The sequence below is a fragment of the Coregonus clupeaformis genome, chromosome 30 (genome assembly GCF_020615455.1).
Source record: "Coregonus clupeaformis isolate EN_2021a chromosome 30, ASM2061545v1, whole genome shotgun sequence".
NCBI lineage: Eukaryota > Metazoa > Chordata > Actinopteri > Salmoniformes > Salmonidae > Coregonus > Coregonus clupeaformis.
This window is the reverse complement of record NC_059221.1, coordinates 683,717-804,127: the sequence shown is the minus strand read 5'-3', so window position 1 is coordinate 804,127 and position 120,411 is coordinate 683,717. Positions and strand designations below refer to the sequence as shown.

The 120,411-nt window shown below is 42.5% G+C and overlaps 1 protein-coding gene and 1 pseudogene across 2 annotated transcripts; both read right to left on the bottom strand.

The window, feature by feature from the left end:
- Positions 1-35,885: 35,885 nt before the first annotated feature.
- LOC121545967 (mitochondrial carrier homolog 1) lies at positions 35,886-97,241 on the bottom strand. Of its 2 annotated transcripts, XM_041856923.2 has the most exons (12): positions 96,969-97,241; positions 96,310-96,394; positions 96,108-96,214; positions 95,844-95,921; positions 90,428-90,485; positions 84,358-84,409; positions 81,870-81,929; positions 78,430-78,523; positions 50,513-50,560; positions 50,257-50,324; positions 37,061-37,136; positions 35,886-36,933 (listed from the first exon to the last, which is right to left on the bottom strand). In XM_041856923.2, exons 1-12 carry the CDS (start codon positions 97,143-97,145, stop codon positions 36,859-36,861), a joined length of 978 nt encoding a protein of 325 aa, XP_041712857.1. In that variant the 5' UTR covers positions 97,146-97,241; the 3' UTR covers positions 35,886-36,858. The 2 variants fall into 2 exon arrangements, 1 of the variants encoding a protein (XP_041712857.1); XR_006657649.1 differs by lacking the exon at positions 50,257-50,324 and having other exon boundaries at positions 36,842-36,933.
- Positions 60,433-65,089, bottom strand: LOC121546426 (annotated as a pseudogene).
- Positions 97,242-120,411: the final 23,170 nt, after the last annotated feature.

The window sequence follows — 120,411 nt, the reverse complement described above, 5'->3', positions numbered from 1 at the left end:
ATGGGTTGTGTTGTCCGATGAACACATATTCGGTGGCTGGGCCCCAGGCAGTTATGCATATAGACACCAACCACAAACTGATTAATGTGTATCTTTGTTTTAAGTTAACTAAATGTCTGTAGAATTAAGTGATATTGTGCTGGTGCATAAAACTAAGTCCTTCATTTAAAGATTCAGACGTTTTATAACATGTATTATTTTGAGAACCATTCAAACAAAAAATTGTGTTAATCTACATGGTAAGATTCAGAGTGTGCAACAGTCCCTCTCTAATTTAGCTTAATTTAGCTCTTGTCCATATAGGTATGTTTAAAAATAATTTGTGCTGCAGAAATAATGGCTAGTGATTAGTATTATTTTGCTTAAAAATAAAATTGGTACAATATCGTCATATTTGGAGGCATCGATGGATTATCACATCAAATTGGTCACATACACATACTTTGAGGTCGAGAAGTTGGAGGCATCAATGGATTTTCGAGGAAGGTATTGGTTTCCCTTATCAATTAGTACAGGAATAATGTTTGGTTAGGGTCAGGGGCGACCATGGCGTTGAAAATGTGTATTTAGCCAGGTTGATGTTTAAAGTGCGTGGGACTGACGGGGGGCTTCATAGCCGGATAAAGTATCCAGAATCAACGGCATGTCACAAGTGCTTGTACTAATTAATGTGTCAAATAGGGGCTAGGTTTTATTAAATAGCAAATGCATTTAGGAATATGATAAAGTGGGCTTAATATGCAGTGCACTGAATTCTCACATATGATGCTTTGTTTAACATTTTAAACTCAAGTAAACTTTATATGTACTTGCACCTAGCAGCCGAGACTTTCATAACTTGTCCAGTTTGTTGAATATTATTGCATCAAGATACTGGCCCTTTTCTGGATTCTCACAGGATGCTTTCTGTTTAACATTTGCCTTTGAATGGGAGGCAAGAAAAGCTGCGATGGCTGTAAAAATGTTAACCTTAAGGTGATTTTTACTATAAACTATTGCCATGTACAGTGCCGTGCAAAAGTATTCATCCCCCTTGGCGTTTTTTCCTATTTTGTTGCATTGCAAACTAATTTAAATGGATTTTATTTGGATTTAATGTAATGGACATACACAAAATAGTCCAAATTGGTGAAGTGAAAAAAATTACTTGTTTCAAAAAATTCTAAAAAATAAATAACGGAAAAGTGGTGCGTGCATATGTATTCACCCCCTTTGCTATGAAGCCCCTAAATAAGATCTGGTGCAACCAATTACCTTCAGAAGTCACATAATTAGTTCAATAAAGTCCACCTGTGTGCAATCTAAGTGTCACATGATCTGTCACATGTTCTCAGTATATACAGTGGGGAGAACAAGTATTTGATACACTGCCGATTTTGCAAGTTTTCCTACTTACAAAGCATGTAGAGGTCTGTAATTTTTATCAACAAAAATCCAGAAAATCACATTGTATGATTTTTAAGTAATTAATTTGCATTTTATTGCATGACATAAGTATTTGATACATCAGAAAAGCAGAACTTAATATTTGGTACAGAAACCTTTGTTTGCAATTACAGAGATCATACGTTTCCTGTAGATCTTGACCAGGTTTGCACACACTGCAGCAGGGATTTTGGCCCACTCCTCCATACAGACCTTCTCCAGATCCTTCAGGTTTCGGGGCTGTCGCTGGGCAATACAAACTTTCAGCTCCCTCCAAAAATGTTCTATTGGGTTCAGGTCTGGAGACTGGCTAGGCCACTCCAGGACCTTGAGATGCTTCTTACGGAGCCACTCCTTAGTTGCCCTGGCTGTGTGTTTCGGGTCATTGTCATGCTGGAAGACCCAGCCACGACCCATCTTCAATGCTCTTACTGAGGGAAGGAGGTTGTTGGCCAAGATCTCGCGATACATGGCCCCATCCATCCTCCCCTCAATACGGTGCAGTCGTCCTGTCCCCTTTGCAGAAAAGCATCCCCAAAGAATAATGTTTCCACCTCCATGCTTCATGGTTGGGATGGTGTTCTTGGGGTTGTACTCATCCTTCTTCATCCTCCAAACACGGCGAGTGGAGTTTAGACCAAAAAACTATATTTGTGTCTCATCAGACCACATGACCTTCTCCCATTCCTCCTCTGGATCATCCAGATGGTCATTGGCAAACTTCAGATGGGCCTGGACATGCGCTGGCTTGAGCAGGGGGACCTTGCGTGCGCTGCAGGATTTTAATCCATGACGGCGTAGTGTGTTACTAATGGTTTTCTTTGAGACTGTGGTCCCAGCTCTCTTCAGGTCATTGACCAGGTCCTGCCGTGTAGTTCTGGGCTGATCCCTCACCTTCCTCATGATCATTGATGCCCCACGAGGTGAGATCTTGCATGGAGCCCCAGACCGAGGGTGATTGACCGTCATCTTGAACTTCTTCCATTTTCTAATAATTGCGCCAACAGTTGTTGCCTTCTCACCAAGCTGCTTGCCTATTGTCCTGTAGCCCATCCCAGCCTTGTGCAGGTCTACAATTTTATCCCTGTTGTCCTTACACAGCTCTCTGGTCTTGGCCATTGTGGAGAGGTTGGAGTCTGTTTGATTGAGTGTGTGGACAGGTGTCTTTTATACAGGTAACAAGTTCAAACAGGTGCAGTTAATACAGGTAATGAGTGGAGAACAGGAGGGCTTCTTAAAGAAAAACTAACAGGTCTGTGAGAGCCGGAATTCTTACTGGTTGGTAGGTGATCAAATACTTATGTCATGCAATAAAATGCAAATTAATTACTTAAAAATCATACAATGTGATTTTCTGGATTTTTGTTTACGATTCCGTCTCTCACAGTTGAAGTGTACCTATGATAAAAATGACAGACCTCTACATGCTTTGTAAGTAGGAAAACCTGCAAAATCGGCAGTGTATCAAATACTTGTTCTCCCCACTGTATACACCTGTTCTGAAAGGCCCCAGAGTCTGCAACACCACTAAGCAAGGGGCACCACCAAGCAAGCGGCACCATGAAGACCAAGGAGCTCTCCAAACAGGTCAGGGACAAAGTTGTGGAGAAGAACAGATCAGGGTTGGGTTATAAAAACGTATCAGAAACTTTGAACATCCCACGGAGCACCATTAAATCCATTATTAAAACATGGAAAGAATATGGCACCACAACAAACCTGCCAAGAGAGGGCCGCCCACCAAAACTCACGGACCAGGCAAGGAGGGCATTAATCAGAGAGGCAACAAAGAGACCAAAGATAACCCTGAAAGAGCTGCAAAGCTCCACAGCAGAGATTGGAGTATCTGTCCATAGGACTACTTTAAGCCGTACACTCCACAGAGCTGGGCTTTACGGAAGAGTGGCCAGAAAAAAGCTATTTGCTTAAAGAAAAAAATAAGTAAACACGTTTGGTGTTTGCCAAAAGGCATGTGGGAGACTCCCGAAACATATGGAGGAAGGTACTCTGGTCAGATGAGACTAAAATTGGGCTTTTTGGCCATCAAGAAAAACGCTATGTCTGGCACAAACCCAACACCTCTCATCACCCCGAGAACATCATCCCCACAGTGAAGCATGGTGGTGGCAGCATCATGCTGTGGGGATGTTTTTCATTGGCAGGGACTGGGAAACTGGTCAGAATTGAAGGAATGATGGATGGCGCTAAATACAGAGACATTCTAGAGGGAAACCTGTTTCAGTCTTCTAGAGATTTGAGACTGGGACGGAGGTTCACCTTCCAGCAGGTCAATGACCCTAAGCATACTTCTAAAGCAACACTTGAGTGGTTTAAGGTGAAACATTTAAATGTCTTGGAATGGCCTAGTCAAAGCCCAGACCTCAATCCAATTGAGAATCTGTGGTATGACTTAAAGATTACTGTACACCAGCGGAACCCATCCATCTTGAAGGAGCTGGAGCAGTTTTGCCTTGAAGAATGGGCAAAAATCCCAGTGGCTAGATGTGCCAAGCTTATAGAGACATACCCCAAGAGACTTGCAGCTGTAATTGCTGCAAAAGGTGGCTCTACATTATTTCTTGTTTGTTTCACACACAAAAAAATATTGCATCTTGAAAGTGGTAGGCATGTTGTGTAAATCAAATGATACAAACCCCCCAAAAATCAATTATAATTCCAGGTTGTAAGGCAACAAAATAGGGAAAATGCCAAGGGGGGTGAATACTTTCGCAAGCCACTGTAGATAGTAACACACTTGCTCCCTCATTCTCCTGCATCTCATCTGTTGGCTTTGTTCCATAAGTTGGACCTAAGACATAATGATATCACTCACAACTCGGGTTCACTAAGTTTTTAACAAACAAATTGTTTAGTTTCCATAACTAATGGAAAACAGAAAGGAAAACGCTGCACACTGCTGCTCATGCTCCCAGGTGATTTTATTTCTTATGGAACCAGAAAAGTGTTAAACAAATCAAAATATATTTTATAATTTTAAATTCTTCAAAGTAGCCACCCTTTGCCTTGATGACAGCTTTGCACCCTCTTGGCATTCTCTCAACTAGCTTCATGAGGAATGCTTTTCCAACAGTCTTGAAGGAGTTCCCACATATTCTGAGCACTTGTAGGCTGTTTTTCCTTCTCTCTGCGGTCCAACTCATCCCAAACCATCTCAATTGGGTTGAGGTCGGGTGATTGTGGAGGCCAGGTCATCTGATGCAGCACTCCATCACTCTCCCTCTTGGTCAAATAGCCCTTACACAGCCTGGAGGTGTGTTTTGGGACATTGTCCTGTTGAAAAACAAATGATAGTCCCACTAAATGCAAACCAGATGGGATGGTGTATCACTGCAGAATGCTGTGGTAGCCATGCTGGTTAAGTGTGCCTTGAATTGTAAATAAATCACTGACAGTGTCACCAGCAAAGCACCCCACACCATCACACCTCCTCCTCCATGCTTCACGGTGGAAACCACACATGCAGAGATCATCCGTTCACCTACTCGGCGTCTCACAAAGACACAGTGGTTGGAACCAAAAATCTCAAATTTGGATTTATCAGACCAAAGGACAGATTTCCACCAGTCTAATGTCCATTGCTCGTGTTTTTTGGCCCAAACAACTCTCTTCTTATTATTGGCGTCCTTACGTGGGGGATATTTAAAGATGGGTTTCAATTGTGGGCAGTGGCGACCTGTCATTTAAGGCAGGTGGGGCAGAGATTAATTGGGTTGCCTGTTTTGCATGTTATTTTGGCATTAATCAATCAATTTTCAATCAATCAATTTTATTTTATATAGCCCTTCTTACATCAGCTAATATCTCGAAGTGCTGTACAGAAACCCAGCCTAAAACCCCAAACAGCTAGTAATGCAGGTGTAGAAGCACGGTGGCTAGGAAAAACTCCCTAGAAAGGCCAAAACCTAGGAAGAAACCTAGAGAGGAACCAGGCTATGAGGGGTGGCCAGTCCTCTTCTGGCTGTGCCGGGTGGAGATTATAACAGAACCATGCCAAGATGTTCAAAAATGTTCATAAGTGACAAGCATGGTCAAATAATAATCAGGAATAAATCTCAGTTGGCTTTTCATAGCCGATCATTAAGAGTTGAAAACAGCAGGTCTGGGACAGGTAGGGGTTCCATAACCGCAGGCAGAACAGTTGAAACTGGAATAGCAGCAAGGCCAGGCGGACTGGGGACAGCAAGGAGTCACCACGGGCGGTAGTCCCGACGTATGGTCCTAGGGCTCAGGTCTCTCAGTTGGCTTTTCATAGCCGATCATTAAGAGTTGAAAACAGCAGGTCTGGGACAGGTAGGGGTTCCATAACCGCAGGCAGAACAGTTGAAACTGGAATAGCAGCAAGGCCAGGCGGACTGGGGACAGCAAGGTGTCAGCATGCCCGGTAGTCCTGACGTATGGTCCTAGGGCTCAGGTTCTCAGAGAGAAAGAGAGAACGAGAGAATTAGAGAGAGCATACTTAAATTCACACAGGACACTGGATAAGACAGGAGAAGTACTCCAGGTATAACCAACTAACCCCAGCCCCCGACACATAAACTACTGCAGCATAAATACTGGAGGCTGAGACAGGAGCGGTCCGGAGACACTGTGGCCCCATCCGAAGAAACCCCGGACAGGGCCAAACAGGAAGGATATAACCCCACCCACTCTGCCAAAGCACAGCCCCCGCACCACCAGAGGGATATCCTCAACCACCAACTTACAATCCTGAGACAAGGCCGAGTATAGCCCACAGAGGTCTCCACCACAGCACAAACCAAGGGGGGCGCCAACCCAGACAGGAAGATCACGTCAGTAACTCAACCCACTCAAGTGACGCACCCCTCCTAGGGACGGCATGAAAGAGCACCAGCAAGCCAGTGACTCAGCCCCTGTAACAGGGTTAGAGGCAGAGAACCCCAGTGGAGAGAGGGGAACCGGCCTGGCAGAGACAGCAAGGGCTGTTCGTTGCTCCAGAGCCTTTCCGTTCACCTTCACACTCCTGGGCCAGACTACACTCAATCATATGACCTACTGAAGAGATAAGTCTTCAGTAAAGACTTAAAGGTTGAGACCGAGTCTGCGTCTCTCACATGGGTAGGCAAACTGTTCCATAAAAATGGAGATCTATAGGAGAAAGCCCTGCCTCCCGCTGTTTGCTTAGAAATTCTAGGGACAATTAGGAGGCCTGCGTCTTGTGACCGTAGCGTACGTATTCGTATGTACGGCAGGACCAACTCGGAAAGATAGGTAGGAGCAAGCCCATGTAACGCTTTATAGGTTAACAGTAAAACCTTGAAATCAGCCCTTGCCTTAACAGGAAGCCAGTGTAGGGAAGCTAGCACTGGAGTAATATGATCAAATTAACATGTGTCACATATCAGTTTGCAAACAATAAAATAAAAAAATGTTTAGTTAATAAAGCCGCATACAAACATGGTCTCTTTTTTGCTTTCTTGAGTAAGGCAGCTCCAAAATGCAGGTGTTTCAGCCAAGCTCAGTGCTTTCTGTGGTGGTGGGGCAGCCAGCGGAAAATACGGAGCGTAGGGTCTGGTAATGTTCTCTAGTTACGCCGTGATTGGCTCAGCGTTCTGTCACTCATGGGGACACTACGTCACCGCAAAATGTACGAAAATTCAAGCCCCTTAGGTGCTGCCATAGAGTTACATTTGAAGTGCCCATCCAAGAAGGCTCAAGGCCATTGGCCACAGATAAAATGAAGTCAAATCACATTATATCTACCGTAGCTTTGATTGGACTGATCATGTCAACATACTTTCAAAATCTTAGCTACAGTAGCAATCTAGACAAGCAGTCATCATGAATCATGTCTACAATCTACTGGCAAATCCTTGTCATATGAAGAGAAATTCTAGACAAAATGTATCTGTGCTTATCGGCCATTGGACATAAACATTACATAACAAGTTGGAAATCACAAATTCAACAATGAGTGGTTTGGAAGGAATCAATGGCTAACTACTAGCATTGCAAAGCAATCACTAGCCTGCTATTCAGTGGAGTGGGTGTCTGTGGTCTGGGTTTAAGGGTCTCTTTTCCAAGCTTAAAAGGATAAACATTCACATGCCATGGGCCAGAAAAGGTTGAATACATTGGCCATGCTGTCAATCCAGCATGACTTCTGCAGCATTCAAAACTTATGGAAACTCAGAACTGGGAAATCTCGGACTTCATTGAGTTCAAGACAACTGGGAACTCTGGGGGAAAAAACGAGCTCCGACTGGGAAAATACGTTTTGAACGGAATTCCAGGTTGGGAACTCTGGCCTCTTTCTAGAGCTCTGACCTGAAAACCACTGACGTCATGATTCGACCGAGTTACCAGTTTTCTTGAAAGCACCATAAATCCAGTGAATGCCAGACTTTGATGACAAAGTTTGAAGACAAAATTTGCCCACAAGGACCGACACGCCACCTTCCTCTTCAAGTGAGCACAGCACAACAAGGTGTGTCCAAAAATGTTTTGTATGCTGCTGCATAAATGATGATGAGGACAGCGGAGTCACTGACCACCTTCCGGAGACACTTGAAACCCTACCTCTTTAAGGAATACCTGGAATAGTATAAAGTAATCCTTCTATCAAACCATCACACCGCCACCACCATGCTTGACCTTTGGTATGATGTTCTTACTGTGGAATGCAGTGTTTGGTTTTCGCCAGGCATAATGGGACCCATCTCGTCCAAAAAGTTGACTCAAGTTTGCCAAAAAGCACCTGGATGATCATCAAGACTCTTGGAAGAATGTTCTATGGACAGATGATTCAAAAGTATAACTTTTTGGACGACATAGTTCCAGTAATACCAGGTGAAAACCAAACTCTGCATTCCACAGTAAGAACATCATACCAAAGGTCAAGCATGGTGGTGGTGGTGTGATGGTTTGGGGATGCTTTGCTGCCTCAGGACCTGGACGACTTGCCTTAATAGAAGGAACCATGAATTCTGCTCTGTATCAGAGAATTCTACAGGAGAATGTCAGACCATCCGTCTGTGAGCTGAAGCTGAAGCGCAGCTGGGTCATGCAGCAAGACAATGATCCAAAACACACAATCAAGTCTACATGAAAATTGCTAAAAAGCAACAAATTGGAAGTTTTGGAATGGCCTAGTCAAAGTCCAGACCTAATCCCAATTGAGATGTTGTGGCAGGACTTGAAACGAGCAGTTCATGCTTGAAAACCCACACATCACTGAGTTAAAGCAGTTCTGCATGGAAGAGTGGGCCAAAATTCCTCCACAGCGACGTGAGAGACTGATCAACAACTACAGGAAGCATTTGGTTGGAGTCATTGCAGCTAAAGGTGGCACAACCAGTTATTGAGTGTAAGGGGGCAACTACTTTTTCACACAGGGGAATTGGGTGTTGCATAACTTTGTTTATGAAATAAATGAAATAAATATGTAATTGTTGTGTTATTTGTTCACTTATGTTCCCTTTATCTAATATTAGGTTTTGGTTGAAGATCTGATAACATTCAGTATTACAAATATGCAAAAGTAGAGAAAATTAGAAAGGGGGCAAATACTTTTTCAGAGCATACTTCCAATATCACGGACTGAACATGTGCATACCATTTTAACCAGATGTGCATAATAACATGCTGCTTATCTCTCAAACACTACATGTGCTTAGGGTCGTTGTCATGTTGGAAGGTGAACCTTGGCCCCAGTCTGAGGTCCTGAGCGCGCCGGAGCAGGTTTTCATCAAGGATCTCTCTGTACTTTCCTCCGTTCATCTTTCCCTCAATCCTGACCAGTCTCCCAGTCCCTGCCGCTGAAAAATCCCCACAGCATGAAGCTGCCACCACCATGCTTCACCGTAGGAATGGTGCCAGGTTTCCTCCAGATGTAACGCTTGGCATTCAGGCCAAAGAGTTCCATCTTGGTTTCATCAGACCAGAGAATCTTGTTTCTCATGGTCTGAGAGTCCTTTAGGTGCCTTTTGGCAAACTCCAAGCAGGCTGTCATGTGCCTTTTACTGAGGAGTGGCTTCTGTCTGGCCACTCTACCATAAAGGTCTGATTGGTGGAGTGCTGCTGAGATGGTTGTCCTTCTGGAAGGTTCTCCCATCTTCACAGAGGAACTCTGGACCTCTGTCAGAGTGACCATCGGGTTCTTGGTCACCTCCCTGACCAAGGCCCTTCTCCCCCGATTGCTCAGTTTGGCCAGCTCTAGGAAGAGTCTTGGTGGTTCCAAACTTCTTCCATTTAAGAATGACTGAGGCCACTGTGTTCTTGGGGACCTTCAATGCTGCAGAAATGTTTGGTACCCTTCCCCAGATCTGTGCCTCGACACAATCCTGTCTCGGAGCTCTATGAACAATTAATTCCACCTCATGGCTTGGTTTTTGCTCTGACAAAAAAATATAAAAACCTGTTTTTGCTTTGTCATTATGGGGTATTGTGTGTAGATTGATGAGGGAAAAAAAGAATTTAATCCTTCTACTCCTTGTTTCCACAGATGACGCAATCTCAATTGCACTCCACACTGCCCTTTCCCACCTGGACAAAAGGAACACCTATGTGAGAATGCTCTTCATTGACTACAGCTCAGCGTTCAACACCATAGTGCCCACAAAGCTCATCACTAAGCTATGGACCCTGGGACTAAACCCCTCCCTCTGCAACTGGATCCTGGACTTCCTGACGGGCCGCCCCCAGGTGGTAAGGGTAGGCAACAACACATCTGCCTCGCTGATCCTCAACACGGAGGCCCCTCAGGGGTGTGTGCTTAGTCCCCTCCTGTACTCCTTGTTCAGCCACGACTGCGTGGCCAAGCACGACTCCAACACCATCATTAAGTTTGCTGATGACACAATGGTGGTAGGTCTGATCACAGACAACGATGAGACAGCCTATAGGGAGGAGGTCAGAGACCTGGCAGTGTGGTGCCAGGAAACAACCTCTCCCTCAACATGAGCAAGACAAAGGAGCTGATCGTGGAACTACAGGAAAAGGAGGGCCGAACACGCCCCCATTCACAAATCGATGGGGCTGCAGTGGAGCGGGTCGAGAGCTTCAAGTTCCTTGGTGTCCACATCACCAACAAACTATCATGGTCCAAACACCAAAACAGACGTGAAGAGGGCACGACAAAGCCTATTCCCCCTCAGGATACTGAAAAGATTTGACATTTCCCCAGATCCTCAAAAATTCTACAGCTGCACCATCGAGAGCATCCTGACTGGTTGCATCACCGCCTGGTATGGCAACTGCTCGGCATCCGACCGTAAGGCGCTACAGAGGGTAGTGCGTACGGCCCAGTACATCACTGGGGCCAAGCTTCCTGCCATCCAGGACCACTATACTAGGCAGTGTCAGAGGAAGGCCCAAAAAATTGTCAAAGACTCCAGTCACCCAAGTCATAGACTGTTCTCTCTGCTACTGCACGGCAAGCGGTACCGGAGTACCAAGTCTAGGTCCAAAAGGCTCCTTAACAGCTTCTACCCCCAAGCCATAAGACTGCTGAACAATTAATCAAATGGCCACCCTGACTATTTGCTTTGACCCCCCCTTTGTTTTACACTGCCGCTATTCACTGTTTATTATCTATGCATAGTCACTTTACCCCTAACGAAATGTACAAATTACCTCAATTACCTTGACTAACCTGTACCCCCGCACATTGACTCGATACCGGTACCCCCTGTATATAGCCTCGTTATTTTATTGTGTTACTTTTTTTACTTTTGTTTATTTAGTAAATATTTTAACTCTATTTTCTTAAAACTGCATTGTTGGTTAAGGGCTTGTAAGTAAGCATTTCACAGTAAGGTCTGTTGTATTCGGCGCATGTAACAATACCATTTGATTTGTAGTCCGCAGTATCACGCTCAAACTTTTTCCACTTGCTTGTCTTTGTCTCCTCTGCAAGTTTATCACAAATGTTTTCCACATTGGTCAGAATGTTCTCTCTTTTGTCCTTATCGGTGATCTTGCTTTCTAGTCATGCTCAATTGTTCTGTCACTTCTTGTATGGTCAGCTCCGTTAAATCAAACAAGCATTTATTAAGAATTTCGCACAATCGGTCACAAAAAGAGGGGTTGTTCAAACCAAGAGCAGGTGCCTTCTGTATCCGTAATCCATGTGGAATTATTTCATTTCTTAGATAATCATTTATGGTGATTGCATGATAATATTATTTTGTCTCACGGATCTGTAGACTCTTGAGAGATGTGATAACTGAGTCTGCATTGCAGTGTGTCGTTGGGCCAGTTTAATCAAAAACCGAGTCCTTCATTATGATCCGGGAATAATCATCCTCTGAGAATTCAAATGACTTGCTTTGGCACGCCATTTGAGAGTCTGCTATTTCAGCCATAATGTCAAAAGACAGGTAGACTTGTAAAAAGGGAGTCTAAAAAAAAGGAGCACTGTGTTGTAAAGAGTTCATGTACAAAAGCTGCAGAACATATGCACGGTACTTTCCGCAGGTGCTGGAGTTGTTTCCATAACTACATTCACAATAATTCTATGTCAGCAAGTTGTATGGCTTCATAGTTTGTCATTCTCTCACACACATCTGCTCAGGATTTTCTCCCAGATAAATGGCTCAGTATAAAGAAGATTGAATTGTGTTGTAGATCACAAACCTGTCGACTCAATCTCTTGCAAGAAGTCCTGCATGTGGTTTATGATTTGAGTTTGAAGATGCTGGCGACATGTTGTCTTTCCACTCAGAACCGGCGCAAAGCAGGTCAGGAGGAAGTCAGCATCTGGCTCCTAAAGGTTCAAAACAGTTATTCAGACCTACAGTACAGTAGGTTTTAAGTTTAAGGATACACACAAGCTATGGCATGTGACTTGCATTAACTGACAAGATTAACTATCAGGTCTGAAAAAAAGCACAATCATACGATTGGTCAAAACTCTAGGAATTAGATTTGATCAGGCTGAAGTACTCACTGCATGGCCTTGCCCAGGAACAAAGAGCTCTCTGCAGATGTTGACATGTGTTTGGATGATGGCTAGCAGCGCGAACAGCTGAAGCCCTTTCCTGGTCTGGTTAAGAATAGGGATCAGCCGCATTGAAGCATGAAGAACAACAGATCTGGAAAACAGTGAAAGGAATTAAAGACAGGAGTACTGATTAAATTGTTGTTTGATCATAACAAATGAACTAATAGACGTGGGGATATCGTCTTAGTAAAGTACCACTCCTGAAGCACTTTGTCAGTACTGCGCCGATGTGTTGATACTGACCTGACAATGCTGTCTCTGTTTCTCAGAGCAATTGTGCCAGTGTATCCACAAGCCAGTATGTCACTTGTATGCTCTGATAATGTGTTTTCAGTGGCCTCTGAAACCTGAACCAATTTCGAGTTAGTGTTATGCTACGAATAAAGAAGCAAAAACATTTTAGAACTGATATGGTAGACAATCTTACAAGGATACTTCAGACCTTACAGAAACAGCCAATCCTATTCTTAAAATCAGTGATATTAAGTAAAAGGAAAAAAACATTTCAAAAGTATTAGAACAGGGTCTTACCCTTTCAATTAGGATCATGTACTCTGCATTGGTGACATCAGCCTCTAAGTGCAACCTGTTCCATGTCTCCTGTCACAATACACTGGTAGCACCACTCACACAAGAAGCAGGGCGACGGTCCTCCCTGAGCCAGGCTTGCAGAGAATATTTCTCCAATGGCTCTACAATCAATCAAAATCATAGACCGTAATTTAATGGCATTGGATTGAAATGGGTACCCCAAAAACGTTTGTAGAATTCATATTTGTTATAATTATATATTTCTCATTGCTTGAATTTATGAATGTCAAAGTGGTGCATACATACTTGAAATTTCCACTGTCTAAATCACTGATTGAGTATATTGGTTTTTTCCCCATTCCTTCAGGGCCCTCAAAAAGCCACTCCTCGATCTCTGTGATAATATCTGGAGGTAGACAATCAAACCAAAAGTTATCTAACATTAGCCGTTAGCTAGAGTTAGCTAGCTTGCTAACGTTAGCTAGCTAGTTAAGAGTTAGCTAACATTAGACTTTACAGACTCACGAGTCCAAATGAAGCGCAAATCATCTACAGAGTAACAGACTGCCCAAAAATTATAGTTAAATTGGTAGTTAGCAATAATAGCCTACTCAACTCACCAGAGACCTCACATTCCCACTCCAAGTTGTTGCGCCTTCGTCCATGGCTTGCAGTTACAGGTGTGTAGCTAGTTCTCATGCACGCAGTCGCTCCACGCACAAAAATAAAATATAATTTTGATTCAAGGCTATAAGTGAATCAGAGGTCTCCTCCTAAGTGTCACTACGGAGCCCGTGGAATGATAAACATTACCATATCTCAGTGCTTAACCCATTTAATCCCATTTTTTACATGCCGCTATGCAAATCAAATGCCATAATGACCCTACGAAGTAAAATGTATTGCTTTTTTAAAACATTCAATGGGTAAGTCAGTGAAAGTGTGTTTATATTGTGTCCCTATAATACAAATACAACAGAATACATTTGAAATGCTTGTATAATGTAACTATTTGGCAACAAATCAGACTTCAGAAAAGGCTAAATAAGTAAGTAACACTTAAATAGTTAATCACAAATGTTTAAAAAAATATTCCAGTTCCTACCACAATGATTTTAATATTTACTTTTACATTCAGCTTATTTTTAAGTATTTTCGGTTATATCACACGTTTCTTTACATTCAGTCTTTTACTGTAAGTCCTTTAATGTATAATACTGTACAGTATATCATGATGTGGGAGACAGCTAGCCTCTTATGAACCCACATCATCCCATTATCTACATCAACGCCCTCATAAAACAAAACCTAATTGGCATGACCTTGGTGTTCTGCTGGATAAAAGCCCCAGTTACCAATAAGTATCGTTGTAAAGGATATTCTGCTTGTCCCTCTCTGTTTCCATGTAGATCACTGGCATTTAATTTTTTTACTTTACCTCTTGACCAAGTGGCATATATGCAGAAAGATCAGGATCACTGCAGTCTCCTCGCAAGTATTGGTGTTCTCTAGGCTTGACAACCTCAAAATCTTTATGAGCCATACACCTTGCTGGTGAAAAGAATGAGGTAGCAGTAAACAGTGTATCGAAGCTTCTCCTGGGAGAGGAGACACAAAGTTGCTTGTGCAGCAGTTCAGTTGAATACAAGTTGACATCTTCACCTCTACCCTGAAATGTCATCACCCTCTATGGTTCTCCATGGCACACCCTGGTTTTACATGTTACACTAGCTGCGCAACAAGACACTGTGGCAACTCCCCTCCAGATGAGGCCTGCTCACAGCGAGGAGAGATTAGGCATCTGAATTGAGATCACCTTGAAGTTTGTGTGGCCTTTGATGGGGCAGATCCCCTAAAGCAGTCTGTAATCAGACGGTCATCCACACCACATTGAACACTAGTGGAGCTCCCTCAACCAGATGGCTTTATGCATGTCGGTGAAAATAGTTTTGTACTGTATATGATAAAACAGTCAGGCTGAGGACCCAGTGAACTGCACTGTGTGCGACTGGGTTTCCACAATCCCTGTTAGAGAGAGGCAGGTCAGCCTCTGTCTGAAAGGTGTATGTAGCTGCCATATCTGTATGGCATGCCACTGTAGAATATCAGTAAGTGTCAGCACACTCCTTAGACAGCAGATCATTATAAGGAGCTGGATGACTATAACCTCCACGCATGATCTGTTACTGTATTATGCCTACAACAGTGAAGTTTGTGCGCTAGATGTATCTCTACAGCATGGGCATATCGCCGGGTGACGTGTACATCCCGATGCATGCACCTTATCAAAATATTACAAATTCAATATTTCGCCATCCCATTATCTGGGCTCTGTCTGCGATCATAACCAGTAGTATCTACCAGGAATAATGAAACCTAGAAAAATAGATGTTTGGTGAATCTATGAATGATGTATGACCACTGGAGTCAAAATATTTTTTTATAGAATATTGATATTTATTTCATCACTCAAAATCATGCTAAAGCATATTCTGTAGGAGTTTAATATGAATTTAAAATAATTTGACATGATTTATATGAATTGGGTCATGAACATATGAACAAGGGAGAGGTTAAACGTAGGCTAAATCTGGCATAATCTTATTCCCACACTTTACAATAACTGTTGCAGTGGTCTTAGGTAGTCTCCATATAGGCTATTCCCTCCATCGGGACACTGCTGCCCAGTTGAAGAGCTTGTGATCTCCATGCAGCACCACAGCACCTTCGGCAAAGCATCCCTCAGCCTCAGAAGATGCCCTTCTGGAGGCATGCAGCCATAGAGTCATTATACCCTAATGTAGGCCTATTTTCCTACTAGCCAAATAAAGTGCAGAGCATGCGTGATGCTTGCAACTCGTCATTTCAACATATTTGAACATTTAATTAATCCTTAATTCAGTTTAGTCAGGATGTCATCCATTCTGTCATTTGTCTGAGTTGCAATATGAACTAAATAAAAGAGAACAGAACAGTCTTATCCATTTGTTTATTGAAATCCATGTGTGTATTCAAAATGATCTCAATTCTCCAAAGTTCTTTAGCCTATCACTTTAATAATTCAATGTTTAATATCCAAATACAAAAATAGACCTTCAACTTGTAGGCATTGCAATTTAGGCTATCATGTTGGGTACTGGTGTCTTGCGGAATAAATGTAAAACTATATTTGTGTTTTATAACTTTTTCTTATAGGGCTCCCCTTAAAAACAGACCCTAGCTCACAGGCCTCTAAATATAACCTTGAAATAAAAACAATTACAAAATAGTTGAAGCACGTGCAGTGGCTGATAGGGAAAACAGATCTGTCAATAAGAATAGGCTATAGATAGTCTTGACCATTTGGGACCCCTTGGCTATTTCGCTCAGGACAGGTTATAGCAAAGACTTCATCAATATTTTGTTTTGTCTCATTTATTGATATGGATATAGAATCTGTGTGATGGGGTTGTGCAACACAAATGGCTATAACAAGCCTACATACACAGTAGAAGTCGCTAATACAACAGTCAAAATGCCTAATATAAGGCTACAGTCCCTGCTCCCAAATACAGGAAAAAGTGTGATTCATTAGGTTACATTATCACCACAGTAGCCCCACGCGGCTATACAAATTAATTATGCAATAATATGGCCATTAAATAACACACAAAGCATGGCATATTTAGATAGAAGAATAAGCCTAAATCATATTTACTTTCCATTGTGCAGCTCAGGCGGTTATTCTAGACAAGGCTGTGTCTATCATTGTCACAAGTAATTTGCTGAAGGCCCAAGCCTATACTACGCCATCTACTGGTATAACGTCATTATCTAATGCAGTTCTAAAACAAGCCCTAGACTTTTATTTTGGAAATGAAACCGGAAACATCTGGGCTAGAGTTGCTTGATTGACTAGCTAACTTCGACTAGCTACGTTCAGTCTATGTTCTTTGCAGATGCCACATTACTGACAAAGGTTTGTACGCATAAAAAATATCTAAAGGGAGACGTAAAGTAAGAATTGAAAGTGTAAATGTTCATTCATAGTCGTAACATAGGGTTTGTACGTTTACAGATCTAATTTAATGTTTACGTTTCATGCATGGCTTTTCTTACATTTTTTAATTTTAAAATTTTAGTCATTTAGCAGACGCTCTTATCCAGTTAGCATACATGTTTTTTTTTTTTTTTTCATACTGCCCCCCCGTGGGAAACAAACCCACATCCCTGCCGGCCAAACCCTCGACCACTGCGCCACTCGATCCTAACAATTTACGTATTAATTTTCTAAGATCCTAACGATACATACGTTCAACCTTTTGGCAGCTATCTCACTCCATACAGATTTCCATGCCAATATTCTAAAATCTGCATAAAACAATATGCACATTTTTCCACAAGAGATGTTTCCGTCAAACGGACTTTTTGCAGATATAAGGCTGTGTGTGATGTAGTGCTCAAAAAACTAAAATAATTCCTATTTACCGAATGAAAAATACAAGTTAAATGGGTTTCCATCGCATTTTCAACTCTACTGACGGTTTTGACACATGGACTCTACCCAACAGCTTGCAGATACAGTGCGGGTAGGCTACCCACATTGAGATTATTATGGGTAAGAGCGATGTTATTTGTATTTTTAAACGGCAGCCAAGCATCGTTCATCATGTTACCAGAATAAGATCCTAGTTATTTATTGGAAAGGAGCATCAAGCTCATCACCTTGCACATTCACCACCCTTTGAAGTTCATCATAACTTATTTCATCTGAAGCCTAACAAATTGCATGCTTCCTGAGTCGTAGTGGGAGGACCACACAACATATAATTGCGTGACTCCATGTTTACTTCAATATGATGCTTATTACACAGAACAAAAATATAAATGCAACATGTAACAATTTCAAAAATGTTACTGAGTTACAGTTCATATAAGGAAATCAGTCAATTTAAGTAAATAAATTAGGGCCTAATCTATGGATTTCACATGACTGGGCAGGGGCGCAGCCATGGCCCACCTTCTTAGGAGCAAGGCCCACCCACTGGGGAGCCAGGCCCAGCCAATCAATTAGTTTTCCCCCACAAAATTGTTTTATTACAGACAGGAATACTTTCATCAGCTGTCCGGGTGGCTGGTTTCAGACGATCCCACAGGTGAAGAAGCCAGATATGGAGGTCCTGGGCTGGCGTGGTTATACGTGGTCTGCTGTTGTGAGGACGGTTGGACGTACTGCCAAATTCATATAAGGAAATCAGTCAATTGAAATAAATTCACTAGGCCCTAATCTATGGATTTCACATGACTGGGAATACAGATATGCATCTTTTGGTCACAGATACTTTTTTTTTTTAAGGTAGGGGTGTGGATCAGAAAACCAGTCAGTATCTGGTGTGACCACCATTTGCCTCATATAGTGTGACATCTCCTTCGCATAGAGTTGATCAGGCTGTTGATTGTGGCCTGTGGAATGTTGTCTCACTCCTTGTCAATGGCTGTGTGAAGTGGCTGGATATTGGCGGGAACTGGAACGCTGTCGTACATGTCGATCCAGAGTATCCCAAATATGATCAATGGGTGACATGTCTGGTGAGTATGGAGGTCATGGAAGGACTGGGACAATTTCAGCTTCCAGAAAATGTGTACAGATCCTTGGGCCATGCATTATCATACTGAAACATGAGGTGATGGCGGCGGATGAATGGCACGACAATGGGCCTCAGGATCTCGTCACGGTCTCTCTGTGCATTCATATTACCATCAATAATATGCAATTGTGTTCATTGTCCGTAATGTATGCCTGCCTATACCATAACCCCACCATGGAGCACTCTGTCCACAACATTGACATCAGCAAACCACTCGCCCACATAACGCCATCTACCTGGTACAGTTGAAACCGGGATTAATCTGTGAAGAGCACACTTCTCCAGCATGCCAGTGGCCATCGAAGGTGAGTATTTGCCCACTGAAGTCGGTTACGACCCTGGTGAGGACAACGAGCACGCAGATGAGCTTCCCTGAGACGGTTTCTGACAGTTTGTGCAGAAATTTTTGAGAAACAGATGCCTCACAGGTCCTCAACTGGCATCTTCATTAAATAGTACCCGCAAAACACCAGTCTCAACGTCAACAGTGAAGAGGCGACTCCGGGATGCTGACCTTCTAGGCAGAGTTGCAAAGAAAAAGCCATATCTCAGACTGGCCAATAAAAAGAAAAGATTAAGATGGGCAGTCTGAGATATGGCTTTTTCTTTGCAACTTTGCCTAGAAGGTCAGCATCCCGGAGTCACCTCTTCACTGTTGACGTTGAGACTGGTGTTTTGCGGGTACTATTTAATGAAGCGCGGTAGAAAGGTCTGCCATGGGGCAGCGCACAATTGGCCCAGCGTTGTCCAGGGTAGGGGAGGGAATGGCCTGCAGGGATGTAGCTCAGTTGGTAGAGCATGGCGTTTGCAATGCCAGGGTTGTGGGTTCAATTCCCACGGGGGGCCAGTATGAAAAATAAAAAATAAAAATATATAATGTATGCACTCACTAACTGTAAGTCGCTCTGGATAAGAGCGTCTGCTAAAATGACTAAAATGTAAAAATGTAAATAAGATCTGGTGCAACCAATTACCTTCAGAAGTCACTTAATTAGTTAAATAAAGTCCACCTGTGTGCAATCTAAGTGTCACATGATCTTTCACATGATCTCAGTGTGTATATATACACCTGTTCTGAAAGGCCCCAGAGTCTGCAACACCACTAAGCAAAAGGCACCACCAAGCAAGCGGCACCATGAAGACCAAGGAGCTCTCCAAATAGGTCAGGGACAAAGTTGTGGAGAAGTACAGATCAGGGTTGGGTTATAAAAAAATATATCTGAAACTTTGAACATCCCACGGAGCACCATTAAATCCATTATTTAAAAATTGAAATAATATGGCACCACAACAAACCTGCCAAGAGAGGGCCGTCCACAAAAACTCACGGACCAGGCAAAGACCAAAGATGACCCTGAAGGAGCTGCAAAGCTCCACAGCGGAGATAGGAGTATCTGTCCATAGGACCACTTTAAGCCGTACACTCCTCAGAGCTGGGCTTTACGGAAGAGTGGCCAGAAAAAATGCCATTGCTTAAAGAAAAAAATAAGCATGCTGTGAGAGAGGACCTTGGTTCGAGCTGAGCAGCATAATTATGATGCTACAAGAAAATTACATCCTAATATTTTGAGAGAAAGAAGAACTTTCATTGACTTGTAGCCAAGTGTGTAAGGGTAGGGTATATTGCATCATTGAGCAGTATCCTTCCAGAAAGCATACCAATAGGTGCCATTTTCTTGTAATGTCCACATACTTTTTATGGATCAACCCCATCGCCACATCAGTGTAGAATTCACTAGGAACTAATGTAAACGGGCCGAAGCAGTGAGGGTCTATCTGAACTCCAATAAGAATGCTCGTTTTGGTTTTCAGTTCCAAAAAGTATTGCTACGCTTTATTACGTTGTGCACTAATGAATGTGACCCAGGGACTTCCATATTAGTGTCATTTCCTTCTCTGCTCTAATCTGAAGCTGCTGAGATAAGAGACAGGTGCCACTTTGTGTGTCATATTCACAGTTTATCAGTTTCCTCTTGAAGCCAGCACACAAACAACAAGGTCCTCCCATGGCCATGACGGTGAGACCGACTCAGACCGCTTTTAGACAATACCCAACCGTCATTTCTCTACCATCTGCTGCTTGTTTCATCATTAGGTGACCCGTGTTTGAACAGACAATCTTGTCGTTCTACTGATGGATGACATACAGTCCCAGTCACTCTCCTTCTTGGTAAAATAGCCCTTACACAGACTGGAGGAGTGTTTGGTCATTGTCTTGTTGAAAAACAAATAACACCTCCTCCTCCATTTTTTTTGTAGAATAATAGTGAAGACATCAAAACTATGAAATAACACATATGGAATCATGTAGTAACCAAAAAAGTGTTAAATTAAAATATGTTTCATATTTGAGATTCTTCAAATAGCCATCCTTTGCCTTGATGACAGCTTTGCACACTCTTGGCATTCTCTCAACCAGCTTCACCTGGAATGCTTTTCCAACAGTATTGTAGGAGTTCCCACATATACTGAGCACTTGTTGGCTGCTTTTCCTTCACTCTGCCGTCCGACTCATCCCAAACCATCTCAATTGGGTTGAGGTCGGGGGATTGTAGAGGCCAGGTCATCTGATGCAGCACTCCATCACTCTCCTTCTTGGTAAAATAGCCCTTACACAGCCTGGAGGTGTGTTTGGTCATTGTCCTGTTGAAAAACAAATGATAGTCCCACTAAGCCCAAACCAGATGGGATGGCGTATCACTGCAGAATGCTGTGGTAGCCATGCTGGTTAAGTGTGCCTTGAATTCTAAATAAATCACAGACAGTGTCACCAGCAATGCACCCCCACACCATAACACCTCCTCCTCCATGCTTTACGGTGGGAACTACACATGCAGAGATCATCCGTTCACCCACACCGCATCTCACAAAGACACGGCGGTTGGAACCAAAAATCTCCAATTTGAACTCCAGACCAAAGGACACATTTCCACCGGTCTAATGTCCATTGCTCGTGTTTCTTGGCCCAAGCAGGTCTCTTCTTCTTATTGGTGTCCTTTAGTAGTGGTTTCTTTGGAACAATTTGACCATGAAGGCCTGATTCACACAGATGTGTCTGTGACTTGAACTCTGTGAAGTATTTATTTGGGCTGCAATTTCTGAGGCAGATAACTCTAATGAACTTACAGTGGCTTGCGAAAGTATTCACCCCCCTTGGCATTTTTCCTATTTTGTTGCCTTACAATCTGGAATTAAAATTGATTTTGTGGGGGTTTGCATCATTTGATTTACACAACATGCCTACCACTTTGTGAAACAAACAAGAAATAAGACAAAAAAACAGAAAACTTGAGCGTGCATAACTATTCATCCCCCCAAAGTCAATACTTTGTAGAGCCACCTTTTGCAGCAATTATAGCTGCAAGTCTTTTGGGGTATGTCTCTATAAGCTTGGCACATCTAGCCACTGGGAGTTTTGCCCTTCAAGGCAAAACTGCTCCAGCTCCTTCAAGTTGGATGGGTTCCGCTGGTGTACAGCAATCTTTAAGTCATACCACAGATTCTCAATTGGATTGAGGTCTGGGTTTTGACAAGGCCATTCCAAGACATTTGGATGTTTCCCCTTAATGTTTCCCCTTAAACCAGTCTCCCAAGTGGCGCAGTGGTCTAAGGCACTGCATCGCAGTGCTAGCTGTGCCACTAAAGATCCTGGTTCGAATCCAGGCTCTGTCGTGGCCGGCCGCGACCGGGAGACCCATGGGGCGGCGCACAATTGGCCCAGCGTCGTCCAGGGTAGGGGAGGGAATGGCCGGCAGGGATGTAGCTCAGTTGGTAGAGCATGGTGTTTGCAACGCCAGGGTTGTGGGTTCGATTCCCACGGGGGGCCAGTATATAAAAATTAAATAATGTATGCACTCACTAACTGTAAGTCGCTCTGGATAAGAGCGTCTGCTAAATTACTTAAATGTAAACCACTCGAGTGTTGCTTTAGCAGTATGCTTAGGGTCATTGTCCTGCTGGAAGGTGAACCTCCGTCCCAGTCTCAAATCTCTGGAAGACTGAAACAGATTTCCCTGTATTTAGTGCCATCCATCATTCCTTCAATTCTAACCAGTTTCCCAGTCCCTGCCGATGAAAAACATCCCCACAGCATGATGCTGCCACCACCATGCTTCACTGTGGTGTTGGGTTTGCGCCAGACATAGTGTTTTCCTTGATGGCCAAAAAGCTCAATTTTAGTCTCATCTGACCAGAGTACCTTCTTCCATATGTTTGGGGAGTCTCCCACATGGCTTTTGGCGAACACCAAACGTGTTTGCTTATTTTTTTCTTTAAGCAATGGCTTTTTTCTGGCCACTCTTCCGTAAAGCCCAGCTCTGTGGAATGTACGGCTTAACGTGGTCCTATGGACAGATACTCCAATCTCCGCTGTGGAGCTTTGCAGCTCCTTCAGGGTTATCTTTAGTCTCTTTGTTGCCTCTCTGATTAATGCCCTCCTTGCCTGGTCCATAATTTTGGTGGGCGGCCCTCTCTTGGCAGGTTTGTTGTGGTGCCATATTCTTTACATGTTTTAATAATGGATTTAATGGTGCTCCGTGGGATGTTCAAAGTTTCAGATATTTTTTTATTACCAAACCCTGATCTGTACTTCTCCACAACTTTGTCTCTGACCTGTTTGGAGAGCTCCTTGGTCTTCATGGTGCCGCTTGCTTGGTGGTGCCCCTTGCTTAGTGGTGTTGCAAACTCTAGGGCCTGTGACAGATCATGTGACACTTAGATTGCACACAGGTGGACTTTATTTAACTAATTATGTGACTTCTGAAGGTAATTGGTTGCACCAGATCTTATTTAGGGGCTTTTCCGTTATTTATTTTTTAGAATTTTTTTAAACAAGTAATTGTTTTCATTTCACTTTACCAATTGTGACTATTTTGTGTATGTCCATTACATGAAATCCAAATAAAAATCCATTTAAATTACAGGTTGTAATGCAACAAAATAGGAAAAACACCAAGAGTGATGAATACTTTTGCAAGGCACTGTATCTAGGAAAACCAAAGTTCCAAAGGCTGGGCCTCAATATAGTGTATAAGAGGTCATACAATAAGTTTGTGTGTGTTGTTGATGTAAATAATATTTGTTGGTCCGTGGTGTGTAATAAGGAGCAACCAGATGCTGCACTTGACACATTTATGAAATTGCTTATCCCAGTTACTAATAAGCATGCACCCATTAAGAAAATGACTGTAAAAACGGTTAAATCCCCGTAGATTGATGAGGAATTGAAAAACTGTATGGTTGAGAGGGATGAGGCTAAAGTAATGGCAAATAGGTCTGGCTGTACATCCGATTGGCAAACGTACTGCAAATTGAGAAATCATGTGACTAAACTGAATAAAAAGAAGAAGAAACTACACTATGAAACAAAGATAAATGACATAAAGAATTATAGTAAAAAGCTTTGGAGCACCTTAAATGAAATTTTAGGCTAAAAGGCAAGGAATAAGTTAGTCCTAAATATTTTGAAAAACTAAAAGCATTGTATTTGGGACAAATCATTCACTAAACCCTAAACCTCAACTAAATCTTGTAATGAATAATGTGGTAATTGAGCAAATTGAGGAGACTAAACTGCTTGGAGTAACCCTGGATTGTAAACTGTCATGGTCCAAACATATTGATACAACAGTAGCTAGGATGGGGAGAAGTCTGTCCATAATAAAATGCTGTCCCGCTTTCTTAACTACACTATCAATAAGGCAGGTCCTACAGGCCCTAGTTTTGTCGCACCTGGACTACTGTTCAGTCGTGTGGTCAGGTGCCACAAAGAGGAACAGGGCAGCATGGCTGACCCTTGGATGTACACAGAGAGCTAACATGTCAATCTCTCCTGGCTCAAAGTGGAGGAGAGATTGACTTCATCACTACTTGTATTTGTGAGAGATATTGACATGTTGAATGCACCGAGCTGTCTGTTTGAATTACTCGGACACCCATGCATACCCCACAAGACATGCCACCAGAGAGCTCTTCACAATCCAAGTCCAGAACAGACTATGGGAGGCACACAGTTCTACATAGAGCCATGACTACATGGAACTCTATTCTGCATCAAGTAACTAATGCAAGCAGTAAAATTAGATTTAAAAAACAGATAAAAATACACCTTATGGAACAGCGGGGACTGTGAAGCAACACAAACATAGGCACAGACACATGCATGCAAACACACAATAACATATGCACTATACACACGTACACATGGATTTTGTGTTGTGGATATGTGGTAGTAGAGTAGGGGCTTGAGGGCACACACTTAATATGTTGTGAAATCTGTTGTGAATATATTGTAATGTTTAAAGAAATGTATAAGTGCCTTAATTTTGCTGGACCCCAGGAAGAGTAGCTGCTACCTTGGCAGCAGCTAATGGGGATCCATAATAAATACAAATACAACAATGGTATACTGTGCTCTCTCTCTTTGTATGTAAATGCATTGTGCAATATTTGTAAAACGGATTTCCAACATTTCCAGTTTGCCAGATTATCTGTGCCATTATATTTAGCTAGCAAGTGTGAAGTCTTCGTGTTAACAGTAAATCTATTTTAGTTTCATGAAAACACTCTAAATGATGCAAATGTTTATTTCTCATATCACTCAATTTATCTCTGCTCATCTCGATTCAAGCACTTAGACCTCACTACAGTGTAAAAAAAAAGCCTGGCTTTTCCAAAAAATATACCAAGAAAAAACATAAAATAATGTATCTTTCGTCTCTCTGTGTTTCATAAGTTTACTTCAATTCGCAAGAGGCTGAATGTATCTCAACGGCAAAAGCATCCGAGCGAACGAAACAGCACTCCTCGTGCCTCAGTATATGTAGGCCATCTATCTGATGGTATTGTTGCCGCTCATAGCATTGCATGCAAGGGAAGCCAGAGAGCATTTGTCTTCCCTTGATAAAAATTAATAAAAATAATAACCAATCAGCGTTGAGCTAGTTTGAGTGAGCTCAACTGTGAATGGTCCTGGCACACCAAAATAAAGTGTCAAGGGAAGCCAGTTTGGATTTGACTTCACCCCAACTACATCAAAAGCACACGTAATTTACAGAAAAAACGTGAATTGTTGCATTTCGTTGTGTTGTCCTCCGGTGGGTAGCTAGCTAGCTAAAATCTGCCCTTTCATAAATTACCCATGGATGGAGATCTATGGCGACCCGTCATTCAGGGCAGAGCCCCACCTGTTTTGAGCCCTACCTGTTTACCCCCCAAAAAATACAAATAAATATTGAGTTAATAAAGCCGCATACAAACATGGTCTCTTTTTTGCTTTCTTGACTAAGTCAGCTCCAAAATGCAGGTGTTTCAGCCTAGCTCAGTGATTTCTGTGGTGGTGGTGGGGCAGCCATTGGAAAATACGGAGCGTAGGGGTTGATTCAACTTTTTTTTCCCGGAGTTCTCAGTTGTCTTGAAAGCACCATAAAACCAGAGAATGCCAGACGTTGATAACAAAATTTGCCCACGAAGGACCGCCGCGCCACCTTCCTGTTCAAGTGAGCACAGCACAACAAGGTGAGACCAAAAATGTCTTGTATGCTGCTGCATAAATGATGTAATATGCCAGGGAGATATGTATACTTTAGCTAAGAAAGTAATACTAAGTGTATGTTGTGTAGTAAGCTGTTAGTAGCCCATGTGCCTCACCCTAATAATTTGGTTGCCTTTCCCCTCATAAGTTAGCCTACTGTTCTGACTTGGTTGTGCACATGTAACCTATAGCCTGTTTTAGAGAAAAGTTATCAAATCAAAATCAAATCAAATCAAATGTATTGGTCACATACACATGGTTAGCAGATGTTATTGCGAGTGTAGCGAAATGCTTGTGCTTCTAGTTCCGACAGTGCAGCAATATCTAGCAAGTAATATCTAACAGTTCCACAACAAAAACCTAATACACACAAATCTAATTAAATATAAATATATGGATGAGTAATGTCATTATCAGAGTGGCATAGAGTGGCATAGGCTAAGATGCAATATATAGTATAGAATATAGAATACAGTATATACATATGAGATGGGTAATGCAAGATATGTAAACATTATTAAGATAGTATAGAATACAATATATACAGTGCTATGAAAAAGTATTTGCCCCCTTACTAATTTTCTCTACTTTTGCATATTTGTGATACTGAATGTTATCAGATCTTCAACCAAAACCTAATATTAGATAAAGGGAACATAAGTGAACAAATAACACAACAATTACATATTTATTTCATTTATTTCATCAACAAAGTTATGCAACACCCAATTCCCCTGTGTGAAAAAGTAATTGCCCCCTTACACTCAATAACTGGTTGTGCCACCTTTAGCTGCAATGACTCCAACCAAATGCTTCCTGTAGTTGTTGATCAGTCTCTCACGTTGCTGTGGAGGAATTTTGGCCCACTCTTCCATGCAGAACTGCTTTAACTCAGTGACGTGTGGGTTTTCAAGCATGAACTGCTCGTTTCAAGTCCTGCCACAACATTTCAATTGGGATTAGGTCTGTACTTTGACTAGGCCATTCCAAAACTTCCAATTTGTTGCTTTTTAGCAATTTTCATGTAGACTTGATTGTGTGTTTTGGATCCTTGTCTTGCTGCATGACCCAGCTGCGCTTCAGCTTCAGCTCACAGACGGATGGTCTGACATTCTCCTGTAGAATTCTCTGATACAGAGCAGAATTCATGGTTCCTTCTATTAAGGCAAGTCGTCCAGGTCCTGAGGCAGCAAAGTATCCCCAAACCCTCACACCACCACCACCATGCTTAACCTTTGGTCTGATGTTCTTACTGTGGAATGCAGTGTTTGGTTTATGTCCGTAAACACACCAGCCAGCTGGTCTGCGCATGCTCTGAGGACGTGGCTAGGTATGCTGTCTGGGCCGGCAGCCTTGCAAGGGTTAACACGTTTAAATGTCTTACTCACATCGGCCACGGAGAATGAGAGACCACAGTCCTTGGTAGCTGGCCGCGTCGGTGGCACTGTGTTATCCTCAAAGCGGGCAAAGAACTTGTTTAGCTTGTCTGGCAGCAAGACGTCGGTGTCCGCGAAGTGGCTGGTTTTCCTATCGTGGTCTGTGATTGTCTGTAAACCCTGCCACATACGTCTCGTGTCTGAGCCGTTGAATTGTGACTCCACTTTGTCTCGATATTGACGTTTTGCCTGTTTGATTGCCTTGTGGAGGGAATGACCACTCTGTTTGTATTCTGTCATATTCCCCGTCACCTTGCCATGGTTAAATGCGGTGGTTCGTTCTTTCAGTTTTTCGCGAATGCTGCCATCTATCCACGGTTTCTGGTTAGGGTAGGTTTTAATAGTCACAGTGGGTACAACATCTCCTATACACTTCCTTATAAACCCCCACTGAATTAGCGTATACGTCTATATTATTCTCAGAGGCTACCCGGAACATATCCCAGTCCGCGTGATCAAAACTATCTTGAAGCGTGGATTCCGATTGGTCAGACCAGCGTTGAATAGTCCTAAGCACGGGTGCTTCCTGTTTGAGTTTCTGCCTATAGGAAGGGAGGAGCAAAATGGAGTCGTGGTCAGATTTGCCGAAAGGAGGGCAAGGGAGGGCCTTGTATGCATAGCGGAAATGAGTGTAACAATGGTCCAGTGTTTTTCCAGCGCGAGTGCTACAGTCAATATGCTGATAGAATTTAGTTAGCCTTTTTCTCAAATTTGCTTTGTTAAAATCCCCAGCTACAATAAATGCAGCCTCAGGATATATGGTTTCCAATTTGCATAAAGTCCAGTGAAGTTCCTTGAGGGTTGTCGTGGTATCGGCTTGAGGGGGGATATACGCGGCTGTAACAATAACCGAAGAGAATTGTCTTGGGAAATAATACGGTCGGCATTTGATTGTGAGGAATTCTAGGTCAGGTGAACAAAATGACTTGAGCTCCTGTATGTTGTTACAATTACACCATGAGTCGTTAGTCATGAAACCTACCCCCCCACCCTTCTTCTTCCCGGAGAGATGTTTATTCCTGTTGGCGCGATGTACTGAGAACCCTGATGGCTGTATGGACGGGGACAGTATATCCCGAGAGAGCCATGTTTCCGTGAAACAGAGTATGTTACAATCCCTGATGTCTCTCTGGAAAAAAAACCTTGCCCTGATCTCGTCCACTTTGTTGTCTAGGGACTGGACATTAGCGTGTAATATACTCGGAAGCGATGGGTGGTGTGCGCGCCTCCTAAGTCTGACTAGGAGACCGCTCCGGCTCCCTCTCCTCCGGCGGCGTTGTTTTGGGTCGGCCTCTGGAATCAGTTCAAGTGCCCTGTGTGGTGCGAACAAAGGATCCGCTTCGGGAAAGTCGTATTCCTGGTCGTAGAGCTGGTAAGTTGACACTGCTCTGATATCCAATAGTTCTTCCCGGCTGTATGTAATAACACTTAAGATTTTCTGGACTAACAATGTAATAAATAATACATCAAAAATATATAATACTGCAAAGTTTCCTAAGGACTAGAAGCAAATATTGTAAGAACTTTATATTGTCAGCTTATTTGCCCCCTTTATTTATCCTACGGTTCTGACTTGGTGTACAGGGAGAATACTGTAAGAATTCCAATGTTCTGAATTCTGTCGCTGTACATTTCAAAAGTGCTGAACAAATAGTTATATTGACTACGTCCATCCTAGCTCGCTCATTAATGTCTTAGAGTGGTTGGGTTAAATGCAGAAGACACATTTCAGTTGAATGCATTCAGTTGTACAACTGACTAGGTATCCCTTTTCCCTTTCCTTAATCGAAATTACAGATTGCCTCTCATCCGCTCGTTGTCCCCTTATGCCATAGTTTGTACATCTCAATTGCCAGTAGAAACCACATTTGTTTAAGCAAGTCAGCCATATCAGCTATGTTTTTTTAAAAGGCAGTAAATGAGGCTGAATGAACTGTTTCGCTGCCAGACAAGGCTCCACTGATAGCCAGGTGTAACAGTGGTAAGGTGTTGGGACTGCTGTTGGGACTCCTGTAGGACCTAACAGTTTGTGGGCACCGTTTGTCACTGTTCTAGTCCAATTAATGTATTGTTTAGTGTTGTGCAACATTTTTAGTTTTTTTTTGTTTGCCCCACCAAGATTGACATGCTAAAATCGCCACTGATGGAGATAGGGATTTGGGTTGGATACTTAATTCTCTGTACTGGCCAATGATTATAACAGCGATTCTGATCTAACCATAAATTCATACATTGTGCCCCTAACCTGAGAGGATGGAAGTTCAATATGTAGCTAGATGGAGTAGGCAAATTTTAGGCTAAACTAAAAGTGTGTACTGTATGACAGAGTCATGAAAGAGAGGAGGATGCCATTGGTGTTTTTCTACAAGTAGGATGAGGATGCTAATTTCACTCAACAACTTTTTTTAAAGGGTAGCAGACATTTACAGATCATAGTCTAGCCCAAAACTAATGAGACTGTTTCAGCATGTTCAAAGTATCACTACAAAAAATACATCATCTTAGCAAACATTTAAAAAGGCATCATAAAATAATCCAAGTGACTGAATAGAACATGGAACAATTTCAACAATTTTACTGTTCATAGAAGGAAATCAGTCAATTGAAATCAATTAATTGGGCCCTACTCTATGGATTTCACATGACTGGGCAGGGGCGCAGCCATGGGTGGGCCTGGGAGGGCATAGGCCCACCCACTTGGGAGCCAGGCCCACCCACTGGGGAGCCAGGCCCAGCCAATCAGAATGAGTTCTTCCCCACAAAAGGGCTTTATTACAGACAGAAATACCCCTCAGCACCCCCCTCATCAGACGATCCCGCAGCTGAAGAAGCCGGATGTGGAGGGCTGGCGTGGTTACACGTGGTCTGTGGTTGTGAGGCCGGTCAGATGTACTGCCAAATTCTCTAAAACAATGTTGGAGGCGGCTTATGGTAAAGAACTGAACATCCAATTCTCTGGCAACAGCTCTGTTGGACATTCCTTCAGTCAGCATGCCAATTGCACGTTCTAGTCAAAACTTGAGACATCTGTGGCATTGTGTTGTGTGACAAAGCTGCACATGTTAGAGTGGCATTTTATTGTCCCCAGCACAAGGTGCTGTCAGTGATTCTCTCGTTAACACAGGTGAGAGTGTTGATGAGGACAAGGCTGGAGATCACTGTCATGCTGATTGAGTTAGAATAACAGACTGGAAGCTTTAAAAGGAGGGTGGTGCTTGAAATCATTGTTCTTCCTCTGTTAACCATGGTTACCTGCAAGGAAACACGTGCCGTCATCATTGCTTTGCACAAAAAGGGCTTCACAGGCAAGGATATTGCTGCTAGTAAGATTGCACCTAAATCAACCATTTATCGGATCATCAAGAACTTCAAGGATAGAGGTTCAATTGCTGTGAAGAAGGCTTCAGGGCGCCCAAGAAAGTCCAGCAAGCACCAGGACTGTCTCCTAAAGTTGATTCAGCTGCGGGATCGGGGCACTGTTGCCACCAGTGTAGAGCTTGCTCAGGAATGGCAGCAGGCAGGTGTGAGTGCATCTGCACGCACAGTGAGGCAAATACTTTTGGAGGATGGCCTGGTGTCAAGAAGGGCAGCAAAGAAGCCACTTCTCTCCAGGAAAAACATCAGGGACAGACTGATATTCTGCAAAAGGTACAGGATTGGACTGCTGAGGACTGGGGTAAAGTCATTTTCTCTGATGAATCCTCTTTCCGATTGTTTGGGGCATCCGGAAAAAAGCTTGTCCGGAGAAGACAGGTGAGCGCTACCATCAGTCCTGTGTCATGCCAACAGTAAAGCATCCTGAGACCGTTCATGTGTGGGGTTGCTTCTCAGCCAAGGGAGTGGGCTCACACACAATTTTGCCTAAGAACACAGCCATTAATAAAAAATGGTACCAACACATCCTCCGAGAGCAACTTCTCCCAACCATCCAAGAACAGTTTGGTGACGAACAATGCCTTTTCCAGCATGATGGAGCACCTTGCCATAAGGCAAAAGTGATAACTAAGTGGCTCGGGGAACAAAGCATCAACATTTTGGGTCCATGGCCAGGAAACTCCCCAGACCTTAATCCCATTGAGAATTTATGGTCAATCCTCAAGAGGCGGTGGACAAACAAAACCCCACAAATTCTGACAAACTCCAAGCATTGATTATGCAAGAATGGGCTGCCATCCGTCAGGATGTGGCCCAGAAGTTAATTGACAGCATGCCAGGGTGGATTGCAGAGGTCTTGAAAAAGAAGGGTCAACACTGCAATTATTGACTCTTTGCATAAACTTAATGTAATTGTCAATAAAAGCCTTTGACACTTATGGAATGCTTGTAATTATACCTCAGTATACCATAGTAACATCTGACAAAAATATCTAAAAACACTGAAGCAGCAAACTTTGTGAAGACCAATATTTGTGTCATTCTCAAAACTTTTGACCACGACTGTACAGGGAACAAAAATTATAGTGTGTGTGCGTGTGTCCCAAGACTCCCAACTAATAAATATACAGATAATTACCACTCTTCGATCCTCTCATTCAAACCTCTGCCTGGCACCGAAAGTATAAATGTATACAGTGAGGGAAAAAAGTATTTGATCCCCTGCTGATTTTGTACGTTTGCCCACTGACAAAGAAATGATCAGTCTATAATTTTAAAGGTAGGTTTATTTGAACAGTGAGAGACAGAATAACTACAAAAAAATCCAGAAAAACGCATGTCAAAAATGTTATAAATTGATTTGCATTTTAATGAGGGAAATAAGTATTTGACACCCTCTCAATCAGAAAGATTTCAGGCTCCCAGGTGTCTTTTATACAGGTAACGAGCTGAGATTAGGAGCACACTCTTAAAGGGAGTGCTCCTAATCTCAGCGTGTTACCTGTATAAAAGACACCTGTCCACAGAAGCAATCAATCAATCAGATTCCAAACTCTCCACCATGGCCAAGACCAAAGAGCTCTCCAAGGATGTCAGGGACAAGATTGTAGACCTACACAAGGCTGGAATGGGCTACAAGACCATCGCCAAGCAGCTTGGTGAGAAGGTGACAACAGTTGGTGCGATTATTCGCAAATGGAAGAAACACAAAATAACTATCAATCTCCCTCGGCCTGGGGCTCCATGCAAGATCTCACCTCGTGGAGTTGCAATGATCATGAGAATGGTGAGGAATCAGCCCAGAACTACACGGGAGGATCTTGTCAATGATCTCAAGGCAGCTGGGACCATAGTCACCAAGAAAACAATTGGTAACACACTACGCCGTGAAGGACTGAAATCCTGCAGCGCCTGCAAGGTCCCCCTGCTCAAGAAAGCACATATACAGGCCCGTCTGAAGTTTGCCAATGAACATCTGAATGATTCAGAGGAGAACTGGGTGAAAGTGTTGTGGTCAGATGAGACCAAAATCGAGCTCTTTGGCATCAACTCAACTCGCCGTGTTTGGAGGAGGAGGAATGCTGCCTATGACCCCAAGAACACCATCCCCACCGTCAAACATGGCGGTGGAAACATTATGCTTTGGGGGTGTTTTTCTGCTAAGGGGACAGGACAACTTCACCGCATCAAAGGGACGATGGACGGGGCTATATACCGTCAAATCTTGGGTGAGAACCTCCTTCCCTCAGCCAGGGTATTGAAAATGGGTTGTGGATGGGTATTCCAGCATGACAATGACCCAAAACACACAGCCAAGGCAACAAAGGAGTGGCTCAAGAAGAAGCACATTAAGGTCCTGGAGTGGGCTAGCCAGTCTCCAGACCTTAATCCCATAGAACATCTGTGGAGGGAGCTGAAGGTTTGAGTTGCCAAACGTCAGCCTCGAAACCTTAATGACTTGGAGAAGATCTGCAAAGAGGAGTGGGACAAAATCCCTCCTGAGATGTGTGCAAACCTGGTGGCCAACTACAAGAAACGTCTGACCTCTGTGATTGCCAACAAGGGTTTTGCCACCAAGTACTAAGTCATGTTTTGCAGAGGGGTCAAATACTTATTTCCCTCATTAAAATGTAAATCAATTTCCCAAAAAAATTACATACGTTTTTCTGGATTTTTTTTTGTGTTATTCTGTCTCTCACTGTTCAAATAAACCTACCATTAAAATGATAGTCTGATCATGTCTTTGTCAGTGGGCAAACGTACAAAATCAGCAGGGGATCAAATACTTTTTTCCCTCACTGTAGCTGTGTGTCTGTCCAGTTGGTAAGTCCGCCAGAAATTACTACTTGTAGACCATCACATTCATGTCATTTCTTTTTTTAAATAAATAAAACCAGATCACAGGATAGGTTTAAACACAGATAGGATAGGCAAACATTCAATTTTTATGAAAATAAGAGACGTTGCAATGTTGCAAAGCAACTGCCTCGTCATTGCTTCTCCCTCTTTCAGAGATCACATTTTACATGGAATGTTTGACTGTGAACTCAGAACACACAAGAGTAAATACTCATGGCATTATGAGAAAAAAGACATACTGAAAGATTACAGCACCAGACACCATATTCTTAATTACATGATAAAAAGATTCATGGTTGTCTTTAAAGTGCTTAAAAAATTATAATAAATCCACTCTTCTGCATGCCATTTCCACACATTATTTCAAGTAGACACAATTTGCGGAATCCATCGCAAACAAACTGGAACTTGACAAAAAACAGGAATAAGGACACAAATGGCCCATACAAAACCCAGTCAGTATTATTTTGTGGTTAACACTGATCATGGGGGCAGATAATGATAATGTAAAAGATGTGGTAAGGTGATTCCTTATATTTATATGCTACTAGTGGTCAACTGTAAATTGTCAGGTTAACTGGGATGTTCAACTGCAGTCAAAGAGACTCATCCAACAGATGTGGTCGGTTCAGAGTTCAGGCACACACCCTTAGCCTGAATGCAAAATGTGTCATAATATGCACAACCACTTTCATCATACTTCAGAAAGTATTCATACCCCTCGATTTATTCCACATTTTGTTGTGTTACAGCCTGAATTCAAAATGGATTCAATATATTTTTTTCTCACCCATCAACACACAATACCCCATAATGACAAAGTGAAAACATGTTTTAAGACATTTTTGCAAATGTATTGAAAATGAAATACAGAAAGATCTCATTTACATAAGTATTCACACCCGAGTCAATAAATTTTAGAATCACCTTTGGCAGCGATTACAGCTGTGAGCCTTTCTGGGTAAGTCTCTAAGAGCTTTGCACACCTGGATTGTACAATATTCTTTTCAAAATTCTTCAAGCTCAAATTGGTTGTTGATCATTGCTAGACAATCATTTTCAAGTCTTGCCATAGATTTTTAAGCAGATATAAGTCAAAACTATAACTCGGCCACTTAGGAACATTCACTGTCTTCTTGGTAAGCAACTCCAGTGTTGATTTGGCCTTGTGTTTTAGGTTATTGACCTGCTGAAAGGTGAATTAATCTCCCAGGGTCTGGTGGAAAGCAGACTGAACCAGGTTTTACTCTAGGATTTTGCCTGTGCTTAGCTCCATTCCGTTTATTTTTTGTCCTGAGAAACTCCCCAGTCCTTAACGCTTACAAGCATAACCATAACATGATGCAGCCACCAGTATGCATGAAAATATGGAGCGTGGTACTCAGTAATGTCTTGTATTTGCCCCAAACATAACACTTTGTATTCAGGACAAAAAGTGAATTGCTTTACCACATTTGTGCATTATTATTTTAGTGCATTGTTGCAAACAGGATGCATGTTTTGGAATATTTTATGCTGTACATGCGTCCATTTCACTCTGTCATTTAGGTTAGTATTGTGGAGTAACTACAATGTTGTTGATCCATCCTCAGTTTTCTCCTATCACAGCCATTAAACTCTGGAACTGTTTTAAAAAGTCACCATTGGCCTCATGGTGAAATCCCTGAGCGGTTTCCTTCCTCTCCGGCAACTGAGTTAGGAAGGACGCCTGTATCTTTGTAGTGACTGGGTGTATTGATACACTATCCAAAGAGCAATTAGTAACTTCACCATGCTCAAAGGGATATTGAATGTCTACTTCTTTTTTTTAACCTATCTACATATAGGTGCCCTTCTTTACGAGACATTGGAAAACCTCCCTGGTCTTTGTGGTTGAATCTGTGTTTCAAATTCACTGCTCGACTGAGGTACCTTACAGATAATTGTATGTGTGTCCATGCAACTTAAGCATTTTTTTCTCCTGAACTTAATTAGGCTTGCCATAACAAAGGGGTTGAATAATTATTGACTCAAAACATTTCAGCTTTTCATTTTTTATTAATGAGTTAACATTTCAAAAAACATAATTCCGCTTTGATGTTATGGGGTATTGTGTGTAGGTCAGTGACAGAAAATCTCAATTTCATACATTTTAAATTGAGGCTGTAACACAAACAAAATGTGGAAAAAGTAAAAGTGTGTGAATACTTTCTAAGGCACTGTAATTTAGCATTTCTTTGTCACTGGTAACACAAACATACCCATCACTTCACACAAATTAGAACACATTTGTCAATATGGCCACAGAGAGAGAACCTTTTGTGGATGGCAGGCCATGTTTTTTGGACATCACTGAAAACCACTGGTTGCCCTCTGGTTCCTCCCTTGTTTCTTACTTCTCTCGTCGCAAGAGCTCACTGGAGCTGCAATTTGTATGAAATTGCAAGAACCTGTGGTCAAATTAGTCTTCAAGGAGAGCACTCCAGTTTTCGTGGGCTTATGATGTTTCTGAATATAATTATTGGTTAAAGCACTTCTGTTAGGAAGCAAATTAGCACTTTCGAATGCAACCACTTATCATACTACTAGGAAGACCCTTTGAAAAAGAAACATTTGGCATATTTTCAATAGATGAAAATCCACTATCCAAATCTAAAGCCTACATAGAACTTATTCAAACTGTATATACAAATAAATATATGGCAAAATTAAGTGATAGATTCAAACAAATATAAAAAAATAGTGCAACTTCGTGCTGGTGTACTAAAAGGAGATTATACCCTCAGCATTCAACCAAGTCAAAATCTATTCGATAGCGTTTTGATTTGCTCACATTAAGTCTCACTCCTCCGACCTCTTACTTTTGAGTGGCTACATTATTATTTAGATTAAAAACAAGATTAACAAAACAACTCTTAATTTGTAAGTAACTTTGATTCAGTAAAAGAAAGTTCAGTAAAACATCTAGCCCATTGATATCTTGCTGCACCTGCTGTATCCGCTGGGGGGTTTAAGGTGAGGGGGCGGTTTGACTTGGTGGGCTGTACATTGGTCTCACTGAGGTACCAGCTAGGAAGGAGAACAGTGGCACAGGTTGTGCGCTGGTTGATTATATCACTCCTCAGTCAAAGCCATCCCTGTCACAGGCACGCGGCGGAAAAAGAAGCTGGATCCTCGGAAGAGATGGCCCTAATGGGTGACAAACAAAAAGACAGTTTCAGACACTACCAGAGAAAACAATGACATGCACACACACACAAATGCAACCAGTCTGATGAGTGTTCCATTTGCTCCAGCTGAATGAGCGCGACTGTACCTCGTGGCTCAGATGAGCCCAACAGTGGACCCAGGACTTAAAGATGGGAGAGTTAGGGGGAAGACCAGCCACCAAGCTGTGAACACACAAGACAGAGATCCATTACAAGCTGAACCCACAAGCTAAATGATTGATATAAATAGACTTCACGTTATTTGTCTCTCAAACAAATAAATTGAAACTGTATCTTATTATTTGGTGATATATCAAGTCTATACATTGACTTCATATGAAAGTTGTGACAGATCCACCATTATGACTATTCTCAAATGACACCAGCTATAGGACAGTTAAGTACAGGAAACAGACAGCAACAAGGACATCTGGTACTTTCTACTGTTGTACTCTTGACTTAGATCAAATGCGCTTGCTTCAGTGAGAGATCACTGACCTGGGTATGCTTGGAACCATTATAAACTGAATTTAGTTATTCATATATGCAATGTAATTATAAATGATGTATGATGTAGAGTAATCTTGTTCTAAGACAATGTGTGACAGTGATAGACAGTTGGGAATTGAAAAACAGGGATAACTAATCCATTAAATATTCTTATTGCCTGAATTTTAAATATATCCACTCAACACCACACACACTAACTTAAATTGAAGGCGTGTGGCACCATTATTAAGCGGTACCAGTGTACAATTTAAAGAACTGGGCCATCATGACCTTTATTGACAGAATCAAACCTTAGAATGTTGCAAATCCGAGAAACTTTCAGTTGCTACTAAACAACGGAGTTGCATAGATGCTTAGCAATGGAAAAAAACGGGTTCGAAACGACAACGTCCCGTTAACTTTTGTTATTATGCATGCAGAACTGACAATGGCCTTGTGATTTCTTTACCCTTGAAATTTCCCTAGGTAACGGACTGCTTCAACCAGAGGAAAGAGCGTGCCACCTGAAGTCGCAATCATCAATTTAACGGCTGAAATAAGTAGCTAACGTTTGCTTATCAAGGTAATTATTACAGTGAGGGAAAAAAGTATTTGATCCCCTGTTGATTTTGTACGTTTGCCCACTGACAAAGACATGATCAGTCTATAATTTTAATGGTAGGCTTATTTGAACAGTGAGAGACAGAATAACAACAAAACAATCCAGAAAAACGCATGTCAAAAATGTTATAAATTGATTTGCTTTTTTATGAGGGAAATAAGTATTTGACCCTCTGCAAAACATGACTTAGTACTTGGCGGCAAAACCCTTGTTGGCAATCACAGAGGTCAGACGTTTCTTGTAGTTGGCCACCAGGTTTGCACACATCTCAGGAGGGATTTTGTCCCACTCCTCTTTGCAGATCTTCTCCAAGTCATTAAGGTTTCGAGACTGACGTTTGGCAACTCGAACCTTCAGCTCCCTCCACAGATTTTCTATGGAATTAAGGTCTGGAGACTGGTGAGGCTACTCCAGGACCTTAATGTGCTTCTTCTTGAGCCACTCCTTTGTTGCCTTGGCCATGTGTTTTGGGTTATTGTCATGCTGGAATACCCATCCACAACCTATTTTCAATGCCCTGGCTGAGGGAAGGATGTTCTCACCCAAGAAATGACAGTACATGGCCCCGTCCATCGTCCCTTTGATGCGGTGAAGTTGTCCTGTCCCCTTAGCAGAAAAACACCCCCAAAGCATAATGTTTCCACCCCCGTTTGACGGTGGGGATGGTGTTCTTGGGGTCATAGGCAGCATTCCTCCTCCTCTAAACACGGCGAGTTGAGTTGATGCCAAAGAGCTCGATTTTGGTCTCATCTGACCACAACACTTTCACCCAGTTCTCCTCTGAATCATTCAGATGTTCATTGGCAAACTTCAGACGGGCCTGTATACAGTGGGGACATTTTTTATTTAGTCAGCCACCAATTGTGCATGTTCTCCCACTTAAAAAGATGAGAGAGGCCTTTAATTTTCATCATAGGTACACATCAACTATGACAGACAAATTGAGAGAAAAAAATCCAGAAAATCACATTGTAGGATTTTTTATGAATTTATTTGCAAATTATGGTGGAAAATAAGTATTTGGTCACCTACAAACAAGCAAGATTTCTGGCTCTCACAGACCTGTAACTTCTTCTTTAAGAGGCTCCTCTGACCTCCACTCGTTACCTGTATTAATGGCACCTGTTTGAACTTGTTATCAGTATAAAAGACACCTGTCCACAACCTCAAACAGTCACACTCCAAACTCCACTATGGCCAAGACCAAAGAGCTGTCAAAGGACACCAGAAACAAAATTGTAGACCTGCACCAGGCTGGGAAGACTGAATCTGCAATAGGTAAGCATCTTGGTTTGAAGAAATCAACTGTGGGAGCAATTATTAGGAAATGGAAGACATACAAGACAACTGATAATCTCCCTCGATCTGGGGCTCCACGCAAGATCTCACCCTGTGGGGTCAAAATGATCACAAGAACGGTGAGCAAAAATGGGGCCATGTATCTTGAGATTTTGAGTGAAAACCTCCTTTCATCAGCAAGGGCATTGAAGATGAAACGTGGCTGGGTCTTTCAGCATGACAATGATCCCAAACACATCGCCCGGGCAACGAAGGAGTGGCTTCGTAAGAAGCATTTCAAGGTCCTGGAGTGGCCTAGCCAGTCTCCAGATCTCAACCCCATAGAAAATCTTTGGAGGGAGTTGAAAGTCCGTGTTGCCCAGCGACAGCCCCAAAACATCACTGCTCTAGAGGAGATCTGCATGGAGGAATGGGCCAAAATACCAGCAACAGTGTGTGAAAACCTTGTGAAGACTTACAGAAAACGTTTGACCTGTGTCATTGCCAACAAAGGGTATATAACAAAGTATTGAGAAACTTTTGTTATTGACCAAATACTTATTTTCCACCATAATTTGCAAATAAATTCATTAAAAATCCTACAATGTGATTTTCTGGATTTTTTTTTCTCAATTTGTCTGTCATAGTTGACGTGTACCTATGATGAAAATTACAGGCCTCTCTCATCTTTTTAAGTGGGGGAACTTGCACAATTGGTGGCTGACTAAATATTTTTTTCCCCACTGTATAAAACTAAACTCTTTTTAGGGGGACAATCATTATATTCTCAACCTCTTAACCTTTCATCTAAAAAAATAAAATATGAATGACTAATTGCAAAACTGATGAACGTTGCCAATACTGTGAACGATGCACACCTACTTTTGACTCACGTGTGTTGACATGCTCAGCAGCTATACTACTAAACTAAAAGAGTAGTGATATAAAAATTAATTGCTGAATTGTCATGCAAATTTCTCAGAGGATGCACAAAACGTGCGTCTCACAACTGGGTAAGGTAAGTGCATCATCTTCTTAACATGATATAATAAAAAATAAATGGATACGTATTTCATTGATATGATAGTCAATAACCACGTATTTGCTTTAAAACTATACTGAACAAAAATATAAACGCAACATGTAAAGTGTTTGTCCCATGTTTCATGAGCTGAAATAAAATATCCCAGAAATGTCCCATATGCACAAAAAGCTTATTTCTCTCAAATTCTGTGCACAAATGTGTTTACATCCCTGTTAGTGAGCATTTCTCCTTTACCAAGTTAATCCATCCACCTGACAGGTGTGGCATATCAAGAAGCGGATTAAACAGCATGATCATTACATAGGTGCACCTTGTGCTGGGGACAATAAAAGGCCACTCTAAAGGCCACTCTAAAATGTGCAGTTTTGTTACACAACACAATGCCACAGATGTCTCAAGTTTTGAAGGAGCGTGCAATTAAAATAAAATGAAATAAAATTGTATTTGTCACATGCGCCGAATACAACAGGTGTAGACCTTACAGTGAAATGCTTACTTACAAGCCCTAAACCAACAATGTAGTTTTAAGAAAGAATACCCCCCAAAATAAAAAGATAAATAATACGAAATAAAAGTAACAAATAATTAAAGAGCAGCAGTAAAAATAACAATAGCGAGGCTATATACAGGGGGTTGCATGGGGAGAGGGGTGGTTGAGGAACACAAGTGCACCCAAGTCAATGCAAATACTTCACTGTAGTAGGCCAATGTTGGTGATACAACTGACGTAACCCCCCTCCACTTAGTGAAGCAATGCATTCACCTGCTTTTGTGTTCAGAAGTATAGTATGCTTCTATGTATGTTTATGTTATTTGATATATTGAAGAAAATGAGTAGTGGAAGATAAAACAGGAAAAAAACATACTGTACAGAGTTCTACAAGACAGAGGTAGGCTATAGTACCTACATCAAGCAAGTGAAAGCACCTATTCAGTTGTCCTTTTATTTAGATAAATATAGAGCATTTGCTTTACACCTCAGAAGTTAGTTTTGACTTGGACAAAACCAATCAGATTCCAAGATGCACTGAACAGGTATCATTTTTTAATCTTTATTTTTTCTTAGTCGTTTCTAGTTCTTTTTTTTCTTTTTTTTCTGTGAGTGGGAGTAAATGAGGCTGAATGAATTTTTACAAATCCTTAATTTGTTTGACCATAAAATATACACTATATATATATATACACAACAGTATGTGGACACCCCTTCAAATTAGTGGATTCGGCTATTTCAGCCACACCCGTTGCTGACAGGTGTATAAAACCGAGCACACAGCCATGCAATCTCCATAGACAAACATTGGCAGTAGCATTGTCTTACTGAAGAGCTCAGTGAATTTCAATGTGGCACCGTCATAGGGTGCCATCTTTCCAACAAGTTAGTCAAATGTATGCCCTGTGTAGCTCAGTTGGTAAGAGCAAGCACTTGCAACGCCAGGGTTGTGGGTTCGATTCCCACGGGGTGCCAGTATAAAAAACAAACAAAAAAACATTGTATGCACTCAGTAACTGTAAGTCGCTCTGGATAAGAGCGTCTGCTAAATGACTGTAAAATGTACCGGTACCGAGTCAATGTGTGGGGGCACCGGTTAGTCCTTCGACCCCAGGCTGTGTCACAGCCGGCCGTGACCGGGAGACCCATGGGACGGCGCACAATTGGTCCAGCATCGTCCGGGTTAGGGGAAGGTTTGGCCGGCCGGGACATCCTTGTCTCATCGTGCTCTAGCGACTCCTTGTGGCGGGTCGGTCGGTTGACTTCGGTCGTCAGTCCGTTTCCTTCGACACATTGGTGCGGCTGGCTTCCAGGTTAAGCGAGCAGTGTGTCAAGAAGCAGTGCGGCTTGGATCACGACCTTCAACGAGTCCGTAGGGGAATTGCAGCGATGAGACAAGATCGTAACTACCAATTGGATATCACGAAAAAGGGGGTAACGCCATGGGCCAGAAAAGCTGTCAATCCAGCATGACTTCTACTGCATTCAAAACAACTAGAAACTCGGATCTGGGAAATCTCAGACTTCAGTGAGTTCATGACAACTGGGAACTCAGATAAAACTAGCTCTGACTGGGAAAATACGGAAAATTATTTCCAACTTTGAATTCCAAGTCGGGATTTCAGGCCTCTTTCTAGAGCTCATAAGAAGGACCGCCGTGCCTCCTTCCTGTTCAAGTGAGCACAGCACAACAAGGTGAGTCCAAAAATGTATTGTATGCTGCTGTATAAATGATGTAATATGCCAGGGAGATACAGTGGCTTGCGAAAGTATTCACCCCCCTTGGCATTTTTCCTATTTTGTTGCCTTACAACCTGGAATTAAAATGGATTTTTGGGGGGTTTGTATCATTTGATTTACACAACATGCCTACCACTTTGAAGATGCAAAATATATTTTTCTTGTAAAACAAACAAGAAATAAGACCAAAAAAAACAGAACTTGAGCGTGCATAACTATTCACCCACCCCAAAGTCAATACTTTGTAGAGCCACATTTTGCAGCAATTACAGCTGCAAGTCTCTTGGGGTATGTCTCTATAAGCTTGGCACATCTAGCCACTGGGATTTTTGCCCATTCTTCAAGGCAAAACTACTCCAGCTCCTTCAAGTTGGATGGGTTCTGCTAGTGTACAGCAATCTTTAAGTCATACCACAGATTCTCAATTGGATTGAGGTCTGGGCTTTGACTAGGCCATTCCAAGACATTTAAATGTTTCCCCTTAAACCACTCGAGTGTTGCTTTAGAAGTATGCTAAGGGTCATTGTCCTGCTGGAAGGTGAACCTCCGTCCCAGTCTCAAATTCTGGAAGACTGAAACAGGTTTCCCTCAAGAATTTCCCTGGATTTAGCGCCATCCATCATTCCTTCAATTCTAACCAGTTTCCCAGTCCCTGCCGATGAAAAACATCCCCACAGCATGATGCTGCCACCACCATGCATTACTGTGGGGATGGTGTTCTCGGGGTGATGAGAGGTGTTGGGTTTGCGCCAGACATAGCGTTTTCCTTGATGGCCAAAAAGCTCAATTTTAGTCTCATCTGACCAGAGTACCTTCTTCCATATGTTTGGGGAGTCTCCCACATGCCTTTTGGCGAACACCAAACATGTTTGCTTATTTTTTTCTTTAAGCAATGGCATTTTTTCTGGCCACTCTTCCGTAAAGCCCAGCTCTGAGGAGTGTACGGCTTAAAGTGGTCCTATGGACAGATACTCCTATCTCCGCTGTGGAGCTTTGCAGCTCCTTCAGGGTTATCTTTGGTCTTTGCCTGGTCCGTGAGTTTTTGTGGGCGGCCCTCTCTTGGCAGGTTTGTTGTGGTGCCATATTATTTCAATTTTTAAATAATGGATTTAATGGTGCTCCGTGGGATGTTCAAAGTTTCAGATATATTTTTTTATAACCCAACCCTGATCTGTACTTCTCCACAACTTTGTCCCTGACCTATTTGGAGAGCTCCTTGGTCTTCATGGTGCCGCTTGCTTGGTGGTGCCTTTTGCTTAGTGGTGTTGCAGACTCTGGGGCCTTTCAGAACAGGTGTATATATACACACTGAGATCATGTGACACTTAGATTGCACACAGGTGGACTTTATTTAACTAATTAAGTGACTTCTGAAGGTAATTGGTTGCACCAGATCTTATTTACATTTTTACATTTTAGTCATTTTAGCAGACGCTCTTATCCAGAGCGACTTACAGTTAGTAAGTTAGTAAGTTAGTGAGTGCATACATTATATATTTTTATTTTTTATTTTTCATACTGGCCCCCCGTGGGAATTGAACCCACAACCCTGGCGTTGCAAACGCCATGCTCTACCAACTGAGCTACATCCCTGCAGGCCATTCCCTCCCCTACCCTGGACAACGCTGGGCCAATTGTGCGCTGCCCCATGGGTCTCCTGGTCGCGTCCGGCTACGACAGAGCCTGGATTCGAACGCCAAGGGGGATGAATACTTTTGCAAGGCACTGTATGTATACTGTAGCTAAGAAAGTAATACTAAGTGTATGTTGTATGATAAGCTGTTAGTAGCCCATGTGCCTCACCCTAAAAATGTGCTCCCTTTTCAACTCATAACTTAGCCTACTGTTCTGACTTGGTGGTGCAAATTTAGCCTATAGCCTGTTTTAGAGAAATGTCATTATCGAATATTGTAAGAGCTTTCATTGTCTGCTTATACGCCCCCTTTATCTACTCTGCGGTTCTGACTTGGTGTACAGGGAGAATACTGTAAGAACGGCCCATGTTCTGAATTCTGTCGCTGTACATTTCAAAAGTGCTGAACAAATAGTTATATTGACTACGTCCATCCTAGCTCGCTCATTAATGTCTTAAATCGAAATTACAGATTGCCTCTTATCCACTCGTCGTCACCTTATGCTATAGTTTGTACATCTAAATTGGCAGTAGAAATCACATTTGTTTAAGCAAGTCAGCCATATCAGCTCTGTTTTTTTAAAAGGCAGTAAATGAGGCTGATTGAACTGTTTCGCTGCCCTGCAAGGCTCCGCTGACAGCCAGGTGTAGCAGTGGTAAGGTGTTGGGACTTTGCTGTTGGGACAGCTTTATGTAGGCAGTTTGTCGGCACCATCTGTATTGTTTAGTGTTGTGAAGTGGCTTTTCTGGCATGCATAAAAATAAATAAATGGGGAGTTTGCCCCACCAAGATGTACTATTATGCTATTGATGATTTGAGAAAGTAGTTAAAAAAAAGGCTTGCGCTCTGTTCCTTGCCTCAGGCTGCACAGGGGGGTGGCGACACACGTTTTCTGCACTCCAATAGTTTTTTCCCTCTGGTCCGTTTTTCAATGATGCCTGGTAGGCTACTTCGGTTTTATAGCGGTACATGTGCTTAATATGAGCATCTGAGAAATAAATATAAGAACACTTATTTCACGCCATGCATCAACCACTGTTTGAGGAGCATGCCCTTGCTGCGCAACAGTGATATTCTGCCCAAACTCTGTATGCCATGGGCTGTACAACCCTGTTCCTGCAGCTACGCAGTGCTTAATTTGGGAAACCAAGTGAACATCGATAGTAACATGTTCACAAATCATATTTCACTAAACTGTTGACAGCCCCTCTGCGCACAAGAGAAATGAATAAAAGAGAGAGAGGAGGTGATGGAACGCATGGTGTTGCGATATTCTGTATAGCTAAAGGTAATGTGTCACCCAATTAATTGTGAAAATATAAAAAATTACTAGGCTATTCAAAATCGCCCTGCACAATCAATGAACCAACTGGCTATACGTTCTCTCCCAGACTCGTGGATAGAAATGTTGAAGCATAGCATAAGGTAACCAGTCCATCCAGTATGCATAATAATACAGTCCACATTCAAAGGCGATTACTCAAATGTGTTTAATTTGTTAGTATAGGCTAGACCAATTATATACCAAAGACATTTAAATCAGTTTAATGTTTTTCTGCCATGTGTAATATGTGGTAGGCTATGTATTGTATAACGGCAGAATAGAAAAATGTTGGGCTTGGGCATACGCATAAGCTCTAATATGCATATGTAGTTTTGAAATAATCATCACCTTAGAAAGCTGTGCATTTCGTTGTGTTTTGATACATCCACAATGACCATGTTTTACACTCAGTTTCAACCTGCTGTTGAACTTCTTTCTTCAAATTGATCATCACAGTGAGGTGAGTTTTAAAAGCATGATACTGTTTTGATGAAAAGTGTTTGATGTGATTTTCAATTGCATTTGCATTGATGTCAGCGTAGTTAGAGAACGCCAGTTCATTAGGACCTGATGGTCTTTAGCGAGTTGGGTACTACCAAAGCATGTCCAGAGTGTATAACAGGAGATTACTGTGACTCAATGGTCACATGGGAATTTTCTTGCTGTTAATACGGTCACCACAACAGCTCTATGTGCGCCTACATTTTTCAACTTAAGCGCGCACATGCTCATGTAAAAAAAGGTCAGCGTAGAGCCCTGCCAGTAATAACCTGTCTAACCCGTAAATGAAGGTAAGTTAGCCAAAAGTGCTTTCCTTTCTATAACTGTATATTGCAAGGGCATGTTACCTAACAGCTTTCCTTTCTATCAGTGATTTCTGCAGGGGCTAAAGACATGGGGAAGACGCCAGGATGAGAAGCATTTTGATTTTAAAAAATGCCATCTTGTTATGATGATGTATTCTTGCGCATGCAATCCTAAAAAATAATTTTCCTTCTGTCCTTTCAACAAGATGTTAATGTGGCAATGACCACCATGTCATAACTACTATACCATCTTGATGGTTTTTTTACTTGGTTTGTAACATCATGGGCCAAATAGGTGGCTGTAAATTGCATTGTGTTGTATGATGCAAGAAACCACTTTACAAAATACAATTATAATTATTAATAGCATACAGAGAACTAGACAATGTAGGCTACCCCTCTGCCTATTGGCTTATTTGCATATTCAAGCCTGTCTCAAAATACAACACTTCCCTTTTAATTAAGACAAACGTTTTTTACCTGACTGGCTTTTAGACAGCTTGAAATGTAGCCTAAGCCTACACGTTGTGTGCTCTTGTAGGAAGCAGTAACACCCCGCTGCTGACCTATAATTATCTATAACTGGAATAATAACTCACTAACTCGCAAAGAATTTCAACAAATGTGCACACGCGCGGCTCTGATCTGAACTGATCTGAAAGCGCATTCACTCTGGGATGATTGAAAAACAGCTCGTGGGCTACCCCCGCCAATAGAATTCTACTCCTTTGCGCTCTGGCTCTGCCTACAACAAAATCACAGACTCCATCTTGCAAAGTTACGGCCTGGCATTTCTTCTGCGCGGAAGTCCTGGAGAAGGTGCACGGCTGTGAGGGAACACTGGTCTCAACCGCTTTACCTTTCATAAAACATTTTTATAAATGAATGAATGACTAAATGCAAAACCGATGAAAATGGAAATAAGGTTGACGACATCCGCTCCTCATTCACTTAGCCTATTGAGTCCACTGGTCCCACTCAGAACTACCATACGCCTTGACCTCTTGCTCTGCTCTCTCTCCAGATTAAATCCTGAGACTAGTGAGGTCCGGCTGCCTGACAACCTGCCCGCTCGACCCCATCCCCTCCTCCCCTCTCCAGACCATATCTGGAGACCTTCTCCCATTCCTCACCTCCCTCATCAACTCATCCCTGACCACTGGTTGCATCCCCTCTGACTTCAAAATGTCCCGAGTCGCTCCCCTCCGCAAGGAACCAACACTCGACTCATCTGACGTCAAAACCTACAGACCTCTATCCCTTCTTTCCAAAACTCTTGAGCGTGCTGTCGCTGATCAACTCTCTTGTTATCTCTCTCAGAATGATCTTCTTGACGCTAACCAGTCAGGCTTTAAGACAGGTCACTCAACCGAGACTGCTCTTCAAAGCTGACTCTCTCTCCTCTGTTCTCATCCGCATAGATCTATCCACTGCCTTCGACATCGTGAACCATCAGATCCTCCTCTCCACCCTCTCAGGGCTGGGTGTCTCAGGCTCTGCACACTCTTGGATTGCATCCTACCTGGCAGGCCGCTCCTACCAGGTGACGTGGAGAGGATCTGTGTCTGCACCACATACTCTCACTACTGGTGTCCCCCAGGGCTCGGTTCTGGGCCCTCTCTTCTTCTCTCTATACAGCAAGTCACTTGGCTCCGTCATATCCTCACATGGTCTCTCCTACCATTGCTATGCAGATGACACAACTACTTTTCTCCTCCCCCCCTTCTGACACCCTGGTGGCGACACGCATCTCTGCGTGCCTGGCAGATATCTCAGCTTGGATGGCGGCCCACCACCTCAAGCTCAACACCTCAAGCTCCTCCCGGGCAAGGCCTGCCCACTCAAAGACCTCTCCATCATGGTTGACAACTCCACAGTGTCCCCCCACAGAGTGCAAAGAACCTTGACGTGACCCTGGACAACACCCTGTCGGTCTCCACAAACATCAAAGCAGTGACTCGCTCCTGCAGGTTCATGTTCTACAACATCCGTAGAATGCGACCCTACCTCACAAAGAAAGCAACACAAGTCCTAATCCAGGCACTTATCATCTCCAGTCTGGACTACTGCAACTCACAGTTGTCTGCGATCCCTGCTTGTGCCATCAAACTCCTGCAACTTATCCAGAATGCTGCAGCTCGCCTGGTGTTCTCCCATGTCACCACGCTCCTCCGCACACTCCACTGGCTTCCAGTCGAAGCTCGCACCCACTACAAGACCATGGTGCTTGGCTATGGAACAGCAAGAGGAACTGCCCCTCCCTACCTTCAGGCTATGCCCAAACCCTACACCCCAACCCGAGCACTCCGTTCTGCCACCTCTGGTGTCTTGGCCCGTCCCGCTCAGCCCAGTCCAAGCTCTTTTCTGTCCTGGCATACCAATGGTGGAACCAGCTTCCCCCTGAAGCTAGGCCAGCAGAGCCCCTGCCCATCTTCCGAAAGCACCTGAAACCCTACCTCTTCAAAGAGTATCTTAAATAATCCCCCTCCTCACCTCGACCCCACCCTCATCTCATGATAATACACAGCCCCATCTCGCAAGGATCTGTACACAATTCCTGGAAGCTGAAAATGTCCCAGTTCTTCCATGGCCTGCATACTCACCAGACATGTACTGACTGGTTTTCTGATCCACGCCCCTACCTTAAAAAAAAAAGATATCTGTGACCAACAGATGCATATCTGTATTCCCAGGCATGTGTAATCCATAGATTAGGGCCTAATTAATTTATTTCAATTGGCTGATTTCCTTATATGAACTGTAACTCAGTAAAATCTTTTTACATTTTAGTCATTTAGCAGACGCTCTTATCCAGAGCGACTTACAGGAGCAATTAGGGTTAAGTGCCTTGCTTAAGGGCACAGACAGATTTTTCACCTAATCGCCTCGGGGATTCGAACCAGCGACCTATCGGTTACTGGCCCAACGTTAACTGCTAGGCTGTAGGAGAAGAATGACCAAATTCACCATACTTGACTTGAAAGCCAATATATCCGTACCCAAGGAATATTTTCAGAAGACTATAGAGAGATGTAGGGAAAATGCCAGGATGAGAAGTAGAGCTAATTAAAAAAGTTAGCTAGCTGTACTATTGGTGAGTGTACTAACTTGTGACACAAAGCATTGTGTCAATGCTATTCGTCTTTACAGCAATTAATTTAGAATGATCAAGCAACAGGAGCAGAATGACCAAATCAATCACCCTTGTATCTCTGTACCCAATGATTTTTTTTCAAAAGACTATCATGTCAACAGGAACATCATTTTGTGCTTTACTTCTTCACAACTTATGTTGATGACAAGCAGACACCCCAAATCAACATTTTAGCCTAATCTTTTTAACAAGACCAGCAGCATTTTGATCTTCATCTTAACTACCAACAGAATATTCTGAGAAGACAATGAAATATCAAATTTTTTCAATGAGAGGCATTGTTGTCAACCACTTTCCCTTCTAATTTTAGAACTAACAGATCTAACCTGTCTACAGAACATGCATTGTGGTCTCAACCACTCCATCTTGCCTATGTGGATAGGAGGAAGAATCATCTGAAACTGGCTATTGTGGCTATAGGCTATGGTGTTTTAATAACCTTCATCAGGACAAATGGGGGCATTGTGGCCCATTCTATTTCCAGTCATATTGTTTACTAAACAAGAAAATACTGTTGCATAAAATAACCATTAGGGTGGGATCACACTTCACACACTTTTCAAAGTGCCTGCATAATTTTCTCCATTGTTTTCAATGGTGCACTCCCATTTGGCGCACGTCTCTTCCAAAGCATGCCCGTTTTTGTAGTACGAGTGCTCCGGTCGTCTGGAGTTGAATACATTTAACAGACAAAAAAACGTGGGTGTGATCCCAGCCTTACCCACAGTTGTTGACTGCCATCAGGTCTGCCACCAGCATAAATGGATATGTCAACACACTCACTGCAATCTGGAGACAAGGGTAAGGAGCTCAAACATGATACAATGTGAACACAACTGCCGTAGTTGCAACACCATCAGATAAACATAGTAAAAGAAGGAGGCTTTTAGAACTATGAGATAACCTACGGAAACAAATATTCAAAATAGCCTCACCACCACATTTCATTTTCATCAAAATGAGTACAAAGAACTTACCCCCATCACAAACTTGGTGTAGCTTCTCACTGCTGGGGCTTGGCTGAACTGCAAAAAGGTGTGAGAGGGAAGCATTTATTATAAGAATTGTGTTAGGACATTATTTTCTGTGCACAAAACACTGTTTTCCAACACATGATCTCTTCTATCATCACTGGTTCTGGGGCATCTGCCCTGATCTGTTAGATATTGAACCAGTGTTGAGACCAGATGCAAACTGGCTACCCAGTCATCGCTGGATTGACCAGCCCCTCCAGCCCAGTGTTGAACTACCAGGTATCAACCCCTACCCTGTATCCCATCGTCGCTGGGTTTACCAGACCCTGCCTCCAACAGAGGCATTGAACCATCATCACCTTCCAGTACCAACCTCATATTCATTGTGCACATGTGCACATTAATTTTAAACAGAATAGCATGACGTTGATGCTCTTAAACAGAGATCATGTGTTGGAAAAAAGTATTTTCATGACGGAGCATTGTAGAGAACCAACATAATGTTTAACATGATTTTTGAATGACTACCTACAGTTGAAGTCGGAAGTTTACATACACTTAGGTTGGAGTCATTAAAACTAGTTTTTCAACCACTCCACAAATGTCTTGTTAACAAACTATAGTTTTGGCAAGTCAGTTAGGACATCTACTTTGTGCATGACACAAGTCATCTTTCCAACAATTGTTTACAGACAGATTGTTTCACTTATAATTCACTGTAGCACAATTCCAGTGAGTCAGAAGTTTACAAGTTGACTGTGCCTTTAAACAGCTTGGAAAATTCCAGAAAATGATGTCATGGCTTTAGAAGCTTCTGATAGGCTAATTGACATCATTTTAGTCAATTGGAGGTGTACCTGTGGATGCATTTCAAGGCCTACCTTCAAACTCAGTGCCTCTTTGCTATACATCATGGGAAAATCAAAAGAAATCAGCCAGGACCTCAGAATAAACATTGTAGACCTCCACAAGTCTGGTTCATCCTTGGGAGCAATTTCCAAATGCCTGAAGGTACCACGTTCATCTGTACAAACAATCGTACGCAAGTATAAACAACATGGGACCACGCTGCCGTCATATCGCTCAGGAAGGAGACGCGTTCTGTCTCCTAGAGGTGAACGTACTTTGGTGCGTGATATTATGTTTTTATGGCATAATGATGTCATGTCATAGCATCGTGGGGAACAGGTTAGAGTTACTAGATGAGTGGTTAGGAGACAGAAAGTCTACATTCCATTATGTCAAGGTAGATTAGTGATGTTTAGGATAGCATGAGTGATGTTTAGGATAGTGACTTGGGGTAAAGAGTGATGAACATCAAAGACAGGGAGTGCCCATGGCGACTTGCCAGATGTATGCCAGTAAGAGGGTAATAAAGGGTATATAAGGTAGAGTGTCTTCTTTGTTCAAGTTAGTTCGTAACATCAAGGGCAAAGCTCTGGTCATTGTTGTAACGAACCCGGTACCGATCATTAAATATTTGCATTAACTGTCTACAAAGTGTCTAATTATATCCTTGCATCCTTGATTCTTTGATACCCGAGAAACTCATCATAACAGATTGGCGTCTAAACGAACAGGATGCAGTTCACAGCTCAACTAACAGGTAAGCAGACATTCATTTTTTGAATTATGTCAAAATCTGCTTATTTGTGGTAAAGCTGAACTGTAACGAACTTTAAAATTCAATATTTTTGAAGGGGGACGATGAGTGGTATTGAATTATGTAAAGGGATGTAAAGAGGAATATATAATTTGACCATTACATGGTGCTATGATTCAAATTAGGGTGTGGTCGAAGTAAGGAGTAAATGCAACAGAATAGTGAGAGATAAGGCACCTTTAATATGATTTAAAATATTATATTATAAAGAGAGATTAAGCGCAGAGCACCTTTAATATGATTTAAAATATTATATTATAAAGAGAGATTAGGCGCAGAGCACCTTTAATATGATTTAAAACATTATATTATAAAGAGAGATTAGGCGCAGAGCACCTTTAATATGATTTAAAATATTATATTATAAAGAGAGATTAGGCGCAGAGCACCTTTAATATGATTTAAAATATTATAAAGAGAGATTAGGCGCAGAGCACCTTTAATATGATTTAAAACATGATATTATAAAGAGAGTGGGCGGAAGGCATCCTTAATGTATGGTACATTATAAAGATAGTGGGTTTTTAAGTCCCGTAGTGTGAAAGACACTACAAAAGAGAGGAATGGGTTACGGACCTTTTGACGTAATAAATCGTCATAAAATGAATGACTCAAAACGACCAGGAGATGGAGCCAATGACATGTAACATATTGAATCATAGCACCAAAATGACATTTAAAGGTGAACTACATTTTAAAAACATTAGTGGAAGTGGATATTTGATGCAAGTGTTTAATTACTAACATTGAATGTTACTAACATTGCATGAAATAATAATAATGATAGGTAAGCATAGAGGTGATAATGAATATCCTCAGGAGAGTAGTTAAAAGGGGTAAATAGAGCTTGATGTTATTGTAGAAAGTAGTGGAAGAGTCTGTGTTTTCTGGGCCAGGCATGGCAGTGTCCTTGGAAATAACAGCATGTTTTTTTTGGTTCCGCTGAGAGAATGAAGGAGAGGCTGATTTGAGTTGAATGAGGATTGTTAAACTAATTAAAGGATTATTTGATGTGAGTATCTATACGTTTCTAACGTTCTATAAGGCGTTATGACTATTTGGAAATGGTAATGACAAAATCATAATTAGAGTGTCATGTTTGTATTAAACTTTCTCACCCAAACGTAGACGTACGTAATGGGAAAGTAATTAATATTTCTAAGTTTATACCGTTGTTGGATCATGTGATAGTGGAATAAACTGACCATAAGTAATGTTGCTTTAGACGTAATGTATAATATAGTACAAAGCCAATATCAATTGAACTAATTATCATGGTAGAGCTAACGTAGTAAAGTGAGGGAACTTCATTTTGTATCAGAGGGTAAGATGAGAAATCATTGTAATGGTGCTATTTGTGGAATTTATTCATTATTTCAATGGCATGGTGTAACAATCTGCATTTATGAGTGTAAATTCCACTGCTGATGTGTTGATTGAATGGGTACGACAGAGTATTTTGTTTGGTGATGTTGAATGTATGATTTGAAGCGTGTGTGGTTTAAATAGCAGGACTCTTGTAGCTCGGTTGGTGGATAATTGTGCTTGCAACGCCAGGGTTTTGTGTTCGATTCCCAAGGGGGGCTAGTATAAGTATAAAAAATGTATGAGCTCACTAATTGTGGGTCGCTCGGGATAGGAGTGTCTGCTAAATGACTAAAATGCAAAAATGTTAACGGGTATGGAGAGAAGAGTGCGTGATAGTAATTTTCTGGCCATTGAATAAGGTTTTGCTAGATTAAACAAATAAATTGGATCGTGATAAATGGATGATTTCAATATATGAAGGTAAACTACAGCAAGTGTTTGGTGTTACTTGTAGCCTACTTAGAAAGGATAGTTGACTAGATCTCATTCATTCTGATAATGGCGGAGTGATGGTTTCATTGCGTGGCTATGATTTTAGTTGATGCCAAGAGAAATAGGATATAGTTTACGACGCATGGAGAAGTGAATGTCTTATATGGTAATAGATAAACTGAACCAAACATGACGTTACTACGGCAATTTAGGATGGTTAATGTTGTTACGTTCGTTTTTAAACCATATGATAGAGGTAAATGCAGAACGCTGTTTGAAAGTGTGTTTTATTATGTCTGCTAGTAAAGATGGAAGAATTTCCATTTTTGTCTGCAGGTGTTAACCATTGGGGCTTACTGAAACGTGAGAGCGATGTAAGGGACATTATGGGTTACGTTAGGTGTACAAGGATCAATGATTGCTGAGGAGAAGGAAGTCATAGGGGGTTGAATATTATCGTCAGGAAATGGCTAGCTAGTTAGCGGTGAGAGCTAGTGCGGTTTTCATTAGGTGACGTCACTTGCTCTATGAACTGGAAGTAGTTGCTTTGCAAGGATCGCAGATTTTGTATGGTGTGTCGATGGTGAATGTTTTCGATATGTGTAGAGGGTCCCTGGTTCAAACCCAGAGAGGGATAGAAAGCAAAACTTTTACATTGTGGATATTGACATAGATTAATAGGTGACTTGATGAACATTTTGTGAAAGTGATTGTCTTACCGACACATAATAAATAGTATAACATAGTAATTAAAGTTGCATAGATTTGAATTGGATGTTTTATTTGTTTTGACTATAACTTCACAGTACTTTATCATCTGTTGAGGTACCGTTATAAGGAAAATTAGCGGTAGAGTATGATAGATATTGTAGAGGGTTTAAAAAGTAAGTAACTTAATTGGATGATGAGACAGGTTGACTTGATGTTGAATGGGATTGTTTAATAGAAGTAATTATTTCTATTTAGGTGAACGAGAAGATGTTATTCGGTAGTATTGCTTTGTGGAGACGATTTACTAATGAAGAACATGTCTAGATAGTTGAATAAGGAACGATATTTGATAATTGATCATTTTATTATGACATTATATAGTTTGTTTAAACAGCGGTGAGTATGACGACGGTTCATTACTTCTGATAACGATAATCTGTTTTTGGTACGTTGAACGATGGGAGATAGTTGTTGCTGTTGGCCTGATGGATTAAGTAGACATCTTTTTGTGGGTTTTGGATTATGAAACAATAGGTTTATATTTTAAAACATCAATGCAACAGTTTGCGATGATTAAATTACTAGAAAGGGGTTATAGGTTTATAGTAGAAGGTGTAGTTAACTTAATAAACGTGGTATTATCCAGTGTTTTGTGAGGGGGCGTTTTTTTTCTCCAGGATTGATGGAAGTCTCCTATAGCATTATGATAAAGGGAGAATAGGAGACAACGTAGCGAACAAATTTTAAATAGATGCCTGGGATAAAATATCAAGTCTTACACAAAGTAAGTGAGGGCATTGGCTAATGAATGAAATATGACATTTAAAGGGGTGACAGGAACATTGGCGAAGGACATGGATTTTCTTTTGTTGTTGATTAAGTAAAAGATAATGGATTCGTTGATAAGGAATCAAAAGGAGCAGATGTAGGGGTTCAATAATCATGGTGAGATTTAAAGAGGATATGATCTGAAGGGTAATCAATTCAACATAATCATTGTAAACTCAGAGGAATTTTGAGTGGTTTTAATTTTTGAAAGGTATTATATAATCTTTTTATGGAGTAGTTATTAGGAGTTAGATTGATACAAATTATTATTGATGAGCTAGGACTGTGGATATATGTAACAGGTTTTGTGTGTAATTACTTTCTTTGGATTGTTGATTATATGTTAACGACATGTATACTTTCTATTCCAGGAGAAAGGGGATTTCTTTATCTCATTGGAATATTGCCCAGGGCTAGGGTGGACTAGTTAGTAAAATTAAGTTGTCTTATTTTTAAGTTGTCATAGGGAGCTACTAAAATAAAATAAGGCCTGGCCATGTTTGTTTTATTTGTTTTCCAAATGGGTTTTTCAAATAAAAACACAACACACCTAGTATGATGTTATAAAGGGTTGTTATTTTGAGTGTTAGGAGTTTCAACAGGTCAAAGGTGATAAGTCTTAAAGGAGCACACACAGTGCATTTTATGGAGTTTTTATTTTTGACTGAGTTTTGGGTATACATGATTTCTTATGAGAATAGATGTCATGAGGATTTAATGTACACTTGGGGTACATAACATTTATTAGATGTTTTGAATGTTGGTAATGTTTAGTATATTATTTGATGGAACAATTCATTGAATGATTTCAATGACCTCTGCAATCTGTCCTGGATTTATAGTGTGGTTTGATCACCCACACTGTAAATACTTGAGGCATGCTGAATTGGGGGGTTAGTTATGATAAGAATAATTGTGAAGAAGTTTATAATTTGGTAATAATATATATGAATCCCACCATAAAATAACTACAGAGAGAGGGAGCTATCCTGAATTAGGGATACCTGTTGATAGTTAAGTGTACTAATCTTGGATTACTTTACGGGATAGAAGTAAATTGAGGTATTATCCAATCATTTTAATTTCATTTTTATTAGGGTTTAATAAACAATGTTGGTGTTTTGTTTTTGAAAGCATGAATCACATTGTGACTCGTGTTCAAAAAAGGGGGTAGTATTGATGGTATGAGGATTTATTGGTACAATTGCATATCACAGTAAGTATATGAGCAGTAGTAAGTAATGTGTTATGGGTTAGATTAAATGTTTTAGGGGAAAATGTATAAGGCAGAATTTAGAGGAGGCCTTTCTATGACATTAGTGACTATAACAAGCTGCAAGAATGTGCAATTCCTAATCTAAAAGGCTTATCAGGAATGATAAGAAGAAAGGATGAAGTATCATGCAGTGTCTCAACTAACAATGTTATCCAGACTTTCTTTCGAAAAGGTGAAGGCTTCTCTGACAGACCTACCAGGAGAATCTGGACATTTTCTGCAATTTGGAGACTATGTGGTGGTAAAGGATTAATGTAGTCATTGATGGACAACACCCAAGTGGGAAGGTTAGTAATAGGTGTTGATGGCTACCTTGATGGAGGGTCAAGTAAGAGAGAGAGATTCCTAGGGTCTGTATGTACCATTGTAGGACTTTTCTAACGCAGAGGAGGAAGATGGCACCGCTTCGGCGGAGCATTGTTTTGTTTTGTTTGTGTGTTTTTGGAAGCAGGGAATATTGGTACGCTGATAGAAGGACACAATACACAGAGAGATGGTGATAAATGGAGAAGGACTCTGCATGATCATAGAACTAGTGAAGGAAGAAGGTTCATGCATCATCACACAGTCTACACCAACAGAGGTATGGATAGAGGGGAGATTGAAAAGGTATCATGTCAACCAATGCAATGGGTTGCTACGAGGAAACTGACAATTAGAGATGAGGATACTGTTGATGACAATTATCAGGTGATGGAGGACGATGTTTGAGGAATGATACTGATGAGATGTGGGTTATGAATGATTACCTCAGTGGAGGAACAGAGCTATAGACCTCCAATAATTTCAAGATTTTCAGGAATCAACTGGCTGTCATTCCATTCGGTTATATGTATTTAAAGGGTTTATATAATAGAAATTGGGAAGTATATTAGGAATTGGTATTAGGAATAATTGTTAAAGCATGATAATTTGTCATATGATGAATGTTTATATGGATTTATTGGTTTAGAAATGAAATCAATTAAATTGTTGTGTTTTTGTCTTCTAGTGAGGTAAATACAGAGGGTATCTTAATGCATAGTAGGGATAATTTGGCCTAGCATGGTGTGAACCTAAATAAGTAAAAGTAACAAACTATGAACCGGCTGAAGACGAATATCAGAGGCGTTGAAGACGTTTTTGTAAAATACCATTTCTACATGCAACTGGTTTACAACAACCAATCGAAGATATCAAAGGATTTTCTCATGTTTTTACAGTGGGGAAAAATACTATTTAGTCAGCCACCAATTGTGCAAGTTCTCCCACTTAAAAAGATGAGAGGCCTGTAATTTTCATCATAGGTACACATCAACTATGACAGACAAATTGAGGAAAAAAAATCCAGAAAATCACATTGTAGGATTTTTAATGAATTTATTTGCAAATTATGGTGGAAAATAAGTATTTGGTCACCTACAAACAAGCAAGATTTCTGGCCCTCACAGACCTGTAACTTCTTCTTTAAGAGGCTCCTCTGTCCTCCACTCGTTACCTGTATTAATGGCACCTGTTTGAACTTGTTATCAGTATAAAAGACACCTGTCCACAACCTCAAACAGTCACACTCCAAACTCCACTATGGCCAAGACCAAAGAGCTGTCAAAGGACACCAGAAACAAAATTGTAGACCTGCACCAGGCTGGGAAGACTGAATCTGCAATAGGTAAGCAGCTTGGTTTGAAGAAATCAACTGTGGGAGCAATTATTAGGAAATGGAAGACATACAAGACCACTGATAATCTCCCTCGATCTGGGGCTCCACGCAAGATCTCACCCCGTGGGGTCAAAATGATCACAAGAATGGTGAGCAAAAATCCCAGAACCACACGGGGGTCCTAGTGAATGACCTTCAGAGAGCTGGGACCAAAGTAACAAAGCCTACCATCAGTAACACACTACGCCGCCAGGGACTCAAATCCTGCAGTGCCAGACGTGTCCCCCTGCTTAAGCCAGTACATGTCCAGGCCCGTCTGAAGTTTGCTAGAGTGCATTTGGATGATCCAGAAGAGGATTGGGAGAATGTCATATGGTCAGATGAAACCAAAATATAAATTTTTGGTAAAACTCAACTCGTCGTGTTTGGAGGACAAAGAATGCTGAGTTGCATCCAAAGAACACCATACATACTGTGAAGCATGGGGGTGGAAACATCATGCTTTGGGGCAGTTTTTCTGCAAAGGGACCAGGATGACTGATCCATGTAAAGGAAAGAATGAATGGGGCCATGTATCGTGAGATTTTGAGTGAAAACCTCCTTCCATCAGCAAGGGCATTGAAGATGAAACGTGGCTGGGTCTTTCAGCATGACAATGATCCCAAACACACCGCCCGGGCAACGAAGGAGTGGCTTCGTAAGAAGCATTTCAAGGTCCTGGAGTGGCCTAGCCAGTCTCCAGATCTCAACCCCATAAATCTTTGGAGGGAGTTGAAAGTCCGTGTTGCCCAGCGACAGCCCCAAAACATCACTGCTCTAGAGGAGATCTGCATGGAGGAATGGGCCAAAATACCAGCAACAGTGTGTGAAAACCTTGTGAAGACTTACAGAAAACGTTTGACCTGTGTCATTGCCAACAAAGGGTATATAACAAAGTATTGAGAAACTTTTGTTATTGACCAAATACTTATTTTCCACCATAATTTGCAAATAAATTCATTAAAAATCCTATAATGTGATTTTCTGGATTTTTTTCCCTCATTTTGTCTGTCTTAGTTGACATGTACCTATGATGAAAATCACAGGCCTCTCTCATCTTTTTAAGTGGGAGAACTTGCACAATTGGTGGCTGACTAAATACTTTTTTCCCCCACTGTATCACAGTACCAGTCAAAAGGTTGGACACACCTACTCATTCAAGGGCTTTTCTTTATTTTTACTATTTTCTACATTGTAGAATAATAGTGAAGACATCAAAACTATGAAATAACACATGGAATCATGTAATAACCCAAAAAGTGTTAAACAAATCAAAACATATTTTATATTTGAGATTCTTCAAATAGCCACCCTTTGCCTTGATGACAACTTTGCACATTTGGCATTCTCTCAACCAGCTTCACCTGGAATGTTATTACAACAGTCTTGAAGGAGTTCCCACATATGCTGAGCACTTGTTGGCTGCTTTTCCTTTACTCTGCAGTCCGACTCATCCCAAACCATCTCAATTGGGTTGAGGTCGGGGGATTGTGGAAACCAGGTCATCTGATGCAGCACTCCATCACTCTACTTCTTGGTAAAATAGCCCTTACACAGCCTGGAGGTGTGTTGGGTCATTGTCCTGTTGAAAAACAAATGATAGTTCCACTAAGCCCAAACCAGACGGGATGGCGTATCCCCCCCTCCCCCCCTACCTTGTCACAACACAACTGATTGGCTCAAACGCATTAAGGAAAGAAATTCCACAAATTAACTTTTAGGAATGCACCCCTGTTAATTGAAATGCATTCATGAAGCTGGTTAAGAGAATGCAAAGCTGTCATCAAGGCAAAGGGTAGCTACTTTGAAGAATCTAAAATGTAAAATATATTTTGATTTGTTTAACACTTTTTTGGTTACTACATGATTCCATATGTGTTATTTCATAGTTTTGATGTCTTCACTATTATTCTACAATGTAAAATTTTTTAAAAATAAAGAAAAACCCATGAGTAGGTGTGAGAGAAAGATCACGTATTTACCTGATTTGATTGATATTAATCGTTAACAATTAATATGCTTAACAATAGTAGAGACATTGCTTAACTACATTTACATTACATTTACATCATTTAGCAGACGCACTTATCCAGAGCGACTTACAAATATCTAGCTTGAATCATACAAAAAACTCAATTCAAATTACACGTAATGTTCCGGTTTAGCAACGCAATTATTTTCTTTAAGTTTTGGCAGAGGTATCACGATAGGCAAAGGAAAGAGGAGAGAAAAACTAATTCTGGACAGCAGTACTGTTACCGACTATGTGTTCATTGTTTTTGTTTGGGTCTCGTATAAAAAGATAAAGACATATGTGTTATTATAAAGTACATTACAAAACTGCGCCCCCGTTCGAGTCCAGGCCATTCTGAGCATGCTGCAACCCTGCAGTCCTGTTGCCCTTGACGACCGGGACTGCCTTTTCCTCATGGGGGTCGGTGTTGGAGTCTGTGTCATTCGAGTGCTGCGTCAGGGACGTCTAACTGCCAGTTGGGGAGTCCACGCTCTTGTACCCTGCGCTCAGCTGGCTCCCAAAACCCCCTGCACAGTCACTAGTCTGGCCCCTCGCCGCCTCTGAGTGGTTGGAGAGTTTAGTCTCGCCCTCGCCGGGGCTGGAGACCATGGGAGAAGGAGGAAAGTCTTCCTCTGTGCTGCTGACCTCACGGTACAGGCTGGGGGTGGCCGCTGCGCCTCTCTGGGAGGACGAGCTACCGTTGCTAGGTCCGTTGGAGACCCTCTCGCAGTCTTTCCCTGGCTGGGCGGAGGAGGGGGTGAAGGTCTGCTCAGCCTGGCTGGGGGGCTCGGCAGAGCCGCTGGAGGGTGAAGTCCTGCTGGGTCCTGCCCCAAAAGAGGCAGCCTGAGCTGGGTTCTGGGAGAGCTGCAGACGGGTCTCCCTGAGCTGCTGCTGGAGGACCAGGATGGTGCTCTGCATGCCCTCCACCTCCTCATCCAGCTGGATGATGAAATCGTTCAACTCATCCTGGCTGCTCTTCAGCTCCTCACTGTACTTCTTCTGTAGGGCCAGCTCTGCCTCCAGCTGGGCGATACGGCCTTGGGACAGCTGCCTCCCCAGCTCCTGGTTCTCCTGGATCAGCATCCGGCACTTGGCCATGAGCTTCTTCCCTGTCTGGCTATCTGGTGTAAATTTCCAGGCACTCAGTTTATTTTGGGCCTGCTCCAGTTTATCTTTAGTCTGTTCCAGTTCGCCCTTCATTTTGAGGAAAAATACGTTTATGGCTGGGTCTACCATGGATGACCGCAGTTGGGCTGCACTGGGCTGCTGGACTTGCTTGAGGTACTGGATCTGGGTTGTACACTCTTGCATTTCCTGCTCCTTAGTGGCGAGCCGCATGACCAGGATGTTCCCCCTGCGTGACGCCTCCTGCTGCTGCGGCTTCAGCTTCTCCTCAGACTCCTTCAGCCCCGTCACATTGTTCGAATTCAGATCAGCATATTTCGCTTCCAGGTCCTGGACATAGGTTAACTACCAATGCTGTGCTTTTCGTAAGGATGGTTCCCTCTAGCTCCCTGCAGCTGGTCTGGGCGTGTAGTCAAGGACATGGGATAGAGATAAACTTGATGAACAGATAGACCTGTATTGTTTCAATTTCTCGTTGCTTCTGAGCAACCTGGTCACACGGTCAAGATATGGGCAGTAACGAAGCTAACGTTATCACTTGTTTGTGCGCTATGACCCGATACACATAGCCACAAGAAGAAAACAAGGTCGCTCCTGATCTGCCAGGGAGGGGGGTGCTTGTATGAAAAGCAGAGATTGTTTTAGACACTTGGCAGAACTTATGAAGAGCTATACAAATCCTGTTGACTCTGTATTAACTTCTGCCTGCGATTGCATAACTAAAGATATTTTACATATATTCAGAAGCCGTTGTCTGTGTCATTTTCTAAAGTTTAAAGCTTGTTTAAGAATAAGATAATATCAGCACTGTGCAAAGAACCCCATTTTGGCGAGCTTGCCAGGAGTGAGTGACCACCCGCCGTTGGAGTGAGCATCGACCCACTGTGCCGCCCAACTAATTACTTAAAAGTAAGCAGACGCCTATTATATCTAAAGTCTGTAATTTTAACAAAGCACTGTGTTTGACTCATTCTGACACGTAAGTGGCGCCTCACTCACAGTATGCTGTTAATTTAAGAGACGAAACCTACATTGTGGTATATATTGATTTATTACTAAACTCTTAATAGATAAACCTGTTGGAAACTGACACAGACCACCTAGGTGATAGTTAGAAATTCCTAGGTGTGAATATGATTGAATGCCTGTAATTGTGTACTCCGGAGTGCTTGGACTGTACACAAGACGTTTGTCCTAGTTGTGTGAGGGATGGTAAACGAGAGGTTTGTCCCGGTTATTTATAAGACGGTAAACGAGATGTTTGTCCTAGTTGTGTGAGGGATGGTAAACGAGAGGTTTGTCCCCGTTATTTATAAAACGGTAAACGAGATGTTTGTCCTAGTTGTGTGAGGGATGGTAAACGAGAGGTTTGTCCCGGTTATTTATAGGACGGTAAACGAGATGTTTGTCCTAGTTGTGTTGTATGTTGTATAAATTGTATATATGATTATGAGTGACTGACTATCGGTGATGGGTAGGCATGTATTTGCTTGTTGATTAATCATTAATGGCTAGATGGTGGAGTTATAATTCTGGTGTCTCAATACGTGTTTGAACAAAGGGCATCTGCCTTGGTTGAATGGACTTTTAGTAACAATGGACACCAAAAGCTAGGTATGCCCATTAAACCTAGATTTTTATGCTAAAACTGTTATAGAAACTAACGACTTTAGATATAGGTTGTTCTTGTCTGTATTGAGTGGAACCTCTTTTGAAACAGTTTTAGGGCCATTTCCAATTGAGAATTTGCCTGAAGAAGTTATAATAATAATAATAATAATAATGTGTTTGTTGAACCCTTTACCCTAGCCTGGCTGGCGAACGGTTTGTAATACCGTTAAGTTATCAGTTCGCCTGGACTGTATTAAATGTAAAGTAATTTATCATCCTGTCTGTATGGGGATGATGAGACATAAAGCATTATACTGGTGTATACACTGTGTTTACATCTCACTGTTTTCTGACCCCAAACTATTAATAGAGGTAGTAGTAGGTAGATAGCGTTAGGCACCCACTGATATAGGAAATAAATGTGCATTTTAGCCCACATTACACGTAGGACGACCCCAATAAAAACGAGCAACCATGGCAGACAACTCAACGGGTCCCTCTCACACGTCCACTGGACCAATAGCTATGAAATGTGTTACTCCTATTGAATACCTGGGACAACAGTACCCAGTCCTGATTAAAGACATTATATGGATATTCAAGAAATGGCATGATTGGACTATTGCCTCTGGGGAGTTCAGAGTTTGACAAGAATCGATGTAATATCGTCCATGACATCGTGGAGAAGAGAAAACAAGAGAAGAAAAAGGCAGAGAAAAAAAGCCACACTTATCTGTAACTGTTTTACAACTACTCTGGTCAGAGAGAACCGTGTTTTGGGCACGATCCAGGATAAACCATCTACAGACTGTAGTCAAAATGGAAAAATTAAAAAGGAGACGCCAGAAGAAAAATCTGAAAAGAAGCCCTATAAAAAAAAAAAAATATCCTGCCCTCCCAACAGCACCACCACCACCTCCCCCATATGATGATTGCTCCGACTACAAGGGAGGTGCATTCCCTCTGAGACAGGTTGGCTTCGAACCAGTAATCATTAGGGGCACCCTGGAAGAAACCGAAGAGGGAGAAGAGAGTTCCACAAACCCCGGGTCAGGGCCCTCTGTGGCAACCAGACTATCAGCTGAACTGAATAAACTAAGCCTAGATGCCAGAACTAAACCACTCCCAACTACCAAGCCAAAGTATCCATATGTAAGGACAGGGTGGTCGGTGTTGAGAGAACAACAAGAGGACCGAAGAAGAGAACAAGAAAGGAGGGAGGGGCTGAAAAAGTGAAGCAAGGAAACAGAGAGATATAGAAATGTTTGAGAGAGAGGATGCAAGACAAAGGGATAGAGAGAGCGAGGATGAAGAGGAAAGACGGAGAAGAAAAAGCAAATACAAGATAAGATGGGAAGGAGACACAGAAGGTGCTTTCTCCCCAGGAGCCAGACAAGGCATGGAAGACAGAATAGCAGCTGAAGAGCTGGCGCTCCGACAGAAATACTACGATGATGTGGAGAGAATGAAGAACAAAGAAGAAATGAGACTGGTGAAAGGTATGATAACACCCTAACCACTGAATAACTTTTCTATGACAGAGCCTGCAGAAACCTACCAGAAGCGGTACAACTGAAACTGAAAGAAGTGGTTGGCTGGGACCGCAAGGATGGGCCAGAAAAAGAGGACTATATGATACATCACTGTAAATTCTGGAAGAAGACAAAGGCTGAAGAAAAATCAAAGAAAACAGGCCTGCAGACACAACTCCAGAAGGCCCAACTGGCTGCACTAGAGAAAAGTAGCAAGCCAGACCACACTGATGCTGAGCACCCCAGCACTTGCTCCAGCCCTGACACCTGTTCCACAGCCATGGCCTCCTGCAACCCCTCCAGCCCAACAGGTACAGTTTCCATATGGTAATCCACAGCCATTCCAGCCCTATCAAACCTACTAGAAGAGGCACATAGGTGAGCCTATAGTCTGCTGGGGATGTGGTATAGCTGGACATATGAGACACCAGTGCCCCACTGCTGTGGACCAGGGAGGTTGGGCACCACAGCCAGGCTTCAGAAGAGGCCGAGGTGGAACTGGCTAAGGAACCCCACACGTGTGTACTGAACTAATCGAACTTAATGCAAAAGCAAGACCTGACCTAATTTGATTAACCTCTTGAGTTGGCTGACATGACACTTTTCGTAGATGGGTCGGCTTACATTGATCAGACAACAGGTAGAAAACATGCAGGTTTTGCTGTAACAGCTATAGATAAATCACTACACATAGAGCAGTCCCTCCCTGATCATTTCTCTGCACAACAAGCAGAGTTGCTAGCTCTCACCATAGCCTGTGAGGCTGCTGAAGGAAAAACCGTTAACATTTACTCTGACTCTGCATATGCAATTGGTGTATGTTTATGATGGGCAGGCGTTTGGAAGGCTAGAGGTTTCACCAATGCATCAGGGACTCCTATTAAGAACAAATCATACGTTTTGGCTCTTATTTCGGGTATGAAACTTCCTGCTAAATTGGATATTCTTAAAGTCCAGGCCCATATGGGTAATCAAGATTAGGCAAGTAAGGGAAATGACTTTGCTGACACTGCTGCTGCAAGGTGTCACACCCATGCTGTGTATCTGGCTTCTGATGTGGCCTCTCCTGTTGTTGATTTGCAACAACAACAACAGGTGACTGACCACATGTCTCACTCCCTTTGGGAGGCCAGAGGTTGCTCCCGGAAAAACTGGAGACAACACCTTTCAGGTAAACCTGTGTTGCCAACACAGCTTATCCCGTCGGTTTGCCAACATTCGTCAAGAGGGGATATGGTAACCAAGATTTCACAAGATTGGTTTTGCCCAAATTTAACAGAACATGTGAAACAACACATTTTTAAATGCGTCAAGTGCATACAATACAACACTACCAAGGGGTCACCACTTAAACCTGGTCATTTCCCCTCACCTAGTGGCCCATTTACACACATTGCAATGTATTTTATTGATATGACTGAAAGAAAGGAGAGAAAGCGCTATTGTTTAGTAATAATTGACCGATTCACAAAATGGGTAGAGGCATTTCCTACTACCCACTGTGATGCTAAAACAGTAGCTACATTTCTGGTAAGGGGAATAGTCCCTAGATTTGGAATCCCAGAAACCTTGTCTGCAGACAATGACACCCATTTCACTGGAGATGTCATAGCCCAAATTGCCCTTATGCTGGGGATAGATCAGAAATGTGTCTGTATCGATCACTCGACAGGTAAAACCTGAGTAGAGTGTGTACCTTTGGTGCTGATGAAAATGGGAAGCAGCCCCAACAGAGGCAATGGGTATTGCCCTCATGAGATGTTAACAGGCCGTCCCATGAATGTCCCATTTCATAGGCCCATGACTGACAAACAGACTGACCTGACTAGACTGGAAGATGTATGAAGGATATTTGAAGGAACTAACTTATACTGTTAGGTCTCTGTATTCTCATTCTAGGAAAGCCCAGGAAGTGCCAGACGGAGAGGAAAAAGACGATATCCCTGTCCAAATCGGAGACTGGGTGAAACTGAAGGTTCACAAGCGAAAATGGAACCAGCCAAGATGGATGGGACCATACCAAGTGATCCAGGCTACCCTGACGGTTGTCAGAGTGACCGAGAGACAGGGATGGCACCACCTGTCAGACTGCCAGAAGATGGAGAAGCACCCACCAAAAGAATGAAGAATGACCAGAACCTGCCACCTGATGAAGACTCAACAGTTCTGCATGGACTCAATGGAGACAGAAGGAGGGGAGGCAGTGAGCCACATCCACTGGGCCATGAATGTGCTGTGTTATGTGTAATACTTTGTGCTCTGCTTGCTTCCTCAGTCTCGGGTGTGAAGATACAGAACAACAAAATGAAGTCAACCAATTCCTGGGTTAATATGCTGCAGGGCCTGGGTAGGAGGGCAACACCAAAAGGGTCCGGAATAGTGATGTTCCCGAAACCTTCTTCAGCGGGTGAGCTGTTTAGTACTATGGGTAAGCCTCTATCAGAGGACAATATGACCTCCTGATAATGATAAAGCTTATGGCCATGTTCTTAAACCAGGGAAGATTGTGGGAATGGCACTGTTCCCAGGGGTTGGTGTTGCTATCCTGTCCAAGTGGGTGAATAACATTACCTATTCTCTGCAGGCACAGATGAATTTGACTGTCAAAGGCTTTACCCAACTCTCCCTTGATGTACAAAACTTAAAAGCTGTAGTGGCTCGTCAGGAAATGGCTTTAGACTATCTATTGACGTACCAAGGGGGATATTGCTCAGCATTGGGGCTAACTGTTAGTGGACAGTGTGTAATGCTGCTCCCAGATTCCTCTGACAACATGACTGAAATAATTAAAGAAATAAGCAATTTGGCTGATACATTCGCACCAAGCAAAAATGATTGGTTCTCTTCCTGGTTGACTTCCACCTTTGGGGAATGGGGAACCAAACTGCTCACCTGGCTGTTACCAATCCTTCTGCCCCTGTTTTTACTCCTTATTGGTGTTTGTGTTGTATGGGAAAATGTATAATTACAAATTTGTCCCTGGCCTTATGGTCCTCCACATAGACTAACAGGTTGAGTTGGATTACTATGTTGAGACCTCTGGGACTGTTTTGGTCCCTTCTGCCCACCTTTATGGGGACTTGAATGAATGGTTGTAAGTCAACTGATATTTATATGGAATTATGTTTTCAATGGATGGTTTTAATTCAAATTTTAAATGATTTATACCGATTAACATTTAGCAAAGGAAAAACTAATTAAATGTTTATGTTATGAATATTTGTTAATGGTGTTAATACCGTGTTTGATTTCTTGTCTGTTTTTTTTGGTTTAGTGGATTTTTCACAGGTTAGAAATAATACACCTTAAAAGGGCACATAAATTATATTTTCTGAAGTTTCTATTGCCAGAGTTTTGGTTGCACACATGTAGATTATCCTGATAACAAATGTACTGAAAAACCCAATGTAAACCTGGTACACAAATTGTCTGAATTGCCTTTAACTCATGTCTGACGGTCCAGGGTAAACACTAACGATTAGGAAAAAGTTTATAATTTAGCAATAGTCCTATGTGTGATTCGGACCATGACAAGGACAGAGTATTGATTTTGCTGTTCATCCTCATGTTGAAGTTTTGCTGCAATATTTCTTAAAACTGGTAATAAATTCAAGGCCAAATGTAATGTTAAATGTTGCCATGACCAGGGCCAGAATACAGGATATGAAGGATTAGCTGAGCTACCTTTTACTGCTCAGGACAGTGATGTTTGACCTGTTGCATATTTAGAAATGCGCCTGCTGTAGACAGAGGTTTGCTCACAAGGTCGGCTCAGTGGGAGTGGAATATTGGCTGAACGCCCAGACTCTGTGATTGCCAGGTGTTCTCTCCTAAGCAGCCGCACTCTGGGAGCAAACGCTTCACTGAGAAAGAATCCACTTGGCTATCTTTGTTATACCTAATCATCAGCAGCAAGTTAGAACTGTATATGGTACGTGTAGAAGGTAAATGGTTTGAGACTCAGTAACCCGAAGGGAGGTTCCTCATAAGGATTATATACGTCATATGTTACATCTGGAAGGTTACTAATAGTTAACTATTAATATGCTTAACAATAGCTGAGACATTTCTTAACACCAATGCTGTGCTTTTCGTAAGGATGGTTCCCTCTAGCTCCCTGCAGCTGGTCTGGGCGTGTAGTCAATGACATGGGATAGAGATAAACTTGAGGAACAGATAGACCTGTATTGTTTCAATTTCTCGTTGCTTCTGAGTAACCTGGTCACACGGTCAAGATATGGGCAGTAACGGAGCTAACGTTATCACTTGTTTGTGCGCTATGACCCAATACACATAGCCACAAGAAGAAAACAAGGTGGCTCCTGATCTGCCAGGGAGGGGCGTGCTTGTATGAAAAGATCTTCTGAGTGGCGCAGTGGTCTAAGGCACTGCATCGCAGTGCTAACTGTGCCACTAGAGATCCTGGTTCAAGTCCAGGCTCTGTCGCAGCCGGCCGCGACCGGGAGACTCATGGGCGGCGCACAATTGGCCCAGTGTCGTCCAGTGTAGGGGAGGGAATGGCCGGCAGGGATGTAGCTCAGTTGATAGAGCATGGCGTTTGCAACGCCAGGGTTGTGGGTTCGATTCCCACGGGGGGACAGTATAAAAAAAAATATGTATTCACTAACTGTAAGTCGCTCTGGATAAGAGCGTCTGCTAAATGACTAAAATGTAAATGTAAATGTAAAAGCAGAGATTGTTTTAGACACTTGGCAGAACTTATGAAGAGCTATACAAATCCTGTTGACTGTATTAACTTCTGCCTGCAATTGCATAACTAAAGATATTTTACATATACTCAGAAGCCGTTGTTTGTGTCATTTTCTAAAGGTTAAAGTTTGTTTAAGAATAAGAGAATATCAGCACTGTGCAAAGAACCCTCTACATAGCTGTGTCCAAACGTTTGACTGGTAGCGTATATATATATATATATATATATATATATATATATATATATATATATATACATACACACATACAGTTGAAGTCGGAAGTTTACATACACCTTAGCCAAATACATTTAAACTCAGTTTTTCACAATTCCTGACATTTAATTCTAGTAAAAATTCCCTGTCTTAGGTCAGTTAGGATCACCACTTTATTTTAAGAATGTGAAATGTCAGAATAATAGTAGAGAGTGATTTATTTCAGCTTTTATTTCTTTCATCACATTCCAGTGGGTCAGAAGTTTACAAACAGTCAATTAGTATTTGGTAGCGTTGCCTTTAAATTGTTTAACTTGGGTCAAACGTTTTGGGTAGCCTTCCACAAGCTTCCCACAATAAGTTGGGTGAATTTTGGCCCATTCCTCCTGACAGAGCTGGTGTAACTGAGTCACGTTTGTAGGCCTCCTTGCTCGCACACACTTTTTCAGTTCTGCCCACAAATGTTGATTGAGGTCAGGGCTTTGTGATGGCCACTCCAATACCTTGACATTGTTGTCCTTAAGCCATTTTGCCACAACTTTGGAAGTATGCTTGGGGTCATTGTCCATTTGGAAAACCCATTTGCGACCAAGCTTTAACTTCCTGACTGATGTCTTGAGATGTTGCTTCAATATATCCACATAATGTTCCTTCCTCATGATGCCATCTATTTTGTGAAGTGCACCAGTCCCTCCTGCAGCAATGCACCCCCACAGCATGATGCTGCCACCCCCGTGCTTCACGGTTGGGATGGTGTTCTTCGGCTTGCAAGCGACCCCCTTTTTCCTCCAAACATAACGATGGTCATTATGGCCAAACAGTTCTATTTTTGTTTCATCAGACCAGAGGACATTTTACGATCTTTGTCCCCATGTGCAGTTGCAAACCGTAGTCTGGCTTTTTTATGGTGGTTTTGGAGCAGTGGCTTCTTCCTTGCTGAGCGGCCTTTCAGGTTATGTCGATATAGGACTTGTTTTACTGTGGATATAGATACTTTTGTACCTGTTTCCTCCAGCATCTTCATAAGGTCCTTTGCTTTTGTTCTGGGATTGATTTGCACTTTTCGCACCAAAGTACGTTCATCTCTAGGAGACAGAACACGTCTCCTTCCTGAGCGGTATGACTGCTGAGTGGTCCCATGGTGTTTATACTTGCGTACTATTGAACGTGGTACCTTCAGGCGTTTTGAAATTGACATTTACATAAGTATTCAGACCCTTTACTCAGTACTTTGTTGAATCACCTTTGGCAGCGATTACAGCCTTGAGTCTTATTGGGTATGACGCTAGAAGCTTGGCACACCTGTATTTGGGGAGTTCCTCCCATTCTTCACTGCAGATCCTCTCAAGCTCTGTCAGGTTGGATGGGGAGTGTCTCTGCGCAGCTATTTTCATGTCTCTCCAGAGATGTTCGATCGGGTTCAAGTCCGGGCCAGGTTTCCTCCAGACATGCCGCTTGGCATTCAGGCCAAAGAGTTCAGTCGTGGTTTCATCATACCAGAGAATCTTGTTTCTCATGGTCTGAGAGTCCTTTAGGTGCCTTTTGGCAAACTCCAAGTGAGCTGTCATGTGCCTTTTACTGAGGAGTGGCTTTCGTCTGGACTGATTTGGTGGAGTGCTGCAGAGATGGTTGTCCTTCTGGAAGGTTCTCCCATCTCCACAGAGGAACTCTGGAGCTCTGTCAGAGTGACCATCGGGTTCTTGGTCACCTCCCTGACCAAGGCCCTTCTCCCCCGATTGCTCAGTTTGGCCGGGCGGCCAGCTCTAGGAAGAGTCTTGGTGGTTCCAAACTTCTTCTATTTAACAATGATGGAGGCCACTGTGTTATTGGGGACCTTCAATGCTGCAGACATTTTTTGGTACCCTTCCCCAGGTCTGTGCCTAGACCCAATACTGTCTCGGAAATCTACGGACAATTCCTTCAACCTCATGGCTTGGTTTTTGCTCTGACATAAACTGTCAACTGTGGGACCTTATACAGACAGGTGTGTGCCTTTCCATGTCCAATCAATTGAAATTACCACAGGTGGAGTCCAATCAAGTTGTAGAAACATCAAGGATTATCAATGGAAACAGGATGCACCTGAGCTCAATTTCGAGTCTCATAGCAAAGGGTCTGAATACGTATGTAAATAAGGTATTTCTGTTTTTTAACTTTAATAATTTGCAAAAATGTCTAAAAACCTGTTTTAGCTTTATGGGGTATTGTGTGTAGATTGATGAGGAAAAAACATAATTGTATCAATTTTAGAATAAGGATGTAACTTAACAAAATGTGGAAAAAAATCAAGGGGTCTAAATACTTTCCGACTGCACTGTGGCTATATCCAGGAAAGCCAAAGTTCCAAAAGCTGGGCTTAAACAAATGCTGAGACTCTTATGTGGATGATGTAAACAAATATTTGTTGGTCTGATGTGATTAATAAGGAGCATCCAGACGCTGCACTTGATGAATTTATGAAATGTATTGATAAACATGCACCTGTTAAAAAACATACTGTTAGAACTGTTAAGGCTCCATGGATTGATGAGGAATTGAAAAACTGTATGGTTGAACGAGATGGGGCAAAAGGAGTGGTTAATAAGTCAACAAAATAGAATAAACTGTAATATGAAGTCAAGATCAATGATATAAAGAATGATGGAAAATCTTGAAATGGAATTATGGGCAGAAAGACAAATTCAACTCCATCTTTCATCACAAAACCATTTGATGTTGCCAATTATTTTAATGATTACTTCATTGGCAAAGTGGGCAAACCTAGGCAAGAAAATGCCATACAATGAACAGTGAGCCATCGTATTCATGCATAAAAAACTAATAATGAAAGAAGTGCATTGCAAGTTTTAATTTTTTTAAGTAAGTCTGGGAGAGGTGGATTATTTTGTTTGTTATGGATCAATAACGACAAACCTCCTGGCATTGACAACTTAGATGGAAAGCTACTGAGGATGGCAGCTGATCTATAGCCACTCCTATCTATCTGTCATATCTTTAAATCTGAGCCTTGAGGAAAGTGTTGGTCCTCAGGCCTGGAGGGAAGCCAAAGTCATTCCGCTACCCAAGAGTGGTAAAGCGGCCTTTACTGGTTCGAAAAGTTTGCCAGCTCTTAGCAAACTGTTGGAAAAATGGTGTTTGACCAAATACAATGCTATTTCTCTGGAAACAAATTAACAACAGACTTTCAGCATGCTTATAGAGAAGGGCACTCAACATGTACTGCACTGACACAAATGACTGATGATTGGTTTAAAGAAATTGATAATAAGATTGTGGGAGCTATACTGTTACATTTCAGTGCAGCTTTTGATATTATTGACCATAACCTGTTGTTGAGAAAACGTATGTGTTATGGCTTTTCAACCAGCCATTTTGTGGATTCAGAGCTATCTATCTAATAGAACTCAAGACGGTTTTCTTTCAGGGAAGCTTCTCTAATGTCAAACATGTAAAGTGTGGAGTACCACAGGGCAGCTCTCTAGGCCCTCTACTCTTTTCTATTTTTACCAATGCCCTGCCACTGGCATTAAACAAATTATTTGTCTCCATGTATGCTGGTGATTCAACCATATACGCGTCAGCAATCACAACTAATAAAGTTACTGAAACCCTTAGAGTTGCAGTCAGTTTTGGAATGGGTGGCCAGTAAATAACTGGTCCTGAACATCTATAAAACTAAGACCATTGAATTTGCTACAAATCATTCCCTAAGTTGTAGACCATAGCTGAATTTGGTAATGAATGGTGTGGCTGTTGAACAAGTTGAGGAGGCCAAATTACTTGGTGTTACCTTAGATTGTAAACTGTCATGGTCAAAACATTCGGAAAGTATTCAGACCCCTTGACTTTTTCCACCTTTAGTTACGTTACAGCCTTATTCTAAAATTGATTAAATAAAACATTTTCCTCATCAATCTACACACAATATCCCATAATGACAAAGCGAAAACAGTTATCTAAATTTTTGCAAATGTATTAAAAATAAAAACAGAAATACCTTATTTACATAAGTAATCAGACCCTTTGATATGAGACTCGAAATTGAGCTCAGGTGCATCCTGTTTCCATTGATCATTCTTGAGATGTTTCTTCAACTTGATTGGAGTCCACCTGTGGTACATTCAATTGATTAGACATGATTTGGAAAGGCACACACCTGTCTATATAAGGTCCCACAGTCAGAGCCAAAACCAAGCCATGAGGCCGAAGGAATTGTGCGTAGACTTCTGAGATAGGATAGTGTCGAGGCACAGATCTAGGGAAAGGTACCAAAAAATGTCTGCATCATTGAAGGTCCCCAAAAACACAGTGGCCTCCATCATTGTTAAATGGAAGAAGTTTGGAACCAAGACTCTTCCTAGAGCTGTCCGCCCGGCCAAACTGAGCAATCGGGGGAGAAGGGCCTTGGTCAGGGAGGTGACCAAGAACCCGATTGAAGCTCTGACAGAGCTTCAGAGTTCCTCTTTGGAGATGGGAGAACCTTCCAGAAGGACAACCATCTCTGCAGCATTCCACCAATCAGGCCTTTACGGTAAAGTTGCCAGACGGAAGCCACTCCTCAGTAAAAGGCACATGACAGCCCACTTGGAGTTTGCCAAAAGGCACCTAAAGGACTCTCAGACCATGAGAAACAAGATTATCTGGTCTGATGAAACCAAGATTGAACTCTGTGGCCTGAATGCCAAGCATCACGTCAGGAGGAAACCTGGCACCATCCCTACGGTGAAGCATGGTGGTGGCAGCATCATGCTGTGGGGATGTTTTTCAGCGGCAGGGACTGGGAGACTAGTCAGGATCGAGGGAAAGATTAACGTACAGAGCGATCCTTGATGAAAACCTGCTCCAAAGCGCATGGGACCTCAAACTGGGGTGAAAGTTCACCTTCCAAGAGGACAACGACCTTAAGCACATTGCCAAGACAACGCAGGAGTGGATTCGGGACAAGTCTCTGAATGTCCTTGAGTGGCCCAGCCAGAGCCCGGACTTGAACCCTATCTAACATCTCTGGAGAGACCTGAAAATAGCTGTGCAGCGACGCTCCCCATCCAACTTGACAGAGCTTGAGAGGATCTGCAGAGAAGAATGGGAGAAACTCCCCAAATACAGGTGTGCCAAGCTTGTAGCGTCATAACCAAGAAGACTCAAGGCTGTAATCGCTGCAAAAGGTGCTTCAACAAAGTACTGAGTAAAGGGTCTGAATACATACAGTGGGGAGAACAAGTATTTGATACACTGCCGATTTTGCAGGTTTTCCTACTTACAAAGCATGTAGAGGTCTGTAATTTTTATCATAGGTACACTTCAACTGTGAGAGACGGAATCTAAAACAAAAATCCAGAAAATCACATTGTATGATTTTTAAGTAATGAATTTGCATTTTATTGCATGACATAAGTATTTGATCACCTACCAACCAGTAAGAATTCCGGCTCTCACAGACCTGTTAGTTTTTCTTTAAGAAGCCCTCCTGTTCTCCCCTCATTACCTGTATTAACTGCACCTGTTTGAACTCGTTACCTGTATAAAAGACACCTGTCCAAACACTCAATCAAACAGACTCCAACCTCTCCACAATGGCCAAGACCAGAGAGCTGTGTAAGGACATCAGGGATAAAATTGTAGACCTGCACAAGGCTGGGATGGGCTACAGGATAATAGGCAAGCAGCTTGGTGAGAAGGCAACAACTGTTGGCTCAATTATTAGAAAATGGAAGAAGTTCAAGATGACGGTCAGTCACCCTCGGTCTGGGGCTCCATGCAAGATCTCACCTCGTGGGGCATCAATGATCATGAGGAAGGTGAGGGATCAGCCCAGAACTACACGGCAGGACCTGGTCAATGACCTGAAGAGAGCTGGGACCACAGTCTCAAAGAAAACCATTAGTAACACACTACGCCGTCATGGATTAAAATCCTGCAGTGTACGCAAGGTCCCCCTGCTCAAGCCAGCGCATATCCGGGCCCATCTGAAGTTTGCCAATGACCATCTGGATGATCCAGAGGAGGAATGGGAGAAGGTCATGTGGTCTGATGAGACAAAAATAGAGCTTTTTGGTCTAAACTCCACTCGCCGTATTTGGAGGAAGGAGGAGGAGTACAACCCAAAGAACACCATCACAACCGTGAAGCATGGAGGTGGAAACATCATTCTTTGGGGATGCTTTTCTGCAAAGGGGACAGGACGACTGCACCGTATTGAGGGGAGGATGGATGGGGCCATGTATCGCGAGATCTTGGCCAACAACCTCCTTCCCTCAGTAAGAGCATTGAAGATGGGTCGTGGCTAGGTCTTCCAGCATGACAACGACCCGAAACACACAGCCAGGGCAACTAAGGAGTGGCTCCGTAAGAAGCATCTCAAGGTCCTGGAGTGGCCTAGCCAGTCTCCAGACCTGAACCCAATAGAAAATCTTTGGAGGGAGCTGAAAGTCCGTATTGCCCAGCGACAGCCCCGAAACCTGAAGGATCTGGAGAAGGTCTGTATGAAGGAGTGGGCCAAAATCCCTGCTGCAGTGTGTGCAAACCTGGTTAAGACCTACAGGAAACGTATGATCTCTGTAATTGCAAACAAAGGTTTCTGTACCAAATATTAAGTTCTGCTTTTCTGATGTATCAAATACTTATGTCATGCAATAAAATGCAAATGAATTACTTAATCATACAATGTGATTTTCTGGATTTTTGTTTCACAGTTGAAGTGTACCTATGATAAAAATTACAGACCTCTACGTGCTTTGTAAGTAGGAAAACCTGCAAAATCGGCAGTGTATCAAATACTTGTTCTCCCCACTGTGTGTGTATATATATATATATATATACACTGCTCAAAAAAATAAAGGGAACACTAAAATAACACATCCTAGATCTGAATGAATGAAATAATCTTATTAAATACTTTTTTCTTTACATAGTTGAATGTGCTGACAACAAAATCACACAAAAATTATCAATGGAAATCAAATTTATCAACCCATGGAGGTCTGGATTTGGAGTCACCCTCAAAATTAAAGTGGAAACCACACTACAGGCTGATCCAACTTTGATGTAATGTCCTTAAAACAAGTCAAAATGAGGCTCAGTAGTGTGTGTGGCCTCCACGTGCCTGTATGACCTCCCTACAACACCTGGCCATGCTCCTGATGAGGTGGCGGATGGTCTCCTGAGGGATCTCCTCCCAGACCTGGACTAAAGCATCCGCCAACTCCTGGACAGTCTGTGGTGCAACGTGGCGTTGGTGGATGGAGCAAGACATGATGTCCCAGATGTGCTCAATTGGATTCAGGTCTGGGGAACGGGCGGGCCAGTCCATAGCATCAATGCCTTCCTCTTGCAGGAACTGCTGACACACTCCAGCCACATGAGGTCTAGCATTGTCTTGCATTAGGAGGAACCCAGGGCCAACCGCACCAGCAAATGGTCTCACAAGCGGTCTGAGGATCTCATCTCGGTACCTAATGGCAGTCAGGCTACCTCTGGCGAGCACATGGAGGGCTGTGCGGCCCCCCAAAGAAATGCCACCCCACACCATGACTGACCCACCGCCAAACCGGTCATGCTGGAGGATGTTGCAGGCAGCAGAACGTTCTCCACAGCGTCTCCAGACTCTGTCACGTCTGTCACCTGTGCTCAGTGTGAACCTGCTTTCATCTCTGAAGAGCACAGGGCGCCAGTGGCGAATTTGCCAATCTTGGAGTTCTCTGGCAAATGCCAAACGTCCTGCACGGTGTTGGGCTGTAAGCACAACCCCCACCTGTGGACGTCGGGCCCTCATACCACCCTCATGGAGTCTGTTTCTGACCGTTTGAGCAGACACATGCACATTTGTGGCCTGCTGGAGGTCATTTTGCAGGGCTCTGGCAGTGCTCCTCCTGCTCCTCCTTGCACAAAGGCGGAGGTAGCAGTCCTGCTGCTGGGTTGTTGCCCTCCTACGGCCTCCTCCACGTCTCCTGATGTACTGGCCTGTCTCCTGGTAGCGCCTCCATGCTCTGGACACTACGCTGACGGACACAGCAAACCTTCTTGCCACAGCTCGCATTGATGTGCCATCCTGGATGAGCTGCACTACCTGAGCCACTTGTGTGGGTTGTAGACTCTGTCTCATGCTACCACTAGAGTGAAAGCACCGCCAGCATTCAATAGTGACCAAAACATCAGCCAGGAAGCATAGGAACTGAGAAGTGGTCTGTGGTCACCACCTGCAAAACCAGTCCTTTATTGGGGGTGTCTTGCTAATTGCCTATAATTTCCACCTGTTGTCTATTCCATTTGCACAACAGCATGTGAAATGTATTGTCAATCAGTGTTGCTTCCTAAGTGGACTGTTTGATTTCACAGAAGTGTGATTGACTTGGAGTTACATTGTGTTGTTTAAGTGTTCCCTTTATTTTTTTGAGCAGTGATATATATATATATATATATATATATATATATATATATATATATATATATATATATATATATATATATACACAAATGTTTTACTATTCCTATTTATTTGATATCATTAAAGAATATATTGCTGACTTTCTTCTGACTTTAACTATGAAACGCATGTCCAGTACTGAACCAAGGATTTTCCTGTTATTTAAGAGTTTGTAACAAAACAAGTAGATTATTGTATTATTCCTGCCCTCATGGTTTCGTAAAGTATCTACAACTTCAACAGAGATGTGTTTTCTCACTGGGGTTTACAACTCAGGTTATTGAAGTGACAGCTGATCTTAAACCAGTGCTTAGAGATGTATGTACTGTGCTTACATTGTCGTCCACGGCGTAGGTGTTGATGAAGTGAGCCAGGAGGTTACAACACCACAGAAAGATTACCTCACCCAGGACATGGGGCACAACCCCCCTGCAAACATACAGCGTCCAATAAGGGGAAAGGCCATAAATACAGTACAGATCAAAACAATGTCAAAGGTTTTGAACCAGGAATATTGAGTCTTACCTAGGGCCCAATAAAATCAGTTTTATTTTTTGTCTGATTACATTTTCTCAGTTTCGTTTTTCCAGATTTCTGTTTTTCCAGGTTTTTGCTCTGGAAATCTAACTTTTATTATAGAAAAACAACTCAATTGGATGTTCTAAGTCCATAACAATGTTTAAATCACATCAGGAAACCATTTCTGAGGTCTGGGAAATGTATTAGACATTTGGATTATGGGTGTAGTCACCCTTTAATGGAAGTGTGCACCAGGAAGAGATCGTTGTTTGGTGCTCAGTGCTATCCGGGATACTTGGGATGTCTGTACCCTAAACCCTGATGGAATTATGTTTTAGAATTGTTTTAAATTAATAGAAAATGAAAGTCTGAAATGTCTTGAGTCAATAAATATTCAACCCCTTTGTTATGGCAAGCCTAAATAAGTTCAGGAGCAAAAATGTGCTTAACAATAACAGTGTTTAACATGATATTTTTATGACTACCTCATCTCTGTACCCCACACATACAATTATCTGTAAGGTCACTCAGTCGAGCAGTGAATTTCAAACAATTTCAAACAAATTTTATATAATTTATATATAATTTAAACACAGATTCAACCACACAGACCAGGGAGGTTTTCCAATGTCTAGTAAAGGGCAACTTTTGGTCGATGCGTAAAAATAAAAAAGCATGGCAAGACGTGAAAATGGCTGTCTAGCAATGATCAACAACCAACTTGACAGAGCTTGTCAAGTTATTTTAAAAAATAATAATGTGCAAATATTGTACAATCCAGGTGTACAAAGCTACAGACACTTATCCAGAAAGACTCGCAGCTGTAATCACTGCCAAAAGGTGGTTCTAACATGCATTGACTCAGGGGTGTGAATACTTATGTAAATATAATATTTCATTTTCAATAAATCTGCAAAAATTTCTAAAAACATGTTTTCATTATGTTGTCATTATGGGGTATTGTGTGTAGATGGGTGAGATTTTTATTTATTTAATCCATTTTGAATTCAGGCTGTAACAACAAAATACTTTCTGAAGGCACATACTGAACAAAAATATAAACACAACATGGAACAATGTCAAATATTTTACTGAGTTACAGTTCACATAAGGAAATCAGTCAATCGAAATAAATTCATTAGGCCGTAATCTATGGATTTCACATGAATGGGCAGAGGTGCAGCCAACCAGAATGAGTTTTTCCCCACAAAAGGGCTTTATTACAAATTCATGAAAACGACGTCGGAGGCGGCTTATGGTAGAGAAATTAACATTAATTTCTCTGGCAACAGCTCTGGTGGACATTCCTGCAGTCTGCATGCCAATTGCACACTCCCTCAAAACATGAGACATCTGTGGCATTGTGTTGTGTGACAAAACTGTGCCTTTTATTGTCCCCAGCACAAGGTGCATGCACCTGTGTAATGATCATGCTGTTGAATCTGCTTCTTGATATGCCACACCTGTCAGGTGGATGGATTATCTTGACAAAGGAGAAATGCTCACTAACAGGGATGTAAATACATTTGTGCACAAAATGTGATAGAAATAAGCTTTTTGTGCATATGGAACATTTCTGGGATGTTTTATTTCAGCTCATGAAACATGGGACCAACACTTTACATGTTGCGTTCATATTTTTGTTCAGTGTATTATTTTTGCTAGGTAGCATTAGCTAGCGCTAGTCGGCTGTACCTGCGGCAAAACTCTGGTATTTGTCATCCTATTGCTTGTTCTCCATCTTCTTTTTAAATAGTGAGCCAACATATCTAGGCCCCGATTTGAACGGAATTCCCTTTTATGCGCTTTTCTCTCTATGCATTCTCTGACCTTGAACATAAACATGAGAATAGCATGCTATTCACCGACTATTCATTTGAGGTGGAGCTCGAATAAATGAAGGTGTGGCGGTGGTGTGTCTAGATACACCACATTCTGACCTTGACTTAATTCCCTCATAATTCCACCACCTTTACGCGCGAGGAAACCATGAATAAGGTCGAGTGAACCTCCCAGTTCCAAGTGGAAAAGGCATCAGCTTTTTTTTCTGATAGTAATAACAGATTTCTCCATGCACTATAATTTATAAATTGATAAGAACTATTGATAAGCGCTAGGTGAATGAGAAATCCATACATTTATTTTTGCATTTTGCATTCCATTCCATTCAGTTTACCTTTCTTTCCTATGTCACGTCCTTGTAAGTTCCTAGCATTAGTGGATCATATTAGGCTAACGTTGTGCATTAATTTGGGACATCTAGCCTATTTGAATCATTATGGAACTCAGACCACACATAGCAGGTTAAACCTGGAGCCTGGTGCACGGTTCACGATGACTGGACTGTTGTCATACAGTTCCATGATTAGTGAGAATTAGGGTTGATTTATAGGATTATTGTTCAACCCCTATTGTACACTTTTTTCCACCTTCCAATATTTTATGGATTGAATTTGAATATGACAACTTTCAGGATGAATCAAACTACTGTATTTGTTTACCATACATACTTTCCTAACCCTAAAATGTGCCTAAATAATCTATAAGATCAAAGTATTTTTTAAATCTGCCAGTTGGTGCTGAAACGAAGACAAATATGCATAGATGGCTTTCTTTATTTGATCCCTATATTCTGACCGAGTTCTCTCAATGTATTATATTGAGTCTGTTGACAAAATTCTAATTAAAGGTACATCGTATTGAAAGGGATGGCTTAAGATAAATGTACTCAAAACCCAATTGAATGAAAACTCCACGAGAAAATCTGTTGGCCAGCAAGTGGGAGGGTTTTTAGCAATTGAATGAAATGTATTCAGAGCGCGCAAGGTAGCCACACCTGCAGAGCGCGTTACGCGACTGAAAAAGGTAAGTCTGAATACCAAATACTGAGAAGTGCATAGGAAAGACATAAATTCCAAAGTTGGGATCAGGCCCATAGTGAGTTTGGAACATCAAATCGCAGTACCGAATAGCAATACATATAGAATTGTGAGAATCGCAATACATATCGTATTGACGCCTAAGTATCGTCATAATATCGTATCGTGAGGTCCCTGATAATTCCCAGCCCTAATACAAAGACAAAGGATAATAATGTCCCTTACCTATAGTGCTCCACAAACTAGGAGATTCACACTACCATTGGGGTGATGTCAGTAAGATTTACAGTTAATGCCATAGAATGTCTCACTTACAAAGTCTGACTAGTAAGAAATTAAATTACTTTACAAAGTGGAATAAAAAAAGCATTACTTACACAAAGAATCCCCCAACGCCCTCCTCGTTGAAGATTTTGGTGATGCTGCTGAACAGCCCCCTGTCAGAGTCAATCCGAGAGGAAAGCAAGATGAAAACTTCAAATTAAAACAAAATCTACCAAGTGTTAATAATTTACAACTACATGTTTAGCACCTCTGAGTAAACAGAAAGGAAAACGTTGCAAACTGTTGCTCATGCTCCCAGTTGATATTTATTTATAACAACATTTCGACCCTTAGGTCTTCATCAGGCATCAATATCCCAGGTGGGGGTGGAAGGTCCTATTTATAGGGGCAGTACTCAGTGACATCACTTCCTGAAACTGGAGGTAAAAAATGTATAACATACACTACCGTTCAAAAGTTTGGAGTCACTTAGAAATGTCCTTGTTTTCAAAAGACAAGCAATTTTTTTGTCCATTAAAATAACATCAAATTGACCAGAAATATAGTGTATACATTGTTAATGTTGTAAATGCCTAGTGTAGATGGAAACGGCTGATTTGAAATGGAATATCTACATAGGCGTACAGAGGCCCATTATCAGCAACCATCAGTCCTGTGTTCCAATGGCACGTTGTGTTTGCTAATCCAAGTTTATCATTTTAAAAAGGCTAATTGATCATTAGAAAACCCTTTTGCAATTATGTTAGCACAGCTGAAAACGGTTGTGCTGATTAAAGAAGCAATACAACTGGCCTTCTTGAGAATAGTTGAGTATCTGGAGCATCAGCAATTGTGGGTTCAATTACAGGCTCAAAATGTCCAGAAACAAATAACTTTCTTCTGAAACTCTTCAGTCTATTCTTGTTCTGAGAAATTAAGGCTATTCCATGCGAGAAATTGCCAACAAACTGAAGATCTCGTACAACGCTGTGTACTACTCCCTTCACAGAACAGTGCATTGGTGTCAAATACATTAGAGTGTCTAGTTTGAGAAACAGACGCCTCATAGGTCCTCAACTGGCAGCTTCATTAAATAGTACCAGCAAAACACCAGTCTCAACGTCAACAGTGAAGAGGCGACTCCGGGATGCTGACCATCTAGGCAGAGTTGCAAAGAAAAAGCCATATCTCAGACTGGCCAATAAAAATAAAAGATTAAGATGGGCAAAAGAACACAGACACTGGACAGAGGAAGATTGGAAAAAAGTGTTATGGACAGATGAATCGAAGTTTGAGGTGTTCGGATCACAAAGAAGAACATTTGTGAGATGCAGACCAAATGAAAAGATGCTGGAGGAGTGCCTGATGCCATCTGTCAAGCATGGTGGAGGCAATGTGATGGTCTGGGGGTGCTTTGGTGGTGGTAAAGTGGGAGATTTGTACAGGGTAAAAGGAATCTTGAAGAAGGAAGGCTATCACTCCATTTTGCAATGCCATGCCATACCCTGTGGACGGCGCTTGATTGGAGCCAATTTCCTCCTACAACAGGACAATGACCCAAAGCACAGCTCCAAACTATGCAAGAACTATTTAGGGAAGAAGCACTCAGCTGGTATTCTGTCTATAATGGAGTGGACAGCACAGTCACTGGATCTCAACCCTATTGAGCTGTTGTGGGAGCAGCTTGACCGTATGGTACTTAAGAAGTGCCCATCAAGCCAATCCAACTTGTGAGAGGTGCTTCAGGAAGCATGGGGTGAAATCTCTTCAGATTACCTCAACAAATTGACAACAAGAATGCAAAAGGTCTGCAAGGCTGTAATTGCTGCAAATGGTGGATTCTTTGACGAAAGCAAAGTTTGAAGGACACAATTATTATTTCAATTAAAAATCATTATTTCTAACCTTGTCAATGACTACATTTCCTATTCATTTTGCTATATTTCCTATTCAAACTCATTTCATGTATGTTTTCATGGAAAACAAGGACATTTCCAAGTGACCGCAAACTTTTGAACGGTAGTGTAGGTTCACAATATTAACATTCAATGTATCAAAATATATGATTATATACAAGGAATGCAATCAATATTTACAGTAATATACATACAATATTCATACAATGTTCAATTAGGAATAAAATTAAAACCAATTTGGACATATTGAAACTTTAAAAACGGTTTCAAGTCAAACTCCTCGTTAAGGCCAAGAGGTGAAAGTGTGTTGAGCCTGTGGATCCAGAAAGATTCCCTTTGAAGAAGTTTCCTCTCAATGTCCCCTTCCCTTCATAAGAACCTCTGCGTGCCTCTAATGAAACTAAGCTATCCATTCTATTACTTCAACTAATGTAGACCGCTAAGAATTTTTGCATAATAAGTAAACGTTCTGTATTGTACCATGTCACTGTCAGTGGAGTCATGAAGTTGCAGTAATGAAATGGACACTTTCTTGTCGTTTATGACATTCGTGCCAAGTGTTTGATGAATTACCCAACACTCATGACACATTGAGAAACTGTAAGGTAACCGAGTCAGGTAAGTCAACAAGTCCCTTTGTTAATTTGCATACAGTATCTGAGGTATGCCACATGTCACACCTTACCTGTACTTGACCTCTCTCCCCACAAACTGAGCCATGCATCGCACTGAGATCACTGAAAAACAGGACAACAACATCAGGGGAGCAAACAGTGTTATCTGCAGGACATCACAAGGAAACCAAATCTTAGAGCTAACACATAAATGAGACCAGCAAATCTTAAGATAACTGCTACTAGAATGCTACACTAACCAGGTTTCCATCCAACCAATTCATGCGGATTAATTTTTAAAAACTCACGGCAGGCCTGACGGAAACAGCAAATTTGTCAGCAAAATATCCTAATTAATTACGTGACAATTGCGGTGGAAACGCGGTTATGCGCAACTATTGATATAATAACCATAAATGGAGGCACATGCGCATACCAATAAGACGCATGGGGAGTGAGTAGCTCTGTTTTGTACCGACAAAAATGTGGTTATGTAGAAACCAGACAACAAAGTTTAAATGAAGCCTCTAAAATAGACAAATCAACATATCCCCAAGCAACTGGGAGAGAGTGAGTGATAATTTACGTACAACAGCGAACCAATCAGTTGGTAAAGCGGTGCGGCGACACGAATCCAACAAGCCATGGCTTCCCCCAGAGGAAAAGACAAGGAGCAACTTTTGCTCGAAAAGAAAGTAGTCTATCGTGCAAACTTTAGAAGATGAATTAGACCAGCAAGAAAACAGATTGAGACGAAACGTGAGAATATTATCCTTACCGGAAGACGAGGAGAAAGGAGACCAGCTACGTGGTCAAACTGATATCAGCGCTTGATGTGGATAAATCACCAGAAGATCTGGAACGATGCCACAGGATCGGCATGAGGCAGAAGAACGCTAAATACCCGCGCATGGTAATCTTCAAACTGTGGAACTACAGTGCATTCGGAAAGTATTCAGACCCCTTTACTTTTTCCACATTTTGTTACGTTACAGCTTTATTCTAAAATGGTTTGTTTTTTCCCCTCATCAATCGCAACACAATACCCCATAAATGACAAAGCAAAAACAGGTTTTTAGAAATGTTTACAAATGTATTGAAAATAAAAAACTGAAATGACATTTACATAAGTATTCAGACCCTTTACTCAGTACTTTGTTGAAGCACCTTTGGCAGCTACTACAGCCTTGAGTCTTCTTGGGTATGACGCTACAAGCTTGGCACAACTGTATTTGGAGAGTTTCTCCCATTTTTCTCTGCAGATCCTCTTAAGCTCTGTCAGGTTGGATGGGGAGCATCGCTGCACAGCTATCTTCAGGTCTCTCCAGAGATGTTAGATCGGGTTCAAGTCCGGGCTCTGGCTGGGCCACTCAAGGACATTCAGAGACTTGTCACCGAAGCCACTCCTGCGTTGTCTTGGCTGTGTGCTTAGGTTCGTTGTCCTGTTGGAAGGTGAACCTGAGGTCCTGAGCGCTCTGAAGCAGGTTTTCATCAAGGATCTCTCTGTAGTTTGCTCCATTCATCTTTCCCCGATCCTGACTAGTCTCCCAGTCCCTGCCGCTGAAAAACATCCCCACAGCATGATGCTTCCACCACCATGCTTCACTGTAGGGATGGTGCCAGGTTTCCTCCAGATGTGACGATTGGCATTCAGGCCACAGAGTTCAATCTTGGTTTCATCAGACCAGAAAATCTTGTTTCCCATGGTCTGAGTCCTTTAGGTGCCTTTTGGCAAACTCCAAGCAAACTGCCTTTTACTGATGAGTGGCTTCCATAAAGGCCTGATTGGTGGAATGCTGCAGAGATGGTTGTCCTTCTGGAAGGTTCTCCCATCTCCACAGAGGAACTCTGGAGCTCTGTCAGAGTAACCATTGGGTTCTTGGGGTTCTCCCAGACCAAGGCCCTTCTCCCCCGATTGCTCAGTTTGGCCGGGCAGCCAGCTCTAGGAAGAGTCTTCGCGGTTCCAAACTTCTTCCATTTAAGAATGATGGAGGCCACTGTGTTCTTGAGGACCTTCCACGATGCAGAAATGTTTTGGTACCCTTCCCCAGATCTGTGCATCGACACAATCCTGTCTCGGAGCTCTACGGACAATTCCTTCGACCTCATGGCTTGGTTTTTGCTCTGACATGCATTGTCAACTGTGGGACCTTATATAGACAGGTGTGTGCCTTACCAAATCATGTCCAATCAATTGAATTTACCACAGGGGGACTCCAATCAAGTTGTAGAAACATCAAGGATGGTCAATGGAAACAGGATGCACCTGAACTGAATTGAGTCTCATAGCAAAGGGTCTGAATACTTATGTAAATAAGGTATTTCTGTTTTGTTTTGTTTTGATAAATTTGCAAATATTTATAAAAACCTGTTTTCGCTTTGTCATTATGGGGTATTGTGTGTAGGTTGATGAGGAAAATTTTTTATTTAAATCTATTTTAGAATAAGGCTGTAACGTAAGAAAATGTGGAAAAAGTCAAGGGGTCTGAGTACTTTCCGAATGCACTGTATCAGACCAAAATAAACATTCTGAAGGCACAGGGGAGAAAGGAGATCTAAATCCACGATCGGTCCATTCAATTCGTCCAGGACCTGTCTGCTAAGCTGAGAGAGAAACGCAAGGAATACATTCTGATCAGACAGTCTCTGGAGGAAAAGGGGATCAAGTCTCAGCTCCGCTTCCTGGCAATGCTGTGGGTATGGAAGGGAACACAAAGGATGGAATTCACAAGCGCCGATGAAACCCTAATCAAGCTACAACAAACCTTCCCAGTTGAAGGAGGTGAGCCCCCTGCTCTGAGAAGAGGACGAAGTAGGATGAAACGATGAGCACACTAGGCTACATACAGTGATGCCTAAGCCCAGTTTATTGTAATTTGAGACAATATCCTTTCCCCTCCCCCAATACAATCTATACTCTACTTTCCCCAAATACCTGTTCTTCTCTATGAAGTAACAATAGAAGTAGCCGATGCCAATGGGCTTAAGAAAGGGGCACAAGACAGGGATATCCCCTCTCCCCCCTCCTGTTTGCACTGGCAATTGAACAGCTTGCAGAAAGAATTAGACAGGACCCAAACGTAACAGGTAACAGTATTGGTAAATATTAATATAAACTAATCTTATTTGCGGATATACCTGAACAATATTGAAAACTCAATGCCCCCCTTGCTAAAAATATTTTCAGAATATTCTAAAATCTCAGGGCGTAAAATGTACGTGGATTTTTTTTAAAGAATGGCAATAACAAAAAATAATAACTCCTTTAAGTGGACCACAAAACATATCAAATACTTAGGATGCTTAATAAGTTACAAACATATACAGTGAGGGAAAAAAAAGTATTTGATCCCCTGCTGATTTTGTACGTTTGCCCACTGACAAATAAATTATCAGTGTATAATTTTTATGGTAGGTTTATTTGAACAGTGAGGGACAGAATAACAACAAAAAAATCCAGGAAAACGCATGTCAAAAATGTTATAAATTGATTTGCATTTTAAATGAGGGAATAAAGTATTTGACCCCCTCTCAATCAGAAAGATTTCTGGCTCCCAGGTGTCTTTTATACAGGTAACAAGCTGAGTTTAGGAGCACACTCTTAAAGGGAGTGCTCCGAATCTCAGTTTGTTACCTGTATAAAAGACACCTGTCCACAGAAGCAATCAATCAATCAGATTCCAAACTCTCCACCATGGCCAAGACCAAAGAGCTCTCCAAGGATATCAGGGACAAGATTGTAGACCTACACAAGGCTGGAATGGGCTACAAGACCATCGCCAAGCAGCTTGGTGAGAAGGTGACAACAGTTGGTGCGATTATTTGCAAATGGAAGAAACACAAAAGAACTGTCAATCTCCCTCGGCCTGGGGCTCCATGCAAGATCTCACCTCGTGGAGTTGCAATGATCATGAGAACGGTGAGGAATCAGCCCAGAACTACACGGGAGGATCTTGTCAATGATCTCAAGGCACCTGGGACCATAGACACCAAGAAAACAATTGGTAACACACTACGCTGTGAAGGACTGAAATCCTGCAGCGCCCGCAAGGTCCCCCTGCTCAAGAAAGCACATATACAGGCCTGTCTGAAGTTTGCCAATGAACATCTGAATGATTCAGAGGAGAACTGGGTGAAAGTGTTGTCGTCAGATGAGACCAAAATCGAGCTCTTTGGAATCAACTCAACTCGCCGTGTTTGGAGGACGAGGAATGCTGCCTATGACCCCAAGAACACCATCCCCACCGTCAAACATGGGGGTGGAAACATTATGCTTTGGGGGTGTTTTTCTGCTAAGGGGACACGACAACTTCACCGCATCAAAGGGACAATGGACGGGGCCATGTACCGTCAAATCTTGTGTGAGAACCTCCTTCCCTTAGCCAGGGCATTGAAAATGGGTCGTGGATGGGTATTCCAGCATGACAATAACCCAAAACACACGGCCAAGGCAACAAAGGAGTGGCTCAAGAAGAAGCACATTAAGGTCCTGGAGTGGCCTAGCCAGTCTCCAGACCTTAATCCCATAGAAAATCTGTAGAGGAAGCTGAAGGTTCGAGTTGCCAAACGTCAGCCTCGAAACCTTAATGACTTGGAGAAGATCTGCAAAGAGGAGTGGAACAAAATCCCTCCTGAGATGTATGCAAACCTGGTGGCCAACTACAAGAAACGTCTGACCTCTGTGATTGCCAACAAGGGTTTTGCCATCAAGTACTAAGTCATGTTTTGCAGAGGGTCAAATACTTATTTCCCTCATTAAAATGCAAATCAATTTATAACATTTTTGACATGCGTTTTTCTGGATTTTTTTGTTGTTATTCTGTCTGTCACTGTTCAAATAAACCTACCATTAAAATTATAGACTGATCATTTCTTTGTCAGTGGGCAAATGTACAAAATCAGCAGGGGATCAAATACTTTTTTCCCTCACTGTACAGATAACTTTATCCCATTACTCAACAATATGAAAGCAGATCTAAATAAATTGAATAATCTTGTGCCAATGCTATAAAGTCCAAAAGTTGTGGGCGGAGTTAGAAAGTTGGCTGTCAGAAGTAATACAATGTACATTTACTTTTAATCCGTCTGTCTGCATATTTCAAGACATGGCATATGAGGGTGCAGTGAGATACCCGATGGGTTGGACGATACTTTTCTCGTCAATCATATTGAAAAAACGTATACTTAGCTGGAAATCAACCAATCCTCCATTGTTAACACAATGGAAAGGTAAAATGCTTTATTATCTGAATGTTGAAAGTGCATGGGCGACGGAGAGAAACGAAATGGTGCAGTTTTAGGCCATTTGGCGGAGTGATGCGGGCGCTGGAGATGGGGGTTGTGAGCAGGTCTTTCTGGGCAGGGGTGATGTTGTGGATGTTTGTGAGCGTCTGTATGTTGTCGTTTGTATGTGTATGTTTCGTATTGTTAAAAAATATTAATAATAATAATAATAATAATATTTAAAAATATATAATAACCAAAACTTGGACACATATGTTAAGTTGTAGCCTATAGCCCACCACGACGTGAAAAAAGCATGAAGAGTTTATAGGCAGATTAAATCAATTATGACAGTGATGAGATTCAAATTTCCAATAAATATCAAGGGTATTATTTGAATGCTGGTGACATGATGTCGTTGCTGGGCTGCCATTATCCCCCCCCCAAAAAATATTTATCTTATCCATATCTCATCATATAACCTACCCTGTCAAATTTCTCAGCGACCACTATCTAGACTAGAGAGCATACGCCAAAACCAGATTGGGCAAGATTGCTATTTAACACAACAGTTTTTGTGACAAAGCCATCGGTAGAGTTGAAAATGCGATGTAAACACATTGAACTTCTGATTTTTATTCGGTACTTGGAAACTTAAGCTCAAAAGTGCTTTTTATGTGCACTACGTCATCACGCACAGCTTTTTATCCACAAGACATCAGTTTCATGGAAACACACCTCTGGTGGGAAAATGCGCATATTTTTTCTATGCAGATTTTACAATATTTGCATGAAAATCTGTTGCATATTGGATGGTAACCTAGCTAGTGTGAATTTAAAAAACAAACCTATAAACTCCTAGCCAATAAAGAAAATAAACAGACAGACAATCAAAACAGCAATTGCCTTGGGACTTACCATGGAAGGGATGAATGGCTATTCTGGACAGGCACTGGATGACCATCTCATGTGAGGTCTTGAGTGAGAGAAAGAGGAAATCAAAACAGTACTAAGTAGCAGTGGGCATAGCTATGCAAAACTGCTACATCTAACCCGTTCAGAAATCACCAAGTAGGCTATAATGGAATCTATTGCGAACACTAAAGATAAGACCAGCAAATATAGAATTGCACAACAATGTTATTTATCATTAACTACAACATAAGAGGGGATTTATTAATTACTTATTACAGGTTTTATACATGTATTAGAAGTCAGTGCTCTCATTCAAAAGTTATTTTATTTATGTGTTTATTTAAATAATACACTGAGTATACCAAACATTAAGGACATCTTGGGGTGGCAGGTAGCCTGGCGGGTAGGAGCGTTGGGCCAGTAACCGAAAGGTTGCTGGATCAAATCCCCGAGCTGACAAGGTAAAAATGTAATTCTGCCCGAGCAAGGCAGTTAACACACTGTTCCCCGGGCGCCGAAGACGTGGATGTCGATTAAGGCAGCCCTCCGTACCTCTCTGATTCAGAGGGGTTGGGTTGATGCTGAAGACACATTTCAGTTGAATGCATTCAGTTGTACAACTGACTAGTATCGCCTTTCCCTTACCTTCCTAATATTGAGTTGCCCTCAGACCAGCCTCAATTTGTCAGGGCATGAACTCTACAAGGTGTTGAAAATGTTTCACAGGGATGTTGGCCCATGTTGACTCCAATGCTTCCCACAGTTGTGTCAAGTTGGCTGGATGTCCTTTGGGTGGTGGACCATTCTTGATACACATGGCAAACTGTTGAGTGTGAAAAACCAACAGCGTGGCAGTTGTTGACACAACCCGGTGTGCCTGGCACCTTCTACCATACCCCATTCAAAGGCCCTTAAATATTTTCTTGTCACCCTCTGAATGGCACACACGTCTCAAATGTGTCATGGCTTAAAAATCCTTCTTTAACCTGTCTCCTCCACTTCATCTACACTGATTGAAGTGGATTTAACAAGTGACATCAATAAGGGATCATAGCTTTCACCTGGATTCACCTGGTCAGTCTATGTCATGGAAAGAGCAGTTTTGTATACTCAGTGTATATACAGGTAAAAGTCAGTAAATTAGAATATTTTGAAAAACTTGATTTATTTCAGTAATTGCATTCAAAAGGTGTAACTTGTACATTATATTTATTCATTGCACACAGACTGATGCATTCAAATGTTTATTTCATTTAATTTTGATGATTTGAAGTGGCAACAAATGAAAATCCAAAATTCCGTGTGTCACAAAATTAGAATATTGTGTAAGGGTTACATTTTGAAGACACCTGGTGCCACAAACTAATCAGCTGATTAACTCAAAACACCTGCAAAGGGCTTTAAATGGTCTCTCAGTCCAGTTCTGAAGCCTACACAAACATGGGGAAGACTTCAGATTTGACAGCTGTCCAAAAGGCGACCATCGACACATTGCACAAGGAGGGAAAGACACAAAAGGTTATTGCAGAAGAGGCTGGCTGTTCTCAGAGCTCTGTGTCCAAACACATTAATAGAGAGGCAAAGGGAAGGAAAAACTGTGGTCAGAAAAAGTGTACAAGCGATAGGGATCACCGCGCCCTAGTCAAGATTGTGAAAAAAACCCATTCAAAAATGTGGGGGAGATTCACAAGGAGTGGACAGCTGCTGGAGTCAGGGCTTCAAGATCCACCACCAAGAGACGCTTGAAAGACATGGGTTTCAACTGCCGCATACCTCGTGTCAAGCCACTGTTGACCAAGAAACAGCGCGAAAAGCGTCTCACCTGGGCTAAGGGAAAAAAAGAGCTGGACTGCTGCTGAGTGGTCTAAAGTCATGTTTTCTGACGAAAGCAAATTTTGCATTTCCTTTGGAAATCGAGGTCCCAGAGTCTGGAGGAAGACAGGAGAGGCACAGGATCCACGTTGCCTGAAGTCTAGTGTAAAGTTTCCACCATCAGTGATGGTTTGGGGTGCCATGTCATCTGCTGGTGTCGGTCCACTCTGTTTCCTGAGATCCAGGGTCAACGCAGCCGTCTACCAGCAAGTTTTAGAGCACTTCATGCTTCCTGCTGCTGACCTGCTCTATGGAGATGGAGATTTCAGGTTCCAACAGGACTTGGCGCCTGCACACAGCGCAAAATCTACCCGTGCCTGGTTTACGGACCATGGTATTTCTGTTCTAAATTGGCCAGCCAACTCCCCTGACCTTAGCCCCATAGAAAATCTGTGGGGTATTGTGAAAAGGAAGATGCAGAATGCCAGACCCAACAACGCAGAAGAGTTGAAGGCCACTATCAGAGCAACCTGGGCTCTCATAACACCTGAGCAGTGCCAGAAACTCATCGACTCCATGCCACGCCGCATTAATGCAGTAATTGAGGCAAAAGGAGCTCCAACCAAGTATTGAGTATTGTACATGCTCATATTTTTCATTTTCATACTTTTCAGTTGGCCAACATTTCTAAAAAATCCCTTTTTTGTATTAGCCTTAAGTAATATTCTAATTTTGTGACACACGGAATTTTGGATTTTCATTTGTTGCCACTTCAAATCATCAAAATTAAATGAAATAAACATTTGAATGCATCAGTCTGTGTGCAATGAATAAATATAATGTACAAGTTACACCTTTTGAATGCAATTACTGAAATAAATCAAGTTTTTCAAAATATTCTAATTTACTGACTTTTACCTGTATACACACACGTTACATGGATATTTTCTTTTATTTAACCAGTTAAGAACAAGTTCTCATTTACAACTGCGACCTGGCCAAGATAAAGCAAAGCAGTGCGATAAAAACAACAACACAGTTACATCTGGGATAAACAAAACGTACAGTCAATAACACAATAGAAAATCTATATAAAGTGTGTGCAAATTTAGTAAGTTATGGAGGTAAGGCAATAAATAGGCCATAGTGCAAAATAATTACAATTTAGTATTAACACTGGAATGATAGATGTGCAGAAGATGATGTGCAAATTGAGATACTGGGGTGCAAATGAGCAAATTAAATAACAATATGGGGATGAGGTAGTTGGGTGGGCTAATTACAGTGATCGGTAAGCTGCTCTGACAACTGATGCTTAAAGTTAGTGAGGGAGATAAGAGTCTCCAGCTTCAGAGATGTTTGCAGTTCGTTCCAGTCATTGGCAGCAGAGAACTGGAAGGAATGGCGGCCAAAGGAGGTGTTGGCTTTGGGGATAACCAGTGAGATATACCTGCTGGAGCGCATACTACGGGTGGGTGTTGCTATGGTGACCAATGAGCTAAGATAAGGCGGGGATTTGCCTAGCAGTACTTTTTTTTAGGGAGCGTTTGACAGTGATAAGGGGTGGTCGTTTGACCGCGGACCCATTACGGACGCAGGCAATGATTGCTGAGTTCCTGGTTGAAGACAGCGGAGGTGTATTTAGAGGGTAAATTAGTCAGGATGATATCTATGAGGGTGCCCATGTTAACGGATTTAGGGTTGTACCTCGTAGGTTCCTTGATAATTTGTGTGAGATTGAGGGCATCTAGTTTAGATTGTAGGATGGCCGAGGTGTTAAGCATATCCCAGTTTAGGTCACCAAGCAATACGAACTCTGAGGATAGATGGGGGGCAATCAATTCACATATGGTGTCCAGGGCACAGCTGGGGGCTGAGGGGGGTCTGTAGCAAGCGGCAACAGTGAGACTTATTTCTAGAAGTAGAAGCTCAAACTGTTTGGGCACAGACCTGGATAATATGATAGAGCTCTACAGTAGATTGCAACTCCGCCCCCTTTGGCAGTTCTATCTAGACGGAAAATGTTGTAGTTGGGAATGGACATTTCTGAATCTTTGGTGGCCTTCATAAGCCAGGATTCAGACACTGCTAGAACATCAGGGTTGGCGGAGTGTGCTAACGCAGTGAATAACTCAAACTTAGGGAGGAGGCTTCTGATGTTAACATGCAAGAAACCAAGGCTTTTGCGGTTACAGAAGTCAACAAATGATAACGCCTGGGGAGTAGGAGTGATACTGGGGGTTACAGGGCCTGGGTTAACCTCTACATCACCAGAGGAACAGAGGAGGAATAGAATAAGGATACTGCTAAAGGCTTTAAGAACTGGTCTTCTAGTGCGATTTCCGGGCGTTGTAGAATAGATGTATGTACAGACAAGGATATGGAAGGATATGAGTACAGTGGAGGTAAACCTAAGCGTTGGGTGAAAGACGATGAAAGAGATAGCATCACTGGAGGCACCAATTGAGCCGGTCCACGTGTGTGGGGGGTGGGACAAAGGAGCTATCTGAGGCAGGTTGAGCGGCACTGAGGGCTCTAGAGTGAAAAAGTACAGTAAGAACTAACCGAAACAGCAATAGGCAAGGCATATTGACATGGGAGAGAGGCATAAAGCAATCACAGGTGTTATTCGAGACAGCTAAGACAACAGCTGGTAATGGTGACGAAAATGTTTGAGGTGAGGCTAAACAGATAAACAGGATGGGGTAACGTATAAAGGAACAGTCCAGCAGGCATCAGCTGTGTAGCTGAGTGATCATAAGGTCCAGTGAACAGCAATAGGTGAGTCCGGGAGCAGTTCAGCGGGAGGCACGGCTGTTGATTGCGTGTGCTAGCGGGCCGGGTCTAGCAGATGGATCTTCGTGGTCGTCGCAACGGGAAGCATGTTGAAACCACATCAGACGATTACGTCGGCAGACCAGTCGTGATGGATCGGCGGGGCTCCGTGTCAACACTAGAAGGTCCCGTCCGGTTGACAGAGAGGTAGATAGCCAGGAGATGGGCCTGGCTCGAGGCTAGCTCAAGGCTAACTGGGGCTTGCCAACAACAACAACAGCCATTCGGTTGCAGCTAGCTAGTTGCGATGATCCGGTGTTAAGGTCCAGTGATTCAGTGATTCCGGCAGAAAATCCGATATGCTATGGCTCGATAGCGCGATGTGCAGACTGGCCAATAATTGTCCAGGCTAGAGCTGGCTGGTAGGTAGTGCAGGCCACGACAATGGTGAAGACCGCTAACGGTGGCAAATAGCAAGTAGCTAGTTAGCTGGCTAGTTTCAGCCGGATGTTCTAGATACGAAGGTATAAAGAAATAATATAATCCATTCCACATTGGGTGAGGCGGGTTGCAGGAAAGTATATTTAGTTAAAGGATGGAAAGTGAGATTGAGAAATATATACGAAAAAAACATGAGGACACTACAGAAAACACGACCGCACTGCTACGCCACCATAATACTTCCAGACCAGAATGTCTAGAAAAGGGAGGGGGATAAGGAGCATATTCGCAAAAAAAAACTGTCCCCCCCAACCTAATAAACTCAACTGGCTTCACATGGACCCACTTGACACTTTGAAATTATGTGCACTATCACACTTTGACCTCTCACCTCTTTCACCACGTTCCTGAGGGAGGTCTTCAAGTCGTCTCTGTTCGATACATGCTCCGCCTGCTCTGCTGGAATGGCCTGTCAAATACATTATTAAATTACATGTGTCTCTCTCATTTGATAAGGACACTTTGAAAAGCTCCAATGATTGGCTGAATTATACGCTTTTGTGGCCAGAGTGGCGAGTGTCAAATACCTATTGAGAGCAGTTGCAGTTATGAGTGATTATGAACTACCACTCCTCTGGGTCAAGGATTCCCTTACCTGTTTGATTTTACTCCGTACCATGTTGGAGATGGCACTGGACATAATTCGTGGGGATAGACCTCGGAAAAGTCCCATCTTTCCATCAACCCTTACGATGTGCTGTGCTGTGGACAGATAGACATCACAGTCCTGTCAACTCTTCTTCCCCATATACAGGGTGACAAATTAGGATGATAACTCATGGGCAAGACTCACACACCATAGGAGAAGAATCCAGGGAGGTACAACACTTTCCTCCCAAACATGGTGGTTCCAACTGTTGGGGTGAGGGGCTCATGTCCAATCTGAAAGCACACACAATTCACTGGAAGCAAGCTGGCATACTGAAGGGGAAGCACTTTGATATATTTGCTAGCTGTTGTAGCTAGCTAGGACCTAGTTGTAGTGGTAGGATCTTGGCATGCACTTGCAGTTGGCAGAGAGGGGCCATCTTGGACAGTTAGGTACTGAAAAGGGCAGACTGGCATGCAGTGAATTTGAGCAAATGTAGCTAATATTGAATGAAAATAATGTCCATTTCGCTTTATCTGTCCTCCCCAGACACACGTACTTTGAGAGATAACATTGGCTATGCTCAATGCTTGAGGTTTGACTGGGGGTGGGCAAAGCCAGGACTAGAGATGATGCCATCTATGACGTTAGTTACCAAGCTAGCATAATCGAAATTGGGGTGGAAAAGAGGGTAAAATACCCCAAAATAAATAGCTTGCTAGCTAGCCGGCAAGCAACCTCAAGCATCCCAATCATACTCCTGAAAGTGGGAATTCAAAGTGATAGCCCTCGTGCTTGCTGGCTAAATAATTCATAACTCAAACCAACATGGATTTAGCTAAATTGAGTGAGTAACTAGCTAGCTACCTGAATTAGCAGTTTGACGTACAGCAGCGGGTGTGTGATCGCTGTCACCCCGGCTCCGAGAAGCACGATTGCCGTGTCCATGTCCATGTCCACGGCCGTGCTGGACGCATCCTGGTCAAATCTGTGGCGCTCCCTTCGCCCACCTGTATCGCCAGACAAGTTCTCCGGCGTCACCATTTTCACGGCGATATTGAGGGGAATCCTCCACTGTCGACAATTTCACAGGCGGTGCAGGGAATGGGATGCGAAAAATAAGAAATGTCATGTGATTCGTTCGAGCACCAAAACACAAGAGGCGGGGCTACTTTTTCTCCCTGTGGAAGAGGAATGAGCTGCATGCTCCTTTCTATCCAGCTGATGGTAGTGTTGTCTTAATTTATTTGGGACAGTACACTACAGCTCAGTAGGGCCTAGTCCTACTGCCAAAGATGAACCCATATTCATATGCCATGGAAACTGCCGTAATGTAATTGTGAAATGGAAATTGTGAAGAAATATATATCAAATATCTGATTTATATTAATTGTAGAGTCAGCGAAATGACATTGCCACGAACAGCACTGCAGATATTGAGATGAGCCAGACTTCGCTCAAACACTAGCAATGGTCATCAAGGAAATTGTTAAAGGTTTTAAAAACTATTTTAATAAATGCTACAGTTCGACAATGGATGAAGATACTCCAAACGTTTTGCATTTTTATAATCCATAGCATATTCACTGAATTATGGAATGCTTTCGACACCTTGTAGAGTCCAAGCCCTGACGAATTGAGGCAGTTCTGAGGGCAAAAGGAAGAAACAAATGAATTTAATCACATTTAGAATAAGGCTGTAACGTAACAAAATGTGGAAAAAGTCAAGGGGTCTGAATACTTTCCGAACGCACTGTATATATACAGTACGAGTCAAAAGTTTGGACACACCTACTCATTCAAGGCTTTTTCTTTATTTTTACTATTTTCTACATTGTAGAATAATACTGAAGACATCAAAACTATTAGAAAACACATATGGCATCATGTAGTAACCAAAAAAGTGATAAACAAATTTGAGATTCTTCTAAGTAGCCACCCTTTGCCTTTATGACAGCTTTGCACACTCTTGGCATTCTCTCAACCAGCTTCATGAGGTAGTCACCTGGAATGCATTTCAATTAACAGGTGTGCCTTGTTCAAAGTTAATTTGTGGAATTTCTTTCCTTCTTAATGCGTTTGAGCCAATCACTTGTGTTGTGACAAGGTAGTGGTGGTATACAGGAGATAGCCCTATTTGGTAAAAGACCAAGTCCATATTATGGCAAGAACAGCTCAAATAAGCAAAGAGAAACGACAGCCCATCATTACTTTAAGACTTGAAGGTCAGTCAATCTGGAAAATGTCAAGAACTTTGAAAGTTTCTTCAAGTGCAGTCGCAAAAACCATCAAGCGCTATGATGAAACTGGCTATCATGAGGACCGCCACAGGAAAGGAAGACCCAGAGTTACCTCTGCTGCAGAGGATAAATTCATTAGAGTTAACTGCACCTCAGATTGCAGCCAAAATAAATGCTTCACAGAGTTCAAGTAACAGACACATCTCAACATCAACTGTTCAGAGGAGACTGCGTGAATCAGGCCTTCATGCTTGGGCCAAGACACAGGAGCAATGGACATTAGACAGATGGAAATCTGTTCTTTGGTCTAATGAGTCCAAATTTGAGATTTTTGGTTCGAACCGCCGTGTCTTTGTGAGATGCAGAGAAGGTGAATGGATGATCTCCGCATGTGTGGATCCCACCGTGAAGCATGGAGGAGGAGGTGTGATGGTGTAGGGGTGCTTTGCTGGTGACACTGTCTGTGATTTATTTAGAATTCAAGGCACACTTAACCAGCATGGCTACCACAGCATTTTGCAGCGATACGCCATCCCATCTGGTTTGCGCTTAGTGGGACTATAATTTGTTTTTCAACAGGACAATGTCCCAAAACACACCTCCAGGCTGTGTATGGGCTATTTGACCAAGAGGGAGAGTGATGGAGTGCTGCATCAGATGACCTGGCCTCCACAATCGCCCGACCTCAACCCAATTGAGATGGTTTGGGATGAGATGGACTGCAGAGTGAAGGAAAAACAGCCTACAAGTGCTCAGAATATGTGGGAACTCCTTCAAGACTGTTGGAAAAGCATTCCTCATGAAGCTGGTTGAGAGAATGCCAAGAGTGTGCAAAGCTGTCATCAAGGCAAAGGGTGGCTACACTTTTTTGGTTACTACATGATTCCATATGTGTTATTTCATAGTTTTGATGTCTCCACTATTATTTTACAATGTAGAAAATAGTCAAAATAAAGAAAAACCCTTGAATGAGTAGGTGTGTCCAAACTTTTGACTGGTACTTTATTCACATTTGTTAGGTTACAGCCTTATTCTATAATTGATATTTTTTTTATCTCATCAATCTACAAACAATACCCCATAATGACAAATAAAAAACTGTTAAAAATAAATAAAAATAAAATCTTTTTTTTATCACATTTACATAAGTATTCAGACCCTTTACTCAGTACATTGTTGAAGCACCTTTGGCAGTGATTACAGCCTCGAGTCTTCTTGGGTATGACGCTACAAGCTTGGCACACCTGCATTTGGGGAGTTTCTCCCTTTCTTCTCTGCAGATCCTTTCAAGCTCTGTCAGATTGGATGGGGAGCGTCGCTGCACAGCTATTTTCAGGTCTCTGTAGAGATGTAAGATCGGGGTCAAGATCTGGGCCACTCAAGGACATTCAGAGACTTGTCCTGAAGCCACTCCTGTGTTGTCTTGGCTGTGTGCTTAGGGTCATTGTCCTGTTGGAAGGTGAACCTTCGCCCCAGTCTGAGGTCCTGAGTTCTCTGAAGCAGGTTTTCATCAAGGATCTCTCTGTACTTTGTCCCGTTCATCTTTCCCTCGATCCTGACTAGTCTCCCAGTCCCTGCCGCTGAAAAACATCCCCACAGCATGATGATTCCACCACCATGCTTCACCGTCGGGATGGTGCCAGGTTTCCTCCAGACGTGAGGCTTGGCATTCAGGCCAAAGAGTTTAATATTGGTTTCATCAGACCAGAGAATCTTGTTTCTCATGGTCTGAGAGTCTTTAGGTGCCTTTTGGCAAACTCCAAGCGGGCTGTCATGTGCCTTTTACTGAGGATTGGCTTCCGTCTGGCCGAGATGGTTGTCCTTCTGGAAGGTTCTCCCATCTCCTCAGAGGATCTCTGGAGCTCTGTCAGAGTTACCATCAGGTTCTTGGTCACCTCCCTGACCAAGGCCCTTCTCCCCCGATTGCTCAGTTTGGCCGGGCGGCCAGCTATAGGAAGAGTTTTGGTGTTTCCAAACTTGTTCCATTTAAGAAAGATGGAGGCCACTGTGTTCTTCGGGACCTTCAATGCTGCAGAAATGTTTTGGTACCCTTCCCCAGATCTGTGCCTAGACACAATCCTGTCTCGGAGCTCTACGGACAATTCCGTCGACCTCATGGCTTGATTCTTGCTCTGACATGCACTGTCAACTGTGGGACCTTATATAGACAGGTGTGTGACTTTCCAAATCATGTCCAATCAATTGAATTTACCACAGGTGGACTCCAATCAAGTTGTAGAAACATCTCAAGGATGATGAATGGAAACAGGATGCACCTCAGCTCAATTTCGAGTCTCATAGCAAAGGGTCTGAATACTTATGTAAATAAGGTATTTTAGTTCTTTTTTTAGTTCTTTTTAGCATAGGTTTCTAAAAACCGGTTTTCGCTTTGTCATTATGGGGTATTGTGTGTAGATTGATGAGGGGGAAAAAAACAATTTAATCCATGTTAGAATAAGGCTGTAAAGTAACAACATGTGGAAAAGGTCAAGTGGGCTGAATAATTCCCGAATGCACTGTATATATAATATATTATATAGTGTTTATCATAATTTTTGAATGACTACCTCATCTCTGTACCCCACACATACAGTTATCTGTAAGGTCACTCAGTCGAGTAGTGAATTTCAAACACAGATTCATCCACAAAGACCAGGGAGAATTTCCAATGCCTCGCAAAGAAGGGCACCTATTGGCCGATGGGTAAAAATGTAATATCCCTTTGAGCATGGTGAAGTTATTAATTACACTTTGGATGGTGTATCAATACACCCAGTCACTACAAAGATACAGGCGTCCTTCCTAACTCAATTGCCGGAGAGGAATGGAAACCTCTCAGGGATTTTACATGAGGCCAATGGTGACTTTAAAACAGTTACAGAGTTTAATGGCTGTGATAAGAGAAAACTGAGGATGGATCAACAACATTGTAGTTACTCCACAATACTAACCTAATTGACAGAGTGACAAAAAGGAAGCCTGTACAGAAAAAAAATCTTCCAAAACATGCATCCTGTTTGCAACAAGGCACTTAAGTAATACTGCAAAAAATGTTAACCTACTTTTTGTCCTGAATACAAAGTCTTATGTTTGGGGCAAATCCAATACAACACATTGCTGAGTACCACTCTCCATATTTTCAAGCATAGTGATGGCTGCATCATGTTATGGGTATTCTTGTAATCGGGGAGTTTTTCAGGATAAAAAATAAATGGAATGGAACTAAGCACAGGCAAAATCCTAGAGGAAAACCTGGTTCCGTCTGCTTTCCACCAGTCACTGGGTGATGAATTCACCTTTCAGCAGAACAGTAACCTAAAACACAATTCCAAATCTACACTGGAGTTGCTTACCAAGAAGACAGTGAATGTTCATCAGTGTCCGAGTTACAGTTTTGACTTAAATCTACTTGAAAATCTATGGCAAGACCTGCAATTGGTTGTCTAGCAATGATCAACACTGGAGGGGTGCTCTCCTCTTATCTACCAACATAGATAGGGCTCTAACTCCTCTAGCCCCACAGTGAAATAGGGTGCAGGCCAGGCAGCAGGCTGTTAGCCAACCTGCCAGCTTAGTGGAGTCTGCCAACAGCATAGTCAGTGTAGTCAGCTCAGCCATACCCATTGAGACTGTGTCTGTGCCTCCGACCTAGGTTGGGCAAAACTAAACATGGTGGTGTTCACCCTAGCAATCTTATTAGGATAAAGACCTCCTCCATTCCTGCCATTATTGAAAGAGATCGTGATACCTCACATCTCAAAATAGGGTTACTTAATGTTAGATCCCTCACTTCAAAGGCAGTCATAGTCAATGAACTCATCACTGATCATAATCTTGATGTGATTGGCCTGACTGAAACATGGCTTAAGCCTGATGAATTTGCTGTGTTAAATGAGGCCTCACCTCCTGGTTACACTAGTGACCATATTCCCCGTGCATCCCGCAAAGGCGGAGGTGTTGCTAACATTTACGATAGCAAATTTCAATTTACAAAAAAAAAAAATGACGTTTTCATCTTTCGAGCTTCTAGTCATGAAATCTATGCAGCCTACTCAATCACTTTTTATAGCTACTGTTTACAGGCCTCCTGGGCCATATACAGCGTTCCTCTCTGAGTTTCCTGAATTCCTATCAGACCTTGTAGTCATAGCAGATCATATTCTAATTTTTGGTGATTTTAATATTCACATGGAGAAGTCCACAGACCCACTCCAAAAGTCTTTCGGAGCCATTATCGACTCAGTGGGTTTTGTCCAACATGTCTCTGGACCTACTCACTGCCACAGTCATACTCTGGACCTAGTTTTGTCCCATGGAATAAATGTTGTAGATCTTAATGTTTTTCCACAAAATCCTGGACTATCGGACCACCATTTTATTACGTTTGCAATCGCAACAAATAATCTGCTCAGACCCCAACCAAGGAGCATCAAAAGTCGTGCTATAAATTCTCAGACAACACAAAAATTCATTGATGCCCTTCCAGACTCCTTCTGCCTACCCAAGGACGTCAGAGGACAAAAATCAGTTAACCACTTAACTGAGGAACTCAATTTAACCTTGCGCAATACCCTAGATGCAGTTGCACCCCTAAAAACGAAAAACATTTGTCATAAGAAACTAGCTCCCTGGTATACAGAAAATACCCGAGCTTTGAAGCAAGCTTCCAGGAAATTGGAACGGAAATGGCGCCACACCAAACTGGAAGTCTTCCGACTAGCTTGGAAAGACAGTACCGTGCAGTACCGAAGAGCCCTCACTGCTGCTCGATCATCCTACTTTTCCAAATTAATCGAGGAAAATAAGAACAATCCAAAATTTCTTTTTGATACTGTTGCAAAGCTAACTAAAAAGCAGCATTCCCCAAGAGAGGATGGTTTTCACTTCAGCAGTGATAAATTCATGAACTTCTTTGAGGAAAAGATCATGACCATTAGAAAGCAAATTACGGACTCCTCTTTGAATCTGCGTATTCCTCCAGGGCTTAGCTGTCCTGGATCTGCACAGCTCTGCGAGGGCCTGGGATCGGGAGAGACACTTAAGTGTTTTAGTACTATATCTCTTGACACAATGATGAAAATAATCATGGCCTCTAAACCTTCAAGCTGCATACTGGATCCTATTCCTACTAAACTGCTGAAGGAGCTGCTTCCTGTGCTTGGCCCTCCTATGTTGAACATAATAAACAGCTCTCTATCCACCGGATGTGTACCAAACTCACTAAAAGTGGCAGTGATAAAGCCTCTCTTGAAAAAGCCAAACCTTGACCCGGAAAATATAAAAAACTATCGGCCTATATCGAATCTTCCATTCCTCTCAAAAATTTTAGAAAAAGCTGTTGCGCAGCAACTCACTGCCTTTCTGAAGACAAACAATGTATACGAAATGCTTCAGTCTGGTTTTAGACCCCATCATAGCACTGAGACTGCACTTGTGAAGGTGGTAAATGACCTTTTAATGGCGTCAGACCGAGGCTCTGCATCTGTCCTCGTGCTACTAGACCTTAGTGCTGCCTTTGACACCATCGATCACCACATTCTTTTGGAGAGACTGGAAACCCAAATTGGTCTACACGGACAAGTTCTGGCCTGGTTTAGATCCTACCTGTCGGAAAGATATCAGTTTGTCTCTGTGAATGGTCTGTCCTCCGACAAATCAACTGTACATTTCGGTGTTCCTCAAGGTTCCGTTTTAGGACCACTATTGTTTTCACTATATATTTTACCTCTTGGGGATGTTATTCGAAAACATAATGTTAACTTTCACTGCTATGCGGATGACACACAGCTGTACATTTCAATGAAGCATGGTGAAGCCCCAAAATTGCCCTCGCTAGAAGCCTGTGTTTCAGACATAAGGGAAGTGGATGGCTGAAAACTTTTTACTTTTAAACTCGGACAAAACAGAGATGCTTGTACTAGGTCCCAAGAAACAAAGAGATCTTCTGTTAAATCTGACAATTCATCTTGATGGTTGTAAAGTCGTCTCAAATAAAACTGTGAAGGACCTAGGCGTTACTCTTGACCCTGATCTCTCTTTTGACGAACATATCAAGACTGTTTCAAGGACAGCTTTTTTCCATCTACGTAACATTGCAAAAATCAGAAATTTTCTGTCCAAAAATGATGCAGAAAAATTAATCCATGCATTTGTTACTTCTAGATTAGACTACTGCAATGCTCTATTTTCCGAGCTACCCCGGATAAAGCACTAAATAAACTTCAGTTAGTGCTAAATACGGCTGCTAGAATCCTGACTAGAACCAAGAAATTTGATCATATTACTCCAGTGCTAGCTTCCTACACTGGCTTCCTGTTAAGGCAAGGGCTGATTTCAAGGTTTTACTGTTAACCTATAAAGCGTTACATGGGCTTGCTCCTACCTATCTTTCCGAGTTGGTCCTGCCGTACATACCAATACGTACGCTACGGTCACAAGACGCAGGCCTCCTAATTGTCCCTAGAATTTCTAAGCAAACAGCGGGAGGCAGGGCTTTCTCCTATAGATCTCCATTTTTATGGAACAGTCTGCCTACCCATGTGAGAGACGCAGACTCGGTCTCAACCTTTAAGTCTTTACTGAAGACTTATCTCTTCAGTAGGTCATATGATTGAGTGTAGTCTGGCCCAGGAGTGTGAAGGTGAACGGAAAGGCTGGAGCAACGAACAGCCCTTGCTGTCTCTGCCGGGCCGGTTCCCCTCTCCACTGGGGTTCTCTGCCTCTAACCCTGTTGCAGGGGCTGAGTCACTGGCTTGCTGGTGCTCTTTCATGCCGTCCCTGGGAGGGGTGCGTCACTTGAGTGGGTTGAGTTACTGACGTGATCTTCCTGTCTGGGTTGGCGCCCCCTTGGTTTGTGCTGTGGTGGAGACCTCTGTGGGCTATACTCGGCCTTGTCTCAGGATTGTAAGTTGGTGGTTGGGGATATCCCTCTAGTGGTGCGGGGGCTGTGCTTTGGGCGGAGTGGGTGGGGGTTATATCCTTCCTGTTTGGCCCTGTCCGGGGTTTCTTCGGATGGGGCCACAGTGTCTCCGGACCGCTCCTGTCTCAGCCTCCAGTATTTATGCTGCAGTAGTTTATGTGTCGGGGGCTGGGGTTAGTTGGTTATACCTGGAGTACTTCTCCTGTCTTATCCAGTGTCCTGTGTGAATTTAAGTATGCTCTCTCTAATTCTCTCGTTCTCTCTTTCTCTCTGAGAACCTGAGCCCTAGGACCATACGTCAGGACTACCGGGCATGATGACACCTTGCTGTCCCCAGTCCGCCTGGCCTTGCTGCTATTCCAGTTTAAACTGTTCTGCCTGCGGTTATGGAACCCCTACCTGTCCCAGACCTGCTGTTTTAAACTCTAATGATCGGCTATGAAAAGCCAACTGAGATTTATTCCTGATTATTATTTGACCATGCTTGTCACTTATGAACATTTTTGAACATCTTGGCATGGTTCTGTTATAACCTCCACCCGGCACAGCCAGAAGAGGACTGGCCACCCCCTCATAGCCTGGTTCCTCTCTAGGTTTCTTCCTAGGTTTTGCCTTTCTAGGGAGTTTTTCCTAGCCACCGTGCTTCTACACCTGCATTACTAGCTGTTTGGGGTTTTAGGCTGGGTTTCTGTACAGCACTTCGAGATATTAGCTGATGTAAGAAGGGCTATATAAAATAAAATTGATTGATTGATTGATTGATCAACAACCAATTTGACAGAGCTTGAAATATTCTGAAAATATTATTAGGCAAATGTTGCCCAATCCAGGTGTCACACGCTCTTAAACACTTATAGAATTATATATTATAATATATATATAGACTTAGACCCAGAAAGACTCACAGCTGTAATCGCTGCCAAAGGTGCTTCTACAAAGTATTGACTCAGGGGTGTGAAAACGTATATAAATGAGATATTTCTGTTTTTCATTTTCAATAAATGTGCAAACATTTCTAAAAACATGTTTTCACTTTGTCGTTATGGGGTGTGTAAATGGGTGAGAGAGAAAAAATATATTGAATCCATTTTGAATTCAGGCTGTAACAACAAAATGTGGAATAAGTCAAGGGGTATGAATACTTTCTGAAGGCCCTGTGTATATAATGTCTGTGTCAATGACTGATTTTACCTGTATTCCTATACTTTGCACTTTAAAGTAAATGTCAGCTCTGTTAAAATACTCTCAAGAAAACTATTATATTTATCATAGTGATTCAGGAATAACATTTAAACAGAATAATATGCCCCACCAGCATTAGACAACTATAATGAAATTTCAAACTCAAATTGTTGAAATAAGTAAATAAAATCAATGATGAGAGAATAGTCATATTTACTGATTACTAAAATAGCATTGCAGATGTATTATAGGTATGAATGTGTAAGGGACTTCTGAAATTCTACAGAAGAAAGATCAGCATACCCCAAATCCAGAGGTTGTGAGTTCATTGCCCAGGTGGGGTCATATTGATAAGTCAGTCCTAAGTGATCTTGTCAAATGTTATCATATTGTCATTGATTTAAGATTTTTACAAAATTTTAACAGTATACCACTTACCTTAAAACCCCCATACCATTTAATGACGTTACTTATATTGGTTTGGCACACCTGGGACCATCAAGTGAAAAAACCTCTGGGGACCATGACACAACATTCCAAGAACATCCTAAAAATGTCCTCAGGGAGGTCACCGGGATAAACCGGGAACTAGATAAAACATCCGGGGGACCATGACACAACATCTTGACCACTTTAGGCAACCATTTCATGATGTTCCGTTCCCTTGGGACCTTCACGCAACATCCTAATGACTAGTAAAATGAATGTTCTGAGAAAGTCCTAGAAAGGTCCTGACATGGTTCTGAAATGGTCCTTAGGTTAACGTCATATTTTAATGTAACTAGAGTGGGATAATGTCTAGCTGAAACCCATAAAGGGACCTAATGGGAACGTCACCGAATGAAATACCTTCACCATAGAGTACGGGGAGGTTGACGACAACACCTCTCATCTAATATTCAACACCCCTCATCTTTATATCGGAGATGTGCCTGTTGTTCACACGCGTATCTGCCCTCTCATTGACTAGAATGATCCCACCTGATCTCGCCTCCTCCGGCCTTCCTTCCATCTTCGAGGACATGTATATATTTCCATTGTTGGAGCAGTCACTCAACCATCTTGTCAATATATTGGATAATATCTGACCGTACCCCTCTCTGACATGAGTCTGGTTCCATCTCCATTATGTAAGGCAAAGTATCCTGGTCAATCCTGGGATAAGGAGGAGTGAAACTCCTGTTATATACTTTTGTGATCATTAGAATTTAGCCAATCACATGACTGCAAGGTGTGTCTTCAACTTTCAGTTCCGCCCCCCAGTCTGTTGTGGCAGTGGATGCAAATGAAAAGTGTTCCTCAAGTGTGTGACAGAGAGAGTGATTTTACGTTGTTATTACATTATTGCTTTAAATTATTACACTGTTTTTTACTTTTTTTGTACCACTTTATAATGTAATAATAAACGCATAATGTAATAATTATTACATTTTTTTACGTTTTGTGTTCAGCAAATGTATTACATTATTGGAAATGTATTACATTATCAGCATTTATTACATTAAAAATGCAAAAGTTATTACATTATTAGCAGCTATTACATTATTGGCAGTTATTACATTATCAGTTGCTACAAATCTGTCTAACGTTTACATGCTACAATTGTAATAAACAATTACTATTTTTGCTAAGGTGTTGTCTAATCCATTGCATTGCTCAGACTGTTGACTTAACTCAATAGGTGGCCTGTCACGAACCTGTGTGTCTTATGATACCTGTACACAGCCCATCTGAAATTAGCCCACCCAACTACCTCATCCCTATATTGTTATTTATTTTGCTCTTTTGCACCCCAGTATCTCTATTTGCACATAATCTCTTGCACATCTAGCATTCCAGTGTTAATACTATTGTAATTATTTTGCACTATAGCCTATTCATTGCCTTACCTCCATAACTTGCTACATTTGCACACACTGTATATATATTTTCTGTTGTATTTTTGACTTTATGTTTTTTTACCCCATATGTAACTCTGTGTTGTTTTTATCGCACTGCTTTGCTTTATCTTGGCCAGGTCGCAGTTGTAAATGAGAACTTGTTCTCAACTGGCTTACCTGGTTAAATAAAGGTAAAATAAAAATAAAATAAATAAAAATGTTCTGGTTGAGGTGTTCCCCTCATTAAACACTAACTAGCATCGTATGGTACTTGTGCCATTTTAGCTAACTCTAGTCGGCAGGTGTTACTACAATATACTAGTCATGTCCGCAAAACACTACAGATAATACTAGAGTAATGACCGCAAAAACAGTACAGTGAATACTATAGTTTACTACAGTCATGTTCGCAAAAACACAACAGTAAATACTACAGTATAATACAGTCATGTCCGCAAAAATACTACAGTGAATACTACAGTAAAGTCTGCAAAAACACTACAGTGAATATGATAGTTTACTACAGTCATGTCCGCAAAAACACTACTGTGAATACTATAGTATACTACAGTAAAGTCTGCAAAAACACTACAGTGAATACTATAGTATATAAATATGGTAATACTACAGTATTTAGACCATAGCATACTATAGTATTTTTTCATGTTGGTTAGCTGTAAATGTGTAGCATGTTTGATGTTTGAACTAGGACCACAATGGAAATACATTTCTAACTTTGTTTGCATTGTATCCACATTTGTGGTTGTATCATGTTTTTAAATAGCCAAATAAAATCAATCAAGGGATACTACAGTGTGTAGTATAGTATTCTACAGTATACTACAACATTCTACAGTAAGCACTACATGATCGAGGGGGAACCTCAGAGGAAATCCCCGGCATGAGCTTCCCAAGGACAGCACGTTCCAATCAAACCTGCATTGACAAAGCTAGCAGCTAGCAGTAGAGCTAGCTAGCAGTCCAATCGATCTAAAGATTCTAAAGTAAGCACTACGTGATCGAGGGATACTACAATGTGTAGTATAGTATTCTACACAGTATACTACAACATTCTAAACTAAACACTACATGATCAAGAGATACTACAGTGTGTAGTATAGAATTCTCCAGTATACTACATCATTATATAATAAACACTACATGATCGAGGGGGACACTACTGTGTGTAATATAGTATTCTTCAGTATGCTCCACAATTTTATAGTAAGCACTTCACAATCAAGAGATACTACAGTGTGTAGTACAGTACTCTCCAGTATACTACAACATTCTTGTCAGACTGGGGTGATGTGTATGCGGCAGTGAAGTCAGGCGCAGGACACAGAGGATCAGGAATGACTACTTTACTTCCAGTAATACGCACAAAAACTAAAGTCTCCAACACTAGAGGAGTAACACGCAGAGTGCGTAAAATAACGAGCTAGCAATGCCAAACATACGACAGGACAAAAGGACAATAACACACAAAGGCAAACATAAAACAAGGGAACTTATATGTTACATAATCAATACAAAATAAGAAACAGGTGTACAAACTAGACAACACAAGACACACACCGAAACATCGATCGGCAGTAGCTAGTACTCCGGGGACGACGAACGCCGAAGCCTGCCCGAGCAAGGAGGAGGAGCAGCCTCGGCGGCATCCGTGACAGTACCCCCCCCCCTTGACGCGCGGCTCCAGCCGTGCGCCGACCCCGGCCTCGGGGACGGCCAGGAGGACGCGGAGCAGGGTGAGTGGGATGACTCCGGTGGAACTCCGTCAGGAGGGAGGGATCTAAGATGTCCCTCCTAGGCACCCAGCACCGTTCCTCCGGACCGTACCCCTCCCACTCCACGAGATACTGCAGACCCCCCATCCAGCGTCTCGAATCCACGATGGACCGGACTGAGTACGCCGGAGCCCCCTCGATGTCCAGTGGGGGCGGAGGAGTCTCCCGTATCTCATTGTCCTGGAGTGGACCAGCTACCACCGGCCTGAGGAGAGACACATGGAACGAGGGGTTAATGCGATAATCATTAGGCAGTTGTAATCTGTAACATACCTCGTTCAATCTCCTCAGGACTTTAAATGGCCCCACAAACCGCCGACCCAGCTTCCGGCAGGGCAGGCGAAGGGGCAGGTTTCGAGTCGAGAGCCAGACTTGATCTCCAGGTGCATACACTGGACCCTCACTGCGGTGGCGATCGGCGCTCGCCTTCTGCCTACGGATAGCCCGCTGCAGATGGACATGCGCAGCGTTCCATGTCTCCTCTGAGCGCCGAAACCATTCATCCACCACAGGAGCCTCGATCTGGCTCTGATGCCATGGTGCCAGAACCGGCTGATACCCCAACACACACTGGAAAGGGGTCAGATTCGTAGATGAGTGGCGAAGGGAGTTCTGAGCAACCTCTGCCCAGGGGATATACCCCGACCACTCCTCCTGCCGGTCCTGGCAATAATACCTCAGAAACCTACCCACATCCTGGTTCACTCTCTCCACCTGCCCATTACTCTCAGGGTGGAAACCCGAGGTAAGGCTAACCGAGACCCCCAAGCGTTCCATGAATGCCCTCCAGACTCTAGAGGTGAACTGGGGACCCCGATCAGACACTATATCCTCAGGTACCCCGTAGTGCCAGAAGACGTGGGTAAACAAGGCCTCAGCAGTCTGTAGGGCAGTAGAGAGACCCGGCATTGGGATGAGACGACAGGCCTTAGAGAACCGATCCACAACGACCAGAATAGTGGTATTCCCCTGGGAGGGGGGAAGGTCCGTAACAAAGTCTACCGATAGGTGAGACCATGGCCGTTGTGGAATGGGTAGGGGTTGTAACTTCCCCCTGGGCAAGTGTCTAGGCGCCTTACACTGAGCGCACACCGAGCAGGAAGAGACATAAACCCTCACATCCTTAGCCAATGTTGGCCACCAGTACTTCTCACTAAGGCAGTGCACTGTCCGGCCAATACCAGGATGTCCAGAGGAGGGTGACGTATGAGCCCAATAAATTAGTCGATCACGAATCTTGAGCGGCACGTACTTCCGCCCCGCTGGACACTCTGGAGGAGTAGGGTCGGTACGTAACGCCCGCTCGATCTCCGCATCGACCTCCCACACCACCTGTGCCACCAGACAAGACTCCGGCAGTATGGGAGTGGGCTCAATGGACCTCTCCTCTGTGTCATATCACCGGGACAGGGTGTCTGCCTTAACGTTCTGTGACCCTGGTATGTAGGTGAGCTTAAAAACAAACCGGGCCAGAAACATGGCCCACCTAGCCTGACGAGGGTTCAGTCTCCTAGCTGCCCGGATGTACTCCAGGTTACGATGGTCAGTCAGAATGAGAAAAGGGTGTTGAGCCCCCTCAAGCCAATGCCTCCACACCTTTAGGGCTTGAACCACGGCTAGCAGCTCCCTGTCCCCCACGTCATAATTACGTTCCGCCAGGCTGAGCTTCTTAGTGTAAAAAGCGCAGGGCCGGAGTTTAGGAGGCGTGCCTGAGCGTTGAGACAGTACAGCCCCAATACCAGCCTCTGACGCGTCCACCTCCACTTGGAACGCTAAAGCGGGGTCCGGATGTGCCAGCACCGGAACCGAGGTGAACAGGTCCTTCAGTTTCCTAAACGCCCTGTCCGCCTCAGCCGACCACTGCAAACGCACCGGACCCCCCTTTAGCAGGGAGGTGATGGGAGCTGCTACCTGTCCAAAACCCCAGATAAACCTCCGGTAGTAATTGGCAAAACCCAAAAACCGCTGCAACTCCTTAACCGTGGTGGGAGTATGCCAATTACGCACGGCTGAAACGCGGTCAACCTCCATCTCCACTCCTGACGCGGACAACCGATGGCCCAGGAAGGAGATGGACTCCTGGGAAAAACAGGCATTTCTCTGCGAGATACTCATAGTGACCCGAGGTGGTACTAAATGCTGTTTTCCATTCATCTCCCTCCCTAATGCGCACCAGGTTGTAGGCGCTCCTGAGATCCAATTTTGTGAAGAAGCGCGCTCTGTGTAATGACTCCGTCATACTCGCAATCAGAGGGAGAGGATAACTGTATTTAACAGTGATCTGATTGAGACTACGGTAATCAATACACGGGCGCAAACCTCCATCCTTCTTCTTCACAAAAAAGAAACTCGAGGACGCAGGAGAAGTGGAGGGCCGTATGTATCCCTGTCTCAGAGACTCGGCGATGTGTGTCTCCATCGCCGCCGTCTCCTCTTGAGACAGAGGATACACATGACTACGCGGAAGTGCAGCACCTGCCTGGAGGTCTATCGCACAATCCCCCTGTCTATGAGGTGGCAATCGCGTCGCCCTCTTCTTACTGAACACGAGTGCCAAATCATCATACTCAGGAGGAATGTGCAGTGCGGGCATTTGGTTCGGACTTTCCACCGTGGTCGCCCCTACGGAAACACCTATACACCGCCCGACACACTGATCAGACCACTCCCTGAGAGCCCTCTGTTGCCACGAAATGGTGGGGTCATGAGAGATTAACCAAGGAAGCCCCAGCACCACGGGAAACGCAGGAGAGTCGATCAGATACAACTGTATGATCTCCTCATGACCCCCCTGCGTCTTCATCTGTAGTGGCGCTGTGACCTCCCTAATTAAACCTGATCCCAACGGACGGCTATCTAGGGCTTGAATAGGAAAAGGCACATCTACTGGTAGGAGGGGAATCCCTAATTACGATCAATAAAATTCCCAGCTGCGCCTGAATCGACTAGCGCCTTATGCTGGGAATGAGATGAAACCTGGGGAAATTCAACTTGAATACACAGGTGGACAACAGAGAGCTCTGGGTGAGTTGGGCACCTACTCACCTGAAATGACTCATCAGTGCGTGACCTGTTGCCTCGATCCCCAGGAGACCCTCCCCAGCACCGAGCCGCAGTGTGTCCTCTACGGCCACAGTTGGTGCAGAGGACGGCCTCCCTCCGGGTCTCTCTCCTCCTCTCTCTAGCGCCAGTACCCCCGAGCTCCATAGGGCTCGGCTCGGAGGTACTGGGAGATGGAATGGACGGCCCCAACTCCGGACGTCCGCGGGTAGCCAGCAGGGTATCCAGACGGATCGACATGTCCACCAACTGATCGAAGCTTAGATTGGTGTCCCTGCAGGCCAACTCTCGGCGAACGTCCTCTCGTAGGCTGCACCGATAGTGGTCGATGAGGGCCCTCTCATTCCACCCCGCATTAGCCGCTAGAGTCCGGAAGTCCAGGGCGAACTCTTGTGCGCTCCTCTTCCCCTGTCGGAGGTGGAACAGACGCTCCCCCGCCGCTTTACCCTCTGGGGGATGATCGAAAACCGCCCTGAAGCGGCGGGAGAACTCCGCGTAGCTGATGGTGGCGGCATCTATTCCCCTCCATTCGGCATTGGCCCACTCCAATGCCTTGCCGGATAGACAGGAGATGAGGGCGGAGACGCTCTCGTATCCCGAGGGCGCCGGGTGTATGGTTGCCAGGTAGAGTTCCAATTGAAGTAGGAAACCCTGACACCCGGCTGCGGTGCCATCATATGCCCTCGGGAGCGAGAGCCGAATCCCACTGGACTCCGGAGATGGTACGATGGGGCTGGCCGATGGTGGTGGTAATGTAGGAGGAGGTGTGGGCAAGCCTCCTCTTTCCCATCGGCTCAGAGTGTCCATCACATCTTGCATGGCGGTGCCGAGTCTACGGATCATGGCGTGTACTATAATTAACATGCAGGAATGGAAGCGTTGCCCATCACTGGCTTACTATGAGCACATTATAATACACTTTGTAAATGTATAATTCAGTAATTGAAATAAACAAAATCATCCTGAAATATGGAGCATTCAGAAGGTAGAAATAACCACATCGACTTCATTACGATTTAGCTCTCCTGGCTCACAGCCTTATCATAAACTGAAATGATCGAGTCACTCTTCCCTCGTTTTTATTTACCGAGGTGGTTCAAATGTAAGATTCTCTGCCCATTTGAATTACACGGTTATTTTCTCACTAAAGAACTCTATTGACCACACAACCATCATTTTTACGGCGGCTGATATAGATGCCAAAGTGATGTGTTTTATCGAATAATGGTACAAGCTTGGCTAATGGTATTGGCCTGATGGTGTGGGGTCAGAGTTCATCTTGTCTGCAAAGGGTCAGTGGGGTCCACTGATGGTTCAGGTTTAGGTCAAAAGATGAGCAAGGTAAACAAAATGCAAATGATGAGATTGAATCTGTAAATCATGCCTTGGTCATCATTTTGGCTGGTGTCACCATTTAGAGTGCTATTTCGTCAACATCATTCATGTAAAGGCACTTGTTACGTAGAAAGTGACCGGGACACTATTAATTTCTGACTGAGGAGGGAGGGATAGTAAACTGATGTATTTTACTGATTTCTGGGCTGTGCTCCATGAACTGAAAAGAGCACTGCAGGAATTGATATAAAGCAGCTTGAAAGAAGTACTCTACGTTCTCCATGGATGGCTTTTTCTGTTGACTGTCTGAAAGTGCAATTTTCAAAGGTTCCCAGCTAGCACCTTTAGGGTTCCTTGGAAGTTGTGGGAACGTATGTTTATGGTTTCACATTGGTTGTGGGAACAAAGCCATACGTTTCCTGACTGGTAAAACAGAACGTTTTTTAACCTTTCCAAATATCTCTTGTTTTATGCACGTGATGTCAGAATGCACTCACCGTTCCAAAATCAGATTGTTACGCAACAGGACAGATAACACGCGCTGCCTGCTAATTATCTATAGACTATGTTTCAACTTGTCAATTTCAAATTATTTTCTAACAAGTTTTATTTTCTAACAACAGTTTGAATTGAGGTGTGTTCCACCTCCTCATTAATTCACATAGAAGTAGCCCATTTCAGTGTTGCGGACAATTTATGTTTGAGGCTTTACTGAGGCAGACAAACTTCTCTCTTCTAGGAGAGCCCAAGCACTTCCCTAGTGTTTCCGCAGATCATGTTTGCAGACATTTGCGCAGTCTTGCACGAACTGCCACATTTTCTGGCTGGCAATTACAGTTTTATTCACGTTTTCAAGTACTGGTGACAGCTAATGCATTCCGATAATTGCATAGATTGTAATAGACACCTATGATGTGTGTAAAATACTTTTTTGAAGGTTGTACTGATTATAATGAGCTAATGCTAAGCTATTTGCCAGCTATGTGTGGCGCCATGTATGTTGACATTATACAATGCATTCTGGCTGTCACGTCAACGTCTGTCAGACCAAAGATGTTATACTGAGGTGAAGGAAGGGTTCTCTCTAAACTTCCGAAAGTGAATGAAGGGAAGTGAATGATCCTAGATGACACACCCCCTTCAACATGCATACTGCAAACTGACCAAACTCATCATGTCTCCTCTTATTATCTTTGGTTGAAGCGAAAAAACTAACATGGCGGCACGCGAAAACTACCCATTGTCGGATTGCTTTAGATTACTATAATTTTTTTAACTCAATTATTTTGATCAATGTTGAGCTCACCCGTGATGTGATGAATTACAAATAGTAATTGCTATTAGCTAATTCATATTGTGGTTTCTGTCAGCAGAGAGTTCTCTAAATATGACCTGTTACGTCAATCTTTCCTCAGTTAGCGCTAGGACTAATGTAGCCTACATTTTCCAATTTGGATGATTGTGTACTTCTATGAATGTCTGAACATTGTATCCAAAAATAAACATTCAGGACATAACTTTGTAAGGACTGTGTTTGTGCAAAATGTTTCTGTGAAAAAAAACAATGTGGCTAGCTCAAATGCTGAATGTTGCGTCAATCGAAACTGGAATTTCTAAATAAGCGTTCTAATCAAACCGGTTTGATCGTACGCTGCAGGGACCACTGTAGAATGATCACACCCGTTTGTTGGTACGTGTGAAAAGGTTCTGAGAACAGAAGTGAACGTTCTGGGAACGTCATGAGGGTCCGCAGTTGCTCGTGGGTCTGCCTACCTACATCCATACCCCCCTCTTCTTGACAGAAGAGAGACAAAATATAGTTCATTTCCTGCAATTCTACACGTTGCCATGAGAAAATGTTGTTTTAAAGCAAGTTTGCTGCAATTCTACACATTTTGCCATGGGGCTGAGAGAAGATTTAGCCATTTTATAACTAATTTCATGCAATTTGACTCATTTTGCCATAGGGCAGAGAAAAAAAGTTGCAGTTTAACAGCTAATTTCTTGCAATTCTACACATTTTGCCATACGGCCACCAGTTGCCTGTAACAAGAGGGGGTCGCAGTTCAGGAGCGATCCACTAGGTGTCAACCTCCGACAACCTTAGGCACCTCCTCACTCACAGTCTGGACTAATCAGTATCCTATTGTTGTCACCTGTGTCTACCTGTTCACCTGTGTATTTATGCCCTCACTTCCCTATGTTCCCTTGCTCAGTTTTCTCTCTTAGTTTCTCTATGTCCAGCAGTACTACTCAGTGTCTGATCAGAGACCTAGTCTGATTTTGAGAATGACACAAATACTAATTTTCACAAAGTCTGCTGCCTCAGTTTTGATGATGGCAATTTGCATATACTCCAGAATTTCATGAAGAGTGATCAGATGAATTGCAATTAATTGCAAAGTCCCTATTTGCCATGAAAATGAACTTAATCCCCAAAAAACATTTCCACTGCATTTCAGCCCTGCCACAAAAGGACCAGCTGCCATCATGTCAGTGATTCTCTCGTTAACACAGGTGAGAGTGTTGACGAGGACAAGGCTGGAGATCACTCTGTCATGCTGATTGAGTTAGAACAACAGACTGGAAGCTTTAAAAGGAGGGTGGTGCTTGAAATCATTGTTCTTCCTCTGTTACCTGCAAGGAAACACGTGCCGTCATCATTGCTTTGCACAAAAAGGTCTTCACAGGCAAGGATATTGCTGCTAGTAAGATTGCACCTAAATCAACCATTTATCGGATCATCAAGAACTTCAAGGAGAGAGGTTCAATTGTTGTGAAGAAGGCGTCAGGGCGCCCAAGAAAGTCCAGCAAGCGCCAGGACAAATCTCCTAAAGTTGATTCAGCTGCGGGATCGGGCATCACCAGTGCAGAGCTTGCTCAGGAATGGCAGCAGGCAGGTGTGAGTGCATCTGCACGCATAGTGAGGCGAATACTTTTGGAGGATGGCCTGGTGTGAAGAAGGGCAGCAAAGACGCCACTTCTCTCCAGGAAAAACATCAGGGACAGACTGATATTCTGCAAAAGGTACAGGGATTGGACTGCTGAGGACTGGGGTAAAGTCATTTTCTCTGATGAATCCCCTTTCCGATTGTTTGGGGCATCCGGAAAACACCTTGTCCGGAGAAGACAAGGTGAGCGCTACCATCAGTCCTGTGTCATGCCAACAGTAAAGCATCCTGAGACCATTCATGTGTGGGGTTGCTTCTCAGCCAAGGGAGTGGGCTCACTCACAATTTTGCCTAAGAACACAACCATGAATAAAGAATGGTACCAACACATCCTCCGAGAGCAACTTCTCCCAACCGACCAATGCCTTTTCCAGCATGATGGAGCACCTTGCCATAAGGCAAAAGTGATAACTAAGTGGCTCGGGGAACAAAACATCGATATTTTGGGTCCATGGCCAGGAAACTCCCCAGACCTTATTCCCATTGAGAACTTGTGGTCGATCCTCAAGAGGCGGGTGGACAAACAAAAACCCACAAATTCTGACAAACTCCAAGCATTGATTATGCAAGAATGGGCTGTCATCAGTCAGGATGTGGCCCAGAAGTTAATTGACAGCATGCCAGGACAGATTGCAGAGGTCTTGAAATAGAAGTGTCAACACTGCAAATATTGACTCTTTGCATAAACTTAATGTAATTGTCAATAAAAGCCTTTGACACTTATGGAATGCTTGTACTTATACTTCAGTATACCATAGTAACATCTGAAAAAAATATCTCATAACACTGAAGCAGCGAACTTTGTGAAGACCAATACTTGTGTCATTCTCAAAACTTTTGACCACGACTGTACTTTATAGCTGGACACGGACACACAGTACATCTTCAGGCTTTATAGCTGCTGCATAGGCCTATTAGTCACCATAGTCCTCCTTTTATGCCTTAAAGCTATGTTTTTTCCATCCTCCTACACCATGGAGCTGGAACCTTACAGTGCTAATCCACACCAAGTCCCGATTCCCATGAGAAAACAATGACAAAACTAGCCTGGATTCTCTATTACGCATCTGTCCTTCGGCTTCGATGTGGGCGATGTGTTTGGAGTCCTTGTCTTTTGAGCCATGGGCAGCTAATTTACGGATTAGAAGACCAACTGGAGCTGTAAGGGAAGAGAGAGAGACTAAAAGACGCCCACTCCTCAACTACATTCACAGGCAGAAGAATTCATATGTGGTGCAACGTCATCCCTGTCTTTGTCTTTTGTGGATAAACCCGGTTTGCGGCCCAGGGTGGGGGGTTGGTTATATAACCAACCTGTTGAACTATACACAGTAATGCTCAAACCTCCAGGTGTCACAGGTTATAGATAACTGTGAGATAATTGCACTCTCATTTTAGTACATGGCATATTCATTTTAGACTAGAGTTATCTAATATGGCCCTTGAAGTTAGAAATGATGACAGGCTCTTTAAAGGTCCTTTTTAACAAATAGTGTCAGCTCTAGGTGCGTAGGTATAAAAAATAGGAATACTTAGAAAGCGCATTGTACTACAGTAATTAACTTTAAGAATGAGGCTATGATAATGTACAGACAGTTTGAGGCTAGCTCATACCCAAAAGAATGGCTTGATGATTCTCTTAATAAGGTACGCAATACAGACACCATGTCAACCAGAAGGAATAAGAGTCAAAAAACTCACTCTTGTGTCTGGTCTGTCCTACAACATATTCTCCTCGGTGTGTTCACATTAAGGGAACATTAGAATGTCCTCATAGCTGATCCTGTTTGCCAAAATATTTCTCTCTTTTCTTCTCACACTACAGGGTTAGGAATGTCAGGGACATCGTTAGGGCTGACCTTTATGTCCCCCCGAAAAGGAATCACGGACGACTGGACGAGGTGACGGGCTTCCATCCCTGTCGTACATGTGATGCATGAAGGGACTCCTGTAAAAAAGTAAGCAAATTAAGTACCTCCGCCACTGGAAAACAATACACTGTAAGACATGCAGCTCATCTAACGTTATATATCTTATCTCTTGTCCATGCAATAAGCAATACGTGGGTAAAACCAGTAGACAAATAAAACACGTATTATAGAACACAAGAGTGCTACAGTATAATAAGAAATTACCCCAAATCCCTTATTGCACATCATTTCACTGAGGCCGGTCACCCCGTCTCCTCCATGTCTTTCTGTGCCATACAACAGATTAAATGTTCACGTAGGGGTGGCAATCTTGACCTTAGTCTTCTCCAGTCAGAATGTAGGTGGATATATTATCTTAAAACTCTCCACCTATCAGGTATGAACGAGGAATTGGTATTCAAATATTTTCAATAAATTGTGTGTTGCTTGTTTAGGTGCTATATCCCCCCATGTAGTAGCTTATTTTTTCTAGTTCTCTAGCTCCTACTTCTGTATTCTGGTCTTGTTGACCCATAGATTGTGATCTTTATTCTGATGAAATGTTCACATGATATACAGTGCCTTCATAAAGTATTCACACACCTTGACCTTTTCCACATTTTGTTGTGTTACAACCTGAATTTAAAATGTGAATTGTGTAAATTAAAATTGTGTGTCACTGGCCTACACACAATACCCCATAATGTCAAAGTGGAAGTATGTTTTTAGAGATTTTTACTAATTAATAAAACAACAAAAGTCAATAATTATTCAGTCCCTTTGTTAGGGCTAGCCTAAATAAATTCAGGAGTAAAAATGTGCTTAACAAGTCACCTGGACTCACTCTGTGTGCAATAATAGTGTTAAACATGATTTTTGAATGACTACCTCATCTCTGTACCCCACACATACAATTATCTATAAGGTCCATCAGTCGAGCAGTGAATTTCAAACACAGATTCAACAAAAAAGACCAGGGAGGTTTCCCAATGCCAAGCAAAGAAGGGCACCTATTGGTAGATGGCTAAAAAAACAAAAAC

What these genes read in the sequence shown, in the direction of transcription:
- LOC121545967 (XM_041856923.2), bottom strand. Translation starts at nt 97,145, where the DNA reads ATGGTGACGCCGGAGAACTTGTCTGGCGATACAGGTGGGCGAAGGGAG. An exon ending in TACGGAGTAAAATCAAACAG is followed by an intron (nt 95,922 to 96,107) that starts GTAAGGGAATCC and finishes TGTATTTGACAG; the next exon opens with GCCATTCCAGCAGAGCAGGC. An exon ending in ATGGCAGTCAACAACTGTGG is followed by an intron (nt 37,137 to 50,256) that starts GTAAGGCTGGGA and finishes GTGTGTTCACAG; the next exon opens with CTTGGTGGCTGGTCTTCCCC.